At 53.8% G+C, this 134,600-nt stretch overlaps 11 protein-coding genes across 20 annotated transcripts in view; 8 read left to right on the top strand and 3 right to left on the bottom strand.

The window, feature by feature from the left end:
* Window positions 1-10,988, top strand: part of DDX17 (DEAD-box helicase 17) — a 20,439-nt gene extending 9,451 nt beyond the window's left edge. For all 3 annotated transcript variants that reach the window (XM_082782893.1, XM_082782894.1, XM_082782895.1), the window contains exons 7-13: window positions 740-900; window positions 996-1,168; window positions 1,488-1,598; window positions 2,095-2,156; window positions 2,514-2,573; window positions 6,836-7,075; window positions 7,753-10,988. In XM_082782893.1, the coding sequence (XP_082639019.1) occupies window positions 740-900; window positions 996-1,168; window positions 1,488-1,598; window positions 2,095-2,156; window positions 2,514-2,573; window positions 6,836-7,075; window positions 7,753-8,276 (1,331 nt within the window). In that variant the 3' untranslated portion in view covers window positions 8,277-10,988. The remainder of the gene's footprint in view (window positions 1-739; window positions 901-995; window positions 1,169-1,487; window positions 1,599-2,094; window positions 2,157-2,513; window positions 2,574-6,835; window positions 7,076-7,752) is intronic.
* KDELR3 (KDEL endoplasmic reticulum protein retention receptor 3) lies at window positions 9,994-16,060 on the bottom strand. Its single transcript, XM_082782927.1, has 5 exons — window positions 15,548-16,060; window positions 14,750-14,850; window positions 14,221-14,379; window positions 13,786-14,038; window positions 9,994-11,750 (listed from the first exon to the last, which is right to left on the bottom strand). The coding sequence occupies exons 1-5, from the start codon at window positions 15,636-15,638 to the stop codon at window positions 11,710-11,712; spliced, it is 645 nt and encodes a 214-aa protein (XP_082639053.1). The 5' UTR covers window positions 15,639-16,060; the 3' UTR covers window positions 9,994-11,709.
* A 9,426-nt stretch (window positions 16,061-25,486) lies between these two features.
* LOC309874075 (endosome-associated-trafficking regulator 1-like) lies at window positions 25,487-26,623 on the top strand (the record flags this gene model as incomplete). Its single annotated transcript, XM_082751994.1, has 1 exon — window positions 25,487-26,623. The coding sequence occupies one exon, from the start codon at window positions 25,487-25,489 to the stop codon at window positions 26,621-26,623; it is 1,137 nt and encodes a 378-aa protein (XP_082608120.1).
* Window positions 26,624-29,918: 3,295 nt separating this feature from the next.
* KCNJ4 (potassium inwardly rectifying channel subfamily J member 4) lies at window positions 29,919-31,218 on the top strand. Its single transcript, XM_082784713.1, has one exon. It carries the CDS (start codon window positions 29,934-29,936, stop codon window positions 31,206-31,208), a length of 1,275 nt encoding a protein of 424 aa, XP_082640839.1. The 5' UTR covers window positions 29,919-29,933; the 3' UTR covers window positions 31,209-31,218.
* A 9,374-nt stretch (window positions 31,219-40,592) lies between these two features.
* LOC309873936 (casein kinase I) lies at window positions 40,593-60,232 on the top strand. The gene is made up of 11 exons (XM_082751751.1): window positions 40,593-40,847; window positions 44,715-44,802; window positions 50,110-50,220; window positions 50,388-50,536; window positions 51,222-51,450; window positions 57,165-57,335; window positions 58,097-58,245; window positions 58,761-58,953; window positions 59,043-59,182; window positions 59,520-59,585; window positions 60,134-60,232. Exons 2-10 carry the CDS (start codon window positions 44,727-44,729, stop codon window positions 59,550-59,552), a joined length of 1,251 nt encoding a protein of 416 aa, XP_082607877.1. The 5' UTR covers window positions 40,593-40,847; window positions 44,715-44,726; the 3' UTR covers window positions 59,553-59,585; window positions 60,134-60,232.
* A 1,644-nt stretch (window positions 60,233-61,876) lies between these two features.
* Window positions 61,877-79,879, top strand: TMEM184B (transmembrane protein 184B). Of its 6 annotated transcripts, none has more exons than XR_014316761.1 (10): window positions 61,877-62,156; window positions 69,282-69,542; window positions 71,430-71,595; window positions 73,455-73,545; window positions 73,998-74,073; window positions 76,535-76,626; window positions 76,854-77,023; window positions 78,217-78,411; window positions 78,615-79,075; window positions 79,612-79,748. XR_014316761.1 is itself a non-coding variant. In XM_082751749.1 (10 exons), exons 2-10 carry the CDS (start codon window positions 69,342-69,344, stop codon window positions 79,851-79,853), a joined length of 1,257 nt encoding a protein of 418 aa, XP_082607875.1. In that variant the 5' UTR covers window positions 61,880-62,156; window positions 69,282-69,341; the 3' UTR covers window positions 79,854-79,879. The 6 variants fall into 6 exon arrangements, 2 of the variants coding, with proteins under 2 accessions (XP_082607875.1, XP_082607876.1); XM_082751749.1 differs by lacking the exon at window positions 78,615-79,075 and adding an exon at window positions 79,258-79,281 and having other exon boundaries at window positions 61,880-62,156; window positions 79,612-79,879; XR_014316762.1 differs by lacking the exon at window positions 61,877-62,156 and adding an exon at window positions 62,322-62,447.
* A 1,990-nt stretch (window positions 79,880-81,869) lies between these two features.
* MAFF (MAF bZIP transcription factor F) lies at window positions 81,870-84,824 on the bottom strand. Of its 2 annotated transcripts, none has more exons than XM_082751752.1 (3): window positions 84,764-84,824; window positions 83,959-84,012; window positions 81,870-83,868 (listed from the first exon to the last, which is right to left on the bottom strand). In XM_082751752.1, the coding sequence occupies exons 2-3, from the start codon at window positions 83,992-83,994 to the stop codon at window positions 83,455-83,457; spliced, it is 450 nt and encodes a 149-aa protein (XP_082607878.1). In that variant the 5' UTR covers window positions 83,995-84,012; window positions 84,764-84,824; the 3' UTR covers window positions 81,870-83,454. The 2 variants fall into 2 exon arrangements, with proteins under 2 accessions (XP_082607878.1, XP_082607879.1); XM_082751753.1 differs by lacking the exon at window positions 84,764-84,824 and adding an exon at window positions 84,294-84,619.
* A 222-nt stretch (window positions 84,825-85,046) lies between these two features.
* On the top strand, window positions 85,047-96,143 carry PLA2G6 (phospholipase A2 group VI). Of its 2 annotated transcripts, XM_082766577.1 has the most exons (16): window positions 85,047-85,300; window positions 86,198-86,413; window positions 86,489-86,669; window positions 87,108-87,295; window positions 88,007-88,103; window positions 88,925-89,107; window positions 89,224-89,332; window positions 89,877-90,029; window positions 91,515-91,605; window positions 91,740-91,903; window positions 92,334-92,484; window positions 92,656-92,792; window positions 92,892-93,046; window positions 93,156-93,323; window positions 94,386-94,459; window positions 94,973-96,143. In XM_082766577.1, the coding sequence occupies exons 1-16, from the start codon at window positions 85,089-85,091 to the stop codon at window positions 95,112-95,114; spliced, it is 2,421 nt and encodes an 806-aa protein (XP_082622703.1). In that variant the 5' UTR covers window positions 85,047-85,088; the 3' UTR covers window positions 95,115-96,143. The 2 variants fall into 2 exon arrangements, with proteins under 2 accessions (XP_082622703.1, XP_082622704.1); XM_082766578.1 differs by lacking the exon at window positions 89,877-90,029.
* A 563-nt stretch (window positions 96,144-96,706) lies between these two features.
* On the top strand, window positions 96,707-105,563 carry BAIAP2L2 (BAR/IMD domain containing adaptor protein 2 like 2). The gene is made up of 14 exons (XM_082752067.1): window positions 96,707-96,810; window positions 97,649-97,724; window positions 97,812-97,898; window positions 98,438-98,499; window positions 98,903-98,974; window positions 99,264-99,380; window positions 99,776-99,922; window positions 100,020-100,172; window positions 100,355-100,490; window positions 100,963-101,188; window positions 102,046-102,117; window positions 102,425-102,605; window positions 104,353-104,393; window positions 104,915-105,563. The coding sequence occupies exons 1-14, from the start codon at window positions 96,772-96,774 to the stop codon at window positions 104,988-104,990; spliced, it is 1,485 nt and encodes a 494-aa protein (XP_082608193.1). The 5' UTR covers window positions 96,707-96,771; the 3' UTR covers window positions 104,991-105,563.
* Window positions 105,564-109,094: 3,531 nt separating this feature from the next.
* On the top strand, window positions 109,095-113,539 carry SLC16A8 (solute carrier family 16 member 8; the record flags this gene model as incomplete). The annotated part of the gene is made up of 4 exons (XM_082751574.1): window positions 109,095-109,362; window positions 109,603-109,746; window positions 110,097-110,960; window positions 113,145-113,539. Exons 1-4 carry the CDS (start codon window positions 109,134-109,136, stop codon window positions 113,537-113,539), a joined length of 1,632 nt encoding a protein of 543 aa, XP_082607700.1. The 5' UTR covers window positions 109,095-109,133.
* Window positions 113,540-115,443: 1,904 nt separating this feature from the next.
* PICK1 (protein interacting with PRKCA 1) lies at window positions 115,444-124,890 on the bottom strand. Its single transcript, XM_082764340.1, has 13 exons — window positions 124,824-124,890; window positions 124,497-124,585; window positions 124,008-124,119; window positions 123,421-123,549; window positions 123,230-123,296; window positions 121,819-121,908; window positions 121,416-121,469; window positions 121,255-121,317; window positions 120,792-120,925; window positions 119,926-120,018; window positions 119,129-119,179; window positions 117,554-117,698; window positions 115,444-117,296 (listed from the first exon to the last, which is right to left on the bottom strand). Exons 2-13 carry the CDS (start codon window positions 124,535-124,537, stop codon window positions 117,046-117,048), a joined length of 1,230 nt encoding a protein of 409 aa, XP_082620466.1. The 5' UTR covers window positions 124,538-124,585; window positions 124,824-124,890; the 3' UTR covers window positions 115,444-117,045.
* Window positions 124,891-134,600: the final 9,710 nt, after the last annotated feature.

The following is a 134,600-nucleotide window of genomic DNA, read 5'->3' as shown; positions in this document are numbered from 1 at the left end:
ACTATTTCTCTAAGCATAACTTCAGTGATTGTTTCTATGACACTTAAGAATACACCTTTAAGATTTGGAGATTGGTGGAAATCAGTCCCTTGTTAAAAAAAAAAAAAAAGTGTAATTTGTCATACCTGATACTAGCTTAAGAATAGCTGAGTTCTGTTTTTACACTAAGGTACAGGCTGGATGGTTGTCTGTCATGCTTAGGGCATAATTATTCTGTATTAAAGGCTATGGTTTGGTTTTATATACCTTTTTTTTTTAAAAAAAAAAAAAAAAAAAAAAAGGAAGAAGTAGAACTAATTTGACCTGTACAGCAAGAAGAGCACTTCATGTTTGTTTAACGTGTAGAGTTTAGCTGCAGTTCAGTTCTATTTTTACTGGAGAGCTCTCCAGGCTGTGTAATTCTGGCTGAAGGTAGGTCAGGGTTGAGTAGAAGCTTATTTCAGTTTTGATTTTTGGGCAGCGCTTTGCAGGTGTGTTCTGACAGTAGGCTTTTAGCTTCTGCACTGCATTTATTATTCTAATGGCACTGTAACAGTAATTTCAGAATGGAAAAAAAAAATGAATTATTAAAAGAAACTAGGGCTTCTACTGAAATGACTCAATCTTGGGTATGGATGAGGGTGGTGCTTTTTCATTTTATTTAAACAATTTTGCTCTGGAAGGTGATTCATTCCAACTAAAAATACCAATTGACATTCAAATGAAGAGCCTCATTCTTTTTCCTCCTTCTGTTTTGAAGGTGTGGAGATCTGCATTGCTACACCGGGTCGCTTGATTGACTTCCTTGAGGCAGGAAAGACCAACCTGCGTCGGTGTACCTACCTTGTGCTGGATGAAGCGGACAGAATGCTGGACATGGGATTTGAACCCCAAATTCGTAAAATTGTTGACCAGATCAGGGTACGTGAACCTTGTTGAAGGACAGCCTCCCTCGGTTTCCCATCCAAAGCCCACTACCTTAAATAAATCTTTTTTTTTTTTCCCCTTTTTCATAGCCTGACAGACAGACTCTGATGTGGAGTGCCACCTGGCCAAAAGAAGTGCGCCAGCTTGCTGAGGACTTCCTACAGGACTACGTTCAGATCAATGTGGGGAATCTGGAGCTGAGTGCCAACCACAATATCCTGCAGATAGTGGATGTATGCATGGAAAGCGAGAAAGACCATAAGTACGTTGACTTGCCTACCATTTCAGGTTTTTTAGCTGCACTTGAAAATCTACATTGTTTTCTAAGCCAAATGTGAATTCTGAATAGTGGAGTTCTTTGCGGTATTATTTAACCTTTTGAATGTTACCAAACAAGTCCTGTAATTATCCAGTCTGTTGCATATATTCTCACCGTACCATTGTACAGAAGAGCTAAATTCTGCGTGCTGAATTCTGGCTTTGTTGATGTGGATGTGTATTATACGTTTTCTTAAACTGCGACAGCATTCCTGTATTCCTGTATATGTGGATATCTACACTAGCTCTCCTTCCTATTTTAGGCTGATACAATTGATGGAAGAAATCATGGCAGAGAAGGAGAATAAAACCATCATCTTTGTGGAGACAAAGAGGCGATGTGATGATCTCACTCGAAGGATGCGCAGAGATGGGTGATTAGCCTCCCCCTACCCTTTGCTGCTAGTGGGAAACAGAAACTGTAATAAAAGCAGTGAGGTCTGAATGTTCGCAATGCTATAGTTAGGAACAACCTGTCACTTCGGTTCTTTCTTTCAATTCAGTTTGGCTGAATTCAGCCTTAATTTCCTAGAAGGTTCCAATCCATCAAAGCCTTAGTGCAAGAGAGAATATTTGTAAACCGTGCAGCTTTCAGTATGTAAGAATACTGACATAATGAAATGACAAATTATTAATTTCACAAACATGGTTGGGCTTAGATGGCTGCTATATAATTAATGGGTTTAATGTGCAAGAAACAAAATTGTATGCACAGTAGGTAGATGAAGGCCAGAGGAGGGGGACAGGGCATTAAAACACTTGAGAAATGCATATTTTTTTCAGCCTTTTTACTGAAATGTCAATAAAGCTTCCTGTTGCCTTTAATATATGTACTTTCTGTCTATACTAATGTGCATCTCTGTTTGGCAGTTGGCCAGCTATGTGTATCCATGGAGACAAGAGTCAGCCGGAAAGAGATTGGGTGCTTAATGGTGAGTCCGTCGCTGAGGGGAGGATAACTCGGGCTGCTGTACGTAATTCAGATGTGCTGTTCTTAGGCTTTCTTTTGTCTCTATGACCAAGAGATGCTTTTCGAAGGCCTTTTGCCTTTGTGCTGTTAATTTCAGCGCTTGTATTTTTATTGTTTTTTAATTCAAAAATGGAATGGGATGATTGCTTAACCCAGAGAGCTGGATTTTGAAAACTAGTTGACACCTTATATCCTGACTTGCTGGGGTTTATGAAGTTGTCTTGCCTAGATTCTGGAAAATGAGCATTTAGTGTAAATCAAGTTCAGGTAACTTTATCTTTTTTAAAAATCTTACTTCATAGCATGCTTTGTTTTACAGAGTTTCGTTCTGGAAAGGCTCCTATCCTCATTGCTACCGACGTTGCATCTCGTGGGCTAGGTTTGTACACATAGACCACTCTTGCCTACTGCTGCATATTTTTCTTCTTTGGACTGAAATATGTTTTCTTTTTTAAAAAAAAAAAAAAAAAAATTCAAAGCGTGATTTTCCCCCACATGTGAAATACGTTTTTTAACATTAATCTTTTTTTTTTCTTTCATATTCAAAGTCTCTTCCTGCTCCTAATGAACAGGCTTTGGTCTGCAGCAAGGCCTAGGCATGACTAATCGATCGCCAAGAGGGAGAAGAGACGTCCAATTATGCAACCCAACCCTTCCACCACACTCACTTCTTCCCCAGATCCAGCTTTTGTTGCTGGATGGTAGGGATGGATTGCTCTGTTCAGAGCCTGTCAGATAAAGCCCAAGTAGGACGTTGTGGGAGAGCATTTCAACGGCAAATAGCTAATATTCTCCCTGCATAATCCCCCCCCCCAGATTTGAACATACAAACCCCAGCATACACGCATGTTTACCCCGCAGATGTATTCACATCTGAGAAAGCACTGCTCCAGATTTTTGCTCTTGACACGTAACTTCCCTCCTCTGTGCTCCTTCTAGGCAGGACCACTGAGATCATATATGGCCACTAACATAGCGCTACCCAAATGTGTAACTGAATCGAAATTGTGCCGCTCTGTTCTTGGTGGCTTGAAAATGATCTGTCTGGATGCATCAGTTGCGCCCCCTTTTTAAATAAGCATATTTGTGTGGTGAAACACTGCGTGCTAAGCACAGTCCCTGTACCTCTGCCCACTCGTAGAAGAGGAGGATGACTTCTGAGGTGCTCTTAGCTTAATGACGAGCACTGGATATTCCACCCTCCCCGAGTTTGGTAGAAGATAAAAACCCCTTGGGGGTCAGTGTCTTGTTACGGTAAACTTTAGACAAAATGACTGCAAGTCATTGCAGATAAGCTCAGAAAAATCTCTGGTTTATTAAAAAATCACAGTTATCTGAGCTCTGTTTTTCCATATGCTGAAAGGGTGGCTGTGCTGTGCATCATATGGTCACTTTAACACAGGCAGACCATTACTAGATTTGGCAGCCTTTGTTCACACAACCTGCACCCCTACTTCCCCGCCCCCCTCCACTACCCCCCCCCAAAAAAAAACAACACATCCAACACTTCCTCAGAGAGGTGATTATCTGGACTTCAGTCTCTGCCCTCTAGGGTCATGTCTGGACCTGTGCAGTTAGTACTTGGGCCTGTTGGGAGAAGGGACTGAGGCCTGAAACCAGTTTGTATGAAAGAGAGCTGCTTTCTCTAGCAGCGTTTTTTAAACAGGCTTGCTATGTGCTGGTAGCTTCTTTGTGCATCTTGCCTAGACATTTAAAACAGCTTCACTCCCCTCCAAAAAACACTCCCCCAAAACTACTCAATTGGATAACACTTCAGAAAACAGTCTCCCCACTTCCCATCCTCCACCTCGCCTGAGCTGTGGGGGGAAGGTACCAGAGTCTGTTTCTTGTTACTGAACAACATCTCTGCTTGTTTTGGGGCCCTGAGTTTGCTGCTTCTTAAAATAAGTCACTTAACTGGCAAACTTCTGGACGACTTCCTCCAAGATCCTGGAAAGTGAAGGCTTCTACCTAAATAACATAAAACAGGGGCGCGCGCCTTTTGGCTGAGTCACCAGGGCTTTCCCTCTTCCTAATGGAACATTGGTTTCAAAAAAGCTTCTTCCAGGTAAGTTCTGAGTCCCATAATGACTTCTTTGTGATGATTCCCTGGAGTGAGGTCCTCTCTCTGCACTGATTATTTTTTTTTTTTTTTTGTTCAGTCTATTAAACTAAAAACATTGAATTTGTTTTGTTTTGTTTTCTTTAACAGAAACTTTGATATCAGCTACAGATCATTCTCAGTGCAGGGGTGGGGGCACATCTACATTGATGGTTGAAACAGCTCTCTAGACTAGCGTGTCTGCTAGTTTTTGTCCCTTCTGATTAATAATCGGAGACTGTCTGTGCCGTAGGGTATTCTGATGGTCTGACAAAGGGCATGTTTCCCAAGTAGTTGTCAGAAATGCTCGACAGCTTCAATTCTAGATCCTGCCACGTTATCTTCTAAAAGCGCAGGAAGATTGTGAGCGTGCACGAGCGCTCTGGAGCATGCTAGGCTGGAGGAGCCGAGTCTTGCACTTGCTCGGGTCTCTCTTCAGCCAGCTGCGTGCTCTCCCAGGATCACTTTCTAGTCTGGAAACCACCCTTCCATTTTTCCTCTTCCTGCCTTCCCATTCTTCCCAGTCCTCCCCAGTCAAGTCAGCGCTGTCCGCATCGGTAGCTGTGCTTCCCTGCGCTTCCTGCCAGGAAAGCACGCCCTTGTATCCCCTGTGCTAATGCAAGTTGCTTTGCTACTGATGGATGTGCAGAATGGGACTGACTGAGGCTCCTGGAGCCTGCAACTTGTCAGAGTAGTTACGCCCTGGCTGGGAAGATGCAATCTGTCATGTGTACTCCTCTCTTTATTTCGCTTTCCCCTTTTAAAAAAAAAAAAAAAAACAAAACCTGTTGCATCAAGGACCCTAGCTGGAGACTCGCGCAGCCCCCTGTGAAACCTGCCTTCTCACTCCCTTTTTTTGGTGTGATTCAGGACTTTGGAGTCAGCAAAGACTGAGGAGCCCCCCCTTTGCTGTAATAAGAAACAGACATAAAGTCCCCCCTCTTGCCACCACAACCGTCTCGTTTTTATTTTTCCTACGCCCCCCTTTGAAATTGATGCAGTCTGGGCAATAGATGCAGTCTGACCCCTTGGACGTAATTTTTGTACCTGCATTTTTTTGACAAATGCCCCTAAGAGCCCCAAATCGGGGACAAAAAGCGTTGGAGGACCTGAAAGCTTTACCTGAACCCAGGTTCTCCGGCGCTTCCCAACCAAATGGGGCTACAGAGAAGCGTCTAAGCCAGTTCACAGAGTGAGCGTGTGTGGGGACTTCTCGCTGCCACGGACCCTTGATGCATGCTCCCCGCGCTCCAGTGGTCCCGTGTCAGAGGGCGGAGTTTTCGAAAGGAGGCCGCCAAAAATAAAAGGCAAAGAGACGGGATCGGCTGCAGCGGTTTCCCACAGGAGGAGGGAGTGTGCATCGGTCTGGTAACAAACAGAGAATGTTTCTCTCTTTAAAAAAAAAAAAAAAAAAGGAAAGGAAATCACAAAAAAAAATCTGTGTTTTATCTTGGATATTTTCAGAATATTCATCTTAAAACGCAGATTTTTTTTTTTTATGAGCTGTTAGGTGACTTACTGTAATGCCATGCTTTATTTTTTTAAAAAACATTCTATACCGTAGCAAATAGGTGCTTTTGGTACTTCAAATGCTTTCACTGAAGCGTTACACTAACATTTACTTGGATTCTGTCTCATGAGCTTCTGAAGTCTCACTGGAAGGTGAGCGGTTCTGATCTCTGAAATTCTCATATTATTTTACAGCACGTTAGCAACTTCGGTCGCTTTATTTCCTGCTTCCATTTGACACGGGAAGTAGGGAATGGTAAACAGAAAGCAGGATGGCCCAAATTACAAAAGCTGCTGAGAACTGGACAGAACAGTATGGTGAAATGTTAGTGTAATGCATTCTCGTAACTATGAAGCTAAGTTAAGGTATTCTAGGTATGATCTGAACAGTTTGTAATGAGTTTTAATGAGCTGAATGATAGTAGTGAGATTGGAGTGTCTTAAACTTCAGGCTAGGAGAGGTAGATCACTGTATTTTAGGATTGTAAATGATTTTTACTTGCGTTTTATTTCATGTTGCTAAGTGGAAGGTAAGTGATCTCATTACTGTTATTATTTGTTAGACTTCTCCCAACAGAGTAAAAGCTTTACCGTGGCAGTCCTACCCTTCCTCCACCCCAGTTTGCTGTGCCTGATGGTGTTGTTTTCACCATCGAGATTGTGTTTTGGAGAAAAAAAAAATAAGTACAAAACTCATTTAACTCATTGAAAAACATCAATGGAGTACAGAGAAATGCATTCTGGGGAGGATGAATTTGAGTGCAGGGAAAAACTGCTTTAAAACCACCACTCTTTTTCAGGACACTGATCTTTGTGCCTGATGATCGTAAATCGGAGTCTTCTACTCTTTTGGGATGAGTCTGTCTTGTATCTGTTCCATGCAGTTACTAACTTTGTGATGTGTTTTTTTTTTTTCTTATTACTGTCACCTGCATTCGTGCTCCCCACCTTTCGTTGGCACGTCCTCTCTTCTTCTCCCCTTTCCTCAACCCCACCCTCTCACTGTGCTTGGCGCCTGGGCACTTCACAAGACGTGGAAGATGTAAAATTTGTGATAAACTACGACTATCCGAACAGCTCTGAAGATTACGTGCACCGTATTGGCCGCACCGCGCGCAGTACCAACAAAGGTACCGCGTACACGTTCTTCACCCCAGGAAACCTGAAACAAGCCAGGGAGCTTATCAAAGTGTTGGAAGAAGCCAATCAAGCCATCAATCCAAAGCTGATGCAGCTTGTGGACCACAGAGGAGGAGGAGGTGGTGGTGGAGGTAAAGGCACATGGGGAAAGGGCTACGTAGGAAATAGCTTCTCTGTTTTGAGGGAGGGAAGTTGAAAAGAGGGTAAGGAAATAGTAAGTATGAGTTTAAGGCTAGACAGATAAATGATAGTTTTGTACCTAAGACCTCAAGGTGTTCAGGAAACGCAGTATTTCTCTCCAACAAAGAGGTAGTCCACCATTAAAACTTAGTTGGAGAATTTTTTTTCTTTTTTTCTCCTGCTGAGGTCCTCACACAACTAATTTTGCTTGAATTAATTCCTTGCACCTCCTACCTAAACACAGGTAACGGGATGCCTGTGCATACGCATGCAAAATAGAAACCAGCGAAGGGAAATTCTGTCTGAACCTTCAGGGACTGAGACTACTTTTCCTCCCTCCCCCTGAAGGAATAATCAGTTTAATTACCTTTCCGAGTTAGTCCTGAGTTTCTTCTGTTTCCTTTGGCTTTGGGTGCACGCATTAAGAAAACTTTCCGAGCTTTGCCTCTGCTCCTTGAACAAAACGCAGGGATGAATGCAGACACGCAGGGAAATGACAGCCAAAACAACTTGCTCCTCGTGGGCAGCGTTGTGGCTGTAGAAGGGAGGGGAAGGGTGGCGTGATTACCAGAGGTCGTTGTTTTAAGACGTGTTCACGGTACTAAATCTTAACCGTATCCATCGCCAGGAGGCCGTTCTCGTTACCGAACGAGCAGTTCAGTAAACAACCCTAACCTGATGTACCAGGAAGAGTGTGACAGGAGGCTCCGGGGAGTGAAAGAGGGCCGGAGAGACTCAGGTGGCTTCAGAGACCGTGAGCGTGGTGACAGTTATGCCAACGGAGCCAACAAGACCTATGGCAGTGCCTACGGGAGCCCAAATTCCGCTTTTGGGGCAGCACAGAGCCAGTATGGTTACACTCAAGGGAGCTATGGAGCAGCTGCCTATGGCACGAGTGGCTATGGCACTGCAGAGTACAGTGCTAGTGGCTATGGTGCCAGCACCACAGCTGCCACCGCTGGGAGAACCTCACAGAGCACTACCCAACAGCAGTATGCAGGGATGGTGGGGCGCTCGGGCCAGCAGCCACAGCCGCTCATGTCACAACAGTTTCCTCAGCCCCCTGCCACTAACGTGATGGGCTATATGGGACAGACTGCCACCTACCAGTACCCGCCCCCTCCCCCGCCCCCGCCCCCCTCACGCAAATGAGACCACTCTCGCCTGCTGGTGACCAGTGTAGACCTCTTGCATTTAAAGGAACCTTTTCTTTCTCTTCTTTCCCATTGTGGTGTCTCTCTCTCATGCAGGTTAGGCTTAGAATTCACCATCCAGATCCCTTGAGCCCATCAAAAATGGCCCCCAGTCCACATTACTGACCCTGTCCTTTTTTTTTTCCCTTTTTTTTTTTTTTTTTTTTTTTTAAGAGATATATATAGTTGACTGGAAAATTTATTATTTTTTGTCTTGCATGTTGAGGAAATTGGAAATTTTATTTTCTCTAAAAAGAAATGGGTATAAGGCAGATAGGTCCCAGCTCGATCATCTTGGTGTCTAAGGTTTGTGTGAATCCTTGCTTTGTGGGGAGGAACTTTCTATCCTGTAATGCGTTAACTTAATTTCAGGAAGTATCCAGAGAGGTGGGGAACTTTGGGGAGCCAAAACGCAGTTCATTTAACATGATAAATGCAAGGGAGCAACGCTCACTTTTCCTAATCTTTAATTTTTATTTTTTAATAGCTCACTATCGTTGCTTGTAATCTATCATAGGTAACTTTCTATAGGAAAACTCTGCTCGTTTGTCTCGGTGGGGCGGTGTTCTGAGTAATGACCCACGCAGGTTGTTGGCATTTCCTGCAGCTCTGGAAGCAGCAGTCCCACCTCCTGGGACCTGTAGCAGGGAAGTTGGGATTAAAACCCCGGTGTTGGTGACCAAACCTGTCATGGATTCAGTACCTGGAAGCTAGATGCAGTCGCTGTAGGTGCTGCTGCTGCTGTAGTGTTTGGCCAAATAAGTTCTTGCCCTATGATCATTAAACTGCAGCACTGTAAATGCATGCAACCTCGTTACTCCAGCTCGTTTCTGCTCTCAAGTTCCTATTGTTGGGTTTATTGAGAGGAGTCTTATTTGAGAGCCCAGAAATGAAACCGAACGGAGATCCTGAACAGCAGATCTCGTTTGTCCTGAACAAACTGCGTGTTGCCACGGGGAGTGTTCTCAATGCCACTACGCCGAACAAAACGTGACAGAGTTTTCTGCACTTAAGAGGTTTGAATAGGGTGGGCTGGGGGGTGGGGGGGCGGGGGGTGTAAGGGGAGGAAGGGAGGAGGAGGAGGAGATTGCCTGGAATCTCCTTTCCATGAGGTAAGGAGTGAGCTGGTTAGTGCATCTTAATTCTGAAGCTTTCTTTCTTTTGTACCTTGCTCTGACTATTGCTTTTCCTGGCTTTTTGAGTGCATTTCCCCGATCCATTGGTCCCTTTGAGCTCAGCTCTTGCAGGTAGGTAGCATTTTAGAAAATGTTAGAGAAGAGTGGAATTTTAGTAAATACGTAAATAAATAATAATTAAAAAAAAATGTTTATTTTACAGGCTAAGGTGGGTGTGAGGGGTTTTCCCCTTTAGTAAAGCATGTTGTCGACTTGTTACTTCTAATACCAGACGGTTCAGAGACAGTAGATGATAATAGGAGTTGGCTGCTCTTGATCTGAGAACGTGACAAAAGAATGGATACATCTCCTGGTTTGTGAGGCATAATCTTTGCATTATGAGAGTGCAGGTTGTTTTCTTTCTTTTTTTTTTCTTTTTTTTTTTCTGTTGGCGTTCTTGCATATGGATGAGCAAGGCAGCCCACCCCTTCTGTAGCAGAGTGGAACTTCTTATAGCCCAGGAAAAGAGCTTGCTTATACAGAAATTATTTCTTTTTAAAAAAAAAAAATAAATAAAAAGAATCCCAGAGTATAATTTTGGGGGGTGAATGCACATTTTCTTGTGCAGTACACAGGTAGGTTGCTGACAAGGAGAGGAAAGGGAGAGATTTTTCAGAACCTTGTTTCCCTCATCCCATCTCAAATTCCATTGCTTGGGCAGGAAATTTCTTTGCTTGTGTTCAAGTGAAAGCCAGAAACATTTCATTTATCCAGGCACTGACTGATCTGTCTTTGGCCTCCCTCACAAGCAAGCGTAGAGCTGTATTTTATTTTGACCTTTTTAAAAAGATTTATGAATTTGATGCAGAAATGTGTTGGAGGGGCGTAGGAGTAGGACATCTTGCTGACCGGCTTTAAAAAGGGTCTCTGGACCACCAAAGCTGCCTTATAGTCTGCTATAGCTTTCACTTCTTTTTCGGGGGGGACTTGCGCAGGTGTAAACGTGACGCGCCAAGTCCCGCAGTGCTTTATTGTCACTGAGGTCAGCTGAAGTCCAGGGGCTCGGCTCAGCTCAGAGTGTTAACCAGATGTTGACCGCATCAAGGCACCGCGGCATGTGCTGCCCCTGTCCCACCTGGTGCTCGCTGCTCTGTTCCATCTCCCAGCTGGAGGGCCCTTGTTGATTAAAAAGCGTTAGCGTCTAGTAGTGTTTGCATTGTTTTTTTTTTTCGATCTGTAAAAGTTCTGTGGGAGTGTCGAACGACTCGGGTGTCTCCTCCCCTCCCACTTCCTGAAGAAATTTACTGTTTGGACTTCTCTGAACAATGGAAGGGTTAGTGGCTTTGTGTGGGATCAGCATGTCGTTTCACACTTGCTGGTCTCTGAACACATTCCTGTTGTATTAATGAAGACTTGAATTGAGAGATTCATAGATCTGTGGTGTTCAGACACAGGATACTAAGAGCTATGTTACTATTCTTAGTTTGTAAATTGTCCTTTTGATACCATCTTGTTTTCTTTTGTAGGTATAAATAAAAACACTGTTGTCAATAAAATGGTGAGCTTTGTCTTTATTTTTGGAGTGTAAAACAGTCTTTGCCCCTGTTCTCCCCCGTTCCGGAAAAAAGTCACATCCAGGGAGTTGGAAACACCTGCTGGCAGCCCTCTGATTTTAATCGAAACATCCCTCATTTGTAGGACACGAGGAACAGTCACTGCAGGCGGGTGAGTGGGGATTGAATACACGGGAAGATCGGAGGCCCTTAGAGAGTGGGGTTCAGGCAGAGCTAACTTTAGGGGGCTGCTCGTGGTTAAAACAGCATCTGCCGTGTCAGGTGTGGCCCCGTGTGGAATGAGCCAGTCGTGGCCTTTGCGTAATGAAGTGTTCCCTTTGCTACAGGCACTTGCTGAAGAGCTAACATGCAGCGACCCTTTATTTCCCTTTTATTCCCTCTAGTGCCTCAGGGTCAAAGCAGAGGCATGTTTTGGAGGTGAGTGTTGAGAAAAGCAGGGAGAGAGTGATTTGTACTATCTTAGTATTGGCCAGCACTACTGAATAGCACCAAATTCAAGTTAAAAATACAAAAAAAAAAAATAAAATGGAGGGAGAATCTCATCCAGGCGAAAAGCAGACCCGCTTTCCAGGCCCCGTTGTCTTCCTGGCACTCGAGTGAAGCTCAGCTGAGCCGTTCTTCAGTCAACAAGGGCCAGGAAAGGAAAGCTGTCATCCTAAGAGCTTCATCTTCGGAATTTCTTGGGTTGTCTGTGGGAATGTCTTCAAACAGGCATTGGAAGACTGAGCTTCTTCCCTTTTAGGACTGAAAGGACAAAGAGAAGGTAAGGAAGGGATATTGTTGAAACAAGGAAACACTTCCTGAACCTGCTGTTTGGAGTGCTAGGTAGTGCGTCGTCAGGTTTGCACACCAAAATTTCCCCATTTTTTTTCCCTTGATGATGTAATATGGAGCCTGTTTTATCCCTGATGCATTTTTGGTCTTATTTAATTTTTAAATAGAGAAAGAGCCATGAAGGCGGCCTGTGGCCAGACCCAGCACGCCCCATCTCACCTGGTGGAGGCAGGTTGGATAGGAGGCCCCTTGGTGTGGTGGCCAGCGGCAGGTAAGAGGCAATGGGCAATTCCATTTAAATGCATGAAAAAAAGGTGTGTTTTATTTTTAATTTTTACTGTAAAGGTGGTCAAATGCTGGCACGGGCTGCCCACAGAGCCCTGGTGCCTCCACTCTGGTGATGTTCAGAACCTGACTGCACGTGGCCTGGGGGAACCTGCTCTAGGCGACCCTGCTGTCAGCAGGGGGCTGGAGCAGATGCTCCCACCCTCAACCGCTCTGAAACACGAGCTTTTGGGAGCCGAAAGCTTCCTCCAAATACCTTTCAGGTCCTCGTGTTAAACAGAAAGCGGCTCGTCGAGTTTTGAAAACAAGATAAAGAGAACTCGCATTATATAAAAGTCCCTTTACAATGCTTTGGTATCGGCTCTGAAGCCTTATTAAATAGGTTTCTTTATATAACACAGCCTTGCTTTTCTTATCGGAATCGCTGCCCTTTTGTCTGAGCTCCTCCGTGTTAGAAATGTTTTGAAAAGATGCTTTTTTTGCAAGAGTGTAAGAGAGATGCAACCTGCTATAATATTTCTGGTTTCCATAAATGACTGCAGAGTATTTGCATATCTCCAGTCACCTTTTCTTCCACATGATCCAGAAACTGGTGTAAAATAAAAGAGGGAAGAGAAAAAAAAAAAAAAGGCAATTCTCTTCCTGCTGTGATGTCCCAGGGACAAATACATATATTTTTTTCTTTTCCCTCCTGTATCATCTAAATTTTGTGGCTTTGTTGCTCCTGATGCAAAGCCCGAAGCCAGCAGTTGGTTCCTTTTCTCCCCTTTTGTTCCACCTTCCACAACTGCAAAGGCTGTGGGTTTCTAACAAAATGTAGAAGGACGCAGGACATATGAATTAAGCGAAGCTAAAATGGGAATTAGTGGAAGAAGAAAAAAAAAGGAATTGACGTGGAGCGCCTTGATGGTGGTTTTACAAAGTAGTTTTCTAGCCACAGAGATTTTTTTTCAATGATGGAAGGAAGTCTGAATGTGCTTGACCTGCTCAGTGCTCCTGTCACCTCTTCATCAGCAGGAATATCGCGTGAAGCCCCTAAAGGTCCACCCCCCAAAACCTCAAACACAGGCTTGTCCCTACTGGTTTTGGCAGCCTAGCTGGGAAATGCAAACAAAGAAGAAAATATTTGTTCGTTTGGCTACATTTTGTCTAATTCCACCCTCCTCAACAGAAAAGCGAGTCTATTTTTTTTTTCAGTCTTGGCAAACCATCGCGTGTGCTACCAAATTTTATGCCCATGATGAGCTCCTTCGCTCTGGTATGCAGCCCTCTACCCGAGCAGAGCGCTGCAGCAGAAGGGGCAGCTGGTTTTGGCAAACAGAAGGGAGTGTCTTGTACGTGCAGATGCCTGCCTTCCTACAGAATCAGCTCTTGGGAACGCTGCATCTTTTACACCACAAGAAAAAGTAGGCTTAATAAAACCTCCATATGTCTGCAGTTGCTTTCTCAGGTACGGCGTCTGCCTGCGGCTATTTTTTCCTCCCCCCTCTAGGTTTTTTTTTTTTTCTGCGTGATTCATACATAATCTGTCAAAACGTACATGGAAGCGAATATGCCGAAATTGTTAACTTCCTAGGGTGGGTTAAACCAGGCTGAGCTCTGGTTTAATTTCTACCCAAACACAGCACAAGATAAACTCACGTCGGGCTTAACAGCGCAAGCTGCAGCCCCACCGCCCAGCGCAAGAAGGCTGAATGAAATTTTTTGGATTTACACCAACCTTTGGTAACGTAGAGATAGAAGAAGTCGCAGTAGAAGATGGTTTGCACCACGCCGGACACCACCGCGATCTGGTCGTAGAACTTCTCGGTGTGGTAGCGCCAGACCCAGTTGGCGATGTAGAGGGCGCGGTAGAGGCCCAGGAAGAAAAGGTAGTGGGTGGTGATGGTCTCCGCTTCCCCCGTCTTGCTGATCATGAAGAGCTGCGGGAGGATGGCCACGGACTCCAGGTAGATGGAGAAGGTCCAGAGTATCTGCAAAACCAAGGCGGTGAGGGCGTGGGCCTGCCCGTGGCACTGAGAGAAGATGGCATGCAGAGGTGGTGTGCTCTCTGAGGCCTGCCAGCATCACCTCCCTCACGCTTTTGGCAATACAAATCTCATTTATTTAACGTCCTGGGCTGCTGTGTCCCTCCCCAGCCCCACGGTCTCCTCACCTCCAGCGGGGTGAAGCTGTGGTTCTCCAGGAAGGCCAGGCCCGTGACGGGGACCAGCAGGAACTCCAGGCGGAAGGAGTCGTTCTCGCTGTCAAACGTCTTCCGAAATCTCACGTAGATCATGTAGACGGTGACGTAGGCGCATATCAAAAAAATGACCTGGGGGAGGGAAGGAAGACGAAGAGAGCTCGGTCACCCCACCAGCGCTTGGAGAGAGACAACTGTTAAGGTTCCTGCTGCAGAAGGACGCCCAGCCTTGGTTCACTGCGTCTTGTTCTGCTTTTGGTGGGCTAAATGTGGCAGTGAGGGGGTTTTGTGGTCAATAGAGGACTGGAGGTACCACAGGGAGCATCTTTAGCTGCCCTTCTGTCTATAACCCACTGTGGATTTGGTGATGGTTGGAGGAGATGGAGTTTCTCCTTCCTCCCTCTGGCTGAAAAGCCAGCGTGGTGAAGATGCACCCTCACCTTCCCCGGGAAACCAGAGCCAGCCGAGGGAACCCTCTCGTTTTCGTGCTGCCCCTCCTTACCTTCATCACGGTGTTGTAGGCAGAGATGAAGGTGGTGAACAGGTCCAGGTAGCGGGTTGTGAAGACCAGGGCGAAGAGGATCTGGCTCTTCCCAGAGATACCTGCGTGGCGGGGAGAGGCGGGCAGGCAGGTGAGAGGAAAACAAATTCGGGTGCGGGTTTAGCCTCGTGCCTTCGTTGTGAGCAGCCATGTACTCACACGGCCGGCCTCGCCACCAAGAAAAAACCCTTTCCCTTCCCTGCCTGGCTCCCTCCACGCGCCTGCCCGCCCCGCCGTGGGTTTGTGTGCTGTGCCACCTGCCGCACCGGGGGATTGCAGTGGGATGGGTGCTGCTGAGTCACTGCGGCTCCCAACCCCGAACCGAATCTGCCTGCGGGAAGCAACCTCTCCCCATCCCTTGCCCGAGCAGCCTCGGGAGCCTGCCCGCTTTTTGGCAGGGCCTCCAGCCTGGAGCAGTTTTTCCCTGGAGGTGATGGCTTTTGGTGCCACCGCAACTTCTCCTTTTCCACCTTATCGCCCCCAGCCAAACACCTGCGCGGTGGCGGCGTGCCGTGCCACATCACATCCTTCCAGCACCTCCTGCTCCCTCCTGGCGGAGAAACCGCCCCGTGCTGGGCTGGTGGAGGCTCCTGCAAGCTGCAGCAAAGCCCCAAGGTCAGGGTTTGGCGAAAAACCCACCCAGGACTACCAGCAAGGGGTGGGAGAAGCAGCAGGGAGGAGGAGGAGGAGGCTGATGCCCCCCAAGGGCCTGGGTGCAGTCGTTGTCTGGGCAGGGTCCCCTCCTTCCCTGGCACTCACCGGCGCAGGACTTGGACCTGTGGATCTTCAGCAGGAGGATGATGATGGCCAGCAAGTGGGAGATGTCCCCCAGGATGCGGAAGACGTTCATGGTGGCTCAGGCCCCTTGGCGCTGGTGGGCGAGGGCGGCCCTAAAACCCCGCGGGGAGCTTTATCCTCGGCCAAACTCTCGCTCACGTCCCGCTGAACTTTCCTCCTCCTCCTCCTCCCGCCGCCTGCAGCTCTCTTCTTCTGGCAGAGGAAAGCTCAGCCCCTCTTCCAAGCGCCTCTCCCCCTGCCCTCCAGGCCGGGCGCCCCCCTGCCTTGATGTCCCCACCGTGGGGATTTTTTCCTTTCCCAAACCTTCAGGGCCTGGGCAAAAAGTTGGGTTTTGTCCCGTCGGCCGGGCCGGGCTGTGCTGAGCAGCCCCAAAGCCAGCGCTGGGTGACGTGGCTCCCGGCTGGCCGGGGAGGAGGCAAAGGAGGAGGCGGAGGCGGGAATAACTGCGCTATTTTTCCCTTTTCCTTTTTTTTTTTTTTTTTTCTTCCTCCCCTTCCTCTCTTTTCCCCTACTTGTCTCAAGTTACACGTGGAAGCGTCCTTAAAGGAGCAAAGGCAGAGGGGACGCTGCTTGTCGGGCTGCTGCGACCTCGTGTCCCGGTGGGGCAGCGGGAATCAAGCAAGAGGAAGGGGCACCTCGGTGCTGCCATCCTTACCCCTTAGCAGCAGGGGATTGAGAGGAGACCTTCACCGAGTCCAAACGCACCCAAAAGCTCGGCTGGACCAACCCTGAGCCAAACCCTGTTCATTTTGGGGTGCCAAGAGGGGCAGGAGAGGCTGTGCCCAGCCTTCGCCCCCAGGCACTTGGCTCAGGTCTCCGTCCCTTACGGGCACGTCGCCCGGGGCAGCGTCCCTAATGATTAAAGAGTACAAATATTATTCCCGGTGCTTACTAACAAGGCTATTAGCATTGCCGGCTTCCTTTCTGAATGCATTTGCATACATTTCCTCCCTGCCCATCGTGCTGCCTGTGGGTTTTCCCTCCCCGCCGCTGCAGCACCTGCCGTGCCGGGCTCCTCCAGCCGCGCTCGCAGGTTGGGCTGGGAAACACCCGCAGATCACCGAGAAATGAGGGCTGCTGCCCACGAGGGAGCCGAGGCAGGGGTGTGCAGAGCGGGGTGGAGGATTTAGGGATTTAGGATCCCCTCCCAGCCCTTGGAGAACAACATCTGACAACCCTCGTCATCCTCTGGTGCTTTGCTTGTTGACCCATCCCGGGGGTGAAGCCGATCCTCCTCGGTGGAGGGCCATCAGTAGGAGTGTTGCAGGTGGTGGAAGGTCGCTCTCATCACCTCGTGCCCTCCCCAGCCCTAACAAGAGCCGATCTCCAGCGGTGGCACCGGGATCTGATGGGCGAGGTGACCACGGGGACTTCAGGGGAAGGCCACCAGCAGCTCGGCGAGGGGCGCTTCGAGAAGGAAAATCTGGCGCACCAAGTGGGAGCAAGCAAAAAATAAACCCTCCCTCCTCCCTCCCTCCCGGCCGCCACACGAAGCACCTCGCACCCAGTGTCTCCCTGCCTCCCGAAATACCGCCGGGCGCTGCCCCCACCCCGCGGTGATGCTCTCTCCATGCCTCCCGTCTCCATGGCGACTGCCAGGAATGTCGCCAGGGTGACAGGGAGGAGAGCGAGCTGGGATTTGGCATTAAAAACGGGAATTCGGGGTTGTTGGGTTTCTTTTTTTTTTTTTCTTTTTTTTTTTTTTTTATTCCCCTTTAGTTCTATTTTTGGGTTTCCCTCTCTGCCTGCGCTGCTTTGAGAGGTTGGCTCAAGCAGGGGCCAGGTGGCGGCAGCTCCGTCGAGGGTCCCCTCCCGACCCTGCCTGTCCTGCGTTGGGGCGGCGGTGGGGTGGGGTGGAGGGGGTGGTAGGGGAGCCTGGTGGGTGCTGAGTGAGGAGTCCAGTGCTGTGCTGGCTGATTAATCACTTGCAGTCAGGTCTCCCCGGGGCAGGGAGGGCTCAAGGGCTTGTGTTGGCTTTGGGTGGTGTGGCAGGAAGGCAGGACTGTGGCTGCCCATGGTGGTGGTGCTTGGCTTCATCCCCAGGCAGGAGAGGAGTCAGGTTCTGCTTCCCTTCCCTTCCCTTCCCTTCCCTTCCCTTCCCTTCCCTTCCCTTCCCTTCCCTTCCCTTCCCTTCCCTTCCCTTCCCTTCCCTTCCCTTCCCTTCCCTTCCCTTCCCTTCCCTTCCCTTCCCTTCCCTTCCCTTCCCTTCCCTTCCCTTCCCTTCCCTTCCCTTCCCTTCCCTTCCCTTCCCTTCCCTTCCCTTCCCTTCCCTTCCCTTCCCTTCCCTTCCCTTCCCTTCCCTTCCCTTCCCTTCCCTTCCCTTCCCTTCCCTTCCCTTCCCTCTACCTCTTCTCCATCCATCCATGCATCCAATTCTCCATCCATCCATCCACCTCTTCTCCATCCATCTGCCTCTCCTCCATCCATGTCTCATCAATCCATGTCTCATCCATCCATCCACCCATCCATCCATCCACCCCTTTCCTCCCCTCCTCCATCCACACCTTCATCCTTCCATTCATCTCTTCCCTTCTCCATCCCTCCATCCATCCCTTCCATCCCTCCGTCCATCCCTCCCTCCCTCCACCCCACTGCCCCCCTGCCTCCCCCACCCCACAGCAGCACCGGGAAGGGTTGGCGGAGGGGGGGGGGGGGGCTATTTTTGGGACCGTCTCCCTGGCAACGGCTGCCACCACCGTCTGTGGTGGCTTTTCCATAGGTGCTAAAATATTCCACGCTGCTTATTAAAGACGGTGCCGGTGGAGACGGGCGGGGGTGGCGAGTGAGAGCCACGCCGGGGCCAGTGGGCTTGGGGTGGCCGTGGCACCGGGGCTGGTGGCATCCCCGGCGTGACATCCCCACGCCCAGCCCCGTGGCCACGCTGCCTGCAACCTTGGCCAAGCCACGTCTTGGTGGCAGCTATTCCCCCGGGTGGAGGGAAGCGCCACGGCGGCGCGTTTCTCCCCATTTTCACCCCAAAAAGACCGGGGTGGGGTTGTGGGGTGAGCCCAGGGGCTGCAGGTGCCGGGTGGCTTCACCTCTTGGGGCGCAGCCAGCGCGGGGACAGCGGGAGGCGGCGGGGCAGCCCTTGGGAAGAGCCCTGGCCCCTTGTGGGGATGGAGAACGACCCCCTGGGTGGGTCCCCTTGGGGACGGGGACATTGGGGACAGGGGGGCAGGCAGCCCCGGAGAGGAGCTGGCTGTCTGCAGGGTGCTGGCTGCGCTCCCCGCTCACAGCTGCGGATAGGCGCCGAGAGGTGCTAAAAATACCCTCTGCTCCTCCCGGGGCTGCTTTCCCAGGTACCACGCTCCAAAATGCACCGGGGGGGTGCCGGTGGTGTCCCACGTGCCGCGGGGTGATTTTGGGAGCTGTGGGGGGGGGGGGGTGGGGGCACGGCCTCCAAAGGAGATGGTGGAGCAGCAGGGTTTGGTCTTTCCCGTCCCCTCCAGGTGTTGTTCCAGCGGGGATTTGGAGCTGGAGAGCGAGCTGAGGCCTCCCAGCCCCTGCAGGGCAGCGTGCCGCCCTCCTGGCCCTCGTCCTCCTGCTTGTCCCCAGCGGGTGACCCCTCGGAGGCCCCTGAGGTGCTGCAGGCAGCAGGGACCCCCGGGGGGCTCCCTGGCACAGATCCCCCAAGCTCGGCACCTGCTGGGGACTCGGGTCCCTGCTCAGAGCGAGGTCCCAGCTCAGCACCGGGGCTCTGGATGGAGAAATCTCCCCGTCCACGGGGATGGCAGCCCCTCGCCATGGCCTGGCAGCAGGATTTGGGGCTTTCCTCCCCGGGGGGCACCGTGCCGCTGGTTGAGCTCTGGTCTCCCCCATGGCAGCCCCGCAGCGCGTCTCCATGGCTCTGAGCTCACACGCGAGGATGGGCTAAAGTAGCGGAAAGCTGTTGGAGCCTACCACGGAGTTACTGACTTCTTAGCTACAGCCTGCATAGCAATCAGAGAGGGGGAGAGGCAGCCAGGGAAAGGGAGCAGCAGTGCCGAGCGGGGAGGACGGGGGAACGGGAGAGGCGGCGCGGAAATTTGGGGGGGAGAGAGCCGGGGAGCAGCGGAGGCGCAGGGGGAGAGAGGAGAAGGGCAGGAGGGGAAGGGGCAGGAGGGGGCAGAGCAGAACTCGTCGCCGAGCTGCGAGCGCACCAGAGCTCGTGGGATGGACGCTCCCGAGGGCAAAGCACGCTGAGGGGAGGCAGAGGCAGGAGGAGAGGAGCGGGGCACGGCGAGCGAGGGGCTCCTGGGGAAAGGAAACAGCCCGAAGGCGAGAGGGGGCTGAAGAGAAACACACCGGGTTCCTCCGTCCAGGCGAGCTGAGGCGTTTCGTGGGGAGATGGAGGCACCGGCTGCCCTCCCCGTCCTCTGATGCTGGCTCCCCACGGCTCGAGCAGGCGGCCCCCGGCGGGATGCGGGTAAGAGACGGCGCCGGGGAGCGCGGCTCCCGGTGCCGGCACGACAACGGGAAGGTTTTTTTTTTTTTTCCTGCGAAAATCCTGCCTCGTTTCATCCGCGCTAGCTCTGAGGAACGGCTATAAATATAACTTAGCGAGATGTGCGTGGCTTCATGCGAGTGTGCCGGGGAATAACAAAGTTGCCTGTGTGCACGGCAGATGTGAATGCGGCTACCGAAGCGTGCCGGGGCAGAGGGCAGGAGCGCGCACCTCTTCGCCAGCCTCCCCAACTTTCCTCCTCTCGCCTGGCCGCCTGCACCTCCCTCGCTTTGCAGGTAACCCGCTCGTGTTTGCAGCTCCCGCTGCTTGCTTGGCTCCTGCTCGCCTCGGGCTGGCTCCTGCTCGCCTTTTCTTTCCCCCGCTCCCTGGGCCAGCCTGCACCATCGCATCCGCCCGCGTGCGCAGGTCCGGGCTCCATCCCTCAGCCCGGAGAAGTACGGCAGCACTGGGAATGTGTTCTCCAAAAAATGGGGTGCAGACGGGGTTGAAGCGGACGTGTGGGCTCTCTGTCTGTGCACGGAGCTTTTTGGGCTCCGAACCTGACCCTTGAAGCTTTCAGAGTCTCAGCTTGGCCGGGGGTGGCCCAGCACCTCCCAGACAAGCCCTGTGCACAGGGCCTTCTGGATGCAGGTTTTGGGTGAAGGAGCTCGGGAAGCCACGAGCAAAATGCCAGAGAAACCCCATGGGTATGGGGTCGGCGGGCAGGTTTGCGTGGCACGGGGGGGTCACCAGGTGCCACCTTCACCCCCTGATGTCCCCCCTCCTCCAGGAGCTTGCAGTCTCCTGTCTCCACCACCCAGCCTTGGCTTCCTCCATGGCAAAGCTCCGAGGCCTCTTCCTTCTCCCATTCCTTCCTTCTGCCATTCCTCCCCTCTCCCATTTCTCCCCTCCGTGGTTGTCCACGGTCTCGGATGCCTGGAGGAGCTGCTGGGCGTGAGGACGGCCCTACACGTGGCTCCATCAGCTTGGGGTCACCGGGAGCCTGGAGGGGCCGGGGAGGTGCGCAGGGAGCACGGCTCCATGAAGATTTGGGGACGTGCCCCTCTCCATTTGCCATCGGAAGCGATGCCTGAGTCACCCCAGCACGTGGCCACCCCTGGTCGTGGCTGCCAACAACAACAAGGACTATACTGAGGCTAGCTGGGATTTGGGCTTGGAGGGGGAAATGGGAGCCTGGCGGGGATGGCGAGGGGCTGCAACCGAGAGGATGAACGGGAGAGGGCCGCAGCCTTCCCCTTCTCCCTCCATTCCCCCTCCTTGGCCGGGGAAGCCAGGGTTCCTCCAGCAATTTGGCTTCTTGGGACCCCGGTGCTCACCCAAAACGTCCCCGGGGTGGCATTGGGCGGTGGCGGGACGGGGGGGACGCGGTGACGGCCACGGGGCCCTGGCTGACATCAGCGCTGATGCGGGCGCGGGGCGTTAATTGCAATCGGCCGTCAGCCAGTTCCCACTTTCCTGGGTCGCTGCCTTATCGCTTAACCCGACGGCGGCCGGGGATCGATCGCTGGCCGCGTGGCGTCCTCATCGATCCCCTGCCCCCAAACGCGCCGTCCCCCTGCTCCGTGTGGGACCCAAAGGCGCTGCGCTTCGACGAGGGGTGTCGGGGGCACCGGTTTTGCTCCCCGACCCTGCCGTTTTTGCCTGTTTTTGGCAGAAGTGCCGGTCCCCACGCCGGCCGGGGGTCCTCCTTGCCTGCCCCAGCCGTCCGTCCCGCTGCTTTATTTCTATGGCAACATTTCTCCCGAAAAGCTCCAGCGGGAGCCTGGCGCCGTGTGACAACGAGGGAGGCGGCGCCCCCCACGCCGTCCCCTGCCAAAAAACACCGAGAAAAGACCCCGGCCCCTCTCTTTGGCCAGCCCTGGCACAATGAACATCCCGTGCCCGTGCAGCATCCCCTCCGCCTGCCCTCCGCTGCCTGCCCCCTGCCTTCATCCCCTCTTCTTCCTCCCCTGCTGCCTCCTCGGCCAGGTCACCGTTTTGGGGAGCTCTCCCCTCCGATGCCCTTTGTGGGGGCCTTGCCCGCTTCCCTCAGCACTGCGCATGGCTTCTCGCCCTCTCCACCCATCCCGGCCTGCATCACCCCTTGATTTGAGGAATTGCTGGAAAAGGGAATTATGGAAAAATAACAGAAAAAGGGGCTTCAATATTTACTTCAAGGCAGAGTGGGGGAAAGCAGTGCCACGGCCACGCGAGTGCCGGGAGGCCGTGGGGATGCCAGAGGCTGGCGGTGGCACTGAGGACGGGCTGGGGAAAGCCCGGCGGTGCTGTGGGGACGCAGGAACCCATCGAGATCCCATAACAAGGGGGTCGGGAGCCCTGCAGCTACAAGGAGAGAGAGTGCCCATCCCTGGCGCCTCCTGTTTGAGCCAGGGCTGGGTGTAGGAGCAGGCTTTGCCCCTGCGGGGAGGTGACAGGCTTTTGGTGCTCTCCAAGCCCTCGTCCCTGGTGCTGGAGGGACAGGGGACAGGGGATGTGGGAACAGGGTGGTGGCGGGCGGGCAGGGGCCAGGGGAGGGGATGCTGCAACCTCTGCTGCCGGCTGTGTCATGCCGGGGACCTTTGCGCCTAGCCCATTTTTATCTGTGTTTTCTCCCTTTCTCTCCTTCTTTCTCCTCTCCCCCTCCCGTCGGTATGTGGGCTGATCACTGCTCAAACTTTTAATTCAGATGGTAATTGGAATAATAATACGGGCAGAATCCTTCTGGCTCTGTTGCTGCAGCTGGCTTCGGGGAGCTATGAATAGCTCTGAGTCACACACTGAGATGGTTTAACTTCAAATCATTTTGTTTTGTTTTCATATTACCCATGCCCAGGCTCCAGGGCTTCGCAGGGGGGAAAAATCCCCTCTCTCACTCCACCCCAAAACACAACCCCGGGCAGAGGCACGTCCACCAAACCCTCCTGGGGACAGCAGGTCGCGTCGAGGAGCTGGTCAGCTCGCCGTGCCTCGCGGGGCAGATGGGGACTGCTGGCACCAACTTGATCTATTTATAATTATTGAAGGAAAAGGCAGCAGTGTGTATGTAAAAATGGCACGGAGCTGCTTCCAGCTTCCTCCCCTCACCTGCCCTACGCCTCTTGCCTCTTGCTCTCCCGCACGGCGGCCACGCCGAGGAGGAGTGGGGCCAAGGAGGACTTGCAGAGCCCCGGCAGCACATCCCCGCGGCCCTCTGAGCGCTGCCATCGACCCCGTGAGGGTTCAGGAGGATGAGGAGCTCCCTGGATGGAGCTGCAAAGGGGATGGAGAGGAAAAAATGGAAGCGGCCACGGGTCTGCTGGGCTCTGCCCAAAGCCTGGGTCCCGATCCCCGAAGGGAGCAGGAGGTGAAGGGGAGGAAAGGCACGAGGCAGCGGCCACCGTCGGGGAGGCCGTGACCACAGACGGGGAGGAAGCGTTCGCCAGACGGCTCCAGATAAAGCGAAGCGTAAAAATACCATGGGATTTTTCCATCGCCGCCGTTGCTCGCAGCCTGCGTCCTGGAGCGCCAGATACGGCTGTTATAAAAAGAGAAGTGGGGGAGTGCTTCGGCGTGGACCTGTCTGTTCTGCTTCACCAGGCTGCTCCGCCGCGGGGCTGAGGGAAGATTGACGGATGTGAGCCGCTCCGGCAGGGGATGGAGGAGACCTGGGACGAGCGAGGAAATGCACCAGGAGCACGGGATCAAGCGATGGAGGCATCGTGTTGGTGCCGTGCGTGCTGCCGGTGCTGCCGGCCTCCAGATCCCTCGGAAAGGGGCAGTGACAGGCACCGTGGACCGAGATGGAGTGCTCAGGGCCTGGCGCAATGGCTTGTGCCAATAAAGCAAAGAGCAAGGCACGGCCGCGGTGCTCCCAGCATCGCCAGGTGGATGGCACAGGAGATGGGGAGCGGCTGGGAAGGAGGGCAGGGCTGCAGGGAGGGACAGAGCAATCTGCTGGCCCTGCTCTCCAACCCCCCCGGCTGCAGGGGCTGCCACTGCCCCCACGCTGTGCCCACCGAGGGTTCCCCAGGAATCACCAGCAACCAACCCCTCAGTTTGCCCCATCTCCACGTGGGTCCCTGGAGGCAGGACCAGCTCCCTGGGCACGCTCCCACGGGATGGGGATTTGCAGCTCTGCCCTCGGCCAGACTTTCCTCCCCTGGTCTGTACGGCCAGCACCGCATAACTGAGGCCATGAACGTCACCCCCTTTTGCTGGGAACATCCTCAAGCTTCCCCCGACTTCATCCCACTCACATTTTAGGTCTCGGGGGATGGACAGGACCCCTCGGTGTCCCCTTGGCGTGGATTGCAGGGAGGATACTGATGAGCACGGGGTGATCTGGCGGCACGACCCCTGACCTTGGGGAGCCCACTGCGCAGGCAGGGCCATCTCAGCCTCCCAGGCACACGGGGCTGGGAGCGGTGAGCGGGTTTCTTTCCACCCCTCCATCTCCTGGCTCGTGCGGCGGCCAGGCTGTGGCCGGCCGGCAGTGCGAGCGGTCCCTCTGCCAGCTGGCAGCAGGGGCCGGAGCGGGGCGGCAGCAGCGCAGCGCGGACCCGTCTGCGGCCAGCCCGCGGGGCCGATGCCCTGCCCAAAGCGCTGCTGCCGCTCCGCTCGGCTGCCGGCAGCCAGGCTCGGCTCCTCCTGCCTCGCAGGAGGCAGCAAGGGCGGCCTCGGGGGTCCCAGCCGCCCACCGGTGACCGAGGTAGGTGCTCGAGGGGCTGTCCGGAGGGGACGGCGGCGGCGGCCCCCGCGCAGCGGGCTGAGGCCGCCGGTGGGGTGGACTTTACGTGGCTCGGTGATTGCCAGGTTGCTGACGGAGTGAAGCAGGTGCCTGGCTTTATAACAGCCCGATTCGTGCTCTGTCCCTGCCCTCCATCCTCTCCCCGCATCAGCCTCCGTGCCCCCGACTGCGGCTTTGCGCGGCACGCTCCTGCTTCGCCAGCCCTGTCCCCTTCCCCTGCCTGGTGCCAGCGCTGGCAGCGATGCTCCAGCAGCCCTGCTCTTGCTGCCAGCGATGTCTCCAGCCCCGCGCTGCCTGCCCAGGGCCACCGATCCCTCTCCCCGTGCAGCACGAGAGGGTTTGGGTCGCTTTGCCAGCTCCTCTCCACCCACCGACAGCATCCCCGGGCTGGGTGGGCTATGCGGGACCCCGCTGCCAAAAAAAAGCCCTGGTACAGCTCCTGGGTCCCTCACTTCTTCCTCGTGACAGCACAGCGGGCATGGAAGCTGCACGGTGACATCACAGACCGGGGTGGTTCCTGGGCACCCCCTTAGCAGAGACAGACATGCCCGGTTCTCCCCTCCCTGCCGCCTCCGCTCCTCACCGCGCGCACCCCAGCACCCTGCTGGTTTGAATGGAGGGGCCCCAGTGACCGCCTGGTCCCTCGCCAGTGTCACCGAGGCTGCAGAGGTTGGCACGGGGCAGGTGCCACCCGCCTGCGGGACCGGGGCTCGGGGCGGTTCGGATCCTCCCGTTCCCTGCAGCCCTGAAGATGTCGCGGCCACTTGGTGTCTCCGGGGCGATGGAGAGGGCCTGCCCGGAGCCTCAAGACCTGGAAGATGACGATGATGATGATGACAACGACGAGGACAACGACAATTACAGGTACGCCTGCCACTCCATGCATCCTCCGCCCCAGTGCAAGGGCCGCGACAACCCTGGTGACAGTCAGCTGGAGGATCCGGGCGGGCCCGTCCCCATCCCCTTCCCCTTAAAGCCCAGACACTCCTGCGTGGTGAAGGACGGCGAGAAAAACAGGATGTACGCCAAGAGGCTGGCCAGGCACGCGCTGGAGCTGGAGGAGGACGCTCAGGACTTTCAGGAGCCGTTTTACAAGGAGACGGAGATGGCCGGCAGCTTGTCGGAGGAGGAGGACGACAGCTGGACCAGGACCTACCACCTCCCCGTGCACCAGCGGCCGCGCGGGTCCCACGCTGCCAGCCCGTCTCCGTGCAGCCCCTACGACTCGTTCCAGCACGGCGCCAGCAAGCACCCGGGGACGGACGCGTTCGCCCTGTGGGCCCACGCCAGCGACCCGCACCTCGCCTACCCAGAGCACGGCAGGGCCGCGGAGCCCCACATGCAGCAGGAGGAGCCCGTCGGGGACAGGGAGCTCCCCTCCTTGCAGCTGACCTACAGAGTGCTCCGGGACGAGAACAACGTGCTCAGGAGGATGGTGAGGAGCATGCAGAGCTCCTTGGAGAGCCAGGCGCGCACGGTGCGCAGCCTGGAGAGGCGGCTGAAGGCCAGCCTGGTGAAAGAGGAGAGAGAGGCCCAAGGGCTGCAGACGCTCGTCCAGCAAGCTGAGAGGAGCCTCCAGCTCATGACCCAGCGGGCTCTGGAGGCGGAAAGCGACGTGGAGAGGCTGAAGCAGGAGATGATCGTTCTCCAGGGGGAGCTGGAGACCTCCAAGGTGGAGAACGAGCACCTGCGAGCAGGCCAGACCACGGACCTGGGGGCGGTGAAGCACAACATAGACGTTGCCTTGCAGAGCCTCCACAAGATAATATCGGGCGCCAACCTGTCCATCAGACAGCTGGTCTCCGGAGCAGAGTCGCTGAACTTTGTTGCTGAGCTCCTGAAGTCCACAGGCAAAATTTCGGATGCTGAAGAAGAGAATGACCCGTGAACGAAATGCTGTGGGGGTCCTGTGGAGGAGCATACAGACTGGGGCCACGGGTGTCCCCCCCACAGCCTACACTAAAAATGTTTTTTCTCATGTGCTGGGCTGCGTGTGTTCATCTTGGTAACCTTTATTCTTCACAGAAACGCTTGCCTTGTGGTTAATTATGAATTGTGGGTACTGCTGTAGCTATTTTGGCACAGTGGAGCCAGAAGCAAGCACTCCCCAGGCCCTGAGCTGCAAGGCCCGGCCATGGTGGGCCTGTGCAAGAGCTGATTTGGGCTCCCACGTGCCCAGCAGCAGGGAATGTGGTTCTCCTAAACACATCCCCTCGCTTAGCTGAACAGGGGATGGGCACAGGCCTTGTACCTGTGTTTCCTCCCTTCCCTTTGCCCCTTCTTGGTGAGCTGGGGCAGGTAAGGAGCGGAGGTCTGGGTGCTGCTGCAGATGTTCCTCAGGTCCTCCTTCCTCCTCGCCTCTTCACGTGGAGCCAGCAGTTCACCTGGCACCAAAATATGAAGTCTCTTTGGAATTTGTGCTCCTATTTCTGTGGCCAGGGAAAGCAGAGGCTGGGGAGGATGCGGTGGAGAGGAGCATCCCTGAATCACCCACCCTTGCCACCTGCTGAAGAAGTGAAGGCAGGACCCTGCTGTCCAAATTCACCAAAGATGTGGTTTAGCTTTATCCTTTTGGGACCACCTGTGGGCACAAAGTGACCTTTCTTGGTCACCTAGTCATCCCTCAAGATTTCTGACCAATTTAGGTTACCCACCTCAGTTTCTGCTGTAGGTTATCCTGCACATGACCCTTCTTAAATAGTTGGTTGCAGTTGGGTGGTGAGGGGTGGGTGCTGGCAGAGTTCAGCACCGTGCTTTTTCCCTGATGGGAATTTTGCGGAGCAAAAATTCACTTTTACCTCTACAAGGTAAGTGTCGAACTACGAGGCTGCTGCTGTCTCATGGTCCTCTAGCGTCCCTGCTCTGAACAGCCCCGGTTGTGTTGCCACAGGCCTTCAGCTGCCTCAGTAACCTTGGCTTCTGGGGAAGGGACTGCTGATTAACCTTCATCAGAGACGTGACAACGGCAGTGCCTGCACATCAGGGGTGATGTCTGGAGCTCCTGACTTGTTGCCTTCCAGTCTGTGCTCCAAAGGCGGCGGTCACTCTTAACCACACGAAGCCCCACTCTTGCAACAAGCTCTAAACATCAGGTTTGACCCAGAAATCCTTGGATTTGACCGAGATATGGCAACCGCTGGTTGCTCATCGGTGAGGCTGGGAGGAAGGCTGGCCGTGTCTGCGCTGCTGCCGTAATCCAAAGGTTACAGCGCGGGATTAGCACGGGTGTACAAAGCCCTTCCTAATCGGTGAGTCATTACCCCCTCGCTGCGTTTCACTTCCCAGCAGCTCTAGGTCGGCTCTCGAGCCTTCAGTCTCCCAGTCCTTCAGTTCGGGGAGGACCAGGTCGGGACATAGCATCTGCTGGACGTCCTCCTCACGGCACGCGCGGGCTGCCGCAAGGTCTGTTTGCTCTAACCGGCTTCTGCTTGGCTACCCCTAAGCTCTTTCTTTGCGTCACTTCTCCTTTTTGGCTCTACTTTGTGCTTTTCTTCCCATCTTTAAAATGGTGGTGGTGGTGTGGGGGGGATGTTCTGCACTCCCTGGAATTAAACGCCCTCTGGGTCAGGCTGGGCTGACGGAGATCCCTGCGGACCGCCGCGTGTGTCCGTGCTTTGTTAGTCCTTGTGTGTGGGGTATTTAGGCTGGCTGAGCTCTCGCCCTCGTGTAAGCTATGATATTAATATATTGGCTCAGGGCAGGGGCCCTGCAAGCTGCTCAACTGGCGTGTCCTTGATCTGCGGAGCGGTGACCAGCCTGCCAGCACCTCTACCTGGGCTGGGGGCTGGGGGCTGCGGGCCGTGGGTCAACCAGGCCTGCGTCCATCGGCCCGTCACCTGCTGGAGCAGGGCTGTGGCGTGGTGTCCCCTGGCACCACCAGGACCCTCTGGGACCCGTGCACCATCCACACACCCAGGACGGGTGCTTTCGTGGGGGGCTTTGACGGGGTTTTGCTCTGTCCTTCTCCATAAGGCACGCAGCCAGGAGCAATGGCGATGACAGCATGGGCCTCAGCTGGCCGGAGGTGAAACCCAGAGCCGCTCGGTCCCGCCTGAGTGCCGCTGCATGAGATCCCACGCTCCTCCAGCTCCCCTGGCCCCCGACACCCGATGATACAGCGAGCCATGGGCAGCGTCCGAGTCAACCGGTGAGTAGCCTTCATCTCAAGGACTGTTGCCGCAGCAGGTGGTCCGGGCAGCCTCATCTGGTCCCTCAGGCTCTACCTTCAGCCCATCTCTCGCTATATCCTTCTCAAAGTACCTGCCGGGGGCTTTCCCGCTCCAAGCCATGGCTCCTTTCTCTGGCTCCAATCTGAAACGCGCCATATGTGGGGGGAGATCTTGGCTCTCAGCAGGGTTGGCTGCTGCAGAGGAGAAGCAAAGTACCAATGCAGTGCTGGACACTTGCCCTGGCCCAGAAATTGCCAATTTCAGCAGGACTGCAGAAGCCCCGCGTCCCCTTTCCAATGAGATGAGGATGGCAGATGGTGCTGGAGCTGTTAGGCTGCCCTGAAGAAAACACCCTATTTAAGCACCGAGCACTTGGCACCAGGGTGATGGTGGCCATGCCGGAGGAATCCAGCAAACCTGTCAGCACGACGGGGTGGGAGGGAGGCACTGCCAGCCCAAGTGGTCCTGGGAGGCCACGGTGACAAGGGCAGAGTGGTCTCGGTGGGTCTGTGCACGCGGAGAGAGGCAGCTGAATCTCCTCAGGGCTCAGAGCATCTTCTGCCATCACGCCTTTAAGCAGCCTCTGCGACTTTAGGCCCAGCAGCACATAAGCACTCAGGAGCTGCCTTCTCCTGGCAGCGAGGAGAGGTGCAGCGGTGCCATCCGTGACGGAGGGGAGCAGGGAGGACAAAGGCTCCCCAGAGAGGGGAGTTTCTCCCAGGGAAACTGCCAGTGCTTTGGTTGTTGATCTCCAAATTACACCTTTGGCTTCGGATGCGGGATGCTGGGAGCCACGCTCGTTGCTGTGGCAACTGAATTGTCCTGAGCGCAGGGAAGTGTATAAACATTGTCACCAACGCACAATGGAGTCGGTGAGGAGAGCAGAGGAGGAACTAGCAACGCCCAGCCTTATATAACGCCGGGGCCAACATGTTGCTCCTCACGTCTCTCTCTGCCTGTCCCTTCTCTTCCAGGTACAGCATCGTCTCGACCGAAGAGGATGGACACAAGGTCTCCGCGCTGGGCAGCATGAACGGGCACAGCCGGAACGGGAAGGGCCATGCCCCCCGGCGGAAGCACCGCAACCGCTTCGTCAAGAAGAACGGCCAGTGCAACGTCTACTTCGCCAACCTGAGCAACAAGTCTCAGCGCTACATGGCCGACATCTTCACCACCTGCGTGGACACGCGCTGGCGGTACATGCTCATGATCTTCTCCGCCGCCTTCCTGGTCTCCTGGCTCTTCTTCGGCTTCCTCTTCTGGTGCATCGCTTTCTTCCACGGCGACCTCAACGCACCGGCGGTGGGAGGTGGCCCCTCTCTCCTCAAGCCCTGCATCATGCACGTGAACAGCTTCCTGGGGGCTTTTCTTTTCTCGGTGGAGACGCAGACAACCATCGGGTACGGCTTCCGCTGCGTGACTGAGGAGTGCCCGCTGGCCATCATGGCAGTCGTGGTCCAGTCCATCGTGGGCTGCGTTATTGACTCCTTCATGATTGGCACCATCATGGCCAAGATGGCCAGGCCCAAGAAGCGGGCCCAGACTCTCCTCTTCAGTCACCACGCGGTCATCTCCGTGCGGGATGGCAAACTGTGCCTCATGTGGCGAGTGGGCAACCTGAGGAGGAGCCACATTGTGGAGGCCCACGTCCGAGCCCAGCTCATCAAGCCCTACATGACAGAGGAAGGGGAATACCTACCCTTGGACCAGCGGGACCTCAATGTAGGCTATGATGTGGGCCTCGATCGTATATTTCTGGTCTCGCCCATTATTATTGTTCATGAGATCGATGAGGAGAGCCCGCTCTATGGGATTGGCAAGGAGGAGTTGGAGACGGAGAACTTTGAGATTGTTGTTATCCTGGAGGGGATGGTGGAAGCCACGGCCATGACCACGCAGGCACGAAGCTCTTACCTCGCGAGCGAAATCCTCTGGGGTCACCGTTTTGAACCAGTCGTGTTCGAGGAGAAGAACCACTACAAAGTGGATTATTCGCGCTTTCACAAGACCTACGAGGTAGCTGGCACACCTTGCTGCTCAGCCCGGGAGCTGCAAGAAAGCAAGATGACTATCCTACCTTCTCCTCCACCTCCCAGTGCCTTCTGCTACGAGAACGAGCTGGCTCTTGTCAGTCAAGACGAAGACGAAGACGATGATGAAGTGGGTGTGGCGTTAGGTGGCAGCACCAAGGAAGAGGGAGGTGTCATCCAGATGATGGATTTTGGAAGCCACCTGGACCTGGAGCGGCTCCAGGCAACTCTGCCCCTAGATACTATCTCGTACCGCAGGGAGTCAGCCATCTAACTCCTCCAACCTCCCCGTGCTACACCCGTTGCCCACCATCTCCTCCTTTGTTCTGCCCCCGTACGTAGCCGGATAAGTCCCTCGCCCACCAAAAAAAAACAAAACAACCCGCCCGTGACCACCTCTCAGCACCTGAGTACATCAAGGCCTGGAGCTGCTCTGATATACTCCCCATCCCGTGAAGTTATACCACCTGGAAGAGGAGTGAGGATACATGATCCTTCCGGGGTGTGCAGCTTGTGCGAGGACCCGTTGCCTGCCCAGAGGCAGCAGAGGAGCACACCCGGTTTCTCATCTCTGGAGAGGCGACAGGAGTCCGTGCCCTCAACGGGCAGGCTGGGACCCCCGAAATTGTTTCTGCGGCTGAGACACTGACAGACTTTCTGGCCCCTCCCAACGTGGGCAGGCCCCGTGGCTATCACGATTGTCACGAGGAGAGGAGTGGTGATACCTAAGCCCTGACCAGATGAGGATGGACAGGAGAGTTTAGGACTCCTGGAGGGAGCGGGGAAGGCTCTGGAGGGAGGGGTTTGCTTGCATGTTTATTGCTTGTTGCACATGACTTTCTTTGTACATAAACCAGATGAAGAACCGAAATCCATATTCTTCCACTGAAAACGCCAAGCTAGGAGAGAAGGACGCTGCACGTAGCCCGCTCTGCGCTCTCCTCGGCTTTTGGTGCCCGTCACCTCCAGAAGCAGCTCGGCTCCACGGACTCAGACCCAGCTCTCCCGGCCCTCCCGAAACACGCGTCCTGCTGCTCCCCGAGACGCCTGGCAGGGGAGGCAGGGCCCTGTGCTTGCACGCCCGGACTGCTGCCGGCACGGCACGGCACGGCTGGCACGGCAGACAAGTGACCTGAGTGGACAGCAGAACCTCTCCGTGCTCCTTCCACCTCCTCCGTTCTCCTCCCTGCTGCCATCAGCTGTAAAACTGAATTTGTAACTATTTATTTTTAATAAAGTCGAATATCCCAGGGGGAGGTTTGGAAGCGAAGGGGAGACCCCAAGGCTGCAGCCCGGTGTAGAGACTGATGAGTGCCGGTGTTTGCTGTTTGTATGGCAGCGGTGCCTCCAGGCTCCCTCGTTCTGGGCCTCTCTGGGAAAGACCTGCCATAAGAGGCTCCAAGAGTGTGCCTGGGGCTAGGATATGTTGCATACACCATGCGTGGAGGGAGGGATGCATTTGCATTAGATTTTCCGATAGGATGGGTCAAACAACCCTGCCTGCTTCGGAGATAAGAGGAGTTTTGCCCAAGAAAGGCTCAGGGGTGTGCTTGATGAAGAGGCAGAGATGTGCTCAACACTGCTCTAGATGTAAGGCTCAACATGCACACAAACAAGACAAAAACTCACCCATCCCCAAATTGCTAGGGACAAGTAAGAGCTGGGATACAGAAAGGGAGGGCATCAGCCACAGCTAGACCAAACATCATTTTTCTATCATTGCACAGAAGGCACAAAAGCTTGGCGAGACGTTGCCTTTAGGAGCAGCAGGATCACTCGTGTAATACTGTAGGATGATACGAGGATGGGAAGATAAATGGCTAGCTCAAGAAGCCGCCCTGGGCACCTAACAGATGTGCTATCAGGGAAATGGCTGAGGAAATGATGTCCCACCTCAGCCCTGACCTACAGAGCAGAAAGCCGGCATCTTGATAGCAGTTCAGGACTGGTGCAAGAAGCAAGAGCAGCCTTTGTTTCCCACACAGCCTCCTGGCTTTTCCCACCTACGGCTGGCCACCCAGCCTCGTTTCTCCGCGTGTGTCCCTGTCCCACCTCCCCTCCCCGCTGCTAATTACCAAAGCCCCTCCCTCCCTCCCTTCATTATTTATTTATTTCCCCCAGAGGGAATAAACAGGGGCCGGTATTGACCTGGCTTTCAATACAGCTTTCAGAGCCGGCCGCCTGTCGCTGGCCATGGCAGTGGAAACAAACTAATGGACCGAGAGGGAAGGACTCCATGTGCGAGGACACGAGCACCCAGGACACGGTTCCCAAAAAGGAGGAACCCACGTGGCTGAACACAGCATCCTTTTGGGGGCAGGGAAGTGTTGGGGGGGTGATGATCCCCCAGCCTGGTCGCTCCTGGGAGCCCCGCTTTGTCAACACACAGAGGTAGGTGCATCCTTTGTCCTCCTTGTGAGCCCCCAAATCACCAAGCACTCGTGCCCAGGGACACACCATATGTCACACGTGGGCATAAGCCACCCTACACCACAGCCGCACCCCACAAACACCCAGCCACGGGCTCACAAACCTCCTGCTACAGCAGCATTCACCGCAACCAGCGCCTCCGGGGTGGGCTCCTTCACACGGCCCACAAAAAGCCACCAGCAGAACCCCCCGTGGAGAGCTGTTTGCCCTAAGGAAGGCTTTTAAGGGGTCTGCAAACCAGCTCTCCGAGCCATTCACAGCCATAAATACAGCCAGGGTGCTGCTATGCGTGATGTACGGAGCGTTGCCGTTCAGGTAGGGGATGCTTTCTGCTCCTGTGCTCTCCAGAGAAGACACCTCTGTGTGCTCCCTCGCTCCTGATGGAGGGATCGTTTCTGCAGTGGCTCGTTGTTGAAAGCTATTCAAACCTCAGAAAGCTAAGGGGGAGAGGAAGGGCTTTTTCCCCTATGAATGAGATCCAGGCACTGGCTCAGATCCTGCACCCCATGACAGCTAACTGTGCCGCGCTGGCTCCTGCCAGCTCTCGGATGAACATTGTTGTTGTTTGAAATGACACTCGAGCAAACTTGTTTCATGCTTTATTTTTGGTGACACTTCCAGCCAACCCTTTTGAAAAGAGACCGTCGCTGGCACCTTTCAGCTCCCCCCAAAACTTGCTCAGCGAAACGTTTTTGATACACGACTGCGGCTAAAAATATTGTCAAGGAACACGATAATAGTTTCAAACAGGGAAAAAAAAATGGGTCTGGATATCCGTGACCGGGAAATCACGTTGAAAATGTTCTTGTTTCTGAACAAAACTGATTTTTTTTTTTTTTTTTTTTTTTTTTTTTTTTTGCACCCAGCTCTGCTTCCGTTGTGTCCCGGAGCAGCTGCACGCGGGTTGGTGACCTCTGCGCTGCAAAATGCCTTTTCCTCTTCTTCCCAGGCCATTAAGGGCTCGCTCCTGGCCCTGCTAAGTCAATGGGAATTTTGCTATTGCCTGGGGTGAGCGCGGAGCTGGGCCCTAATGGAGCGCCACTATCGGAAACCCCCCGCGGCGAGAGGCCTGCGCTCAAGCTGGGGAGCTGGGACAGGGGAAAGCGGGCTGAGCAGGAGGGGGAGAGGTGAAAGGGCAGTTTGTGGGGTCGGGGGGGAGCTCAGCGCATCCCTTGGGGGGCACCCGGCAGGGTGGGCGCCCAGCAGCGGACTGGGCAGGGGACCCTTGGGTGCAGCCGGCTGGGATTTGGGGTCCCTGAGCCAGGGGGGCTGCCCAGGCTGGGGGCGCAAAGCAGAGGAGCTGAGGTGGCAGCGAGGTGCCCAGCCCTTTTGGGGGGGGGGTCTGCTGGGGGGTGCAGCCCTCCCAAACCCCCTGGTGCTCTGCGGGAGCCGGAGCGGGGATGCTGCGTGTCCTCAGAGCACCACCTAGGGATGGGAGCCAGCCTCGCACCCTGCCTCTCCCCGCTCCTCCAGCGGCTGCGGGGACACCCCTGAGGTGCAGGGGATGGGGTGCAGGGGATGGGGCTGTTCCCCTTCCCATCCTGCAGACAACGCCGGCTCTGGAAGGACAAGCAGCGGGGTGCCAGCGTTTTCCCAGCAAAGGTCAGGCTGGATGGGGACGGCTCTGTCAACTACCAGCTCTGCGAAACCTCAGCAGCTTTCACAGAGCACCCAGTGGCTTTGAATGCCATTCAGATGGACACCGACACTTTGAGTTCTTCTGCAGGCAAAGCCGTGCCAGCCCAGGGAGGTTGTGCAGAGAAAACCTGGGTTCAGAGTCAGGTCCCTCTGGTCACGGCCCTGCCAAATGCCAGTCCCTTCAGTTGTCACCTCTGCAAGCTGGCTGGTTGCAGATGCTCAACATTTCACTTTTTTTTTTTCCCCACATTTCCATTCCTCAGTCCCTTGGCCTGACACACGTACCTTATGGGGCAGCAGGGTAATGCTGCCTTTCCCCTGCCCCGGGCAGCTGTGAAACTGCGTGGTAGCGGAGAAATGCCCCGCTGGGACGTGTCCTGGCCAGCACGGTGGCTGGCACACACCTCGCAGGCCTTGCAGTGCCCTAGGAGCTCTTCTGGCAACCAACCTTTCCATATCCCCTCGGGACATAAGGTAATGGTAGCCTGGCTTGCAAACTGTATGCAGTCTCTGCTCCTGGGTTTCTCCCAGTTCCTGAGAAAAGCAACGGGAGCAGAGCAGTCATCTCCTTACCTTTGAACACGTCCCCTCCAGAAGGGAGCATCCAGTGGGGACAACCCCTCTGCTCTCCGGGCAGCTGTAGCTCTAAGCACGCAGACCCCAAGTGACAGGCTACCCAAATCAGGGCAATACGGGAAGAGGAAATGCGTGCTGCTAACTGCAGCGGGGTGATTTCACTGCCCTGGGGCCCACGAAGAAATGCAGAGATGGACACAAACACCGTCCTGAAATAGTCTGTCAGACACCGGACATTTGAGCTTTCAAAGCTTTTGGCCTCTGAAATGAGCGGGATTATTTTGGTGCCGTGCTATTTTGAAATAGCACGCCTTGAGACCTGGGGCCCGGTGCTATTAGGGTCCCCGGGCTGCGGTGCGGGGACGGAGTTGTTCGAATATCCCAGCGCTGCGGTCACCGAAATTGCCCAGCGACTCACCCCAGAGCACGAACCCCCCCGACCCTCGGCTGTCGCAGGGAGCCAGTCCCCAGCTGCCTCTGGCCCTCGGCCGCGTGGTGAGATGGCCTTTTGTTAATCGGTGCCCCGTGCCTGGCGCTCAGCCGGCGAGGACAGGCTGTCCCTTGCGGAGAACCCCCTTGCATAAGAATCGCGGAGGAGCCGCGCTGAGATGCTGAACTAATCCAGCGGGGCATGCCGGGAAGCTGCATTTTAAGCCATCCTCCCTGCCCTCCCGGCTCCCCGCATGTTGTTTATCTCTCCCGGCCCTCCCACAGCCGTACGTGAATTATCCTGACTGGGCAAGCTGGTTTCATAACCGCCTGGGCCTCCCCCCCACCCCCCGGCACGCATATACGTGGGACTGGCTCGTACACGGGAGGTTTTTTGGCCACCGTTTTTCGCCGCTGTGAATCACGAGCTCGGGTGAACACCGTGCTCCCCCCCGCGGGTGGTATCTGAGTGGTTTTGCTCCCGTGGCAGGCATGTGCCACCTCACCTCTGCCAAAAATGCCAAACGCAATCGGGCGCTGCGCATCACAGGACCAAAGGGCAACGCGGGATGAAAGGGACCCCGCCAGGCACCTCCGTGAAGGGCTTGGCTCTGTCTTTTACCAAGACTCCCCGCTGCTTTTCCACAGAGCTGCTCCCCAGCCAGGGTTTCCTTCTCCCCAGGTGCAGGGCTTTGCATTTGTCCCCGCTGAACTCACAGGGTTCCTGCAGGACCATCCCTCCAGCCTGCATCCCTGGTAGTACTGGTGGTAGGGGGCTGGTTGGGCCTTGGAGGTCTTTTCCAACCTTAATGATTCCCTGATTTTTGGTCCTCCTTCCAATGCAGTGTCACCTGCAGGCTTGGTGTCTTCTCCATGGGCTGCTCGCCCTCTCACCAGAGGCTCTGAGAAGATAAAAAACCCACCCTCAGAGCTGTATGCTCAGAGCCAGCCCTCCAGGATGATGCGACGGGGCTGCCCCAGCCCATGGCTCTGCCACGGGGCAAAACCCAAGAGAGAGGGATAAATTCAACCCCTTTTCTCCAAAAAAAGACAAGCTTGGAGGATGAGCTTATACACCTTCAAACAAGGTGCTGCAGACTCAGCCCTGAGCCCTGCTTCTGCCCTGTCCCTCAGTCCTCTGCTACGTCTGCCCTGGCCTAACACAGCCCCAGGGGTGCACCTCAATATTCCTATTTGTTTGTTTTCTTTTTTTTCCACCTGGTCATTTTTTTGTTTTACTTTTTTTAAACAAAGCAAAGCGGCGTGGGTGGCTGACAGAAGCTGGGAATACCACAAGGATAAAAAAAGGTGAGGTATATGGAAAAAACCAATAAAGGCCCTTAATTATAGGTGTGGTCGGGAGCAGCTCCTATTATTAACGCTGCCGACACTTCCCCTTTTTCAGACCCTGTTTTCACTAGCTTATAACTTTGTCAAAGCTTCTCCAACTGAGCAGAAACTTTCAGTTGCCAGCGATGGCCTCAGCTTGGATTGGGCCTGTTTATTGAGTTTTTCTGGAAACACTGACAACCCAGGAGGGGTTTTGGAGCCCAGGAGCATTGGGCAGCGCAGTGGGGATGGGGATAGCAGGAACCAGGGCGTTTGTGGGGGGCTTGGTGGCAGGTGGGACTGGGGACGGAGCCGTGTCAGCTTGTGCTGCTGGGACCACAGGTTTCTCCAGCACCTCTGCAAGAGGCCACGATTCCCAAGGCTTTCTGGTGCTGTGATGCTCCAGAAACATCCTCGTGAATTTGAGTTATGATAGACTCTTTAATTACACGGCCACAGATTTATTTTCCACAGGACACCTGCCGCACGCAGGTTGGACGGTGCTCGGGATGAGTCGGGACTGTGTCATGCAGGAGCCTCCTTGCAGAGCCTCAGCATCATTTTTTATTTTATTTATTTTTTTTTTTTATTTTTGCAAAAGTGTGAAGGAAAAGGAGTGACTCATTGCTGAGACGGTTGTGTGCTGGCCTGGATCCCTGCCCCGCCGCGGATTTCCTACCTGATGCTGAGCGAGTCACTCACAGCAACCTTTTTGGAGGTAGCTATTAGCTATGTTTTATTTATTTTGGCGTTTTGCTTTGTTTTTGGCCTCGTGCTATCCTGGGATCCTGGTGTCTCATTTGCGGGAGTATTTATTGCTCCCTGCTGTGTGTGAATTGGGACTTGACTGTACAAAAGGCTACAAAATGCAAAGCGCTCTGGCAAGGTTCACCACTCAGATCAGCGTCCCCACATTGCAGGCTACTTCTGACCTTACCTCGGGGAACATTGGGTCTTCTCTGAAATGCTGCTCTTTTGCTTGGTGTGAGTATCGGGAAGGCAAAACCCTGATTATTTGGGAAGCACTGCGAAATCAAAGTGTGCGTCCTGTGAAAAGACCCCGTGAACACTAATCATTGTTTTTAGAGTAGGGGCTGACTATCCTGGAGTTAATAAACTGTGAGTTAACGCTTTGAACAACAAGGAGAAAACAGAATACCAGACAGCTGATCCTCAAATGATCACCAGCCAGCCTGGGCAGGGATCCCGGGACAAGAAATGCATGTGGTCTTATACAACCTGGACCGTAATCCATATCCTTCCTATTTCGGCCCATTTCGGGTCTGAGGATTGTGCTGCGCTAGCGCTGCCCTCGCATAGCATTTCGAGCGTGATCAAGTAAATCTTGTGGTCCTCGTGACACACTGCTAACCCCGTGCCTCCATTACAGCAAGGGCAGGAGGGCAGCCGAGCTGTGGCCCCGGGGCAAGCTAGCGCAGGAGGCGGCCAGATTTCTGCTGGGTTTATCAGTGTCAGATGAGCAGAGGTGGCCCCGGCCCGGTGGGAAGTCACCTCAGGGACTCTTGGGGTGCCAGGAGGTCTGCTCTGCTGGATGCATCAAGCTGTGTGTGCTTGCCTCCTCTTGAATGCCAGGTGTTTGCTCTCACTTCAAATTTCTTGCTTCTGCTGGCCCTGTAGAGGTAGAATATCAGCACAAATTCAGTTTCCTCTGCTCTTCCACTCGTTCCTCACACTTCCCCAGTGTGTGAAGACACGGCTCTGGTCTTTGAAGCAGCACGTCCCTCCCTAGATAGCAGACGAAATGTGAATCTGCTCACTGCGGAGCAGGCAGAGCTGCCAAACGCGACCTGGCAGCGCTCTGAGGTCTGCCGGGTCACCGGAGCTCAGCTTTCCCTTGGGAGGGCTTCAGTTTACCCCTGAGATTTGCTAGGTGCTATGAAGTCAGCTCCCTGGTCATGGAAAATCATATACGGGGACTGGGAGGCCACCCAGCAGTGACACCGCGAATAAAGGGGGCAGCTCCGGCCTTTCTTCTCCCTTCCTACCCCAGGAATGGAGTGGCCAGCAGAGGTGATGCTGGTTGGGTTCCCACTGAGATGAATCCCCCTTGGATACACCAGCCAGCGAGCGCCTTTCTGACCGCTCCTGGTGCTCAGCAGAGTGGGGCAGGGTCTCAACCCTCAACCCTTGACCCATCACCATGGGTTCCCCCCACAGCACTGCAGTGTGAGCACCAGGGGCTTCCTGAGGACCTTCCCAAGAGAATAGGACAGCCCTGACGGAGATGGGGTCCCCATGGGCTGCTCCAGGCATCCCCCAAACCAGCAGCCCCTGGCCCGGGCTCCCCAGGACAAATCCCTCCAGAAGACGAGGTGTAGCTAGGCAGTGCTGGAGAAAAGGTGGGTGTTATTAGACCACGTGGCTAGCCCGGCTACCAGCACGAAAAACTTGATTACAATTCAATTAAGGAAACGCTTCTAATTAAGGAGTTCTTATTTTAAGCCCGAAATGATTAAAATAAAGGCAGCGGAAGTGGCCGTACACGCACTTGGCTTTCACCTGCGAGGGCTGCGTCTCCGCTGGGGGATTTCTCCAAGATCCCGACCACCACCCCAGCCCCGGCCTCATGCCATGTCAAGCGGTGCTGAGGGGCAGAGCCGGCATGGCACGGCTCCGTGCCCACCCACCCGCCTGGCCCAGAGCCGAAATTTCAATTCAGGAACCACAGCATCTGTGGGAAGGGGGAGAGGGCGAGGGGAAGGTGCTGGGGGCACCCGCTGAGGGGAGAGGAGCGAGCACCTTACTATTAGCTGAGGTTGGGAGGGGAAGGATGGCTAGTGGAAAGAGGAACGGGCAAAATATTTTGGGTTATGCTTATGGTGTGAAGGCTGAGCAGTGACACTTGGGCATGGGGGCTCCTGCTGGCAGCGGTGGTGGCCAAACCAACCCCGGTGGGGACATGGCGCCCACCCTCAGGGATGTCCCTGAGGACTCGGGGCCACCAACTCGACGACATTTTAACTCCCAGCCAAGCAGGCCGGGCGGTGTGAGGGAATTGGGCAACCTCCAGCCTCAGGGCTAAGGAGAAAGGAGAAAGCGGGGAGCCACCGAGGGGCAGCGTCCCCCATGTCCCTTCTCTGAGGGGACGGGGACTGAGGAGAGGGGGGGCAGAAGGAACGGCGGTTGCGCCTTTAACGGCGGGCGGGAGGAGGAGGAGAAGAAGGAGGAGGAGAAGAAGGGAGGAGGAGGAGGGCTGGGGCTGTGCTGGGTGACATCAGTGGGTTTGGCTCCGGGGCTCAATGGAAACTGGGTGAGCGCCGGGCTGCGCCGAGCACACGCCGGCTGGAGGGGACGGCGAAGCGGGCGGGGAGGCGGCAGGCAGCGCCTCGCCTCGCCTCGCTCAAGCTGAGCTGAGCTGAAGGAGGGACCGCAGCCGGGGCTAGGGCAGCCGCCAGCCCTCCCCAATCCTCCGTCATCCTCCCCTCCGCCGCCGCCGGGGCCCCTGACAGCCGGCGGAGCAGCAGCCCCACACGGCCCCCTTCCCGCCTGGGTGGGTATGGGGGGCGCCCGCCTCCATCTTGGGGCGCAAACCCCGGGGGAAAGGCGGCCCCTCCGGCTCTTTGTGTGAGGGAGGGAGGGGAAGGGAAGGGAAAGGGAAAAGGAGGGGCGGGGAGGGGAGGGAGGGCAGGGCCGGGCTGGGGGGCAGCGGGGACAAAAGCCCCTTTGTGGGGGTGCTGGGGGGGGGGCGCCCCCATTGCCCCCCCCCCCTCCTTGGGAAGGGGGGAGCTGGGTTTGGGGGGTCCCCGCTGCCACCCTATATAGGAAATGGGGAGGGTTTGGGGGTCCCCAAGTGGGGTCTTTGGGATGTGAGGCCCCCCCTACACCGCCTTTGTGCCGGGGGGGGGGAATGGGGTTTGGGGTTTTTTTGGGGGTAACGGGGGGCCGCGGCCGGCTGGTGTGTGTGGGGGGGTGCCGAGAAGTTGGTTCCCCTTTCACGGAGGGTGGCTGCTTTTATTAATTATTATTATAATTATAATTATTATTTTTTTGTTGTTGTTGTTGTCGTTGCCTACCCGGAAAAATAAAAGCCCCGGTACGGCCGGCTTTCGGAGTGTTTTGCCTGTAGGGGGTGGGGGTGGAAGGGGAAAGATTTATTTCATTTCACCCCCCCCCCCCCCCCATTTTCTTGTTTGTGGCTGTTTGTGCCTAAAATGTAGGCTCCGATGCTGGGGGGGCCGGTTTTTAATTTATTTTTTAATTATTATGATCATTTTCTGCCCCCCATCTTATCTGCTGCCGGATATCTGTCCTTTTCCGAAGTGTGAAAGGGGGGGGGGGGGGGGCTGTTTGATGTTTCCCCTTTCAATCAAAACGCGATTTTTTCCCCCATTTTTTTTCCTTTTTTTTTCCATTTTTTTTAAAGCCGGTTCAGATGATCGCCTCGCCAGCCTCTTCCTTTATTCCCTTCACACTGGCGCACACTCACACACAGACAAAAAAAAAAAAAAAAAAAAAAAAAAAGCCCTGCACAGCCTTTATGGGCAAAGCAACCCCCACTCTCCACACTTCCCCTTCGAGCCGGAGCGGTGCTGGGCTCGGCAGCCTCCATGATGCAGCTGCTGAGCTCGGCCGCCCCGATTGGCTTTTGGGGTGGTTTTTGGGGAGCCCAAATCCCCAGCACCTCGCTCCCCACCTCCTCAGGTGGGGCCGAGACAACTCTTCCCCTACAAAACGGCTGGCAGGGCCTTCGCCCGGCGTCGCCGCTGACACGCCGGTGTGCCGTGGGCTCCGTGCCGTGTTTATATAATGGCCTTTGTGCACGTACGTGGGTATTTGATATTATATAAAAGGGGATTGGTGCAAAATGGTGCGTGTGTGCGTGGACCGACACGGGTGGCTGCATAGTATTTTAGTATTTTCTTCCTTTTTTTTTCTTTTTTTTCCCCTTTCCGAGGCGGTGTAGTATGTTGTAGGTGTCTGGGTGATGTGGATATTACCGTATGCAAACGCTCCTGCGGAGCACACGCTGGCTTTTTTTTTTTTTTTTTTTTAAGGTTGTATGCGCCTTAATCCCGTATGGAAAACTAAATGGTTTAACTAAATGATTGCCCTGCAGCCCCTGGGAGCGCTGCCTCGGCTGGAGAGTTAAAGTCTGCTTGGGGAGGGGGGGGTGGATTTCCGAAATTTCCGCACCTATAAATAATACACGGAATGATATAATTTTAAAATATCAGAACGTGAGCCCTCGGCGCTACACCCCCGTCCTTCCCTTTGCAGTAGTAGACCTGGAGGTGAGGTAAGGGCAGGAGCTGTAGGGGCGAGCGCGTGGAGGGGGAGGGAGGCAGCCGGGGAACGCGGTGGCTGTTCGGGCTCCTGCAGCAGTTGGTGCTGGGGGGCGGCCGCCCCCCTCGCCACGAGTCCCCGCTGTCCCTATCGGGCCATCGAATCCCCTATCGGGCCGTCATCGCCGCCCAGGTTCACTTGTGTGCGTGCTGGGGGGGAGATAAGGCAGGGTGACAGCTGTGTGACTGTGATTTTTCACTCCATTATCCTGCTTCCCGCTTCCACCCCCTCACCCCGGAGCAGTTTTTTTTTTTTTTTTTTTTTTAGATTCCCCTCTGGAGCCTGTTGCTCAATCAGCTAGGAGGGCTGCTGCCCTGCTGTGCGAGAAACCCTTCTCAACCCAGCTGTCCCAAAAGGGTGGGACCGTCTTTAGGTTTAGGATTGTGGCGTTGCGGGACCAGTGTCACCGTGCCCCGGAGCGATGGGACCCCGCTGGGACCTGTCCCCAGCCCCGGCTTGGGTTGGAAACGCTCGGGGTGGCCACAAAGGACAGAGCCATCTTCATGGGGGTGGCGTGATGGGTTCCTGGGGACGCGGACCTTTGATCCCTGGTTGGCGTAGGAGGCCGAGCACCTCGGCCGTGCGTTAACGTGGTGATACGGAACAGCAGGCAGCGGATAAAAGCCCTGCCTGCCTGCTGCGCCCTCGCCCAGGTGTGCCTGCCGCCCGGTTCCCTTCCCAAGGCTCTGCCTACATTCCTCGGGACTAAGAAAGTCAGAAATAGCCACGGGGTTTTGTAGTCTTCAGAAATCCACATGCGTGAGTAAAGGCAAGGTGAGGGGACTCCGCCTCGCAGCGTGTTGCGGGTGGTTTCTGGTGGCAGAGCTCTGCTTTCAGGGTTCACAATGTCCCCTGAATGCCTTGATAGGATTATTTCCCCGGCCCTGCAGCTCGGCCGTTCCTCTTTCTGTAATCCCATCTCCTGGGGCAGGAGGAGCAGCTCCGGGTTTATGGTGTGCCCAGAATCCCATAGCTGGGATTATTTTTTTGTGTGTGTGTGTGTGTGTGCGCGTCTGGCAGAGCCAGCCCTCCCTCCCTCCTCTCCCTCGCTGATGCTTCCTTCCCAGCGGGCCGCGGCGAGGGAAAGTTCCTCTCACCTACTTGTGAAAAACATGAATCACTCCTCACCTTTCCTGTCCCTAACAGACTCCGTGTCTGCGTTTCGTACGCTAATAGCGTGGCATTGCATAAATCAGGAGCGCGGCAGGTTCCTCTAAAAGGAGCCGTGCTCGAAGCCTGGGGAAGAGCCACACTTCTTAGGGCAGGTTGGTGAAGCTGCTGGAGCAGAGGGTGGTCGCTTTAGGTTGAGGTCGGACGGGGAGCAAGTTCCTTCTACCTTAGTGGGTTTTCTCTGGCAGGTGAGGAGGCAGAGCCCGGGGAAGGTACAAAGGGAAGGGTCAAAGGGTTAGCTGATCCCCTCGGGCACCGGGATGGGGGAAGGCCCCGGCTGCTGAAAACAAGCACTTGGCTCACCTTGGGGGGGGGGGTAGCACAGGCGGGGAGGCTCAGATCCCATCAGCAGAGGTGCGAGGAGATAAGCAAATGGTGTTGTTGCTTCTCTGCGCCACGGCTCCTCCCTGGCCCCCGTGCCAGCCCCAGCCCAGGGGCGGCGGAGGTGCTTGCTGCTGGCAGTCTGTCTGTCTGTCTGTCTGTCTGCCTCTCGCAGCCCCTGGTTGCAGTGCTGCGGGGCCAGAGGGAGCTCCTGGTCACGGGACACAGCACCCTTTTTGGTGTTCCTGCTGCTAGAACTGACCCGGTGCCGGTTATTTTAGCTGGCTGTGAAGGGAGAGGGTGCTGGCGCCTTCCTAAAGGGATTTCCTGCCCCAAATCTGAACAAAATGGTGGGAAATGAGGTTCAATCTTTCTGCCTTCCCATGATGTTCTCAAAAGGGTCGCGTTCCTGCAGCACTTCCAGCTCCCACTGGACATCCACACCATCAGGGCAGTGGCTGCGTAGAAGGTGAAACATTTCGGGTGCTGGGCGAAGCAGCGAGGGCCCATTCTGGAGCCTTCCACGACTACCGAGTCAGCTCCTGGCTCTCCTCTGACCATTTTCTGCCCTTTTTTTCCGCAGCACGCCTGAGCCATGGAGCTTCGAGTGGGGAACAAGTACCGGCTGGGCAGAAAGATCGGCAGCGGTTCGTTCGGGGACATTTACCTAGGTGAGTGCGAGCCTCTGCGTCCTTCCTCCTGCCAGGTTGCTGTCTCTGGGTTGCGCCACTGTTTTTGTTCTGTTCGCCTGGTGGTGTTTTAGGTGCCGGGTAAGGTTGGAGGTGGTGGGGAAATTGGGAAAAAAAAAGCTTCAAGGAGTGCTTCCAGTTGCTGCTGGCCCTCTGATGGCACAGAAGGTGGGATGAACTCCGCCTTGCCTCACAGATACTGGAGACGGAGCGGTGTTGGGATCAGAATGATCTAGGTTTGGGCTACTGAGGGTGTATTTGTCATCCACCCTCCTCCAACTCTCACGCCTCCTTCTCCTGAGCTTGGGTGTGTGGGTATAAACTCTGTGGGTGGGTGGTGGGAAGGGAGGAGATGGCCTGGCCTTCGGGGTGAGACGAGTAAAGCGATGGGGAGGCTGATAGTGGAAGAGGTGGTCCAGCACCTGTGAGAGAGGCCTGAGCCGAGGAGATGGAAAACAGGTCGGAGAGGCTGGCCTGGTTAAAGCCCTGGGACCCAGATCTGATAGGTCTGTAGTGGGTGGGGTGGGATTTAGTGGGATTTAGAGTTACCAGCGGGAGTGACCTGAGCCGGGAGCTGCGTGGGGTCAGTGGACGGAGCCTGTGAAGCTCTGGGGTTTCCTGTTACCGCAGCACTTGGGGAGAGGTTCCTCCAAGGCAGCACGCTGACGTGTGGATGCGCTCCCTGATGATGTTAGTGGCTCAAACCGAGTGGGGCTGGAGTGGCGAGACTAGCCAGTAGCCCAAAAGCCACTGGTGAGAGCTGTGCTGGCCTCACCTCTTGTCCAGTTCCCACCATCACCCTGTAAGCTGTAGTCCCGCAGGCCAGCAGAACAATTGCCCTTTCCTCCTGGTGTCTGCACCCTTTGGGTACTCACAGCTGCTTATCATACGCTCCTGGGCCGTTTGTTGGCTCAGTTGAGTCCTGTTTTGCTTCCCACCACATCCACCGCCCCTCCCTGCTGCTGCTCTCTCAGTTTCTCCCAGTTCGTCCATCTGCTGAGGAGCTTGGAGCCTCCACGGCGTTTCAGGTGTGGCATTTCCAGCTCTGGGCCGAGGAGGGCCACCCTTGGGCGATGTGTAATGCCAGCTGAGACCGCTTTGGGTCTCCTGGCACCACTTTGGGAGACCCAAAGTGCAGAGCTGGCCCGAAATGTGCTGTCAGCTGTATTGTGCGAGGTCTCTTCCAGGTTCTGCAACATCTCCGTCCCTCCCCGAGCTCCCCTTCGGTGAATGCCTCTAGTTCAGGTTACTTCTCCCTGTTTTGTAAATCACCTTCTGTTTTCTACCTCTGGCTTCTATCGCCAGCTCTCTTTTTGCTTTATTATTCTCCCTTGATTGGTGTTGGCAGCTCCCCTTGACGAAGTATCCTGTGGGAATCATCAGTAACGGGCTTTGTTGCCACCTTTCTCCAGAGCACGAACAAAGGTGATAAATAATGGATAAGGGAGCCCGATTCCACCGGGTGCTGCCTTTTGCTTCTTTTTTTCAGCCCGTCAGTGCCTCAGGTGCCTGGGTAATGCCCAGGTGCTAGGGATGGACGGGGGGATGATTATTTTAGCCCAGACCCAGCCTTTTCCACTCATGCCAGGGCTCGAAGCCCCGCAGACCCCCTCTGACACAGGGTGGCTGGGTTCAGCCGCGTGGCTCGAGCGCGGTATCAAAGGCCTTGTGATGTTCCTTGAGGAGCAAGCCAGCCTGCTTGGAAGCAGCGACAGTGAGACTCGGCGGAGCCGGGGTGACTCCCCAGCCCCGAGGGCTCGGGCTGGCAGTCGGGAGGACTCCCGGCCTCCCTCTTTTGGGGTGGTGCTGCCTCAGGAGCCGAGGGGTGCCGCGTGCTCTGCTCCTCGGGCTTCCTGGCAGAAGGGAACCCGAATTTCCACGCGGGCACACGCACAAAGCGGGGAGTTGTCGCGCAGCTTAAGCTGGGGCTCAACCAACGTCCCCTGCCTTGGTGAGGGGATGGCGGCTGGATGGGGCTGCCCGCAGGCCTCGGCTAGGCCCCGTTGCCTCCAAAAAGCCTCGAGCAGGGCACCAAAACCCAGCTGGGAGCAGAGTCTCTTTGTCAGGGCGGCGCTGCCGGCCTCGTACAGATGGCCGGGGCTGGGGTCCACCCGGGGAGCCCTTGGGGTGAGCGCAGGGGGCGAGGAAGGAGGGAGCTGCAGACAAAGCATGCCGGGACAGCACAGCGCTGCCTTTGGACAGTTCCTGCTCGCAAGCTCCTCCTCGCTGGGAGGGGAGCTCGTTTCCTTTGTTTCCCGGCCTGTTAACTCTCTCTCACCCTCTCTGCCTTCTCCCATCTGCTGGCAGCCCTCCTTTCTTCCCTCTAGGAGCCGGGGCAGGCGCCCGTCGGCTGGCCCCCGCTGCGGGAGGAGGGTGGCGTTGGCCGCACCAGGCGGGCGGCCAGGCCTCTCTTAAAAGCAGATCCTGTTCAGCAGGTGACATCCCCTGTCCCCGGGGCCCCGCTGCAAACAGCTCGTGATGAATGAGTCGCTGCCGTGCGCGGCCCCCACAGCGGAGCGAGACCGGGGGCGGATGTTAGGAATTATCCCCGATCCTACAGCCGTCTCTCGGCTGGCTCGTCTGAAACCGGGGGGGTTTCAGAACGAGGAACTGTTGCTTTTGTGTTTGTGCCTTTAAAAAAAGATGGTGGTTAAGGCGGGGAACAAAGGGAATCCTCTCTGATCCTCCTGGTTGCTGGTAGTCGCTGTCTGAGTAGATCTCTAGCCCCCAAAAAATAAATGATAGAGGGAGCAAGCTGAAGGTATTAGGGGCGGGGGGCTGGCTGAAGGCCCGTGACCCCCTCAGCAAAGAACAGCCCCTTACCAGACATAATTCATCCTATTTTTGCTGTCCCAGGCCACGGGGGATTGTGCTTCCTCTCGGAGGCTGACACCTGCATCTGGGCTACTGAGAGCGTGGGGCTGGTGGCCACGCTGATCACTTGAGTGCCACCCTCGTGTTTTGTAGGATCTAAGCTCTCATAATGTTCGATGCCCCCCTTTTCCATTCCCACTTTACGTGCCCTCAGATCGCACCCCCACCTGCAGGCAGCCTTGTCAGCGGGTGCGTTGTCATCTTCCTAAACACGCGTTCGTCCTTCCACTCTTTGGCTTTTGGGGGTAAAAGGGTCGTTGAAAATGCTGCCAGAAGTCCACAAGAGTCATCGCTTCTCGTGTGGCAGCAGATGGACTGGGAGAGGGGATAAAAGCCCCCCAGGGGATGCACAAGGGAGCTGCTGCGGAGGATTTGGAGGAAAATCTTCACAAAGGCAGGGGGAAGAGAGATGGGAAGGAAATGCTCTTGTCTTTTTGGGTATCCTGGGTGTTTCCGTGCTGAACGAGGCCCTGGGGTTGAATGCCCATTTAGAAGGTACACAGCTAGTCCAGGGCCACGTCCTTGCTGTGATCTGAGCCCCTTTTACTGCTCTTCTTTCCCTGATCTTTGTAAGAAGGGTCCTGTGGTGGAGTGAAGGGAAAGAATGGGCTTGGTTTGCTGGCCAGCAGGTCTTTAAGTGGAAAATAGCAATCTTTTTTTTTCTGAAGTCACCCTTGGAAAAATAGCTCTAACTATTGGGGTGGTTTTTCCCCCTTCCCTTCAACTGGCTCTTGAGTAAAAACCCTTATTAAATCCATTCCACTGCTCCTCCTTCCCCTCCCTCCGAGCACCCTAAATAATTCCTCTCCCTCCTTGGTGTTTACAGCCTTCAAATATTTGCAGACTGTTGTCATGTCCCATTCTTCTTCCCCACCCTTCTTAGTTGTATCTCTTGTCTCTGTTACATATTTAGCTCTTTTAATCTTTCTTAGTAAATCAATCCCTCTAGGCCCTGATCGTTTTTGTTCCTCTCTTTCAAATTCCTCCCAGCTTGTCTGTCTCGACCTGACACTGTAGCATCTCGATGACGTCTTCTTGCTCGCAGGGAGCTCTTGGCTAACTCTTGTGTACAAGCAGCGCCCGAACCCTTCAGCACGAGATGGATCTCGTTTAGGATCCACTGGGAGAAGGGATTTAGTTGCACAAACTGTTCCCTTTTTTCTCTCTAGTCCCTGGTTCTGGAGGAAGTGTGTGAAAGAGGATGGAGAGAGATCCATCTGCAGCTGTCCTTGTGGGTTTCTTTAAGACTTTCAGAGTCTTAACGCAGGGGTCGGGAGGCATGAATTCACCACACCTACCAAAACTGGCTGTGGGTTATCTACAAAACACCAGCTCTGACTCCAGCTCACGCTCCCCACGCGTGTGCCGGAGCAGTTTGCTTTGGGAGAGTTCCCAAGCAGCTGGGAAGCAGAGCTGCCCTCTGAGCTGCCTTCGGGTGCAACTTCTAACAGTCCCTGATACGAGGAAGGGCTTGTTTGTGCGCGAGGCAGGCGCGGGAAGGGGGAGAGAGGAGCAAGGCTGGAGTGTCATTCCCGTGACCTGTGGCAGATCTTCATTCTTTCCATTTTAGGATGATGGGAAACATCTGGAATCCTCCCTGCTAATGCTAGAGAAGGATCAGCCTGTTCCTCCTCTGGCAGCGCGCGCTGGGACTAAAGTGCTGGCTTTCGTGGCTGGCAGCTCGCTTCTTTTTTAGAAGGAAGCACGCGGGGAGGTGCTTTTGTGTCACCACAAACCATCGAGCAATACCTTCAACAAAAGGCGTCCGAGTAGCTTAATTCAGTTCCGGGCTCAGTTTATTTCTTCACGCTTCTAATTTTGGATGCAGCAAATGTTTTTGTGTTGGCAAAAGATAAAGGTATTGTTAAAGCCCTCAGGAGAGGGAGAAGCTGGAGGTTGGGGAATTGTCTGTATCAAGCAGGTCAGGGCTGTAGGAAAAACCAGAGGGAATGTTAGCAATGTCTCCTCAACCCATTGGCACCGGAGGTAAGCAGTAATTTTTCTAGGGAAGATGCACTCCATATCCCTGCCTGGGGGCTGATTTGGGTTTAGGGGGCTGAGCGTATGCTCAGGGACAGCTAAAACTTGTCCTCGGTTTTGTTCCTGCTGGTGCAGGCTGTCCTCTCAAAGTCTGGCACTTGTTGAGACAACGAGGCGGTTTGTGTGTTGTAAAACTGTTGTTCTAGCCCAGCTGCAGGGGCAGAGCTGGCTCGCTAGTCATGTGCCTTCCTCTGGACGTCTCTCTGCACATGGTGGTGCTGGAAACTTGGTAGGAAGCGGCCGGGTCTCGTTTGTGTCGCAGAGAATAAATTTCAGGGCAAATCTCAAGGGTTGGGCACCTGCGAGGGCCTTGTTAAAATGGTTAACTTCAGTGGAAGCCTGCTCAATCTTCATCTTACCCTCGTCTCTGCGCAGGAGCCAACATTGCAACTGGTGAAGAGGTGGCCATCAAACTGGAATGTGTCAAAACCAAGCACCCCCAGCTCCACATCGAAAGCAAGTTCTACAAGATGATGCAAGGAGGAGGTGAGCTGGGGAGGAGAGGACGGGGCTGGGGGAGCGAGCGGTTGGGGGAGGGAATTATTCTGGAGGGCCTCAGAAAGAAAACGATTTGGTATCGCACAGAACCCGCTCGGCGGGGGCTGCAGCAGTTTGCCTCTGTTCTGGGGGCTTAATTTTTGTGTTTTCCCCAGTGGGCATCCCCTCCATTAAGTGGTGTGGAGCGGAGGGGGACTATAACGTGATGGTGATGGAGCTCTTGGGGCCGAGCCTGGAAGATCTCTTCAACTTCTGTTCCCGCAAATTTAGTCTCAAGACAGTTCTGCTCCTAGCAGACCAGATGGTGAGTTTCCTCTGAAGCATTTGTGCCTACTCTCCTTCTCCCTGCCTCTTTTATCTTTTTCCCTATCCACTGTGCTCGAGCAATGCCGTACCCCAGGCTTTTGCATTTAGCAGCAAGTGGCTGCCAGGTTTTTCTTCCTCGATGAAGCTGGAGGCCTGGAACCTAGGCACTGCTGACTTTTTATAATCTCTGCCCGTCCTTCCTTCCTCTTTTGCTCGCCCTCTGTTCGTGTTGCATGCGTAGATACTTTTACTGGCCTGATAAACAACTGCTATTGCTACCCACCCTGAGTAAACCGCACCTGCCCTGGGCTTAGGATCTTCAGCTCTTCTGGACCCTCTCCTTTCCCAGCCTGGCTTAGTTTGAAAGCTGACTGGTGGCAACCCTGAAGCTCAGAGTTTCAGTCCACGCAAAGACTCTCCAATCCCTTCCTTGTGCTGCTAACAGTGACCTCCCCAGGCTGAGGACTGTGCTGGTGTGCAGGGTCAAATTCCATCTCCAGATCCTCCAGGGGGTGGGAAGGGTTGTCTTTTCCTTGCCTGCCACCTCGGATATTCTCTGCAAAAGGGCCCCTTTGCCTGCTTTGACAGGGTATGGCATCTTTAGAATGGCTGCAGCTACGATGAGCTTTCTTTTCACTTCTCACTTTGTTTTATTTGATTTATTATTTTTTTTCCCCTTCCAGATTAGCCGTATCGAGTACATTCATTCCAAGAACTTCATCCACCGGGACGTGAAGCCAGACAATTTCCTTATGGGGCTTGGCAAAAAAGGCAACTTAGTCTACATCATTGATTTTGGCTTGGCCAAGAAATACCGAGACGCCCGGACCCACCAGCACATCCCTTACCGGGAAAACAAGAACCTGACCGGCACAGCCCGTTACGCCTCTATCAACACCCACCTGGGAATCGGTGAGCCTGCTGTTGCTTTCCACGGGACACACTTTTGTGTCTGGTGCCAGGGGGAGCAGCAAATGTTCTCCTGAAGGTTTCAAAGCCACCTCCAGGGTTTGAGTCGCTCGCAGCTGGGTCCTGCGCCCGGCTCTGCTGCTGCAGGTGGCGGGCAAAGAACTGAATCCTTGTGCCTGTGTTACCCCTCCTGCCTTCTGCGTCCTTCTGAGCTCCAGAGAGGATGAATTGCCTGCTGGTGTGTGTTTGTGCACTGCTTAGTAGTACAGCAGGGCCCTATTTCAAGCGGTGAGGCCGCGAGCCTCTTGAATTTACTGCCTCTAACTCTGCCTTGTGCCGTTTTAGATGTGTGAGGAGGCATTGGCAGACCCTAAGCCCTTAGGGATAGGTGCAGCTGAAAAACCTCGCTTGTCGACTGCATCGGCGATGAGTTTGTAGCTGTCAGAGCTGGAGGGGGCAGGCCCACCACCATGCGGTGAGGCTCCTCTCACCCACCGCTGAGGAGGGGGACAGCAACGTGTTGGAAACGCAGGAGCAGCTGAAACGAGGGGAGGCTTCCTTCGGCACAAACATCCAGGTTTTGTGATAATGAGGGCTGTTGGCTTTCGCAGGCCTTTAAGAGGCGTGGGCGTGCTGACAACACTCTCCCATTCACCTCAGAGAGAGAACACGAGGCAGCTCTGGGGAGCCAGGGCTCTGCTCTGATGATTTCAGGCTACTCCAGCGGTGATAAAGCTGGGCTGGATGTTCAGCCGGGTTTTATACCGCTGACAGGCTTTGTAGACACTGCACGGGGTAATCCACAGGGCACTTAAACCTCCTGAAGTCACCCAAGCTCTTGGCCTAGGAGTGAGCCCCGTAACCTGGTGGCTGTGAGGAGCAGAGGTGGAAACCTCTTGCAGTTTTTTTTTTCTCCTGTTCCCTGACTGGGTGCTTCTTTCTCTGTGACATCTTTGTCCCTGCCGTGAGGGTTTTGTATTTACCACGGGGTTCCTTCCGAACAGGCTGAGGTTGTTCTGCTACTGAGCAGCAGAAACACCAGAACTGCCCGGCCGGCAGATCGAGGGACGCAGCTCGGTTTGCATTCGGGAGAGCTTCTTCTGAAATGTGTAAGCTGGGAATTTGGGAATCACAGCAGAGAGCTCAGATATTTTGCACTAACAGCTTCTACAAGTTTTCATATCCTTGTATTCCTAGAGAAAGCTCTCGCTTCTCCCCTCTCGCAGATGTTTTCTCCAAAGCCTAGAGCCAACACTTGACCTGCGGAGCAAGCAGTTTCTCCCCGTCCTCCTTGCTTCCTACTCCGCAGTCCCAGACTGAAACTGCTTTATTTATACTGAAACAGGGACTGCTGTGTGCTGAGTGGACTGTGACCTCCTGCCTTCTTTCGTGTCGTAAAAATAGCTCTTGTGGTGCTCCCCGGGTCGGTCTCCTGTATTTTGGCGTGACCCGCTTATATATAAACCGGCTCTCCGCCGAATTCTCGGTCAAGATTTCCACAGCCATGGTAACTGCCACCAGGAGACATGCACAAAATAATTCTTCCTGCTATGTCTGCCGATCCCTTCTGCGTGTGCCTGCCCCGTCTGAACCGAGCGCGAGAGGCTGGCTGGCTGGGCGTGGGCGCGGCTTGGTTGTTCTTGAGCGGCTTTATTATTCACCCGACCCCTAACTTAGCCCTTTACTACTGCTGCTTGGCTCGTGGGTCAGGAGGGACAAACATCTGCGCCCTGAGCCGAGGGCAAATTGCAGCCGCCGTCAATCCGAGCGCCGCAGTCCCTTGCTCTCTCCGTGCCCTTTGCTTCTCAAACGCTGGGTGTGAGTTACCCGGTGCAGCAGGTCTCGGGCACGTTATCTCCACGCCGTGGCTCTGTCACCTCGCTGGGATTTCGGGGCAGCCGACCTGCCTGGAGGAGAGGGTTTGGGGTGGCAGGGTGGCAGCCGGAGTCCCTCTTTCGCGAGCCCCTAGCACGGGGTAAGTGGCAGACGTGTTTGTGAGTTAGCAGCATCGCCATGGGAACAGTCGCTCTGCATTTTTATTTTATTTTTTGTCTTTTCAGATACTAAATTCTCTGCCTTAACGTTGCGTTACCGTGGTTTAGGGGGAGAGGGAAGGAACCAGGTGCTGGGGTATCGGTGTGACGGGAATAGCAAATGAATAAACGCCTTTATTTGAATGTGCAAGCTAAGGGTTGGGCATTCCGATGTCTGGAGGAAACACATTCTTTTCCCAGTGACCGGGCAGGGGGGGGAAAAAAAGTAGGAGGCGAGATCGGGGAGGGCTTCCACAGCTGGAGACTCGCCGTTGGGGGAGGCAGCGGACTGTGCAGGCTTGGGTTCACGCATTCCAGTCAATTTTCACATGCTCTGGGGATGAGAGTCCCCTGCACCCTCTGGAGCTTGCGAAGTCTGAAATAGATGCCCAGGGGTGCCCGGGAGCCGCTGCTGGGGGAAGCCTGGTGGGCTCCGTCTGGGTAACAGGAGGCTGGGGGCGGGGGGGCGGCGCCTCCCCAAACCCGTCTCGAGGCCGGCACCGGCGTAGGCTGTGCTGATCACGAAGGTCTTCTGCTGACCCCGCTTTCTGCCACCCCGTTTCAGATCTCTGTGAGCTTTGAAAGGCCGTCACCACGCGGCGGGGAGAGAAAGAAAGGGGAAGCGTAGTCCCAGAATGTGCAGTGTCAGGTCTGAGTGCGTAATCAGGAAGGCATTGCTTGGGTAAGACTGCTCGTAGCCTGGCTGGCTCTAGAAAAGAGAGGTTTTTTTTTATTTAGGGAGTCCAGCATTGCTTGGGGTGGGAGGGAAGCACCATGCAGGGGGACCAGGAGGTGCTTTGAAACCATTTTTGGCACGAACCTGGCATCCGAGGCAAGCAGTCCTCCTTCTCTCGTCTTTGCCCAAGCGTGTCTCCAGCAGGTAGCTCACCTTCCTGCCGCTCACCCCTGCCGCAGCTCCCGCTGAGGACCCGGTGGTACAAAAGGAGCTACGGCGTGGGCTGGGATCTCCCTGGGAGTGGGAAGAAGCTGGCACCGCATCTCCGCGCCGCTCCTGAGCACAGGGGGGGGGGGGGGGTGTTGGATTTGAGAGGCTGTGCTGGGCTGTGTGGGAGGCCAGCCTCGTGTTTTGCGTTGGAAGGGTGTTTGAGTGAGGAGCAGCGTCTTGGAGAAGCAGCAGCTCCCCGTCTGTTGTACGAGAGCTGAGAAACCGAGCTGAAACGGAGAGAGGAAGTGTGAGGTGGCGTTGCAGGTTGGGCGCAGGTCACGGCTGTAAGCCTGCCCCTGAACCGGCTCGCTCTGCGCAGGCGCTCACCTCACTCGTGTTTCTTTTTCTCTTCTCGAGCCGTAGGGTGAGATTTTGGCCTGCTTCTTTGCAAGTTGGTCAACGATTGTCGAGCTTCTGAAATTGGGAAGTAGTGATGTTAGATAACACTTCTCTGGTTCACTAAGGTGACGTTTTTTTTTCCCAACTCCAACTTATTACTCCCTTTTTGGCTGTCTGATGTTACCTACACTTCCGTGGCTGTTGGTACACAAGGTCAGGCAAAATAACTAAATAAAAATGGAGATAGCTTAAGAATGCGTGCCTCTGAAAACTAAATAGAGAAACGGGATTTAGGAACTCCTTCTTCACCATCACCCAACATTTTAACTGAGGGTCTTGCAGCTGGGGCTGCAGGTGAAAGGAACCTACAGTGTTTGAGGTCTGTACCAGAATTCAGGTAGCGTGACAGCCGTGACCCATGTTGGTGCTCCGGGCTCCTCACAGACTTTGAATCTCTCTGAAATTGTTTTAAGTGCCTGCAGTAAGGCCTTGCAGCATCCCCCACCAAACTGGGTCTTCTGAACCCTCTGCCCAGTAGGCTTCCCTGGTTCCTGCCCCGTCTATCCCTACTCTAAGGGCTACCCCCACGCTCCAGACAGGGAATCAACAATTACAGGCTGTCAGAGCTGCACTGTGGAGAAATTGAAGGCTGGCAAATTGCAGAATCCGGGTTGCCCTCACCACCTGTGCTTTCAGGCCCCGGATGTGTGTTGGGGCTCCATTTCCACAGGCTTCCCGTCTCTGTCAGGACGGAGGTTGTTATCAACCACGGTGCAGTTTAATTTATTTGATACGTGAGGTGTGTAATCGCAGCCCTCTGAGGGCATGTGCAGCCCAGCCTTCAGCCAAATGCAAAACGGTGCCTTGCTTTTCCCTGCTTCCCCCCCAGCGTCTGACAGCCAGCCCTGTGGTTATCTTTGGCAGCAGCCTGATGAGATTAGGAAGCATTAGCCCCTCTAAAGTGGGCAACTTGCAGTGGTGCAGCCATTCCTGCGCGCCCTGAGTAAGACAGTTTGGGGATCAGTGGGGCTTCCTTCTCCTCCACTTGGCCATGAGGTTTTTATGCTGTTTCATGCACTTTGAACCTCCTTTTCTTCTGCAGCCTTCAGAAAAGTGGCTCAGGTAGGCTGGCAGAGCGAGGGGTGCCAGGAACACTGCACTGGCCTTCGGATGGGGCAGGTGGCAGCGTGTAGCTGACACCGAACCCACAGATTAATATGGAGTCTGCAGCAGCTTTTGGGACGTGGCACTGAATCCGGCAAGACGTGCTGCGGTAGTAGGCGAATGTCCTGGATGAACCTCTTCAGCCTTTCTTCTTCCCCTGTGTTCTCCATCGAGCCGTGTTTTGCATCTTACCTGTTTAAGTTGTTCTCCAGAAGATGCAAAACACTTCCTCCAAAGTGGTTTGTATTTGGGAGGGAAGTAGGGCGACAGGGGCCAGAGCTTCTCGGGAAGGCGTGTAGATGAATTCGTACGTACGCTGGGGGAGCTGAGGGAAGTGTCACAAGTTAACCTGGCCAAGTTGCTGAGCTTCTCTGTCAACTGCATCTTGAGCAAACTTGTAACTTAAAATGGCTTGGCCATGACAAAAAAAAAGCAGTTCAATGTGAAATATTTTTGCTTGGGAAACAAAGTTTTGTGTTTTATAAATACATATCTAAAAGCAGACCTTTATAATGACCTATTCAGGACAGTCCTTGCCCTGAGTAGGGTTGTCAGTGGTGCCAGTTACACGGTCATTCCCATTTGGAGGGGAACCTTTTTGTTCAAAGTGTGCCTTTTTTTCCTCTTCCTCTTGAAAAATGCCACCGATCCGTCTCTGCACAGTATTACCTAACAATACTACCTGCTGGGCTTCTCTAAATTATGAGCACAGTTGTTTATCTCGAGAAGGGGTCACTAGTTCCTTGGTTTTGCCCTGTCTAAAGGGTATCAGCAGATAAGCTGGATGTGTTTGAAAGGGCAGTCTGGGGCTTGCCTCTGTGAGCTTTGTCTCTCCGTGACAGTCTCTGCCATGACTAATCCCCGGGTTAGGTCTTGTCCTGGGTGTGGAGGAGCGTAAGTGCCCTTCCTCTGTGACGGGGCAGAGGAAGCAGGCAGAGCTGCTGCAGCGCTTCTTGATGTTGGATTCTCGTGGGAATTAAGGCCTCTCCGCGGGAGGAAGGAGGCAGTCAGAGTAATTACCCCTTTCGGAGCGGCTTGTGCTGTAGCTGCAGTATGAACAGCCCTGTAGGAATTTGTACTGGAATTTCTTCTGCCGGTTTGTCTGTCCCTACAGACCCAACAAAGAAGAGCGAGATGCTGTTTCTTTGCTTCTGTGTTCACCTCCAAACCTGTGTGATTGCCGAAGCAGTTCTGGTTGCCACTCACTCCTTGCCCCGTGTAACTTCTTCCCGCAGAACAAAGCCGTCGCGATGACCTGGAGAGCCTGGGCTACGTGCTCATGTATTTCAACCTGGGCTCGCTGCCCTGGCAGGGCCTCAAGGCTGCCACCAAGCGCCAAAAGTACGAGAGGATCAGCGAGAAGAAGATGTCAACGCCCATTGAGGTGCTCTGCAAAGGGTACCCTTGTAAGTGCTCTGATCTCGGTGGCTGTCTTGTGTGGTGCATGGCTTGCTTCTGCTGCTGACACTCCCTGCAGCCTCGGGTGCTGAGGGGCACGGCCCGGTAAGCCCAGCCCCAGATGTGCTGCTGACACCAGTGAGGAGAAGCAAAAGAGACCCGTGATGATACATTTCTGGTTCAGACATCAGAAATTTAGGAGTTTTAGCGGACAGATGGGCCTTGTTTTAGTAAGGGCATGAAGCTGCTGGGGAGGATCTTTGAGAAACTCAGAAGCAATCTGGAAAGGGGACGTGCAGTGAGGTGAGAAGGTGTGCAGATGACCCCGAATTATCCTGGATGATAGGGATTAGGGCCGACCACGATGAATCCCAGAAATAACCAGGCAGCGGGGCGGCAAATGCAATCCTTTGTGGACAAATGTGGAGCCCTGTATGCGGGGGGAGGGTAGAAGTCCTCGTGGCACGTATGAAGCAGTAGGCTCTGAGGTGACAGGTGCTGCTCGACAGGGAGCTGTTTGAGCTACAATAAATGCTTCTGTGAAAGCATCAGCTTCGCGCTCAGTGGCTACTGAGGAAGGTCAGTCAGGTGCCCACCAAATAAATCTGGCTCCTGCCAGCCTCAAAACAGAATGATACGGTTCTTCACGCAGCTGTGGAGCTCCTTCCTTTCCAGAAGATGCAGCTGCCTACTTCTGGCCACTGGACTAAGGAGGAGCTCTGGGGGAACAAACGGTGCCTAACAAGCAACTGTTCTCTGCTCTCCCCAGCTGAGTTCTCAACATACCTCAACTTCTGCCGCTCGCTGAGGTTTGATGACAAACCCGACTACTCCTACCTGCGGCAGCTCTTCCGCAACCTCTTCCACCGCCAGGGCTTCTCCTACGACTACGTCTTTGACTGGAACATGCTTAAATTTGTGAGTGTGTGTGTGTGTGGGGAGAGGACGGGAGGAGCACGGGTTGGTTTGTGGCGTGGAGATGGGGGAGGGAAGTCAGGAACCGCCTGTCATTTGCACTTAAGCCTAGTGAGCAACTTGAGAAAGGGGACCAGGTAGTGTAAAAAGAGGTAGAGCTGTTCTGTGGTGCTGAGGGGTACAGCTGCTGTTCTGTCAGTGTGTCTGATGCAGCGTGTGCATCAACAGATCGATCTCACGCTGTACGTAGGTAGGAGTAACCTTTTAGGGGAGAACTACAGCTGGAGATGGGACAGAAGTAGATTGTGATGACAGCTCTAGTACCACGTGCGTGCTTTCTTCCCCATTTCTCCGTGGAAGGGAATGAAGCCCCTCTGGGTGGAGTAAAAGATGGTGGGGTGAGCTTGTTTTGGGGATGAAGCTCTCCTTTCTTGTGGTCAAGTACCCTGAATCTTCTGTCTGCTGCTGTCTCCCCTGCCTGACTGCCACGTTTTGGGTTTTCCCTCTTTCTGCCCCAGGGAGCAGCCCGAAACCCCGAAGACATGGATCGGGAGCGGCGAGAGCACGAGCGAGAAGAGAGGATGGGGCAGCTGCGGGGGTCAGCCACGCGAGCACTGGCCCCTGGCCCACCCGCCGGAGCCACTGCCAACCGTCTCCGCAATGTCACAGAGCCCATGGCCTCCACCCCCACCTCCCGAATCCAGCAGTCTGGTGAGTGGGATGGGGGAGCTGCCCCCGTTTATCGACCGGATGCTGGAGCCAGGCTGACGTCGTCGTCTCGCGGTTCTCTGCCCCAACAGGAAACACGTCCCCCAGAGCAATCTCCAGAGTGGACAGGGAGAGGAAGGTCAGCATGAGGTTACACCGAGGAGCTCCCGCCAACGTCTCCTCATCCGACCTCACAGGGCGGCAAGAAGTGTCACGGATTTCAGCGTCACAGGTGAGCCCCCGCTGTGACGTACGCGGCCTTGGCCTGGGTGCTCCACAAAGAGCGAGGGCCCTGCAGGCGTTTTTTGCTCGATTTGCTGGAGCTGATGTGAGTCGTGCCGGGAGTTCAGTCGTGTGTTTTCTGCAGGCCATGCTCAGTGCGGTGTTAGCTCTGCTTTGCTCAGAGCGAGCCTTCGCCTGGTTGTCTTCCAGACCACAGTGGTTTGGAGAAGTGAAACATCCCTTGGGAGGGATGATATCCTGAGAGAGGAGCTCAAGCTCTCTGTTTTTGTGTCCTTCTTGCCTTTTTCTTCCTCCATCCCTTCCATGTTCTTTCTCTTCTTTTGCAGACGAGTGTGCCATTTGATCACCTTGGGAAGTGAGGAGCAATTGCCACTGGACCAGTGTTTGCTTAGGTGAGCCTGTCCTCACAACCTGGGATCCCACAAGGAGGGAATTGCTGCCACTAGGGATTAGGTTAAAGCCTTGAAGTTACTGGGGGGGACTGGGGCCATTTCCTTTCCCCTTCACCTTACCGTAATTTAATGAATCAAATTAAAATGAGATGTTTTTTTGGCTTCGGAAGGATGTGTAAGGTTTGCTGCCAAAGCCTCGGGGATGAATTATCTTGGGCGTAAAAGCAGCTTCCATTTCTCCTGGAGGGTAGGGAGGGTGGAGAAGGTGCTGGGCTGGGGAGCCATTTTGTTAGTTCCTAATGAATGCTTTTCTGGCAGCGTGATGGTGGTGGGGAGGAGGGTGCTGAGCATGGATTAAGGGTGTGAAACTTTGCCCAGCAAGAGAGCATCTCTTCTGACTGGACAGGGTAACTCTGAGGGGTGGCCGGGCTGTGGAAGATGATTTGGTTTGTTATGCTCCAGTTGGTATTGGAATTGCTGGGAAGAGCCTTTTCTCCTAACTCTGTCTTCCTTTTTTTTTCTCTTTTTTTTTTTTTTAATCTCTCTAGTGTCTTCACTGTATTTTTCTTTTAAAAAACAAAAAATCCAAAAAAAAAAAAACAAACAAAAAAGTAAAAAAAAAAAAATCATTCAAAAAAAAAAAACAACACAAGAAACGAACGATTTTTTTTCTTTTTGCCAACGACGAGGAGTCAAGCTGTGCCCCCGTGCTGGCGCGAGCCGTTTCCGAGAGGGCCGCCTGCGAGCACCTCCGAGGAGCTGACGACGCGGGAGCCGTGCAGAAACACCTCCGCTGCCCCCCCGGGCCATACCGTTGCCTACCCCGTACCCTCTCCTGATGATCTGCTCCTGGTTTTCTTTTTTTTTTTTTTCCCCCTCTCCCCTTTGGGTATCTTCTGCTTCATTTTTTTTTTTTTTTTTTATCATTTTCAAGTCATATGGTTTCTAGCCATATACGTTTTAACTTTGCTCTCCTTTTTCTCTGAGGGCAGGGGGCGAGGGGCTTTGTTTGCTCTTCTTGTTTTGTTCTCTTCAGGCACCTGGTGGGCTGGGAGGGAATCAGATCCCAGCCACGCTGGTTGGCAGAAATCTGATTTTTTTTTTTTTTTTTTATTATTATTATAACAGAATTTATTTTCTCAAGCATTAAATTAATTTTAAGCTGTGAGGGGAACTGCGGCAATGGGCCTCATCGTTGACTCGGGCTTCCTTTCCTTGGGTGGCTTCTCTGCGTCTTTTTGGGCTGTCGGGAAGCGCCAGCCTGCCCTGCTCCGAGGGCTCTGGGTGTAGGGGCACCCGGCCACAGCGAGGATGGGGATGCAGGAGCTGGCGTGCAGGGAGATGCGAACCCACCTCCCATCCTGCAGCGGGGTCTGTCTTTTATTTTGATTTTTATTTTTTTTCCGTCTGGCTGTGCGTGTTTTTCTATTATTTTTTTTTTTTTCGTATTTTAATTCAAAAACTTGTTTTAATTCCCGCGGAGAGAGAGAGCGTGTGGGACTCGAGGAGACGAGAGGGGCACGCAGAAACCGGAGGGCGCGGCGTTCGTTCGGAGCGGTGCCTCTTGCTCTCCCCTTCCCTCTCGCAACCCCAAGTAAGATCCACCGGACGTGCACAACCCCTTCCTGCCCTCTCCCCCTTCCTTCCCTCTCCCCCCCCACACACTTTAGTTGTTTTTAAATTTTAATTTCGGAAGCCGCAAGCTTGCTTGGGGCTTCGAAACACGAGGATCACCACTGCGACCTATGGCCTGTAGCAGACACACTGTCCCTGTAGTGTGGAGCCGATGGGTTGTTGGCAGGGCGGGGAGGGTGGGGTTAGTCTTTTTTTGTTTGTTTGTTTTTTATCCTTTCTATTTAACACTTTTATTATTTTCCTCCCTCGTTTGTTGTTTTTCTTTTTTTTTTTTTTCCCTAATTTATTTACCCCTCTTTTACTGTCTCTCTTCTCTCTTTTTTTTTTTTAATTAAAGAGCAAAACTTTTTATTACTTTGTAATTTAAAAAAAACAAACAAAAAAAAAAACCTGAAGAACTTTGGGGGGGATTTTGTACTTTTTTCCTGTGTAAATATTGGACTTTTTTGAGCTTTATCGTGGTTGTTAATTTGAAGTAATAAAGTAGAAAATGATAAAGTGACGCCAGCATCCGTCATTTCTTCCTTCCTCGCGGCCCAACCTCTCTTCCCCGAGTTCCCGGAACGAGTTTGATCCCAATTCCTGGAAGAAAAAAAAAAAAAAAAGTACCTAAAAATAAACTAGAGCTTATTTTTACGCTCCCCGGAGCTGCGGGATGAACGCGGGGCGCCGAGCCAGAGGCCAGGCGGGATCCCGCGCCTCATGGCCCCGAGCCCCTCACAGCCCCTGTATGGCCCTGGGGAGGGCAGGACGAGGTCCGGGGAAGCTCCACGCGGGAACATCTCGGCCGTGAGATTCGGGATTTGCCATTTTTGGCTTCATTCCCCCCAAAAAAACACAGCTGAGGAAACGGAAGGAGAAGGGGGGCGAGGGCAGGCGCTGAGCAACGCGTGAGGTGCTACCCGCCGCTTGGGCGTGCGCTAACACCTCGGGAAGGTGGGGCCGGCTTCTTTCTTTCACCGTTTCCTTATTTACGCACTTAAAACCTTTCTTTCTTTCTTTAAACCTTTATTTATTTATTTATTTTTTCCCCTTTAAGCCCTACGCGGTTACGTCACCGCCCCGCTCCCTCCTCCCTCCCCTCCCCTCACAGGGCGGCGCATGCGCGGCACAGCCGGGCCGGGCCGGGCCGGGGAGGGCCCCGGCGGCGCCATGGGCTCGTGAACCCCCCCCCCGCCCCCCCCTCCCTCCCTTCCCTCCCCTCAGCGGGGCCGGGCCCCGCCGCAGGTAAGGGGGGGGAGCGGCGCCGTGTGGGGCCGGGGGGGATATAGGGGGGATTTAGGGGGAAAATAGGGGGCAGGGGGGGTTAAGGGGACCCTGTGCTGCCCCTAAGGGACAGGCAGTGGGCGGGGGGGGGGTGCTGAGGCGCGCGTCCCGCTAACAAAGAGGAGGGTGCGCGGCTTAGGGGGGTTAGGGGGGCAATGGGGGCTCCTGCACGGTGGGGTTGGTCGGGTTTGTGGTCCTGAAAGTTTGAGGTTTGTTGTCCTAAAGGTTTCAGGTTTGTCGTCCTAAAAATTTCAGGTCTGTCGTCCTCAAGGTTTCAGGTCTGTTGTCCTAAAAGCTTCGTGTTTGTCATCCTCAAGGTTTCGCGTCTCTCATCCTCAAGGTTTTGAGCCTATCGTCCTAAACTTTTCGGGTCTGTCCTAAAAGTTTCAGGTTTGTCATCCTCAACTTTTCAGGTCTGTCATCCTAAAAGCTTTGTATTTGTTGTCCTAAAGGTTTCAGGTCTGTCGTCCTAAAGGTTTTGGGTCTGTTGTCCCAAAAGTTTCAGGTTTGTCATCCTCAACGTTTCAGGTTTGTCATCTTCAAAATTTCAGGTCCGTCATCCTAAAAGGCTCATATTTGTCATCCTCAAGCTTTTGGGTCTGTCATCCTAAAGGTTTTGTGTCTCTCATCCTAAAGGTTTCAGGTCTGTCATCCTAAACGTTTCGGATCTGTCGTCCTAAAAGTTTCAGGTTTGTCATCCTTAAGGTTTCAGGTCTGTCATCCTAAAGGCTTTGTATTTGTTGTCCTAAAGGTTTCGTGTCTCTCATCCTAAAGGTTTCAGGTCTGTCGTCCTAAAGGTTTCAGATTTGTCGTCCTAAAGGTTTCAGGTCTATCATCCTAAACGTTTTGGGTCTGTCGTCCTAAAAGTTTCAGGTTTGTCATCCTCAACGTTTCAGTTTTGTCATCTACAAGATTTCAGGTGTGTTGTCCTAAAAGCTTCATATTTGTCATCCTCAAGATTTTGGGTCCGTCGTCTTAAAGGTTTCAGGTCTGTCGTCCTAAATAGTTTGGGTCTTTCGTCCTAAAGGTTTCAGGTTTGCCGTTCTAAAAGCTCAAGGTACGTCATCCTAAAGGTTTTGGGTCTGTCATCCTAAAAGTTTCAGGTTTGTTGTCCTGAAGGTTCCGGGTCTGTCATCCTAAAGGTTTCTATGCATACAGTAGTTTGGGGAAAAACAACCTCATGCTTTTGGGATGCTGGCGAAAAACTAAGCAAGAGGGCTCAGAGGAGAGGCTTTGGTGATGTGAAGGCATTCCGCAGTGGCCTATTTTGGGGCTTTTTGCACCGTTGTCAAATGGGTACAGAAAACCCCGAAGAGAAGCAGGCTGCATGTCCTCTCCGGTCTAGCAGAGAGGCATTTAAATCCTTAATACCTTTGTTGTTCCAGATGTACCCTAAACCCTAAGCGGTGTGCGCAGCAGGTGGCTGCCTACACCTGCAGCAGAAGCCGTGTCCGGCTGCAAAAGGATGGGGACCGGTTCCTCGGCCCCTAAAATCAGCTCGGATTTCGCAGTGTTTGGGAAATGGGGTGCAAGGGGCCGAGCTGGGGCATCCTTTGCGCTTCGTGGTGTTCGGCCGCCTTGGGACACGTGGCAGCTAGAAGGGGAAGGCTCTCAGGCATGCAGAGGCTGCTCAGAAATCAGATTTTGGCTGGTTTGGCACGAGGACAGCGCTCTGAGCTGGCTTGTTCCTGAAGATTTCCCAGGCTCTCGCTAGGAATCTGCCTGGTTCCCTGTCAGCTCGCTTGGATGTTAACGGGTGGGAGGCTGGGAGATGAGCTCTTGGGATTTGCGGCTGAGGGATTAAGATTTCTGTTCTTCACGTGGAATAAAGGAAGGGAGTGTTCTTTTTTCCGACTTATAATGAAACAACTTTTAAAACGCCTTTTTTCCTCAGATACCAGTTCCCTTCTCTGTCCAGTTGTGAACGCTTCTCACCCCGTCCTGACTTCAGACAGCAACCTCTCCGTTTCTCTGGGGTGGATCTTCCCCTTCATCCCTCCTCCCCTCCCGTTTGGGGTCTGTGTTTAATTGGCTTACGTTTGCAGCAATGAGCTCTTGCCTCTCGCAGTTTCCAGCAGCGCAGGGGGCATCCCTGAGCTCCTGCAGCAGTGCCTGGAGGAGCAGCAAATTTTTGGCAGCCCTTTAAAATTCTTCGGTCCTAGCTTCTTGCGGAGCCCAGCGTCGCATCGGATGCTGAAAGCGGTTCCAAACTGATAAGATAGTTTCCTCTGAGGAATTTTAGCCCATGCTGGTAGCAGTGAACTGTCCGGGAACAGAACAAACCGTGTCTGGGGAAAAGTGGGCAGGCTGCAGCTGGGTGTGCCCAGGCCTTTACAGCCCCCGCGGGGCCCAAATTGCAGGAAACTTGTCGGAGGAAATGCCTCACGTGCTCTACCTGCAGCACCGAGTGTCATTTAACCCGCGGAGCGCCCGGATATTTGGCTTCTCCTCTTCAATGTGGGTCACCAAACCCCCCCCCCCAAAAAAAAAAGAAGTAGAAAAGAGGAGGAGGAGGAGGATGGGGAGGGGAGGAGGGCCGTGTGGGCACAGCGAGACAACAGAAATTAATAGAGCAGAAAAAAAACTCTGGGAAGAAGAGTGCAGAGCTCAGGGTGAGGGGGTTTTGCTGCCGATTGGGAGGTGGGAAACGGGTGCTGGGGAGGGGAAGCAGCTCGCTGTCGGGGTGGGGGCTGTGTACAGGATTGCTGTGGGGCTCTCGGGGTTTGATTTCCTTAAAATGAGAAAAGAGGGAGGTTGGATCTGTGTGTGCAGCATGTTTTTACGTGGATGCAGGCGTTGGATCACCTCTAGGATAGGGCAGAGGGTGCTGAGCTTTTACCCACAGGTGCAGGAGCTCTCCTGGCTCCACCACCCTCCTTCTGCCATCCTCCCCTGGCGGAGCACAGCGTCACTCGAGTGTGCGCGGAAATATTTGCTTGTGGAACGGGAGGGGAGGTGATTTGTGGTGGTTTCAGGTTGAGGCTTCCCCCAGCACGAGTAGGAGAAAGCAAAATGTGTTGCACGAGTAAAAATTGTGTGTGGGGTCATGCACTGGGCTCACCGATTGTTTCGGGGATGCTCTTGGAGAGCTTGCAAACGCACTGCCGGGGCCTTCCTCTGCCTTGTAGCTAACTCGAGTAGATGCCACCCCAGAGAGCGAAAGCGATTTAAGAAGTAATCGATTTAAAAGCGTTTGATTTGCTTTTATTGTTATCGCCGATTTCATCTGCACCAGGGGCTCTCTGGCGTTACTTTGTCCCGACGCTCTCCCTCCTCCTTTTGCCACCTTCTGCCAGATCAGCCGGTTGTGCCACACCTTTGGGGGCTGCAAAGGATTGAAGGCAATTGCAAATTTGCCCTACACACCTAGCACAACGGGAGGAGCTGACCCCAGTTGGCAGTTGTAGGCATCCTGATAATTAAAATAGCCTAAAACGAACTCGGCACCATTTGGGCCTGTGTTCTTGTACTCCCTACGAGTTTACGGGACATTTGGAAAACCGTAAAGCTCTTACTTCGCTGTGTCTTGTCTTAACAAAGGCAGAAAATCCAGGCTTTCGGGCACCCGCATCTAGTGGCATCTTGACCAAAACCAAATTAAGCACGATGGCTGCTTGAAACCGTGGTAAGTACGGGGCTGGTCTCAAAGAGGAGCAACTCCTCGCCTCGTGGCTTTTCCCTGCGGCCAGGCCGCGTTTGTTTTCCCCGATGGTCCCCTGTGCAGCAGCAGGAGGCTTAGCTGCTAAGGCTCTTTCCCGGGATAGCTTTGCGCATCGTTCTTTGCTCTCTCAGCAGTTTGGAAGCGCAGTGCTTTCAGCCTCGGAGGAGATGAGCTATTTTAAAAGCGCAGATTGCGTTTGCAGATGGCAGAGAGCGGCTCTGGAGCGGGGTCATTCCCTCTTCTCTCCCTCCCGACACGGGCGAGGGTCTCGCCCAGAGCAGGGGGCTGAGTTTGGGTGCTCCTTCCCTCCTCCTGCACCGCTTTTGTTGCCTCAGGAGCGGGCTGGGAGTGTTTACGTTTGTTTATCCTTACGTAGAACGAGCTCCTCCTCGCCGGGAACATTTTCCGTGCGCTGACGCAGGCCAAAAACGAAGCTTTTCGTTTTCGCCTCTGCCAGCTCCCTTCTGTTTACCCCTCCGAGTACCGCTCCGGCTGCCCGAAACCCAGCGTGGCCCCCGCAGAGAAGTCCCAGCAGCTGATCCGAGTTCCCCACAGCCACCCCACGTCTGGGAGCCCGGGGGGTGTAATTTTGGGATAGTTTTCCACATGGTTATGGGTTCTCCCAGGCCTGCTGAGCACATGCGATGTTGCAGGTTACCTCCGGGGGGAGCAAGGGGGTAAGCTGGAGGCAGGGAAGCTTCAGGAGCGAGATTGGGAAGTGTTGAAATGTTTTTCCTTTGGTATGTTTTGGCAGGCACTCCAGAGAGGGAGAGTAAAGCGTGCAAGGAGCTTCCCTCTCCCTCCAAATGGAAGCAGGGACGTTGGGGCTTTTCCGTGGGGATAAAAGGAAGCGGGGCGGTTGTAGGAGGCAGATGCCGAGCTCACGAGTTGGTTAGGACCAGCTGCAGGTCCCGAGCGTGACAACAAATATCCAAAAAAACATTTTATATCCTATAAAACCTTTGCTGGGGCAGGTAGGAGGGGAGCTGCCCGCGCCGGGGTGCTCGCTCTGGAGCTCGTCGGGGTTTGCTCGCAGGCACCACCTTTTCTGGAAGCCTGCTCTGGCGATGTGCTGGGCTCGCGGCCCGTTGCACGGAGGGGACGAGGCAGCTCGGAAACAAGATGTTCAGCCGCTTGCTGTGCCCTGCCCTCACCACGCTCTCGTCTGCCAAAGGCGAAAGAGGAGGCAGCAGAGGCTGAGTTGGTGGTTGGTGTCGGGACTTCAGGGGATTAGGAGGGATGATTCGGAAGGGGTGTGTTAGCTCGGGACTGCGGCGTTCCCGCGTGTTTGACTGGGAAGGGGAACGAAGTGCAGGCTGCTGGTTACAACCAGTAAGAAGTCTCAGGTGATAAAATCTGTCCTCAGGCAACCCTGAGGAACAGGGGCTGCTCATGGATGGGGCAGATCGGGGTTTTAGGGTCGGGAGGGAGAAGCAGAGCCCCCGTTAAGGAAGTTTGCCCGTTTGGTTTCGAGTCAGAGTGGTGGAAAGAAGTTCTGCCTTGCCAGGGCTGCGTGAATCAAAGGGGATTAAGCGAAGAACGAGGCATCAGCGCTTAATTAAAGGCTCTGTAATCACAAGGGGGCAGTGTTAAGGTGACATATACCGCTCCAACTCCTCAACGTCCTGGCTTCTGAATGCTTCACCCTTGTGTCAGCAGGCCTGCTGGGCGCTTTGGCTTCTTACAAAAGAGAGAGGTGCGGAGGAGCAGAGGAATTCCCCGTCGGTGCCGCGCTCGGCTCTGCGCTGTCGGCGAGGTTTGGGCAGCTGGGGAGCGGAGCCCCGCGTCCCGTCCCCCCCCCACTGCTGCTCTGCAAGTCCTGATCTGCTCCCCCGTGGACTTCAGCAGCTTCCTCTCTCGCACGGCTCTCAAAGTGTGCTGGGATCTGCGGGATCGCAGCCGGCTGGACTTTGCATCTGCTCCCGTTTCGGTTTGGCCGTGCCCTCTGTGAGCCCCGTGGACGTGCTGTCAGCACAGGGGGGGCGTGCTCAGTTGCTTCGGAAGTCACTCGGGTAGAAATCCTGCGCTTCCCAAAGCAGGAAGAGCCTTCCTGACATCTCCAGGCAGCCCTCGTCTCTCCAGGCTTTCAGATTTAGCGTGGATTGTGAGCGTGTATGCTTTGAAACTCCAAATTTATCAGTTATGTTTCCTGCGCCGATTAGCACTGGAAAGGAATTACCCTTTTGGTATGTGCAGGACCAAAGCTGTAACTCAGAGCAGGAATATTTTAGAAAAAAAAAAAAAGAATGGCTGGAAAGAGCTAAGAAAGGCCAAGTTTGACAATGATTTTACAAATGAAACCATGGAGTTGTGCAGCTCCCCCTGTAGTAAGCGAACACCTGCTTGAACAAACCCGGATATTTCCTGGGTTTTCTGTTCTCTTGCTTTTCTTTTCTCCTTTGGCAGAAAGCAGAAAGGAGGCGGGAGGTGGTGTAGGTGACACGGGAGGGCTGCGTGGCACTCCTGCAAGCCTGTGGTTTGGGGGAAGTGTTGAGAGGCCGCTCACACACCGTAGCGTGGAAGCGATTTCTTCGCTCCAGGCCTTTGGATTTGTTTCTGGAGCAGCAGCAGGAGCAGCTCGTGTAGCTCGCAGAGGCCCCGGCTGGCTGCTTGTGATCTTGGTTTAAGTGGATTATCTCCTTCCAACCCAGGGGTCACAGTAGAGCCTCCTTACGACCCAACTGAAAATAATAGCTGCTTTAGATCTTGGGCCTTTTACGAATTCTCCCCGCTGAATGAAACCCAGCTTTTCATCCGGGAAGTGACCGAGGGTAAGGCCGCTTGGAGACCTCGCGGATCCGTGTGCTCTGGGTGCACTGTCCCGGGTCAGCTGGCTTTGAAACACCAATCGGGTTAAATCTGCATCACGCAGCAAAGGGAGCTGAGTTAGGAGAGGTGGCGAGAGGCTGCCTGAGGCCGCCGTGCCATATGGTGTTTGATAAAAGCCTGGCTTTGAGGCTCCTCCGTGTAGCGTGGCGAGCTTTCGGCACGCATCCTGCCGATGCAGGTGCTTCGGGCTGAGTGCTGTTCCTCCTCCAGGTCCTTTCCGTGCGGCTCCTGAGCAGCCTGCTGATGTTATCCTCCCGAGTCCTTCCCACTGAGTGCTGTTGCTTTTTCTTTCTCTTCCCTGGCAGCTCTCGGCTCCTGGGCAGCTCTTCAGCAACCCCAGGCGGAGCCTGGCACCGCGAGGCACCATGATAATGATGACCGATGTCACCGCAGCCCCCCGGCTGGGGTCAGCTGCCACCACTCCGGCCGTGGCCCCCAACTTCTCCTGGATGCCAGAAGACGGCAGCCCCACAGCCGTGGAGCAGCCCATTTTCCTCATGACCACCGCTGCTCAGGCCATCTCAGGTTTCTTTGTCTGGACAGCTTTGCTCATCACCTGCCACCAGGTAAAAACCCCGTCGGTCACACTACTTCTCCTCTGCCTTTCCCCACGGGGAGGAGCAGCTCTGGTGCCCTGGCACCAGATTTTAATTTCTCTCCCCTCCCCTCTCTCTGGGGCAGGAGCCCCAGAGGGAGCCAGAACGAGGCAAACGCGCCCGGTGCTGTGCCGCTCTCCCGTGCGGTCGTCATGTGAACTGAAAAATACGGTGGGGAAACACAAATAACCCTGTCATTTATCAACCCGGGCTTCGTACCTGTGGGTCAACAGCTGCCGGAGCGATGACTGGCACCTGGAAAACCACAGCCTGTTGAGGGGAGGACAGGGGGGAGCGAAGTTCAAAACCGGATTAGTCACCGATGAGTAAGAGCAACACCTGCAGTTTCACCTGCTGGGGTAACAGTGACAAAGTGGCATGGGTCCTCCGGTGGCAGAGCACGTATTGATCACCTGCTGAGGGTGGGAGAAGCCTTTCCTCTGCTGTGTAGCACATCTAGTTAGGCGTTAGTGCCCTTCTCTGGAGAAACCAATGGAGGATGGTGCTGGGGAGACACCGGTGATTCAAACACGCTGTTGTCCTGCTGGGAGAGAGTCGTTCCTGCCTGAAGTGCTCTCGTAGGCACGTGGATTGCAGGGCTCTCGTGACATCCCAAGGGCAAAGCTCGGAGTCATCTGAAGCCCGGCGTCAGCTGCGCTGGGTGAGGTGTTTCACTGGGATTGTCGCAGGGGAAAAATATCATGAAGGTTCGTTAGGTTGTTTTCAACCCCTTCTGGCCAGGAAATGAGGCTCTTGTGAGCTCTTTTTGGGCTAGGAGGGAGAAAGAGAAGTGTTTAGAGCCCTTCAGTTGACTTTGACCAAACCTGGCCAAGAGGCAGAGGGAGATGAAGAGGAGATAACCCCACCCGAGAGCACCGGCGTGTGCTTTATGAGAGCCTGGGGAGTCTGCGCAGCACCCACCCCCCCCAAAAGCAGGGTGAAGCTTCAAACGAGCGCTTGTGCCACTTCACACAGCCAGTCACGAGGCACGTGTGTAATGAAGGAGGTGCTTTTAATTCCAGCAGCCGGGGCAGCAGCTCGGTTAGGGAAGGTCTGGCTTCTGGAGGACGCGGCCGATCGAGCGTCCCTGCGAGCCCAGCCGGGGCCCTCGCTCTGCTCTTAGCCCATTGCAGCGGCGCTGCTCATCTCCGGGGCGTGCTGGCCGTAAATAACTTCCCCACGAGGTGGATGTTCTGTGAAAAACGCGGCTGAGGTGGGGGATTTAATGATGGCCAACAAACCCTGAGCAGAGGGAGCGGGTGAGCGGACAGCTGGATGAAGCAAGCGGCTCCTTTGAGCGCAGCCCAGCTCCTGTGGTGGCTGAGGCGTTGTGGCCACGCTGTCACCGACGTGCTGGGTGGCACTTCTGGAGCAGGTGGCACTGCCGTGGGAAGCGCTCTCAGCTTGGTTAAAGTGAGAGCCTCAAAAACATCCACACAAACTGCCCGGAGAGTGGGTGTGCGCCCCAAAGCGTGCTCCCACGCCGCTGAGGGAAAGGAGCCTGCAGTGTTGTGCGTCTGAGCTGCCTAACGAGGGCAGCAGGCACCTGGGGTTGCTAATGGGGAAAAATGAACAAAAGAAGAAGGGGAAGGTGGTGATAATATCAGCACGCTAACTCCCTGCGAGGAACTAGATGATAAATGCCTTCATTTCCCTTTCCTCCTCTTCCCCTTGCTCTGCAAACCAAGGGATGCCCGAAGATAACAGCGATTCTCTGATGCTTATCACCTTGAGGTTGCCAGAGACAATCAGGAGCTGATTTTTGTTTGCTCCCACTCCGGTTGCCTCCTCAGTTCTGCTTTCTCCTCTCCTCTCAGCATGCAGCTTGACCCTCTTTTCCCCTCTCGGTCCCCTCAGATCTACATGCACCTGCGCTGCTACAGCTGCCCGAACGAGCAGCGCTACATCGTTCGCATCCTCTTCATCGTGCCCATCTACGCCTTTGACTCGTGGCTCAGCCTCCTCTTCTTCACCAACGACCAGTACTACGTTTACTTCGGCACAGTGCGGGACTGCTACGAAGGTAAGCAGGGCTCAGGTGGAAAGCAACCAGCGACTCCAGCAACCAGGTTTGTGCAAAAGCAGCAGCACTTGACACAAATCTTTTTTATTATATCGAGGTCACGAGCACACTTGGTGCATACAGATCAGGAGAGCAGTTGTTCTGCTGCTGCAGTTAGCTTCGATAATCAGCTCTAGTTTCTTTCGGGGACGGAGGGGCAGATACTTCCCTCTCACCTCTGTTTGTTTTGTTTTTTTTTTTTTTGTTTACTTCCTCTGATGTCATCTCTTTCCTAGAGACTATGGCATGGGCAGCTGCTATTGTAGTGACCACATCAGAGGGCAGGGGTCACTGGAGGATAATGAGAAAAGCTGGGCTTTTCTTCCTGTGGATGCTAGGAGCTGCCACCTGAGTTGCAGACAAATTGCAGGCCAAAGGGGTTACCACGGTTACTTAAATGCATTTTCCATGTTTGGTGTTTTCTTTCCTAATGAAGGCTTTCGCAAAATCAGCGCGGCGTGAACGTGCTGAACTCTGGTCAGCCATAAAGATTACAGATGGAATAACGATTTCCCAGTTCCATGAGGAGAGGCAGCTATACCCCAGGCTTTCATGTGCGGTGGCATTCTTGCCAGCTAGGCACATCCAGGAGCCATTTGTGCGCTGTTTTGAGACTGAGCATTTTGGGGAGCGTTGGGTACCTGTTTTCTAGGGCATAGTTGGGATGCTTGTGGAACAAATTAGAGTCGCTGCCTGCCTCTGACTGTGGGATTTCATCCGTGTGGGAAAACAGACCTCAGGTCTAATAGCTGGCTGCTCGCTGCGGTCAGGTTGCCAGCAGTGTTGGGCTTTTGGTCTCGTTCCAAAGTTCCTTGACACTTCTGTTTCCATCCCGAGTTATTTTCTTTTTGTACTGTGTCCGTGTCAGGGGCCAAAACTAGGATCTGGGTGATGACATACCAGGGAATGTCCAGGGGTGGAGTATCACGGAAAATAAAGTCGAAAGAGGGCTTACCTGATCTGACATTTTGCCCTGTGGTTGTATGTGGCAAACTGAGGAGTGAAGTCCTTGGTTGAGAGAGTGGCAGACAGGTCACGTCCCATGAGAAGGAAACACCCATAATTATGATCAGAGCCCTCCCCGCAGGGTCTTCATCTCTTTTTACGTGTTATCAGCACAACGGGGCCGTGGAGAGAACTGGAGTGGGGCAGAGTATCGGTGGTCCACAAAGGCTCTTCCTTATCTGCACCAAGCTGCTGGGGAAGGCAGCAAAGAGGTGGCCCAACAAGAGAGCTGTTCAGGGCGCAAGAGATTTGATCTTTCAGAGGAAATGAAGCACAGAGCCTTGTTTGTTCAGAAATCTCCACCAGGCACGAAAAGAGAGTTCCACCGATGGGTAAAAACGCTTCTCCGACTCTTCTCTCTACAATCCAGTCACCTCAGAGAGAGGGGGAGACTGTGCTCGTCCCTTCAGAGGGTGAAACCAGGAGCTAAGATGTGCTTGATGGATCAGAAATAACTTTTCCGTATGACTTAGTACCCGTGTAATGTCCTGGGATAATGCACAGGAACTCGGTAAAGAATGGCACCTCACAGATGCCAAGTAAAACAGAGGCTGACCAGCAGTGTGAAATGGTCCTGTGACCCTTTTGGCATCAGCTGGGGAACCGGCCTGGGACCTTGGCCAAACTCCAGCTCGGATAGTCTTGTAAATGCTGAGGTAGGAAGATAAATACAACGAAAACAATCCGGAGGGCTTTGAAAGTAAAAGATGCTGCCTAAGCAGCCCCTGCTAATGTTTGGGTTGTTGCCTGCTCTCTCGGGCCTGGCACCTGTTTTGAAGGCGGTTGTCATTTTGCTCTGATTGATGTCTTTGCAGCCTTTGTAATATACAACTTCCTCAGCCTCTGCTATGAGTACTTGGGAGGGGAGAGCTCCATCATGTCTGAGATCAGAGGGAAACCAATCGAGTGAGTATTTGTCCTGCTTACAGCGTGATGCTCTCATCCTTCCCTGCCCATCTGCCGTGCCTCCATCCCTGTCCTGTCTCTAAAAAAGTGTGTCAGGTGGCAAACGTCTGCTGGGACTGGGCAGGTGATTTACAAATATCCTGCTCGTGGTGATTTACCAATATCCTGCCCTGAGACAGATCAAGCTGATCATGGTCTCTTGGGCAAGCTGGATTGATTCACAGCTCTTCTGAACGCCTGCCTACACTTTTGTTTCTTTTCTTCCACGCTTCTCCTTCGAATCTTTCCTGCCTGCAGCCGGTTGTGCATGCTCCTTCAGGCCTGGTTTTCTCCCCATGCTACTCAGTTAGAAAAAAAAAAAAAAAAAAAAAAAAAAAAAAGGAGAACAGGAATCTTGTGCTCTAGCCCAAATCTTGCTTCTGACCCCTGTCATCTTGTGGTGGTTCTTTCAGGTCCAGCTGCGTGTACGGGACTTGCTGCCTGTGGGGAAAGACCTATTCGATCGGGTTCCTGAGGTTCTGCAAACAGGTATGGGCTGCAGCAGCTGTGCCATCCTCCAGAACCGAATGAAGTCCGTGGCGGGGGTGGCAACGTTGCCTTTTGCTGCTGAACTTCTGAGATGTCCACTCCTTTTAGTGGGTTTATAATATCATTTTGAGGGAGGCCTGTGGACTGCTGAGAGGCTTTTCTTGTTTTGGTTTGTGTGTGTGTGTGTTTTTCTTTTCCTTTTTTCTTTTTTTTAATGGCGTTAACATTTTCTACTCGACCCCATTAGCCCTGGGACCTGACATTTAGCTCTGGGACCTGACATTAGCCCTGGGAAGCCACTCAGATTTTTTTTTTTTTCTTCCCTTTCTGCATCGCAGAGGTCCCGACTGTAAGAAATGGGTGGCCGGGTTGCGTTGCAGACACCCACCGGTTGTGTAACAGCCTCCTGAATTCCCACTGCTGCCGCTGTGCTTAGAGTTGAGGAGTGGGTGGAGGTTAAGCGTGACACAAGGCTTTGTAGGAGGAAACGGGTATTGCTCACCGTGCGTGTGTGTGTGTGTGGATGTGGATGGGGAGGGAACGAGAGATGGAAACCTCGATACAGCCTTCGTCTGCTCGTCCCCGGGGTTCGGGTCAGTCACCTCTGGCTGCCATGAAGCAGCAGGTGGGTTTCAAGGCTCTGCTCCCGGGCTGAAACGAACACAGGAGGCTTCTCTGGAGGCAGCGGGAAGCCAGGCTGGTTCTTTGAAAGGGTTCAGGTCACTGTAATTCCTGCCCTGGCTTCTCCTCCACATCATGCCCCATCTTCTGTGGTTTAGCAACATGCAGGAACATCAAAAGTGCAAAGCAGCCTCTGAGTAATATCCCGTGTTAATCCCTGCAGCGTGGTTGGCCTTTCTCAAAATAACACATCTTTTCCTCTGCTCTGTTCATCTGCCCTGTGTTCTGCCCTCATGGCTTTCCCGTTTTCTTCCCTGAAACTTTATCCCTAAACTGCTCCCTGTATGCTCTCTGTCCTCTTTCTCTTGGGGTTCACTGGTGCTCCCGTATTTGATGCCATGCCTTACCTATTCTTTTTGCTCCCAGTTTTAACGTTTTACCTTTTAACTGTGTCACGAGCAGACCTAACACCCCTCGAGGTGAATGAGTGCTGGAGAGAGAATTTCCCTTAGACCTCTTATTTCTCATGTCTCGCAGCCTCTGGCAAGTATCTCCACATCATGGCTTGCATGCGGTTGTGTTTGGGAAGTTTTTTGTTGTTTTTTTTTTTTCTTCTTCTTCACAACAATGAGAACTAGAAGCACTTCTCGGGGGGGATTTTGCTGGCTTCTGCAAACCTCGAGCTCATTTGGCAACTCTGCCTTAGGTGGATGGTTTTTTTTTGCTTTTGCTTTGCTGCTGTCCGGCAGCAGCGCTGCTCACCGGCCTGCCCGAGCTCCTGCGCTGTGCCACCTGGACAGCTCATTTCCTTCAGGTTGTCTCCCGTCGAGGTTCTTTCTGGGTCCGTGTCTGGTGACCCCCGTGGGTCACACACCATCCATGTGCTTCCCGTATGCCGTAGCATCTTCTGGGGAAGCGCCTAAAAATAGCAGGCGGCGGTTTGGGTTGCGGAGAAATGGTTAAACCAGCCCCGGGTTGGAAGGAGGGGAAGCTCGGAGGACGGGGTTGTTTACCAATTAGCCTGACCTTTTCCAGTTCACATCTTCAGAGTGACTCACAAACTGGCATGTGCTGGGGTTTTTAATCTCCTTGAAGTCTTATGACCACTAACACACTGCCTCGGATCCAAAGCAATTATTCCCCTTCGGTTTTGCTTTCTTTCCCTGCGCAGCCCTCCCCGCGTGTGCAGGTCAGCACCTGCCCAGGCTCTTGCAGTCTTCTTTGGGGAGGCACGGTGACGTTTGTAGGGTCACGGTCTTCTGCTCTTTTAGGGCCTTGGCATTCAGCTTTCCCTCTTGGAGAAGAAATGAAGTGTGCGGTGGCTTTGGGAGAGAAGTCCTGATAGGAGGCATGATGTATACCTGTAGAGCCTGCTGCCAGACTGGACAGAGCTGATCCCAAGTGCTGGAGGGTCTTTGGGGAGACTCAGTAAAGGCGTGGGGGTGACAACAGAACGGCTGTAACTGCTTTCTGGCCAGACAGTGTACACAAAGTGAGCCTTAACGTGGGGGCTGTTGTCACGGTTCCTCCTCAGAGAGCTGGGTTTCACCTCTTTAACCCCGGGGGCCTTCGTACCTAGCTTTATGGCAACACCAGATTGGGGTGTGCTTCCCTTCCCAGTAGTGCTTTGTGTTGAGTGCATCCCCCTCCATACCATGGCACAGCACGGGATTGTTTTCGTGCCGTTACCGGGCATAAAGGTGCCCGTACTTCTCCGAATCTCCTCTCTCCTGGTGGGTGCTTGCACGGCAAGTGGACACTGATGTGCACTGGGGCTTTGCTTGGGACCTTGGCCTCTTGCACCCGCTGCCTTCTCACTCCTCCTCTCTCCTTCCCGCAGGCTACCCTGCAGTTCTGTGTGGTGAAGCCCCTCATGGCCATCAGCACCGTCATCCTTCAGGCCTTCGGCAAGTACCAGGATGGTGACTTTGAGTAAGTTTGTAAGTTTGCTTTCCCCCTCCCTGCTGTGCTTGCAGCCTCTGGAGGTGCTGGGCCATGGGAAAAGGCATTTATGCACGTGGGCTGAACGTGTACATGAGAAAAGGGGTAAAACTGTTGGCTTCAGTTTTATTCTGCCCTAGTTTGGGGGAGAAAGGGGCAGGGCAAGGGGAAAGGATCCTACTGAGCTTTTCAGGTGTTCACATCTTTTCTCTCCTCAGTGTAACCAGTGGCTACCTCTACGTGACGATCATCTACAACATCTCCGTCAGCCTGGCGCTCTATGCCCTCTTCCTCTTCTACTTTGCCACGCGAGAGCTGCTCAGTCCCTACAGCCCAGTCCTCAAGTTCTTCATGGTGAAGTCTGTCATCTTCCTGTCCTTCTGGCAAGGTGAGCTGCTTTCCCCGCTGCTTACAGCCACAGAGAGCTCTGCGCAGGGGCTCAGACACTCGAGTTCATGGAACAGATGATTAATGGCTAGAACGTCGCTCTGTGTGTTTATTTATTTATTATTATTGGATTTGTATTATAGTCTTTTGTTGCTTTTCTCAGGGAGAGCTGCTTGGCTCGTTTTCCTCTGTCTTTCTGTGCTCCTGAGCCCTCGCTGTTCCTCCACGTGCACGTGCGCGCACATCTCTCTGGCAAAGCCAGCTGCTTGGCTGAAGGGCCCTTTGCATTCCCGAAGCGGTCGCAAAGCCCAAGCTGCCAAGGTTTTATCTGCGTGCTGCCATTTGATTGATTAAAGCGACACGTTTAAATTCTTATTTCCTTTTAATGCTGTATAAACAAAATTGCGGTGCCTTGTCTGTGAGTCCTGCGAAGCAGCGAGCTCGCTGAATGCCACAGGAGCCCCAGCAAGCACTGGTGTTCGTGAGGGACGTTCAGAATGCACGCGCGGCGTGACGCAGGCGCGTTCAGAAAGCCTAAACTCCCCCTCAGCTTAGTGCCTCTTACTAATTGGCGCCCAGCATTTCCCTGTTCGCTGCCCTACTTAAGTTTGCCGAGTTGCACTTCAAAGACTTAATTGGGTAGGAACTTAGGTGGAATTTAGGCTGTTGGAGTAGGGCCCGTCCTCCCCGCGTACAGACAGACTAATAAGCTGTCTGCTTTTTCATCCTGAGCCATCTGGTCACGCTCTTTCTGCCTTCTCTGGAATTCTTCAGCCAGCCACCTGGTTATGGAGAGGGAAAAGCACCTTTCATACAGTTTCGTGTCACAAACAGCTTATGCTTAAAGAGAAAAGCTCAGTTACCTCTTTTTTTTTTTTAATAGCTTTAGTTAGTGGAGGTGCTGAGATAAGCCATGGAAATATCTGGCTGCTTTGTGTGCTTTAGGGCTGAAGGCCTGTAGCAGCTCGTTCCCCAGAATAGTTCAGCTGAGGATAGGAGGGATCAGCGTTTGAACATTCTTTGCGTAAACACATCTATTTCGTTTATTCCTCCTTTATTTTGTTGTAGAGGTGAGCTCGCTCTGCTCGTGGGTCCCGTGTTAAATGGATTTGCATTCTTAGAGTTTCCATGCCTCCCCGTTGGCGTGCGGTCCTGCTCTTTCACACCTTGACCTGAGCTCCTTGCCTCCTTTAGGGATGCTCTTGGCCATCTTGGAGAAGTGTGGCGCCATCCCCAAAATCCACTCGGCCAACGTCTCTGTGGGTGAGGGCACGGTGGCTGCCGGCTACCAGGACTTCATCATCTGCGTGGAGATGTTTTTCGCCGCCGTCGCCCTGCGCCATGCCTTCACCTACAAGGTGTACGCGGACAAGAGGCTCGATGCGCAAGGTGGGAAATGTTCCAGTGTCTGTGTGGGGTGGCCAGACTGGGTGGGGATGTGTCCCTCCAGCAGCTGATGCGACTCCCAACCTGAAGGCTCGGAAAAACATCGGGTCCCCTCCTCCGTGGCGTCTGAGCAGATCTCGTTGTGCAATAGCTCTGCGGGGCAGGAACCCTGCCTGAATTGCATTGTTCCCTTTTCGCTTCCCCAGTGTGCCACCCACGAAAGCTCGGTGCAGACCTCAGGGCTGCAAGAAGTTGCATCCTTTCGGTGGAGTGGGTTTGTCCCTCTTCCTGTCTCCCCAAAGGGGAACTCCATCGCTCCGGGTTGTGCAACAAGCTGGAGGCAGGAGGGACAGGGCCTGAAACAGCCTCTGTTTTGACTCCGGCTCGGGAGGATGAGGCCGTGCTTTGGCAATATGTTTGGCCGGGAGGAGGAGGATCTTCCTGTAATGACTGGGAAGGTGGAGCTGCTGGAAACCTTATTCTGGGGAAGAGGGAGGTAGAAGTTCTCTAGGAAATGGGGCTTCTTGTTTTTCCAAATAAAGGGGTTCCTTCCTGTCGCGGGCTCCTGTGGGGAGGCAGCAGCCCTCGGGCTGTGTTGCTGTAGCTAATCCCTCCATCCCAGCCCGCCCCAGAGGTTTTGGCAGGATGGTGGCCACGGCTGGGGGAGGTGAGGTCTGTGTGCATTGAAGGGTTACACTGCTGCCAGTACTTTGGGGGGGTGACTTGGTGCTGGGTCTCGTTCAGTTCTTGTTATTTCCTCTCTCTCTTTCTCTCTGTCTCTCTCCCCTCCTCTTTTTTTTTTTTTTTTTTTTTTCTCTCCTTTGCTTTGGCCGCTCGTCCCCGACGCAGCCGTGCCGTCGTACGGGCCATACGGTAGGTGCAGCATGCTCGGCGTGTTCCTCCCAGTTTGGATGTAACTGGGATGCCCTTCTGTCCCGGCTCCCGGCCTGCCTGCTACCTCTTCTCTCCCTTCTCCCCCGCTCCGTGTAGCTCCGTGTAACCCGACTGCCTCACGCAGCTGCTCTGGGGTTGCCTGGATCATAATTTGTAGAACAGCCCCTCGGGCAGTGGCAATAACCCGGCGCTGGAGCGTTTGTGTTGGGCCTGGGTGAAACATCTCTCCCCAGAGAGCTGCACGGGGCTGGGCCGGGCTCTCTCACCGCAGCCTCCCTTCACTCCTCCCTCCCCATCTCGCCCCGGCAGGTCGCTGCGCCCCCATGAAGAGCATCTCCAGCAGCCTGAAGGAGACCATGAACCCCCACGACATCGTCCAGGACGCCATCCACAACTTCTCCCCGGCCTACCAGCAGTACACCCAGCAGTCCACGCTGGAGCACGGCCCCCCCTGGCGCAACGGCGGCCACGTCGTCTCGCGCTCCCACAGCTGCTCGGGCGCCCGTGACAACGAGAAGACCCTCCTGCTGAGCTCCGACGATGAGTTCTAGGAGGGGAGAGGCCGTCATTTTTTTTTTTTTTTTTTTTCCTCTTTTGTTGGTTTTTATTATTATTATTTTATTATTATTTTTTTTTAATTTATTGAAGCAGAAACATGCGAGTCATATCACTTCCTAGAGAGTACAGGTCGCAGCAGTGGGCGATTCCCATGTAGGTTTTGTGGGTACGGACGCGACGAGTGGTGTGGAGGTAGGGGAATGGCCAGGACTCTGCTCTCGAGCCTGTTCCTTCCAGCAGCAGTTGACTGGAATTAATCGAAGCAAAGCTACGGGGCCGGGGGCTCTGGCCTCCCCCGCTTGCCCAGCTTGGTGTGGCACATAACAGGCCAGAGTCTGGAGCCGTGGCCAAAAACGTTCTTCTTTTCCCTGGTACTAACGTCTCTGCCATCTTTGGGAGATGGGATTAGGGTGCGTTTGGGAAATGGGGTTAGGATAAGCATTCCCAAGGACCAGACTGGAGAATGGTCTTTCTGGTAGCCATTGCCTCAAATATTGGGTCAGGAACAGCTTCTCCCACCCCTCTTCAGCACTGCCTCCCCGATGCCTCCCCGGCGCACCCGTCTCCCGCTCGCAAACCTCCAGGACTGGCCGTGAGGAGGCGGTGGAAGTTTGCACAGCTCTGGCCCTCTCACCCTTTTTGGGGGGAGGAATTTTTGTAAACACTAAGCTGTTCTTGCCTCTTGTTCCCTGCCCCTCGTACAGATTGCGTGGATTGCCCCAGCCAGCATCCGCGGGGCGAGAACAGAAGCTTCCCTTCGCGTTTGTCAGGTTTTGAATCGCCCCCTAGATTTGCTGACACCCCGGGGTCTGTAGCTGAGCCGGGTTTGGGGATCCGCTTTCTGAACTTTATTTTGAAATGGATGCTGATCTGGTGCATAGGATCTGGATATTCTCCAAGCTTCCTCTCCCTAGTGCTTTAAAGCCCAGCCCTTCTGCACCGGCTGCCTTCGGGGAAGCCTGGTGAAGGAAATTAGCATTTTAGATATATTTTTAACACTACAAGAGATAATTTCTGAGCTTCCTGCGCTCCCGTGCAACAGGCAGGTGTCAGAAGGAGGATTGGCTCCGAAGCCTCGCCGGCTCGGAGGAGCAAATACCGAATTTTGAAGCCCCAGAGCTGCTTGCAGCGGCCCTGCCGAACCCCTCAGCTCCAGGAGCAAGCCCTTGGAGCTGCCCCCCTCCCCTGCTCCCCCTCTCTGCCCTTCCTTTTTGTTTACCGTGTACCACGCCCGCGGGGTTTGTTTATTATTTTTCCAGGTAGAGTAGTTCTTTGTATATAAACGACCGGAAAAAAAAAGAAAAAAAAAAGAAAAAAAAAAGAAAGAATTGTATGATAAATAAGACAGAGCCACCTAGTTTTGTACCTATCGTGTTTAACTGATGTGAGCTCAGCGACAAGCCGCTCTCTCTATTTTGGTCTTTGTGACGTTATACTCCGCAGAAATGAGCAAATATGATGACAAATAAAAAAAAATATAGAGATAATATAGATTGTACATAAGCTGCCTCTGCGTGGTGGTGTCGGCGTGCCTGACTGCTCTGAGCCAATTTAACGTTTTTGCCCCCTTTCTGGGACTGAGATTTTTCCGGTCCTGTCCCCAGAGCGCCCAGCTCCTGGTCAATGGGAAAGGGAAACTCTCTGATTTTGCTGATTTGAAGAGGGGCGATGCATCCGAGAGAGAAAAGCATCTCCAAACCTCCAGCAGGGAACCTGCAAAGCCTTGTACACCGGGATTTAGTTACGGGAGAAGAGGAGGAGCAACACCCGAGAGTACAAAGTAGCATTGGTTTGGAAGTCATGAGCTGTGCCCCATCCCAAATCTTTTTGGGGCATAGTTTCTTGAACGTGTCCTTTAGCAAAGCTGAGGATCTCAGAGCCACAGCTGGAGCCTGAGGTTCAGGAATGACCAAACACACTCATTTTGGAAAAAAAAAAAAAACAACAAACTTGCTTTATTCGTAAAGTCTACAAAATACAGAGGAGTCGGGTAGGACACATACTGTAAGTCAGAAAATAAATAAGTATTTTTTATTTTTTTGCTCTATATAAGTATAAGATAAAATGTGATTTGCATATATAAAATATAAAGTACGGCTCTGTACCAACATCCTGGCTGTGCCGAGCGGCGGAATGGCAAAGAGGACGTGAAAAATAACTTACGGTCGTGCAATAAATAAACCCAAGAGGAGTCGGGGTGTGGGGGGCGGGGGGGACTCTATAACCACCGTGCCCTCCCCCGCGAGCGGCGGGCACCTCGTTTTGGGGAGGGATGGAGGCTGCAGCCGAGGCGGCTGGCGTGGCGTGGTGATACCCCGGCCGGGGCTGAAAAGGGCGATCACAGGGGGTGGCAGAGGCCATGCAGGGCACCTGCCTCCTGCTGTCTCCCCACTGCTCATCAAACCCAGCTCTGCTCCGGCTTTGAAGCCTGCTGAAGAGCCCTTCGGTCCCTGCCGGTGTCCAAGCTGGAGGAAAAACCCCAAAGGGAGGTGTGCCTGCTGCCGGCGGGGCGGCTCCCAGGAGCAGGGATGCTCTGTGCCTTGGCTCCCCACCTCCACCTCTCCCTGCGAGTCTCGCAGCCTCGATTCCTGCTCCTGGAGGCCAGGACGGCCTCTCCGTGTGCTTTATGGCCCACGGGGAGCACGCGCTGGGCTTGGCGTGGCCATCCGAGCTGGCCTGCGCCGAGCCAAACAGCGTTTTTATCGCCGCTCCAGCTGCCTCCGCTTCCTTCCTGCCCGCGCTGCTGCCTTTCGGAGACGCCCGGCCGGGCCGAGCGTCCCGCGGGCAGGAAGAGGCGTGAAGGATGTGCGTGATGGGGACAGAAAACAGCGCCTCTGCTTCTCCCCTGCGCGGCCAACAGCCTCTGAGCCCCTCGCGCCCCCTGCCCGAAGGACCCCTCCCCGCCGTCCCCATCACCTCCAGGCTCCCCACCCATGCCCAGGCACCAACCTGCAGCCACTTTCTCTCCCCCTCTGACCTGCCACCTTCCCTCGCCACCTCCAGCCCGTCTCACGGGGCCGATCCCGGCCCTTCCCATCTTTTTTTTTCCATCTGCCCATCGCCGCCAAACTCTCTCTCTCTCTCTTTCTCTCTCCCCATTTCCCTCCCCGGCACGTGCTCCTGGGAGCGCAATTCCCGTGCGCTCGGCTCTCCCGCTTCCTCCCCCCACCCCCCAAAAAAAAAAAAAAAAAGGGGCATTTTCCTGCCAGCTTGGAGCCGTGGGACGTTCCCCTGCCTCCAGCCGCCTGGGCTCATCCCCTCCTGCACGCACCCAGCGGGGAGAGGGGTGCCGGGACCGGGGGGCTGCAGCAGGGGACGGCACTGCGGGGTGGTGATGGGTTTCGGGAGCCACCGCTGCCTCCACGGGGGTCCCCCATGGGGTCCTGCCCACCCCAGCACACGCGCGGTGGCAGCTCCCCATCCTCAGGAGAGCTGACCCGGCAAGAGCGGGAGGATTTTGGGGCCATGTCCGAGCAGAGGAGGGGTCAGGGAGGGCTTAGAGGCAACCCTCCAGTCGATCCGTGGGGGAAAGCACCCCAGGGGTCACGGAGGGGGGTCCGTGCCCGGCCGGGGGGGACGGGGGGGAGGCCGGCACTAGGAGTAGGCGGCCTGGTTGGTGCCGGACTTGACGATGGTGATGACGCTGGCGGTGGCCACCTTGGCGGGGGGCCCGTGGGCGGCCACGGTGCGGGCGAAGCCCTGCAGGGCCTCGTACTTGCCGCGCAGGGTGTCGAGCTCCAGGCGCATGGCGGCGTTCTCCCGGGCCAGCTTGTCCACCTCCCACTCCAGCTCCATCTTCTGCTTCTGCAGCTCTTCCTTCTGGCAGACGCGCTTCACCCGGCAGCTGGCGGCGTAGCCCCGGTTCTTCAGCGTCCGCCGCCGCTGCTTCAGCCGCGCCACCTCCTCCTTGGAGAGGCCCCGCAGGTGGTGGTTGAGCTCCCGCACCGACAGCCCCATCAGCTCCTCATCCGACAGCAGCGGCGTGTTCTCCCCCAGCTCCCGCTTCACCTGGGGGGGGAAAGGGGGCGGCCGCGTGAGACCCCCACCCCGATAATACACCCCCCAAAAGCCCCCCGGTCTTCCCCCCTCGCCGCTCACCTTCAGCGCCTTGCTGGAGAGCCCGTCCGCAGCCATGGTCGCCCCGTGCCAGCCCTGCCAAGAGCCGAGAGGAGAGCCCGTTACCGCCTGCCCTGCGCCCGGGGGTGACACCGAGCCTCCCCGTCCCACACCCAGCCATAAAACCTCCCCGTCCCATGCGGAAAGTCCATATTAAGGCCAACAACAGTGGGCTCCCCGGCCCCCTTCGCCCCCGTCCCCTTTCGTCCCACCGTGGTGAAGCCGTGCCGTGGGGACCCCCCGCGCACCCCAATCTTGCCTCGGGGGGGCCGGGCCTCCTCCTGGGGAGGGCAGCGGGGCCGAGGTCGGCCCTATACCTGTCGGGAAGCAGAAGCGGGGGCACCGGGCTGGGTACGAGTGGGGTCGCCCCATGGGGAAGGGGGGCGAAGGGTGGGGGCCGAGCCAGCGTCTCCCCGTGGTTCAGCAGCGACGGGGGGGGGGGGCACCCGAAAGCCACCCGCACTCTGCCCGCCCCCTTTTTTTTTTTAAATAAATATTATTTTTTTGTTGAATATTCCCCCGGCCCTACAAAAGGAGGGCGCTGCCTGCCCCGAGCGGCCGGGGAAGGCCGAGGCAGCCCCCCAAAAACACCGAGGAAGCCGCGGAGGGGCCCGGAGGAAGGCTCGGGGCTGGAGGGGCAGGGGGCGGCTGATGCAATCGGGGCCGGGCAGGGCGAGACGCGGGGCCGGGAGGGACCCGAGGGCTCCCGGCAGGGCTCGGCCACCTCCCCCCCGAGCCCGGCCGGCCGGTAGCGAGCCCCCCCCGGCCCCCTGCTCCCCGTGCTTACCGGGAGGAGGCCGCGCTCGTCCCCGTCCCCGCGGCGGGCGGGCGGGGCGCGCTGCGAGCTGCCCGCGATTACTCACCCGCGGATTCCTTTCATTCATAAAAACACAGTCATGCGCTGACGTCACCTCCCCTTAGCCCCGCCCCTTTCCCTTCACCAACATGGCGCCCGCCCCTCCCTCTCCCTTCCCTTCCCCTTCGCCCCGCCCTTCTTCCCCCGCCCCATTGGCTCCTCCCCGCGCCCCGCGCCGCCCATTGGCTGGAAGGAGGGGAGGGGCGGCGCTGATTGGTCCGCCCCGCCGGGGGCGCCGCTCCGCTGTGGCGCCGCCATGCAGTTCCTGGGCCGGCTGGTCAGCACCCTGAGCGGCGTGGCCCAGGCGCTGGGCAGCCCGCACCGCGTCAGGGAGGTGCCCGCCGCCGAGTACGGGCCTGGCCGCTGCCCCGTGAGGCAGGAGGGCCGGCTGCGCCTCTACGGGCCCGGGCCCGGCCGCTCGTGGGACTGCGTGCTGCTCTGCCCGCACAGCCCGCAGCTCGCCCTGAGGTACGCGCCCCAAACGGGACCCGAAAGGGGGAACCGGCCCCAAACGGCTCCAGGCCCTAAAAGGGAGCCGGGTCTCAAAAGGGAGCTTGGCCCCCAAAATGGCTCCAGGCCCTAAAATGGAGCTGGGACCCCAAAAGGGAGCCAGGCCCGAAAATGGTTGCAGACCCCAAAAGGGAACCCGACCCCAAAATGGTCCTGGGCCCCAAAGTGGCTCTGGGCCCCCCAAAATGGCTCCAGGACTTCAAAAGGGAGCCAGGCCCTAAAATGGAATTGGGCCCCCAAAATGGCTCCAGGGCCCCAAAAGGGCACCAGGCCCCCAGAATGGCCCCGGGCCCCAAAATGGAACTGGGCCCCTAAAAGGGAGCTGGGCCCCAAAATGGTCCTTGGACCCCAAAAGGGAACCAGGCCCCAAAATGGAACTGGGTCCCCAAAAGGGAACCAGGCCCTAAAATGGCTCTGGGCCCCCAAAAAGGGAACCGGGCCCCCAAAAGGGAACCAGGCCCAAAATGGCTCAAGACCCCAAAAGAGAACCAGGCCCAAAATGGCCCTGGACCCCAAAAGGAAACTGGGGCCCAAAATAGCTCCAGGCCCCAAAATGGTCCTGGCCCCCAGAATGGAGCTGGGTCCCCAAAAGGGAACCAGGCCCTAAAATGGCTCTGGACCCCAAAAAGGGAACCAGGCCCCCAAATGGCTCCAGACCCCAAAAGGGAGCCAGACCCCAAATTGGCTCAAGACCCCAAAAGGGAACCAGGCCCAAAATGGCCCTGGACCCCAAAAGGGAATGGGGCCCTAAAATGTCTCCGGGCCCCTAAACAACCCCAGGGGCTGCAGGTGGGGAGCATTTGGGGCCGCAACCCCGTGGTTTTGGGGTCTCTCCCCTTCTCTCCCCCTGCGCAGGCTGTTCCAGCTGGGCGAGGAGGCGGAGGCCCTGCAGCTCTTCCAGCACTACGCCGGGCACCTGCGGCCCTTCTACGAGAGCTCCCCCGAGCCGCTGACCCCGGAGCTCCTGCAGCAGCTCTGCGACTGCCTGCGCGGCCACCCCGCCTGGTCCCCGGCGCACGTGGCGGTGGAGCTGGGCCTCCTCGAGGCTTTTCGGCACAACGGGGTGCTGGGGTGAGCCCGGGGGGTTTGGCTGCTTCGGGATCGGCTTTCGGGGTGGCTGTGTCACCTCTTCCTGTTCTCTTGCAGCTGCGTGAACAGCCCCGACGGCGAGGATGGCTGCACCCCGCTGCACCTGGCGTGCCGCCGGGGCGACGTGGCCTGCCTGCTGGAGCTGCTCGAGTGCCGGGCGCGGGTGGACGTCGCCGACCGCCGCGGGGAGACGGTTTTCCACTACGCCGTGCGAGGCCACAACCCCCAGGTCGTCGAGGTGGGAGCGGGGACCGGGACCGGGATGATCGATCGGGGATGGTTTAGGGTTTTTGTATTAAAAACGTATCCTCTTCCCGCGTTCCTCTGATTTTGGCGACTTGGCTTGCTGAAGAAATACTTTCAGTTCCGAGCAGTCTGCTGTTTGTTTCTCTTTCTCTTTTGATTCCTCTCTAAACCAAAGAAAACAAAGTGAATTCCTGCTTTTCTCGCGTGCCCCAGGACTTTTAGGGTTTCCACGGCTGGGTGGGGTGGGGAGAAAATCAGGCAGCTTGAGAAACGCAAAAAACCTTGACTCTGTGCCCTCCTTCTGAGGGGGAAAAAACACAGGAGTGCTTCAGCTGTCGAAGAGGATGGACCGTAGCATCGCGAGGAGCCCTGTCTGTGGAGCTTCCACGCCTCGTCTGCCTTTGATTTATTTATTGCTTCCTTTTCCCAGATCCTGGGCAGAACCCCGACCGTTGTCCTGGACCACCTGAGCCACGAAGGGCTGACCCCTCTGCACCTCGCCTGCCAGCTGGGCAAAGAGGACATGGTTCGGTCCCTGCTGAAATGCCAGGCCAGCTGCGGCGTCGTGGGGACGCTGGGCTACCCCATCCACACGGCTCTCAAGTACTCCCACAAGGGGTAAGGAACTACCCGGGCTGCCAGAGCAGTGCTTTTCCTCCAGTTTGGGGCCCTGGCTGCTCGCTTTGGGTTGTCCCAGACCGGACGATCTGCCGAGGGCATCACCGAGCTGGCAGAAGAGCAGCGGGGGGCTGGTGTGGAAGAAAGAGACCCGTTCAGAAAAAAAAGGTTTTCCCTGAATTTATCTCCAGGTATTACTTTGTACGATACAATGAGAGAGGCACACACAAAAGAAAAGGGAAAAAAAAAGAGTTTGTGCAATACTTTCTCAGGATGAGCTGCGAGGAGGTGACTTACCAACATTTAAATGCTCTTATTAACTGCTGTACCTCTGCCTTCCTGTCTTTGGCTGCTTTGATCCTACTCAGCTTTTATTCCAAAGCGTTGTTATTTCCGTCTCCTGTGGGCAAAGGTACTCCTGACCCTTAATTAACACACTCTGAATCAAGAGACGCAATATTTACTTCCTGTTCTCTTTTTTTTTTTTTTTTTTTTTTTTTTTCAGGGAGAAATTTGGTTCTCTTTGTGCTTTCTAATGCTTATTTTCGTAGCGTCCAAGCCCTCCAGAAAGGGCCCTCAACAACGACCGCTGCTAGCTGCTCCACGATTTGGGATTGGGAAGGGATCATCCTGCTGTAGGGTTTCCTGAAAGGCTCTGTGCTTGGGCTGGGTGTCTGGCATCTCAATTCCTCACCTCGTTGCCTTCACCAGGTGTGCCCAGGCCATCCTGGAGGTGGATGCCAGCCAGGTCCGCTCCAGGGACCCGCGCCACAACGCCACCCCGCTGCACTGGGCGAAGAAGGCAGAGGTAAATGGAGCCAGCCCGTGGCTGTTGAGCTGATTGAAGCCGTTTGGTTCTCTCTGCTCTCCTCTGACCGGTGCCGTTTGCTGCAGGGAGCAGCGGAGCCTTCAGATAGAAAAAAAATATATATAATAATAATCCCAAACTTGGCACGCTTGTCCCAGTAATTCAGCCCTTGTTGTGAAACTGCCAGCTCGTCCCTTTTCCCTGCTTATTGTGAAACTGCACCACTGTCGTTGAAGCACAATTACCCCTGGGGGGAGCTCTCTTCTCGTTATCTCCCAGTTTAATGAGAGGAGGCAGACCGGTGCATTAAACCATGAGGGGAGCGTGAGGTAGGCGCAGGGTCATGGTACGTAGGTTAGAGATACCCCGATCAGTGGTGCGATAATCTGGAGCACCTGCGAGGCGTTTGTTTTAAGCAGAGAACATTGAACATTTCAATGGAAGGACCATGAAACTTTGTCTTGCAAGGAGGAGAAGGTTAAAAAAAGGAAAAAAAAAAAAAAAAAGCTAATTTCTTCCCTCCAGTCTGCAAGGATTAGGGACTGTGTTTCTCCATCGCCACCAGCCAGTCGTTACGCTTGCATCTAAGCCCCAAAACATCCAGAAGCTGTAGCCAGATTGCGAAACCATCAAATAATTTTGAGGTAGAAGGCAGAGAAACCCCATGTCCAGCGCCTGGGACGATGCAGCTGGCTCCTGCCGTGCCCAGGCGAAGGCTTGCTCCTCTCCATGCGCTTGCCTGGCTCGTGTGAGCACCCTGGCAGCTGTCCTCACGATTTCTTTCTCTTTCCTTCACCTGGAACACGCACGCTCGGGCTCAGATGACGCAGCTGCTGCTGAAGTACGGCTCCGAGGTGAACGTGAGCAGCCGGACAGCCGACATGGCCCTGCACATCGCCGTCAGGAGGGGCCGCTTTGACTGCGCCATGGTGCTGCTGACGCACGGGGCCAGCACCAACGCCAGGGGCCAGGATGGCAACACGCCGCTGCACCTGGCCATGAAGGTGAGGTTGTGGGGCAATCCTCCTGGGCGCTTTGGCTGAGGGGAAGAGGAGGGAGGGAACGAGAGGTGCGGCTGAGGGGAGCACGGCTTTTGACTGAGCTTTCCCTTGGCTCCTAGCACGACCACCTGGATATGATCAAAGCAATCGTTGTCTTTGGAGGAGATGTGGAGATCCCCAATGATTTCGGGGAGACGCCGGGGCTGTTGGCAGCCCGGAGCAGCAAAGGTGAGGGCGCACCAGAAACCAGCGTGACATCTCCCCTTGTTGGCTAAAACTGCATCTTGGAGAGGTGAAAACCCACCAGGCATAGGCAGTGCTTCTCCAAAACGCTTTCCCAGCTTCTAGTTGCTCACAGGACCGGCACTTGCTGAGCTAGTGGCATAGGCTTTGTGTGAATAGCCCGTGATGAATTTCTCCTCTATGAGACAGAGAAGCAAGAGGAAAAGCAGGCACGCATCCCCTCCTCCTCACGCCGTGGTGCTGGGCACTGCAGACTCACAGCGGGATGGGAATCCTACTGAGCTGCCCAGGTGTCAGCAGGCACAGGCACGGCAAGGAGCGTGCGGCACAAACCCTTCAAGCTGCATGGCACTGGCCGCGCCGGCTGCGTGCAGGGCAGATTCAGGACGTGCTTTCCTCTCCCCCTGGGTTACCCCAGAGGTTTCCTGCGGGTGACGGCTGCCGTGAATTTTGCAGACTTCCCCCTTCCCCCGGTGTGTGCGTGCACTGATTCTCTTTCTGCTCTGTGACTCCCCCTGCGTCACCTAAGGTGCGAACCGGAAAGTGCTCTTAGACCTGCTGCAAACTGTAGGGACGCAGCGCTGCCACCCACCCACCCCCAGCTCCCAAAGCCTGCCACCATCCGACGCCTCCTTCTTCCTGGAAGGCCCGTCTTCCCCGCGGAGCAGCTTCAACAGTTTAGGTAAAGCCTTCCCTGGCCCTCCCTCGCTGTCCTCTTTCCTAGCTTCAGACTTTCGGGCAGCCCACGCTCTGGGGGCTCTCCTGGCTCTCACTTTCTGGCCACTCTGTCCTCGTCCAGCTGGACCCAGGCTCTTTTCTCTGCTTTCCCTGTGTGTGTACTCTATAAATTCCTGATTTGTGGACCTGACACAGCGCAGCTCTGCGTGGAGGAAAGGGAAGGCTGTTCCCCTCACCCTTCTGGAAGAGGTGTAGGGCTTGTTTGCTTAGGTGCAGTCATCCACAGAAGGGGAGGCACTTGCTGGTTCATCTGAAGGACATCCCAGTGGGCAAAAGGATATTGAAGTGGCACTTGTTCAGATCTCAGGGGCCAGTAGTTGGGAGAGGGAAGGGAGGAGGCCAGGGATAAGTGATGCTGGGCACAGGATTTGCATTATCCGTAGGAAGAGCCAACCTCAGGACGTGTGCTCTGTACTGCACAGGCTGAGTATGTCAAGATTTCACCCTCTGGGGAGCTACAGAGGCAGCAGGGGGTGTCACAGAGCAGGCAGTGGGTGAGCCGGCTTGGAGGGAGGCTCTGACACCGTGATGAGGGCATGCAGGGAGGTGACAGCTGCTCGTGGTCCACTTTCCCTCTGGAAATTGTGGTTTCCATTGCAAAGGCCTTCCTGTAGGGCTAGAGGACAACCCCCCTCAGGTTCTCTGTGTCACAAGTCCCACTGGATGGAGGCCTCAGGACTTCCCACCACAGCCTTGTGGTGGTGTCCCACCAAATTTCAGCTCTCTTACCCTTTTCCAGCACGGACTCTGGCTCTGGAAGAAACTCCTCGCCCTGTTCTCCACCATCCACAGCTGCCTTCCAGCCGGGGTGCTGGCAGCAGCATTTAACCTCTCCTCCCCGTGTTCTTCTTTTGGTTTCGCAGGCTGCCTCCTCACCTAGGCTGGATTGCTGCCCTGGGTTTACATCAGCCGAGGGGTAATAACGAGCTAACGAGCCCTCCCGTCCCCAGACCTCTCCTGCTTAGGTTACCTCGCAGGAGTAGATTTAGGTTTTATCTCCTGGCTTGCAGTAGTGGGCGTGCTGCTAGGCTCTGACTCCTCTCTCACCCACGGCGCTCAACGTCTGCTTCTACAAATCCTTTGTCTGTGCCAGCAAACCTCCAGCTGCCTGCTCTGGAGAATTGGGTTTCTCCTCTTCGGTGTGGGGTTTGTTTTGGGGGGTACCTGGTGGTTACGGGTAAGATGGTTTGTGTTTCCTGCAGGGAGCTTCGACTGGGAAGGGCGTTGGATGTTCTCTGTGGTGGAAGTCATTTACCAGAGGGGTGGGAAGTTTGGGTACCCTGGCCGGGTTTTTTGGGGACAGAGAGAAAGTAGGAAGAATAATTAAAGACTTTCTAATCGATTGTACCCCTGAGGCACTCGTCAGAGGGTCCGGGTAGCAAATTGGTCTCTCATTTTTTATTGTCCTTCCGTATTCATGGCCCTCTAGGGTACGGGGACCTCCTGTATGCTTCTGCAACACTTGGACAGTTCCTGAAGACGCCGGATGTCATGGACTCCCCCAGGGAGGGTGGAAGAAGGTGAGTGAGGAATAGCTTCCCTCCAGACCTGCGTGCAAATTGAAGGCGAACGTCACCCTGAGGAAGAGACGGGATGGTTTCCCATCCCCAGGGCCAGGATCCGAGCTCTGTGAGCTGTGTCTGTCCCTCTGCAGTTACGACCGCCTCCTGTGCCTGGACGGAGGGGGCATCCGGGGCCTGGTGCTCATCCAGCTCCTGCTGGCGATCGAAAAGGCCGCGGGGCGACCCATCCGGGAGATTTTCGACTGGATCGCAGGGACCAGCACCGGGGGCATCTTGGCCTTGGCTATTGTACACGGTGAGGCGAAGAACGGGCTCGTTCTCACTCCTCTGGGTGGAAGGGATGTGGGGTGGGAGCTGCCTCTCTGGGAGTCCTGCCTGAGATTTGCCCTCCCTACCTGGGGAGGGAAGGTGTGTCCATCAACGAAGGAAAATCCAGACCTGTTTTCGCTCTTGCTTCATCGTGTCACTTGGTCTGGATTTTGGGGAGGTGCATGGTGGCGGAGTGCAACGTTCTGCTCTTCCCACTCTCCCCAAAGCGGTTTTACAGCAAGATCAGCCCTTGGCAGCAGTGGGAAACAGCTCCAGCTTTGCCTTTCCTCTTCAACCCTTCCCAATTCTGCTGCTGGTGTCCGGGCAGCCTGGGAAGGGGACGAGGCTGGGGGAGAGGCCTCCCCCCACCCTCTGCTCCTGGAAAATCCAGGCTCTGACGTGCTGTCTGTGCTCAGGGAAGCCCATGGACTACATGCGCTGCCTGTACTTCCGCATGAAGGACATGGTGTTCCGGGGCTCTCGGCCCTACGAGTCGGAGCCCCTGGACGAGTTCCTGAAGAAGGAGTTTGGGGAAAACACCAAAATGACAGATGTCCAAAAACCCAAGTAAGTCCTGCTTGGGGCTGTGCTGCTGGCTCTCTTGGGGAACGCTCTGGAGGCCACGTGGCACGTTTGGCATCTCCTATGAGCAGAGAACCTGTGATGGGGAGACCACAGAAGCCAAAACCACATATTTTTTTTCCATTTTACCCTTAGCTGTCTTCTCCTTTTCCCCAGAGTTATTGTGACGGGGACGTTGTGTGACCGGCAGCCAGCTGAGCTCCACCTCTTCAGGAATTACCCCGTCCCAGAGACAAAAGTCTCCACTGAATATAAAACAACCGCGTCTTTCAAACCACTCACTCGGCCAGAAGGTAAATTTGGGCACCAGCTGTACCTCGTGAAGAGGGGATGCTCCTCGCACGAAGGAGAGCTGCTGAAAGAGGCACGTCTGCTCCTCTTTCTCCCTGCAGACCAGCTGGTTTGGCGTGCTGCTCGCTGCAGCGGGGCGGCTCCCACCTATTTCAGGCCCATCGGGCGCTTTTTGGACGGCGGGCTGCTGGCAAACAACCCGACCCTCGACGCCATGGCGGAGATCCACGAGTACAACAAGTCTCTGATCAAGAAGGTGAGGGAAATCCTGGCCTTGAAGCAAGAACTTCCAACAGACGGTTGAGAAATTAATATTTCGCTTTAATTGCGTGTTCCTGCAAATAAATCTTTTATTTTCTCCGCAGGGTGAGAGGCAGAAAGTGAGAAAGTTGGGGCTGGTGGTCTCCCTGGGGACAGGGAAGCCTCCACAGGTCCCGGTGAGCTCTGTGGATGTCTTCCGCCCCTCCAACCCCTGGGAGCTGGCAAAGACTGTGTTTGGGGCCAGGGAGCTCGGCAAGATGGTGGTGGATTGTGTGAGTACTGGCAGGAGGGGAAGGGCCTCGGGGTTGCTTTCAGAGGGAGAGCAAAGGTTTCCAGTCTTCAGCTTCTTCCTTTTGGAAGAAAACTGAATTTTCCTTGGAATCGCTCCACCCACGGCCGATTCAAGGGATGGGGGTAAGGGGTAGCTTGAAAATTGTGCGAGCACAGCAGGTCTGAATCCCTTCCTGCCTGTTTGGCGTTTGGAGAGGTGCAGTTCTTGCAGCTGAAAGGAGCTGGGGCCAGGACGGTGGCCAGTGACTCCTAGGAACACTTGCAAGCGTGAGTTTGTGGAACTGGAAGCTTTCCAGGGAGCACGGGTTATCATCTGAGCAATGCAGACCAAAAAAATGATGCTTCAGCGTGACAGCAAGTCATTTTTCTTAAGAAGAGCTTTATTATCCCCACGAGAGCAATTAGCAAGTGGTTGAGAAGTGGGAGCTTTGCTAATAAGGAGCAGCAGTTCAGAGCTGTGGCTAGGAGCGTGCAATTTTGCATGCTTCCGGAAGAAGCTCGTTAGATGCTATGCATGAATAGGTTCCAGAGGAATGAAAGCTGGAAGGATCAGACTCGAGGGCCTGACTGTGATCTTGATAACGTGGCTTTATCTCTTTTTAGCTCCCTAAAGCCTGGAGATACCTGCGGAGGCCTCTCTGTCTCCGCTGTCTTTTCTTTCAGTTGTCCCAGGATAGCACAGAAAGCCTGCGATAATCACAGGCTCTGCTGGTACCGGGTTGTGGAATAGAAATGGGTAGAGATGAAGTCCCAAAGAGGCATCCTGGCGATGTTCTTGTGGGAATTCCCTCTGTGCAGTGACAGGAGGATCTGTAGGGTGCAGTTCCTTGTGTCCCAAGGATCAAGAGCGTTATATTTAGGGGGGAAAAAAAAGCCGCTCCACTTTTGCTGGTGATCTTTGCCATCCAGGATGCTCTTGCTCCTGGTTTTCCCTTTCCCTCCGTGGCTTGTGCTGCCGAGCTCGGTGCCAGGGAAGCCTCCTGCGGGCAGGGGCCGGGCAGCGTGTGAGTCCTGCCCTAACTGCCGGCTGGTTTCTCCCGCAGTGCACTGACGCAGATGGCCCAGCTGTGGATCGTGCCAGGGCCTGGTGTGAGATGACGGATATCCCTTATTTTCGGTAAGAGCTTCCCTTCTGCTCCCCGCACAGACCTCTTTTTAGCCTCCAGGTCTGGCTGGGGCATGTGTCATCCCAAATCACGTCCCCTCCGGGGGTGTGCCAGCCTAAATCTGTTCCTCTGCCCCCTTCCTAATTCCTCCGTGATACAACGGAGGATGCTGTAGATGAATGAAGGAACGAGCACAGCTTGTCTGGGGTCAGTTACTGGGGTCTGGAGGGTGCTGAAAAGGGTCCTTTGAGGATGTGGACCTCATCCTGCCCTATTCCACCTCGGGGCACTGCACAGTGTGTTTTGAGACTCGTGTCTTAAATGTAGCTGAACCGTGGCTCAGCTAGGGATGCAGCTGGGCTTTGAAAGCATAGGGGAAAGGCCCCCAGCCTGCAATTTTCCCAAATAAGGGGAACCAAACAGCCCAGGAAGCAGCAGTCAGGTTCTGCTGCCAGCCTGGTGCTTGGGATGCTCGCTGCCTTTGCGTCTGTGCCCCGCTGGTGGTGATATCTCGGTGTCTGCAGGCTCAGCCCTCAGCTGCACACGGAGGTGATGCTGGACGAGGTGAACGACGCGGTGCTGGTGGACGCCCTGTGGGACACCCAGCTCTACATCTACCAGCAGCGGGAGCAGCTGGAGCGCCTGGTGCGGGACCTCTGCCGGTGACCGGCCCGGAGGTGGCCCCTCCTGCAGCCCCGGGGCAAGGAGCAGCAGATGCCCAAACAGCTCAGGCTTTGCCCCAAATGTTGAGGTTGGGGAGGGGAGGGATTGCTATTAGTACTAGTTAGAAATTAATCCTATTTAATAGACAACAGTGCACATATATTGCGGGACAGCTCTGAAATACTGACAGTTCTTGTACTACAGCCCCATCTCCACTACTCTGCTTGGTTTTGCTGCCCTGCTCCCTGACCCTAAAGCCCTTCCCAGGAGCCAGAGCCCCCACCTACACCCCGAGCTGGAGCAGCTGGAGCCCGGCTCCTGTCTGTGCAGCACCCCCGGGGACAAAGCACCGCGCACCTTCCTGCATCACAGAACAGGCCAACACCAGATAAAGCCCCAAAGATTGCTTTCCCTGCTGGGACCGAGCTGGTTCTGAGTATAGGGTGGGGAAAGGGATCCTTTGCTCGACACTCCTGGCTTGGAGGGAGGCAGAAACTCTGCAGCCTTCTGCGGTAGAGAGATGGAAAATACTGTGACTGGCACTGGGGAGAAGGGGGAACCCTTCCTGAACCAGTTGCCACCTGTAACGCCCTCCCCTTTTCCCTCCAGAGGTGCCTGAGGTTCTGACAGCACCTCTGGTGGGAGCAGACCCCCCCCAGGGGCTGTTTTGTGTCCCCTGGCTTGCTGTGACTGTCTGCTCGAGGGCTGAGATGTGAAAACCCGCCTCGTCTCGTGGCAAGCTCAAGACGAGGGATAACAGCAGAGGGATTTTCTCTGTGTTAGCGTGCAATCGAACCTGAGCTCAGGTCCCACCAAAGCAACTGACCCTGTGGCAATTGGGATTTGTCGTTTTTACTGCTGGAAATCCCGCCGTGACTGCTGTACTAAATGTTTCTGTAGCAAACTTTGTGTATTTATACATGACGTATGTATCCCTTGGAAGTTCTGAGAAGTAACCTGAAAAACTGACTTCTTCAGCTGCCGGTATGAACAAAAACTAACATGGCTTGAAATAAAGAGAAGCTAAGATTCGGTTCTGCTCCGTGTGATGTGCTCCGTGTTTTGTGCCTCTGCGTCCTGTGCCATCCCACGGGGGGCTGAGCTTGCAGTCTCACGGTTAGGAAATGACAAATTGGGCTCGTCGGGACGTGGAGCTCTTCCCTTCGCATGGGCTGAGGAGGTGAATCGTCTCTGAAGCCACGGTGTGAGCCTGCTGGCTGTCCTGGGGACCCGAGGATGCTGCGGTAGCGTGGGGAGGCTCCGAGAGCCCCTGTGGAGGGCTGGAGGCTGCAAGGTGTCCTTCTGGCAGGTGGCAGGCTCTGCGGGTGCCGGGGCAGGGGGAGCCGGGTGCCGGGCAGCGATCAATAATTGAAGGAGGCGGTCACATGCCCGTGCTGCCTGCCGCAGGATTCCTCTCCCTCCAGAGTCCGGTTACATCCTGGGATCAAGTTCCAGCCTCCCGGCTGGTGAATTATTAAACCCCCAGCAGCGCCCCGCTCCCTTTGCACCGCGTCCGTGCCTTCCTGCTGTCATACCTCGCCGGGGACAGGCTCTCTCCATCCAGCCAGCTCCGTGGAAAAGAGGCTCCTCTGGACCAGCACAGCTCCTCGCGCCCTCCTCGCCCCTTCCTCCTCTGCAGGAGAGAGAAAAAGCTCCGGAGATGGACCTGTCCTACAGATCCACCATCTCCATCTATAAGGTGAGCGCCGGCACCGCAGGCTGCCGCCTCGCTGGGAGGAGAGCTGTTTCCCCAGGGAGGCTCCCTGGGGTGGGCAGCTGAGGGCTGGGTCCATCCCCAGGGGATTTGGGCTGCGTGGTGTGGGTCTGAAGGCAACGACAGGAAGAAATTGGTGATTTCTGAAGGGTCACACACCTTGGTTGCTGGTAGCAAGCATCAGTTCGGTCAGCTCTTTTCCCCCTTGCTGCCAAGAGCAGTCGGAGCCCCCTCACTCTTCCCTGGGCACACGGGTGCTGCAGAGGGGCGGTGAGGGCCGGGAGTAGGGGAAATTCCTTATCCCAGCCTCCGAGCTGCTATCCTGCGAGCAATAAAAACCCTCTGATAAATCCGGCAAATAAAAACAGAGAGGGCGATCCGCGGCAGTCCATCCCTTCCCTTATCAAGCTGCTGAGGCTGGCAGCACACCAGATCGTGGCCGGGATAAAGCCGTGTCGGTGGCTGAGCAATGAGCGGTGGCCTTCACCCAGGCAGGCTCGGGGATAAGGCTGCTCACACGTCCCCTCGCTGTCGCTCCCCTGTCTGCAGCCGCTGTGGAGCACGGGGCCCTAGGAGGAAGGTGACAGCGGCGGGTGACAGCTCGGTGCTCCTTCCCCTCCGGCACTGCTCCTCTCCTGGCTTGCTGGAGGCGACGCAGGGCAGCAGGGAGCTGATTTTGTGCACAGCCGTACATCAGCATGGTGCCTGGGCAAGACCCCAGTCCCTGCTGCACCCAGCCGAGCCACAGCGGGAGGGTATCCACCTGCTGGGCTCTCTGGAGCATGGGGAAAAGCAAACTTAACGTGCTTTACCCTGCCTACAGACCATCCTGGAGCAGTTCAACCCCGCTCTGGAGAACCTGGTGTACCTGGGGAACAACTACCTGCGTGCTTTCCATGGTGAGTGGGGTCCTGCCCGGCCCTGGCTCCACATCGTGCTGCGGGAAGGCAGGGCAGACCCTTACTACCCCTCTCCTCTCCACGCAGCACTAGCCAAAGCAGCTGAAGTCTATTTTAAGGCGATTGAGAAGATTGGGGAGCAAGCCCTGCAGAGCTCCACCTCCCACAAGCTGGGTAAGGCTCTCCCACTCCCCATTCTCTGCACCGCGAGGCGCCACCGCTGAAGGTTTTGGCTTTCCCCAATAGCCAGTCCCTTTCCAGTCCTTGGGGGGAGGAAGACAGATCCCCTAAATGATGTCCCACAGTGCCAGTGACAATCAAAATTGTTGTGTATCTTTGAACATCCATCCCCTTGGAGAGGACCCTTGGTCATGGAAACGAGTCCCTGTTCAGGCATCCTGCCCTGACAGCTGAAATTTCCATCTTGGAGGAACCATTTTTCTCCTTCTCACAGCTTTGAGGAGAGCACTGGTCCTGCGATCTCCCAGGCAATAACCGGTGCCCGGGGAGAGGAGGATGAGCTGAGCCCCGGGGAGGAAGGCTGCCAGCCTCCCAGGGTGCAGAGAGCAGCGCCCTGCGATAGCTGGTGGACTTTCACACCCGCCCATCGGCCGCGGTGGCACGCTGCTGCTCTGCCTCCCTGGGCGCACCAGGAAATGGCCGCGGGGTTTTTCCACCCTCTCCCATCTCTCTCTCTCTCTCTCTCTGTGAAGGTGAAATCCTGATGCAGATGTCTGACACGCAGAGGCTCCTGACCTCTGATTTGGAAGTGGTGGTGAGTGTTTTTCCTGAGGGGCTGGTGCGGGTCGGGGACAGAAGGGACTTCCCACCCCGCAGCTCGCTGGCGTCTGCCCAGTTTGCTCCATCTCCTTCCGTCTCACGTGCCTGCTGGCAGGTGCTGCCTCCCTGCACATGGTGGAGGCGTGTTGCAGAGCTGCCATGGCTGGAGCCTGGCTTCATGCCCTTCCCGGTGCTGTTTGCAGGCTGCTGTCACAAGCAAGGGATGCCAACCTCAAGGGCTGGTGGTCCGGGGGGTGCTGGATGCACACCCTGGTCTTTTTTTTGGGGGGCCTGGTGGCAAGAGGGTCACCGGTTCTGTGAGACAACCCAAACCGCAGAGCCTGTGGCACCCTGTGTGGTGATGGGCAGAGGGTGACGGCTCCTTTTGCCTCCTGCAGGCTCAGACCTTCCACGTGGACCTGCTGCAGCACATGGAGAAGAACACCAAAATGGACGTGCAGTTCATCAGTGTGAGTGCTGAGACCCCTTCCACGCCTCGGCCCTGTTTGTTTTCCTCTCTCTGCCACCCGAGACATCTTGCTTGAGCTCTTGAGGTGTTTCTTCAGTAGGACTCAGGGGTCTTTCTTACCTTCTTCTCCTCTCACGGACCAACCCAGCTCCCTAGTGTGGCTTTTTGTAAGAGGTTCAGCTGAAGCCTGATTTCAGAGGGGCTCAGGCAGTCAACCACCCACCAGAGCAGGACCATCACAGCACGGACGGGTCTCTGGTTCCTCACCGTGCCTGCTTTCTCCCCGGCAGGAGAGCCAGAAGCAGTACGAGCTGGAGTACCGGCGCAGAGCCAGCAACCTGGATAAGTGCATGGCAGCGCTGTGGAGAATGGAGAGGGCCCGTGATAAAAACGTCCGGGAGATGAAGGTGAGAAGTGATTGCAGGAAGGAGACTTGATTTCTCTGAAGCCAGGGGCTGGTTTCTGAGCAGCGCTGCCCTTCCTGATGAGCCAAGGGGTTGTCCCCGCTGTTCAAAAGGCAGCAGGCTTATCTGGAAAGGAGGCACTTCCTTCCCTACAGGGCGCTGCTGACCTGTGGTCCCCAATATTGCAGTGCCTGCCAAGCTCTTGCCTCACTTAGCAAGCCTCAGGGTGCAAGGAGCTGGCCCTTGGCACCCTGCTCTAGCTCCTCTGTGGAGCCCCAGCAGTGCAGTGGGGAGCTGGGGACACAACCCCACACTTCAATGCCTCCCCTCCCAAATGTGCGCGAGTCTGATGCGGATTTAGGCTGATCTCTTCCTCCTTGTTTCCCCTCGTGGGCCAGGAGAACGTGATGCGGATGCGCTCGGAGATGCAGGCCTTCGTCTCTGAGAGCCAGCGGGAGGCTGAGCTGGAGGAGAAGCGGCGCTACCGCTTCCTGGCCGAAAAGCACCAGATCCTCTACAACACCCTCCTCCAGTTTTACAGCAGGGTACGGCCCCGGGGAGCAAGCTGGGTGGGCATGCGGGGCTGACTCCTCCTGTACCTGCTCTGCCCCGTCCACCACCGCCTCTTTTCTCTTTTATCAGGCCCAGGGCATGATCCAGACCAAGGCCCCACAGTGGAAGGAGCAGCTGGAGGCCAGCCGCAACCCCTCAAACAGCCACACTCAGGGTCTCATGGCAGCCTCGCACAGCCAGGGGTATCTGTCAGGCCGGAGCACCCCCACACACCTGGAGATGGTGAGGAGCATGTGGATGGCCTTCCTGGCCTTCTGGGCTGCAGGGCAAGGCCAGTTTGGGGCTCTCTAGGTGCCTCTCCATGGCCCTTTCCTGGCCAAGATGAGGGAAGGGTGTGTGCTGTGGTGTCTTTTGCTTGACACAGCCTCTGTGGGTACGTGCTCAGCCTCCTTTCCTTCCAGCAGCTCCAGAAACCCCTCGGGGACTTCACTTCTACCATGAGCGGGAACAGATCGAGCATCTTCTCTCAGGAGCCAGAAATGAAGATGTCTCCTCAACCAGAGCTCTCCAGGAGGCCGCTGCAGAGGACACCATCGGCCAGTATGACCCATGTCTGGGAGCAGTGCCACAGGGGGACACGGTGGTTGGGCCTCAGGGGGAACAGGGTCGGGCTCGGGGAGGGACCACAACTCTCAGATCACGGGTCCTCGGCCACATCCCTGGGTGTGGTGAGAGGACAATGCACATGGGAGCTGGGGAGGACAAGGCTGAATGAAAGTGAGCTCAGCTTTTGGAGTGGAGTTCATCCAGGGCTCACCTGCTTTTCATTCATCACAAATTTCAGCTGAAAGTCTTAAAAAAAAAAAAAGGGACGGGGGAGAGAAAAATGTCACAAACTCTCAATTGCTGCAGCAGGGCCAGGAAGGGGGCTGTCTGCCCGTCATTGCAGCAGGCAGTGCTTGTACCCGAGATGTTTGGCCAAAGAGGGCACAGCACCAGTCCCCTCGAGGCGGCGTGGGTCTTGCAGGAGGATGCTGAGCTGCATCCAGACCCCTCTGATGCCTCCCCACAGGTTTGCTCCCTACCGGCCGCATCTCCCGCTCCGGTTCCTTCGGCGAGGCCAGCAGCAGCAGCGAGGGCAGGAGGAAGAGCGGGGCGGTGAGGGTGCAGGCCATCGTGCCCCACACGACGGGGACCAACCGCACCCTGCTGCGCTTCGACCCCGGGGATGTTATCACGGTGCTGATGCCAGAAGCACAGAACGGGTGGCTGTATGGCAAGCTGGAGGGCTCGTCCACGTATGTGACACATTTTGGTGCAGTCGATGGGCTTGGTGGCTTGCTCGCCACCTCTCCTGTGCCGTGTCCCCAGCCTGCTGGAGCAGGAGAAGTGGTGGGGCAGGGCGAGGGTGGATGTACTGCCTGGGAAGGCTCCAGGGTAGGGGAGCCAGGGACCTGGCGACACCTCCTGGCTTGCACGGCTGAGTGAATCCTGCTGTGGGAGCCGGCTGAGGACTGTGAACTGCAGGAGTTACCTGAGAGGCTTGGTGTTTCTCAGCGCCAACGCAGGCAGGGCATGGAAACTGCTGCACCCAGCGCTTACTGAATTACTACTCCCTGCGGGGCGGCTGGCTGACACCTGTTGGCAAAGCCTGCCCTTTTTCACATGGGATCCGTGCCCCGTGCTCTGCAGGGAAGGTCACTCGGATGAAGACGGGCAAGCACAGTGCCCTTATTTTAGTGGGGTTCTGAGGCAGAGCTGCCTTGACTTGGGGAGGAGAGGATTGCCACAGGCTGCTTTGAGTGCTGGCTTTGTCTTCCTTGTATTTGCTCTCAGTCAGAGCTTTTCTTCCTGGATTGTGCCTGTCCTGCTCCCAGGAGCAGTGATTTTGCATAGCCTGTGAGATAAGCGAGTCCTGCACCAAGCAGGGGTGGGAACACCATGGCTCCGTGGCTTCCCAAGGACTGTCCTGCAATAAATCCATGCTCCACCTAGGGGCGAAAGGAATGCCGAACCCTATTGCACATGGTAGCTGCAGCAGCTGGGGCTTGGTCGATATCTGGGATGGGTGTAGATAGGTGTGCTGGGCAGCTGGATCTAAACCACAACCCTATGGTTTGCCTGGAGCCCATTTATCTCTGTTTCCGTGGCTTAGATGCGGCTGGTTCCCTGAAGCTTATGTCAAGCCTCTGGATGACGTGAGGGATGTGGAGGAGCCAACCACCAGGTAAGAGGAGGGCAATAGGCCAGGCAGAAGACAAAGTGCCTCATTGTAAGGCTTTCACACCAGCGCCTGTTTTGGGTGCACCCAGCAGAGAGCTGCAATTTGCTGAGAGACCCACTGTGCGCTGAGATCTCAGAGTTACCTTAGGTGACTCCACGAACATGTGCAATATTTTCTAAAAGGAGACTGGGCCATTCCAAGCCACATATTTTCTCCAAAGAAATCCCACGGACACGTGTGGCTAACACCGGTGCTTCTCCCCATTCCTTGCTCCTTGGCTATCCCCGTGTTTTCCTCTCTTCTTGCTCAGGTCCTTCCCGCTCCGCAGCAGTCACAGCATGGATGACATCCTGGACCGTCCCAGCGTTTCTTCCTCCAACACTCACTGGCCTGCTGCTGCCCAGGCTGCTGTGCCGAACCCGCCGCCCCCACCGCTGGCTGCCAGCAGCCACCAGAGCGGGCTGGGGACCTTGGCTGGTTCAGGCTCCAAGGTGAGTGCAGGCTGGCGTGTGTGGAGCAGGGCACGTCTTTCCATCAGAGATGACTTCCAGCCTTTTCTGTGGAGGACTGTTGAGAAAGATGACACACACAGATGTAGTTGTGCGCCCTCGTCCTCTCCTGAGCTAAGGCATCTTGTTAGCACCGGCCTTTCTCAACCAATCTGTCCCCATGCAACCATGTCCTGGTGGTCCCCACAGTCAACTTTATGCATGCAGATCCTTGGTGCCTGAATTTCCTCCCTCAAGGACTGCCTTTGTGCCCCCGCCCTTCTCATTTCTCTCTCTTTTTGCTCACCAGGGCCCCTTCAGTTCACTCCTTTTCTCCATGACCTCCCAGCCTGATTTCTGGTGGCTCCGGGGCAGCACCTCTTTCTGCTAACAGTAGGACCATGGAGTGATCAGGCTGGGCTGGGCGTGGGGTGACCAGCTAACAGAGATGCCATCCTTCTTCTCCCTTCAGTGAATGGGGAGCAGCTTCAGAGGGCTCCTCTTTCCAAATTCAAGTAAAGGGTTGGATTAAAATCACAGGTGGGACAGGCAAACAGCTGGAGGTAAAGGCTGAGAGCACAGCCAGTTTGGAGAGTCTTAGAACAAGGAATCTCCAACCCGTGGCTCACAACCGTGGCATACTGGAAAGGAAACCCTCCACTTATGCTGCTTCCAGCTGTAGGGAATTGACTGGTGAGGACAGTCAAAGTTAAAGGTGAAGACAGTGTAAAGTGAGAACCTATGATTAGGAGAAAGAAGAACAGTGCTGCCCTCCGGGTGTTCCTTGCTCAGCCTCGAAGGCTGGCAAACCTTGTCACGATGCAACATTTAACTTTTTTTTCCCCCTTCATGACCTGCTCTGCGGTTTCAGAAGGCCTCAGGCTGCACAACATGGATGTGAATGGGATCTGCAGCCTATGATCCCAAGGCCACTGGTTTCCAGCCAGCCCCAGGGCTAGGGTGCAGGGATAGACCTGGGACTGAACAATTAAGTGTGTGGAGCACTTAGAGTATGGTGGCAGAGCAATTGAAACTCATTAGAAGTTCAGAAAGGCTCAACCTTGCTCTAAGCTTTTTCCCAAGATATCCTTCTGCTGAGCCAGGAGAAAATAAGTCCCTGTTTGACTTCCCAGCTGGAACACAGATAGCCACACTTGGCTTTCTTGTTTGCCACCAGATACAGAAACTGGTGTGCTTTATCAGGCCATTGCAATTGTCAACGATCCTTCACTATCTGCTGGCCAAAGATAAGGGCCACGGGGCCAAGCTCCATCTTTCCCCACCAGGTTGGTTCACTTTTGAGCAGTATGTGGGGTAGGGTAGGGTACAGCGCTCCAGCTCTCGAGTTCCCTGAAAGCACAGGAGCGTGAGGGCATTGACAAGAAACTCTTTGCCAGGATGGGTGGGCAACACGAGGGGGCATCTCTGGCTGTGCTGGCAGGGTGCAATGTAGATCAGACTGTCCCTGTTTGCTGTGCTCTTCAGATGTGACTTTTAGGGAATCTGAGGCATCTCCTTTCTTCCCTAAAACAAAGGGAGGTGTCCATAAGGAACCTGTGTAGGGACAACCCCTCACCACAGAAATTGAATGAATGAGGAGTCAGAGCCCTGCTAATAGGACATAGTCTCCTAACTCACTCAAGTGTTTTGTGAAATTTTCCTTTGTGTGTGCAGTGTCCCCTGCCCAACTTTTGTCTCTCCATTCCCCTCCCCACCCCAGATCACTCACTTGCCTTTCTTTTCATTGCAGAAATCAGGAGTATCTGACCAGCCCCCTGAACTCTTTCCACGGTGAGTGAGATGTGGGGTTGCACTCTGGAATCATCAGATAGGGTGGCATTGTTAGAATACTATTATTATTGGATCTTTTGGGTTATCAAACATGGGAAGAACAGGGAAGTGACTGGAGGAAGCAATGCACAACTCATCTTCTGTAATTTCCCCCTGCAGTCAGGTTGGTGCCTCCATGTTTCCAGCACGGTGCTGTGACCTCTTTCTTCTCCCTGCTTGCTTTGGAGGGTTAGGGTCAGTAGTGTAGAGTGCTACCACAACAGACAGACTTATGCTAGTGTCCTTTCTTTATCATGTGGAAGAGTGAGGATGAGGAGAAGCCCTGAGGGGAGCTTGAGGAACCACATAGGAACCTGCAGCAGGGGCTGTTAAAGAGGGAGAAAACACACTCAGCAGCCGGCCACCTCCTTGGCACGGAGGTGTTGTTCTGGCAACACTGAACAGCCCTTGCTTGGTCAGCAGGTCCCCTGCATGGTCTTTCCAGATTACCTGATGGTTACCTGTCTCCTTTCCCCTTCCAGAGGTACCAACCCCTTTGCCACAGTCAAGCTGCGTCCCACGGTCACCAACGACCGCTCGGCACCCATCATCCGATGAAGAAGCACTGCGGGCAGCCAAGAATTTCAGCAGGGAAGAGGAAGGCATGGCAGTGATGGGCTGCAACCCCAGCAGGGCAGAGACCTCATGCTACCGCCCACAGAGTGACTTTTCCCTATCCCTCCTTTCCCTCTGGGACATGGGGATCCATCTCTCCTGGCTGTCCGGCATGTTGTAGCCAGCAGCACACCCCTGCTGCTCTCTTTGGATTGCCCCCCTCCCTCGTGTGATTATTGTACTTGAGTGGGAGAAGCCTGGCATTACTGATGCTGGTGCCCTGGGAGAGGGGATGCTGATGGTCTGGAAGGAGAAGGACACTTGCTAGACCATTCCTTCGTTGCTGGAAAAATGAACCCCAAAGGGAGGTGACCACCAGAAAGCTTCCAGCAACCTGGTCCGGCTGAAGGGCTCTCAGCCCCTTTGGCAGCCACGTTCATTGTGGAGGCACCTGCCTTTCCCTGCCTCCATCTGACCTCTTCCCTTGCTGGGCAGCCCCTGGGCACAGCAGGGGGAAGTGATGGAGCCCAGAACCACTGCCCTGCTTCTCCACTCGATGTCCCATGGACAAGGCATTTGTAAATAAAACAGAGAACGCTTCTTCCATTGCTGTCCCAGCAGCCAGGCCTTCCCCTCGATCAGAGGCCACGGGGGGAGGAGGATGTGTGACCCCACCAGCAAGGGATTGGGGGGCTGCTGGAGCCCCCCATGGAGCCCCCCACCAGCTGGCCCCATGTCTGCTGCCACTGGAGGGCAGCAAAATCCCATTACCCGGCCTCCACCCAAGCCTCCATGCCTGGGTGGGCCTCAGGTGGGAGGACAAGGCCTGGCGGCCATCTTCTCACCCGCCACCATGCCCTAGGTGCAGAGAGGGAGGGAGCGCGAGCAGTGGCCCCGGCCTGAGCCGATTAGCCTTATTAATAGAAATTAAACCCTGGCTGCGAGTGCTGCCAAGCCCCCGTGGGCCCCATGTGTGCCCCGTTCCCTGCCGCCGGGCAGCAGGATGGGGTGTGGGGGCTAAGAGGCTTGGGGGGATTAACATGGAGGCCCCCAAAACCTGCCCCCCCAGCCTGCAAGGAAATGGGTTTCCCTATGCATGGCTGCGACTGGCTCATCCCCAGAAGCTGTTGAGTGGCAGGGGGGTTGTTTTGGGGGTTTTAGTGAGCTGCTGGATCCAGCCCCAGTGCCTCTTCCTGCTGTGAAGGATGGTGATCACTTGGCTGCTCCAACTCAGCTTCTGTCGCTGCTGGACACGTGCCCCTCAGCCTTGCCCATGGTGCTGCAAAACCATGACCATGGGAGAGGCATTGGGGCTTGGGAAGACTGAAAAACAGCCCCATCCCCAATTTTGCCCCTTAGTGAAGCATGGTCTACTGCTACTCCCTTTCCCTGCACCCTCTCTCCCAGCTCAGCCCATCACCAGCACTGCTTCTTCCCCCTTCGTCCCCTCCAAACCTGCCCTGCTCCAGGGGGAGAGGCGAGGAGCCCCCCAGGCGGCTGTGGGATTACCGGGGGATTCAGGCAGCCACCTCCTCCCCATTGGCTGGAAAAGCCTCTTAAAAGTGGAGAAGTGCTTTCTGCGCGCTCAGCACCTGCTGAGGTCTTTGCTGACCTGAAACCGTAAGCAGCTGCTGACCCACATCCACCCTGCCCGCACCCACCTGTGGCAGGCAAAGGGGGGTCCCCTGCGTGGGGCGTCCCCTCCGGCTTGGCCGTGTGGGTGGCTTTGCAGAGGGCGGCATCAGAGCTGGAGGAAAGCAGGCTGAGAGGGGGATTAGCTCTCCAGCGAGGACGTGGCTGCCCCGAAGGAAGGAGCGGGGCACAGGAGACTGCTGCAAGGGTGCTGGGTTCCTGCAGGCATCACCCCGTGCCTTGCTGACGGGGTGCCCGCCATGGAGCAAGGAGCCAGCAGGGCCATCTGACTGGGCACCCTCATCCAGAGCCGGGGAACGCCAGCCAGACCCGTCCCCTCACCTCGGGGACTCAGCCTGCGCTCGGGTGGTCATTGCACAGGTCAGTGGCACAGTGGGAAGCATGCATCTGAGCCAAAAGGACAACTTTTGGCAGATCTTTTCTAATTTATTCTCTAGCAAATGCTTTTCCGGGGTGACGTTGGGCAGGGGAGGCTGGTGACATGAATCATGACCTTTGCATTTAATTTATTGAGCCTTCCCTACCCCATCCATTCTCCATTGAGGCTCCAGGAGACATCCTCGCATTCATGTGGACCCTCCTGAATGCTGGTACTGGTGCAGCTTGCCAGACACAGTGGGGCTTTGCTGGACATATTCGTGCACCAGCTCTTCTTTGTGCACCCATGCACCAGCAGTCAAGGCTGATCCTGCAGTGGTCTTTGCCCTGTTGGTCTGGGTTTGTGACTTCTGGTGCCGGTGCAAGTCTTCTCCTAGCATCTACCTGCAGCTTGCTCTGCAGCAGTGCTCGCCACGGGCCTGCCTGCATGTGATGCCCAGGGGAAAGGCTGCTGCCTGTGCTGATGAGCTTTTACGGGTGGCTGAATGTACGTGGGATATTTTTAACCACGAATAAAGCTCCTTAACCGGGGAGAAAATAATAGCAAGCTGTAGCATATGCAGAGGCAGGTGCAGGGTACACGGTGTGACCACCGTGTGCAGCCGTGAGCAGAGAAGCCTGCATATACACCGCAGTGTTAGGAGCGAGGCAGCTCTGAACCGCCTGGCTCAGAGCTGGGATAAAGCCCCAGCCGAGCTGAGCTGCAGCACATTGGCCTTGGAGGGAGCTCCACGGGTGAGCTTCTCTGGTGCACCTTGTCTTCGTCAGCTGGCTTCGAGCTGCACTCAGGTAAATGCCCTTTCCTACCTTGCTGTACAGTTGTGTTGCGGTGAAAAAGTGGCTCCTGCAGGTACCCATCCAGCCCTAGACTTGAGCAGGACCCATATGTATTTGTCTAAAGCTGTCTTCAAAGTCATGTGCTGCTGATTCACCACTGAGAGAAGATACTGCGGAAAGCTCTGAAGAGCATTCCACAGGTAGCCAAATGTTTTCTTGCTAGGAAGATGAGGATGTTTACAGGGAAAAAAAAAAAAAAAAAGGATGAATTGCAGTGGTCTGATTAATTGATTAGGTGTGCAGGACAAGAACAAGAAGAGTGAGGCTGGGAGAGGGGCTCAAAGAAAAAGGATTGGGGTATGCTCTCAATTCATGCCTCTGCCCCCTTCCATGATCCTTGAGACTTGGGCTGGGGGGAAGAGACAGAAGAGACAGAACCTTTAGGTTCTGCCTGAACCTGTTAGGGAAGTGCCACCCAGAAGAGCTGCCTCAATCCATGCTCGCAGGCAGGTCCTGCTCCCTTTTCTGTGGCTGGCGGGGTCCTGAAGGTTGGGAGCTCTGCTGCAGGGAGCCATGGCTGTGGAGGATGCTTGGGTAATGCCGTGATCAAACCCTTCGTCGTCTAAAACCATTGGCCAAGACTATTTTGTGTCAAAGCACTCGGGTGCAGATGCTTTGTAACACCTGTCTGATGCTACTGGGGAGCAGCTATAGTCAAAGATTGGTGTCAGTTTTGTGTACAGGTGTAGAAATAAGCCTGAGCGCCCAAGAAAGTGAGGGCAGCAGTACGGCTCAGTGCTGGAAGGGGTACAGCAGAGACCTGGTACCTAGGGGAGAAATAAAAAAAAAAAACCACCCACAGCAGCCAAGTGGAGCAAAATTCTTGGGCAGCTTAGGAGTCCTGAGAGCAACTCACAAGACATCCCCTCTAATTCCCTCCTTTTCCCCCCTTCGGCTTTGTTCCGGCCCCTCCGGGTAGGTACAGAGCCCTAATCTCTCTGGCATGCAAATAAACATCACCACCAGTTTGCCGTGCTCTCCCCCTTCACCCATTTCCCAAATCTGGCCCCGTGCAGCAGGGAAGGGAGGAGTAGGGAAGGGAAGGTGAGGGCTGCGTGCTGAGGAAAGCACGGCGAGGTGAGCGGGCCTCTTGTGCCCCACCACTTCTGCCGTGTGGAGGTCCTGGTGGGCTCCCAACTGGGGCAGACCAGAAGGCGAGAGGATCGAAGGCTGCCCCTGGGAGCTGAGAGGGGTTCACATCGCTTGCTGTGCTCTTCTCTTCTTGCAGCACCTGGAGAGCTCGCCTCCTGGCCTGCCTTTCCCCACCCAGGCTAGACGATGGGGAGAGCTGACCCAGAGGAAGGGCAGCTCCCAGCTCCCGTGAAGCCCCCGGACGGCGGCTGGGGCTGGATCGTGCTCTTCGGCTGCTTTGTGATCACTGGCTTCTCCTATGCCTTCCCGAAAGCCGTCAGTGTCTACTTCAAGGAGCTCATGAAAGATTTCCACGTGGGCTACAGTGACACAGCCTGGATCTCCTCCATCATGCTGGCCATGCTCTATGGGACAGGTGATGCTTGGATACGCTTCCCCCTGCCCAGTCTGTGCCTTCCCCTGTCCTGCTAGAGGCCCAGCCCGTCTCCCCAGGGGCTGTCCTCATGGTCACTGGCCTGTATATCTAAGCAGCCAAGCAGTGATCTCCATCATTAGTGTTTCGTCTTCCCTGGGTGCCCTGCTTGGGCAAGCTGCCCCTTCCCAGATGTCCTGTTGCCTTCTGGTCTCCTACTCTGTCTCCTCTGCTTCCTTCCAGGACCAGTATGCAGCATCATGGTGAACCAGTTTGGCTGCCGGCCTGTCATGCTCATCGGCGGGCTGCTGGCCTCCTCTGGGATGATCCTGGCATCTTTTACCACCAACATCATCGAGCTTTACCTGACAGCTGGCGTGCTGACAGGTGAGAGGCCCAGGAGCAGGGGGAGCAGACTTCCCTTAGCATTACCATGCCCAGTCATGGCCACTGGGGTGGCATCAGTATAAAGTGGTGGAGGAGGGGGGAGAAGGTTCCTGTGTAAGGCACAGGTCCTGGCTAAGCATGGCCACAGTTATCAGAGTCAAATACAGTTCAGGTGGATAGGCCATTAGGCCATCTTTTCCAGGGGCAAGCCAACAAGATGGAGGAGAAGAGGCTTGTAAGGAACACATGAATCAGGACTAGGACAGTCTTGGATGGGTTTCAGCTTGTTCCAAAACACGTCTCATGTCCTTGCACTCCCTCTCTCCCTCCTGGCTCTCACCCCCACGTAGGTCTGGGTATGGCGCTGAACTTCCAGCCCTCACTGATCATGCTGGGCACCTACTTTGACAAGCGTCGGCCTCTTGCCAATGGACTGGCTGCTGCTGGGAGCCCTGTCTTCCTTTCCTCCCTCTCTCCACTGGGGCAGGTGCTGCTGGAGAAGTTTGGTTGGCGAGGAGGGTTCCTCATCATGGGGGGCCTTCTGCTTAACTGCTGCACTTGCGGGGCAGTCATGAGACCCCTGGACATGGGCATGAAGAGGAAGATGGAGAAGACTCAGGACAAGTATGAAGCCAAGGAGATGTTGCCGATAGGAGGGAAGTCAGAGGAGGGCATCAGCACCACAGATGGAACCAAGAAAGCCAAGAAAGCCAAGAAGAAGCCCAAGAAAGGAAAGAAGCTGTTGGATTTTAGCATCTTTTCCAACCGAGGGTTCATCATTTACACCATCTCAAAGTTCATCCTGGTCTTGGGTCTCTTTGTGCCCCCCATATTGCTGGTCAACTACGCCAAGGACACGGGAGTACCAGACACGGAGGCCGCGTTCTTGCTCTCCATCATCGGTTTCATAGACATCTTTGCCCGACCCGCCTGCGGCATGGTGGCGGGGTTGAAGTGGGTCCGTCCTCACGTGGCCTACCTGTTCAGCTTCGCTATGCTCTTCAACGGCCTGACGGACATCTGCAGCGCCAGGGCTAGCAACTACACGGGGCTGGTCATCTTCTGTGTCTTCTTCGGCATCTCCTACGGCATGGTGGGGGCACTGCAGTTCGAGGTGCTGATGGCCATCGTTGGCTCCCAGAAGTTCTCCAGTGCCATCGGGCTGGTCCTGCTTATCGAGGCGTTCGCTGTGCTCATTGGTCCCCCCTCTGCAGGTAGGTCTCGTGCTGCGAAACAAAACACAGGTGATTGGTTTTGCTTCTATTCCATGGTATTGCAGGTATCGGGCATGGGCAAAGTGGATGAATAAAGGCCATATTTCTCAATTTTGAATTTCCCTTGGATGCTCTCTGAAGTGAGAGCTCTGGGTCTCACTCCGCTACAACACTGAAGCTGAGCCTGGGCAAGTGATATTTCTCTCTCTGCCTTGCTGAGAGACCTGAGTGATGGCCAGCATACAGAGTGGCATGGCTTCCAGCACCCCTCAGTCCTCATCAGTGGCACCTCCCTCTCCTTGCTGCGATCCTTATCTCTGCTATGAATGTTGCATCAAATCGTGTTACGGTTAGGGTCAGGCACATGCTGCAGGCAAACCTGTGAGAGTATTCAGTGGGACAAGGCGAGGATGTTTCAGGTTCTCCTTGGTATCCATGGCATTTTGATTGATGCCATGAATAATGATTTCAGTTCGTGTTGGCTCCAACCCAAGGTGCCATGTTGCTGTCAGTCAAAGCTGCCAAAACAGTGTGTAGATCCGCCTGACGCATTTGCTGTTAGTTTTCGTAAGAGGATTAAGAAACTCATGGTTTCTACACCATAGTCCCTGTAAGGGACCGTGTAAGGTCCATCCGTGCCCTACAGCCTGTAAATAGGTTGTTCAATGGGAGAGGGAGCCTTCACCCAAGAGGCTTGCATGGCTTCAGATCATGGTCTGAAGAAGTCAAATCATGCTAAAGGCTCACTTCAAAGTGCAGTTTCCTGCATCTGTGACTTGCGAGGAAAGGTCAGGGACAGACCGTGGACAAGTCCCTGGGCAGGAACAAGTCTGTTGCTTCCTGCACTCCCTCCCTTTGGCTGCAGCAAGTGGGTTAAAGCCCATCAGAGGAGACCTCTGTGTGAATGAGAGGTCTTCATGTTCTGAGTGAAGACCCTCTTGATGCTAGGTCATGGCCTGTCTTACAAACTGTAGAGCAATCGGCAGTCCCAGGCCAGCGAGGGTCCAAAAATAGATGTCTTGGAGGCAGCTGCAGAGAGACCTTGGGGGGGAGAGGAGGATTTAACATTTCCTTGCTCTGAGGACCTGGAACACTTAGTGAAATAAGTGTTGAGGAAGCAGAAGGCTATTAGGAAGCAGGAGCCACGTTTATTAAATCCTGTATGCAATGTGGCAGTAGGCCAGCTTTGTTGGTGAGCAGGCCCCAGGAGTAAAGGAACCAGAAAGGAACGGGGAAAAGGAGCAGATGCAACCAGGTGAGTTTTCCATGCTGGCCTGCCCTCTCACTTGCTATTTCCACAGAGTTTAAGGCCAAACAATTTCCTGCATAGGACAGGACGAAGGAGACCACTGCAGCTGAAGTTTTTCCAGGTCAGGGAACTTCAAGAGTGGGGAGGGAAGAGTGGAGACATTGAGGACATGGAGAGCAGGAGTCCCTATTTCCAACACCACATCAAATGGGGACACCACTCTGAGCAGTCACAGGGGGGAACCCCTCCTCAGTTCTGCACTGCTTGGGTACTGTGTGAAGCACAAAACAGGACAGAGAAGGTACAGGGTCACTGAAGAATGGATCTGGGGGGGCTCCCACCTCCCCACCCTGGGTACAGGAAGCTCGAGACTCGGACTCGGGGGAGCAGTGCTGTGGTGGAAGAAGAGGGTTGAACAAAGTGGCTTTGTTTGGTGTAATCCTCCTGAACTGCTTCCCCCTTCACCACGGGGCTGAGGGGCTTGCTGTAGGATAAGCTGCACGCGCACGCACGCGCATGCTCCTTGCTCGCTCTCCAGCCTGGGTGAACGGGGCGCATTCATCCGCTGAGGAATTCGCTGCCTGTGGAAGCGGGGCCGGGTGCAGCTCCACAGGGACCTGGGGTCACAGCTGTAGTACCCACAGCTCCCTCCATTGCCAGCCCTGATGCGTTCAGGAGGTGCAGTCAAAATAAATAAATTTTTGGGCTGAGACATCATCAGGTGTGAGCCTTCTAAGGAAGCCAGGTTCTTGGAGGCTGGTCTCACCTTGGCAAGATGTCCTATCGCAGTGTGACGCCATCACCATTATTTAGCCTTGTCAGAACACGGGAAAACCCCAAACCCACACTTAGAGTAGTTCCCCACCTGTGCTGGGCTTTGTGTGGCAGAGTGCTGAGGCAGATGCTAACACCTCCATTTCTTCTCGACCCTTCAGGCCGCTTGGTCGACGCGCTCAAGAACTACGAGGTGATCTTCTACCTGGCGGGCTCGGAGGTGGTGCTCTCCGCTGTCTTCCTGGCCGTGGCCACCTACTGCTGCCTCAACCGAGAGAAGAAGAAGACGCCTCCCCCAGAGAAGACCCCGTCGGCGGGTGGTGGGAGCGACACCGAAGAAGCAGAGTCCGACGTGCAGGAAGGCGAGGAGCACAGCAGCGACAACCACCAGCCGGCCCGCAGCACCGACAACGCCGTGGTGGCGGCCAGCGAGGAGGCCAACCACGTGGAGGACGAGCAGAGCGGGGAGGGAGGCAGGTGTCCCGAGGGGGACAGGGAGGCGTTGGCACAAGCTGGCTGCAACGCTGACCAGACGGTGGAGCGGGACAGTTTTTAGCCAGGGTGGATGTAAAATGGCTGGCCTGGTCTGCGTGTAACTCGGCCTGGGAGGGGAGGTGGGATGTGGGGTGGGAGAAAAAACAAGGCAAAAGCAGGTTTAAGAAGATGGTGAGAGTCTAAGGATAGAGGGTCCTCGTGTACATATGCCCACATTCCTACCCCGTGATATATCTACTTGCGTCCTGCGCCCATGCTGGTATAACGCAGGCTTGGAGCAGCCCAAACACCAAAATCTTCCCATCCACCTCCGATCCAGCCCTGGAAAATGTATTCTGCAGAGGCTGTGAAGGACTCTCCTTTTCCTTCTGCATTGTCATAATACAGCACACAATTAGAGACTCTTTGTAATCAGCTCCGGTACGCTTTGGCCTGGTGTCAGTGTTTCCTCTGCCCCGTTCCTACTGTTGGGACAGCACAACCCTGAGAGGCACAGCTCTTGGAAATGCCACTCTTCCCCGTAGGGATATGCTGTTAGAGGCTGCTGGGGTGCAAAAAAAAGAAGAGGGCACCTCAGAAAAGCTAATGCCACCAGGAGGGTGGCCACGGTGCTGCCAGGAATAGCAGCAGCAGCATAGGTAAACAGCCCATCCCGGGCGATTATCCACTCAGCAGGAGCAGCACAAGATGCGGGCGCATGTTTTCTTTTTAAATAGAGAAAGGCCCCTTACATAAAGGGAATCAAAGGTAAGGCAGAGAGATGGGCTGCGCCCCCAGGGTGCCATGGATGAGGGTGCCGGGGCACATGGTAAGGCAGGCGTGACCCCCTCCCCCTGGCTGCAGGGGTGGATTTCTAGATTCAGAGAGGACAACCTCCCCTGGCGTGCTTAAACTGCTCTTAATCTGCTTTGGGCCTGGATCTTTTATAAACACCCCTGGCCAAAGCCTTCTCTTCCGCTTTCCTGACCTGTTTCACCTCAGGGGCCCTGGGGGAACCTATTACTGCGTCGAGGGATCAAGAACTAAGAGGGCTGCACGGCAGGCAGCTCATGGGACCATCAGATGAGGGCTTTCGTTACAGATGGGGCTGACTGCAAATTGATGGGTAACGGGTGAAGCCCGCAGGACCCGTGAAGCCATTTGGGGACATGATGGAAAGCCTTTCAGTCTAGATACACCCAAGGGCAAAACCATAAATGATGAGCAAACCAAGGCCCGGCTCTTCCTTACTCACCAATCTCCCCCACAAGCAGCAGCCCCCAGCTTCCCAGAGGTCCACAGCCTGAAAACAACCACCCTCGTCAACGCCAGGCAGGTCACTGGAACAACGTCCCCTCTGTTCCCTTGTCACCACTTAACATTTCCCACTGAACCTTCCCCTCTTAAATCTTTTCACAGAGGGGCATAAAAGCCCGCAGGGTACAAGATCTTGCTACAGACGATGCTGTGAGACAGTCAGCCCTCAGCCTGCCCGCCCGCTCCTCTGTGATGGCAGCACCACGCTTGGGTACTTGTCAGAGCACCTCAGGGAGATGGTTTTAACCCCAAAACCAGACTGCTTCCTGCAGCCCCTGGGTCCAGGGCTGACTCAGGCCCTAATACACCCACTGCTCAAAGCGTGCTGGCTCGTGCTATCGCCACCATGCAAAGGGGCAGGGACTTGAGCATCAGCTTGTGGTGCAACTTGCCTCGTGGAGCTGTGTGGCAAAGCTGGCCTGGCAGCAGCAGGCGGGACTGAAGCTAAGTTGCAGAGGATCTGCTAATAAACGGAGGAATGGCCTTGCTGCACCATTTGTAATCCTCCTCTGGAAACTCGTGCCACAGTGACCACTGCATCTTGGCACAAAGACATCCACGGTTATGAGCCAGACAGGCCAGCACACGACAGTCTGTCCCCTTCGCTGTATTTCAAGATTAAAAGCAGTAGAGGATGAGCACATGAATAACTGAAGAAAACCCAGGAAGAACAAGAAACAAAACTGTCACATTTGTCTTTATTACAGTCAACAGTCAGTACACTAGAGTCCATTTAAATCTTTCAGAGCAGCTTGACCATGGATGACTTTCTTCCAGGCACCCACAGAGATGACGAGGCCCCAAATATAAATCAAACATTAAAACAAAACAAACAACCATAAATTAATGCCCTTAAATAACTTCTCTCACTACCACTAGAATGTAACGACAGAAGTCAAACCCTTGACCTCTGAGAAGTACACCACTGCTGGCAGCTGCGCTGCCTGCAAGAGGAGAAAGTGCCATCTGGATTTGGGATCGACCCACAAGGAGAGAGGGAGGAGAAAAGGAAGCTTTTCCTTTTCCCTCCTTCCCTTGTGCAGGATAATTGGACATTACGTACTGTTTCTGGCTGGCCCGAAGGCAGCACAAAACAGTTGTGCAGAGAGGAGAGCAGCAGGTTGGATGCAAGTCACACTCTGCACTAAAAATCACAACATCTCTGCCTACAGGCCCTGTCTTCCTCTCTCCACGAGGCTTCCTGCCTCTCCTCGCCAGTGTAAGGACAGAACACCACCTTTGCAGTGATGGTTCCTTGCGGCACCTGCACAAAAAGAGTGTGCAGGACTCGCTGCACATCTTCAAGAAGCACATTTGGTTACCATCCGTTACAAGGAGCTGTAAGAGAAGGATAGATGGGAAATGCATGCAGCTTTGCTCTTACTCGCAGGAATCCATCTGCCTCAGACAACCGCGTTCACATCTCTGCTGACTGGGAGAGCTTCTTCCTGAGCCGGGTCCCTCCTTTCCACGGGGGAGGGCAGAGCCATATCCTGGAGGATTCTAGCCCTGGGGTGGAGCTAAGGGACACAAAGAGGATGGGAACTAGGGAAAAGAGTTGTAGACTCTTGCAGCTGAGTTGTGGCAGCCCAACGTGCCCGGCAGCTACTGCCTCTGCTACGTGAGCTTCCCAGCCCCTTGGATGGGGGCGTGATCAGAACACCTGTACCACTATCCCTTTTGACTTACCCTATTTCTTAAAAACAGTGGTGCAGAGAAGCTAGGAGTGACCATCCTCCAAAAATCTGCCCTAGAGCCCAAGGGATGGGCTCCAGGAAGAAAGAGAGGAAGCTTAAAAGGAGGCCAAAGCTTGAAGTTTGAAACCAGCAACCAGTGGGGTGAACAAAACAATGCTGGTGCCATCGCTTTCCCAAAGCACAAGGGGAGGACAGGACGGGGCGGCTCTTCCATTTGTAGCCACCTCCAGATGTTCAGCTGCCTTCCCCTTGGCAGAGAGTGGATCCTGCACGCTCAGCAGTGTGCACAGTCACATGGAGACATGGGAGGAGATTTTCCCTCCCCACAACTCAGTATCCAAGTTGGGCAACAGAAGGCTGTGGGGGGGGAAAGGAATATCCAGGCAAACAAGCAAGAGAAGAGAGAGGAAGGCAGAGGTTGGTCCCAATCCAACCAGCTACTCCCACCCAGGGCAGAGGAGGAATCCCAGGCTGGACACACACAGAAAACCACGGAGGATGAATCGCCATGTGAAATACACATTTTTATATCAGTCTGCAAAGTCTTTCTTTTCCTCTGGCCGTACCAGCACGCTCACGCGTCATCAATGAGCTTTTCGCCGTTCGCGTCCTCCTTCCCGCTCTTCTCTCTGTCACTTCCTCCTCCTTCCTCCTCTTCTTCTGCCCCGTCTGTGTACGTGTCCTTCTGCCCATAGCTGAGAGTAGTGCGGGCGAGGTCCACCTCGATGGGGAAGACGTCCGCGTCTCGGAGCACGGCGTAGCAGTCGTCGTAGTACTTGGACATCGTCGAGACGAACCGCTGCAGCTGGAACACGATGTCCTGAACTGCAGCGGAGACACGTCGACAAGAAATCAGGTGAAAACTCCTTCCTGAGCAAAGCGTGAAGGCTGTGATCAAGCCTCCCTCCCCAGCAGGAGTTACAGACTCCCCTTTATTAGTCCCACGTGGTGCAGATGTCTCAGATATAACCACAGGAAGATTCTCTAGCAAAGGCTGTTGAGCTAAGATGAAGGAGGAGCACAAAGCCCGAAGCTGTGTCTGCCTGACCCCTTCAGGTGCTGGGCACAGCAGCCGTACTCACCATGTTTCTGGTCCAGGAGCTCTATTTTCTCCAGCACGTCCTTCCTCATCTTGGCAAAACGCGTGCGAGCCTCCTGGCGGCAGCGTAGGATAAGGCGGTATTCGTAGTTCCCAGTGCTGACTCGGTAGAGGGGCTCACCCAGGGCCTGCCAAAACACAGCGCCGTTTTAGAGACTCCCACAACGCTGCACACTGATGTGGACTCGCAATAACCTTGGGTTATTACAGCCCTGCAGTCAGGAAGCGTGAAACAATAGGAACATTTGCCACAGCAGCAAACTGGCAGCTAGTGTGGCCAAATGCATGCCAGCCACTCTAAAGAAAAGTGCGACCACAGAGCAAAGAAAACAGGACAGGTACCTTCCAAGTCAACGTGGAGAAATGGAAAGGCTTCTTAACTGAACTAAGACAAGCACCATAAAAATAAAAAAAAGCCTAGGCTCTGAGAGATAAATTAATTTATACAAATCATACAAATAACTCTGCTCTTCTTGCAAACTTCACCCTGTATTGATTGCATAATGTAGTGTATGTCTACAGGGAACCCCGTGCTATTTATAACCATCCAGACACAAGACCAGATACCATTAGGGATGGAGCTCTAAATTGTCCCACAGAAGAGTTTTGAGGAGAAGGGGTTAGTCTGTCAGCTAAATAGCATTCTTCTCTTGCACTTGCAACCAAAACATAAAATTCCACATTACTATGGCTTCATAACGCACATTATATATGTCAAAACCCAGAGATATTACTCTGCTGGCCAAGACTTCTTTCCTTCCTCTTTCTTTCTCATTTAACACCAAAAATGTAATTAAACGTTGTCTTAGGAAAGCTTTTTTCATTCCTGGCATTGTGATCTAGGAATTAAAATAAATAAATAAATAAAATCCTTTCTCTAAGATCAATAACTAGGATAAAATAAATCTTGCTTTTATGCAGGGAACCTTGGTATGTAGAGGACACCTTTAACTGTCTTAAACAGAGCTGTTAAGGATTACAGATGTCAAACTTTAAAACAGGCAGCAAACATACTGAAGAATATCATCAGGTTTTTGGAAGTCTTCTGATTTTAAATTACTTATTTTTTAGGAAAAAAAAAATTGTTAGGAGGGATCCTTTAATCCATTTTCTTCAGCTACGTATGCAGCTTTTGCATGCATTTTGCTGCAGAGAAGCTAAACCTCCATTTCTCAGAAACAAGTCCAGAATTAATGATAAGCTGTACAGTAGACACGAATGTAATCTGTGAAGATAACGCCTTAATCCTCCTTACACAAGCCAATATTACTTAAACACTGAGGCAGGCAACCACTAAGCAAACAAGTTGCAGAGACGACCGATTGCTCTAGTATTCCACAGCACCAGTGATTCAGGAGCTATTGGCAGTGTTTTCTAGGAAGTGTTTAAGGGTCTCCAGTTTCTCATACGTTAAGAACAAATACACGGTGTTCTTAGGACGTGTTCCCTAGTTTGGATCTGCAGACACAGGAGTGCTTTTGCAATTGCAAGGCAGCGTGCACACAGAGGCTACAGAAACAGAGGATGCGATTCTCAGTGCCACAATACTGGTACTCACAATGCAGCTGTATTCTTCATCATCCATCTCTTTGACTTTCAGGCAGTAAGACTTCACAGGATTAAAAACAAAACAAAACACAAAACAAGAAGGCCATATTAAAGATCAGAAGCTATTTCCACCTTCACTCACAGACACAGGGTCATAGCATTTCAAACCTTCCTTCAATGATGTAGGGTGTAAGTAAGAAGGAAAAAAAAAAAAAAAGATGAGTTGTGGGAAGGATCGGTGTGGGAAGAGCTGACATATTTATTTGCCTTAGGGTTGCAGTTTCAATTATTTCCCTTAACAGGTAAAATCAAAAAGATTTCTACAGTTACAGAAGAGATGCACTTAACAACTCTACCTTATTTTTTTGTATATAGAAAGGAAGGGATTAGTTGAATGGAGGAGGAAAAACATGATTTGACTGTTATTCAATTTGGCTCAAGAAAAACAATTCCAAACTACCTACAAAATATGGACTCTGAGATTGAAGAGCTATTGAGGGGAGTTCAAGAGTGTAAGTTCCATCAAAATTCTTTACAAAAAAGTAAGGAAATTAATTTGGTTGGGTAGAAAGTAAGTGGTCTTGATTCTGGGAGATCCTTCTTTCTGGTGAGAACTATGAAGTCAAAAGAAGGTGTCTGAATTTAAGTAATCTGGCTGTGGACAAAGAATTTTGGGAAGAATAACAACCAAGTTTTTGCATTAACAGTGGGTGAACGCACACGTGATTGTATAAGCTGTATGTGATCCTCAGGCTATGATTCTATAAAACTTCATTTCAACCAGCATTAAAAATAAGAGCAGCTCACCAAATATTCAAACTTGACATCCAGGTATTTTTTGATAGTCAGCCTTGTGTCAGGAATGGCTTTATTCAAATACGTGTTCAAGTCAGTCAGCATCTGCAAGGGAAACATCGTGTCACTGAATGTAAGGTCAAAACGCAGGAGTGTAATTCCTGAAGTCCAACCTTCTAACCAGCACAGGTCACAAGACTGCCTCGAGTTAACTCTTCTTTGAATTGGAGCACATATGAAAAAAATAAATTGATCCCGATTCAGAATTGCCGTTGTTAGAGCATCCATTACAGTCACTGGCAAGTAGCTCCAGCGTTAAGAAATGCGTGTCTGGCTTCATCTTCTTTCAACTCATCCTGTTTCACTATCAATTAATCCTGGAAATTGTTCTCCCGCATCCAAAGGGGCACTACCCAACACTGTCCATCCAACATGGCACTTGAAGTGCGCTCAAATCAACATTTAATATTCTCTTTGCTAAACTAAATGAACAGATCTCCTGGAGGCTCACCCAAATGTATCAGCTGAAATCACAAAATCGTTACTGGATTGCTTATCTAAACTCTGATAATTTAGTGACATCTTTTAATTACGGGTACTAATAGCAGGGAAAGGACTCTAGGGACTACACTGATCGAACTACGCTCCCATCCACAATAGAAAAAGGTGAGGAATATATTCACGTGCAAAAGCCAAATGGACAAAACCGATTCCCTGTGTTACCTCTCAGGTTGGGAAGAGATCCCTGAAGGAAAGCAGACAACGACAGTTCTTCCCACAATGAATTACTGTGAAGACTGCACCTTCAAAGACAGCCTTCTGTCTTTCTAGATTCCCCTCTTCTCCAGACCCTTTACTGCTATGGTTAAGTACTTTACCGGCTTAATTGTTTTCAGAAGATGAATCCCAAACTTCTCAATGTTGCGATGGGCATCAGCGAATTTCACAAAAGCTTCACTGGCAGCAGGTTGCGGCTCCCGTACGCCAATGACAGAGAAAACATCTCCAAATGCTAGACAAGGGTAATAAACGTAAACAAACAGAAGAAAAGGTTGGCCCTGGAGAAAAACCATGCCCTTCCCATAACCTTACACTTAGCCAGGGGACAATGCTACGTATTCCCTAAAGACCAGAGGTTGGCAGGGCATTTCTTCAATGTCTTATGTGAAATATAGAGCCCGTGTTAGCCCCGTGACTGCTCACACCAGGAGCACAGCCCTTCCCACCTCATTTGTGCAACACTCAAGTTTTCTTTGGGTAAGGGAATCACACCTCTAAGCACTGACTGAAAATCCTGAAACTGGAGGTTAAAGCTTTCTGCTCCTTTCGCTCACTTGTTACCTCTGTGCGTCTGGGATAGCTCGAAGAAAGCTCTGAGAAGACTCTTGGTGTGTTCTGTCAAGCCTGTGATGGAAGACAGGATAAAACATTTGTTGTTTCACTGAGACGTGATGTCAGTATCCATCTTTTCCATACGGTGTGTGATGGAAGACCCAGCTTACCTTTGTACAACTCTGCAGTCCTCTCCAGCTCCTCCAATCTCTTCACCAATCCATCTAAATGGAAATAAGAATCAGAATACAGAATTACAACAGTCAAGGCCAGGACGTGGCTTTTAAAATAGCTTTTAAAATAACTGCAAACTAGTTTGACAGTGTGGGGTCATCATCTGTCAGCATTCACTACGTGGGCCCCCACTTTAAGTTAATTTACCTTAGTTAACATTTAAATGGCTCCAACAATATAATTTGTATCACCCAGGAAGAGGCAATCACAACAACGAGGTAGAGCAGAAGGAACGAATTAGGAAGGAATAATGTGGAGCATGTAAGTAACTACAGAAAATTGGTTAGCACAAGTGGGCAAGTGTGCCCTTAAGAAAATGTCCTTCTGGGCAATACTTACCGTTGCAAAGTATGGCTCGGCTTAACCCCAGGGCATCAGCTGTCCCTGAGCTCATGTTCTCTACCAGTCGGTGCTTCACCTTCTTCAATACTAAAGGCCAAAAGAGAGTGCAAACCAGGGTCAGGGGCATTTCTATGAGCATGAAAAGCACACTAGCACACTTCAGCGATTTATCAGGCTCTGAAAAAGCTGGCCAGCCTCAACTTAACTCATTATTGAGGCAGTGAGCAGAAGAAGAATGCCATAGAAACTAAATGGTCAATCCAGCTGTGCATAGCACATCTTTTATCTTGCCCAAGTGTTCTGCTCTCACATCCTATGTAATTAAATCAATAGAGCTCCAGTGCTTCAATTGGAGGACTACTCCAATAAATCACTTCGTATTTGGAACTAAACTTTGCTTATGCTACCTGCAGTATTACTTCACCTGAAGTCAGGATACCAGGCTGAAAGTGAGAGAAACGGGATTTAATGCTCAAATTATCCCTTTGCTTACTTAGATGCTTTAGATCTTACTTAAACCTTTTGGTCACCCCCTGATGGAATTAATTTCTGTCTGTGGTGGTCATACCCTGCAAATTACTCGAGACAATTATGCCCTCTTTAGAACCAGATGACTCAGCTACATTAGTTTAGAGGCAAACTTGCAGGGGTGCCAAGCGCCTGCAGCTCCTAAAAAAGTCAGCTGAAGCCACAGTGTTCAACATCTCTGGAAAATATTCCATATTCTCACTGCACTTCTGTTTTCCCAGAAATCCATCCCAGTCCTCAGCATTTCCCCGAATCCCTGTCAATTAATTGGTACCTTAAGTTAATCCCCATTAAAAGAAATTAAAGCAAAAATAATACATCGATCTTTTAGGGAAGCGAGAAAGGTAAGCCATATAAAGGAGACCGTTGCATAGGCTTAGTCCAAAATTCATACTTCGTTTTAGAAATAAAGCCTCCTCTTTCTCCTATAAAACGTATGGCTGTACAATACTCAGTGTAGATAGATATTTTGTCACTGTAAAACGAGCTGAGGAACTGCAACCAGTGTTTCACAACACACATTTCTGCGTATACATTTGGAAAAAATCACAGCAGGTCAGCAAAATTTACATGTATTAAAAATAAATAGATTAAATGACTATGTAATTGAGTTTCATCATCCATGCTAAATACGACGCAGAAAAGCAAGCCAGCTGCAGCAACAGTGAAGCCCCAATTTAATTATCAAGACTATTTCAAGAAGGCAGGGAAGGATTTTTTTTTTAAACCTCTAATTATCTTTGACAGTTTCCATTTGAAAATGACTGAATTAACAGTAAGAATGGAAACAGAATTTTACTCCAGTTTTAGCTAGGAGCAGTCTTTCACTCCTCCATGTCACTTTAAACTCTCTAGGGAGAAAGACGCCAGCAAGTCTTACCGATATCCAAAGACTTCCCCTGCTTTGGGTCGGCCTGAAGTTTGTTGTAGTGAATCGTCACTTCTCCCTGCAGGCAGAACAAATTCCAAACTGCTGCGCTGGAGGCAAGCAGCAGCAGCTTTCCTTCAGCAGTGAACAATAAACCGTCAACTGTGACCCAGAAGCTCCAGTGGCCCCCTCCTACCTCTCACCTTTACCATCTGTATCATCTTGGCCACCTCCACCTTGGTCTTCCCTTTGACAGACTTGCCGTTCACTCCTGTGATTTCATCGCCCGCTGCTACGGTTCCATCTAAGGCTGCCGGAGTGTTATCGAATACCTAGCGGAGAGGAAAAGGAACACAGTCTGGAATCGGGAGGATTAGAAAGGAAAACGCAGGGCTGAAGGACAAAAAACTGACAGTTATGTTCCTCCTATTTAACTCATTTTATTTCGTAATGCTCATGGTGAAGCCTCGCTTTTTCTCTTCTGATTCTGAGGTGGGATGGTCGCCTTGTTCTCTCAGGAACTTCTTGTCTACAGGCATAGGATTTGTTGATGCTAAGTGTCAACGCTATTCCCCTGCAATTCTAGCATGCTCTCCAAGGAGGAGAATAACCTCAATTTAATTCTTCCACACCTCTGAGGTACTAGGGCAAGGAAATCTCATTTACTGCAAAGTGAGAAAATCCCTCTCACTTTGAGAAAAACACTTAGCACATGGCTCTCCGTGGTCTCCATCTCTCAGGACAACACTCTTTTAGGAAGACAGTTTATTGTTCCTCCTGAAGTGCCCACCTGGACGATATAGAGACAGGGGCAGTACTGTGCTCCTCCCCCAATGCTGATCCCAATCAGGTTCTGGGCGTCCTTCTTCAGGGTCACTGTCCCAGGTACAGTGGGGATCCCACTAGAACGAGAAAAAGGGAATGGAAAACCGATTACAGCAGGCAGAGCTGCATCTGCAAAAGTGACTGTGGTATCTGAGTCAATGTGAGCTGGAAACATAACGGGAGTTATACATTTGAATTAATGACATTATCTCTGCCATAAAGTCTATCAGCACATGCTAATTAGAAAGACCCTCTGGGATATTGTTTTTTGAGACTGTGTACAAGGAGCAGAGGTAGGAGAGTCAACTCCATCCCTTGCCGGGCGTTGAGGTAACGCTACAGTGCTTGATTTGGTCTTTGTGCCGGAGTGAGAGGCAAACGCAAGCAACATAAAGGAGACGCGAGACCAGCGCCCCATGCCTGGAGAAGCAGGCGAGGCGCAGCCAGCACTCACAGCTTGTCCTCCTCGATATCATAGTCCAGGTCCGCGAACATCCTGACGCTCAGGCAGAGCCCGTCCGCCCCACACCACTCCTGGGCACCCTGTGAAGAGAGCACAGCGCGGCCCCGTCACCCCAGCGGGCAGCTTCAGCTCCCTGACACCCCCCAGCAGCCCCCTCCCTTTATTTTTCCCCCCAAAATCCTCCCCCCGCCCGCATTTTCCCCCCAAATCCCCTCATTCCGCCCCATTGGGGCCTAGGCCCACGGGGGTCGCCCCCCCCCCCCCCATGAAGCGTTGCCATGGCAACCGCGGAGGGCGGGGGGGGGTCCCGCCGCTCACCGGAAGTGGCCGTCGCGCGCGCGGCCCCCGCTGCCGCCCGCCGCTGCCCCCGGCGGACACGTCACCGCCGGGCCCGCCCGGAAGCGGCCGGCTCCCCCCTCCCCGCCCCGCCCCGCCCCTCCGCGCCGTTGCTATGGGGACGGGGAGGCGAGGGGCCGCCGCCATCTTGAGAGTGGCGAGGTGATGGCGGCTCCCGTGGTTCGGGGCGCTAGGGGAATAATGAAATGAAATGGAATGGAGTAAAATATAAAATAAAATAAAATAAAATAAAATAAAATAAAATAAAATAAAATAAAATAAAATAAAATAAAATAAAATAAAATAAAATACAAAAAGAAAACAGAAAAAAAAACCCAAACCAAACCAATAAAATAAAATACAAAAAGAAAACAGAAAAAAAAAAACAAACCAAACCAATAAAATAAAATACAAAAAGAAAACAGAAAAAACAAACCAAACCAAACCAATAAAATAAAATAAAATATTTTTTTTGTAAAAAACCAAGCCAAAACAAAAACACACAGAAAAACAACAAAACGAAACAAACAAACAAAAAAAAACACACCAAAAAAAAACCCACGAAATTTAAAATAAAATAAGATAAAATAAACCAAAAACACACAAAAAAAAAAAACACACAGAAAAACAACAAAGCAAAAAAAAAATAAATATAAAACAAAGCAGCACAAAACAATACAAAAACAAACAACAAAAAAAAACAAACACAAAACCCCACGAAATTTAAAATAATAAAGTAAAATAAAATAAAATAAATATAAAACAAAGCACAAAACAAAACAATACAAAAACACACACATACACACAAAACCACAAAAACCCACAGAATTTAAAATAATGAAATAACAAATAAAATAAAAATAAAATAAAATAAAATAAAATAAAATAAAATAAAATAAAATAAAATAAAATAAAATAAAATAAAATAAAATAAAATAAAATACCCTTTGAACTCAAAACTCCTCCATGACCAGGACAAAGGGCTGGCCAATGGCCTCTTGCTGTCTGAGAGGGTATTTCGTGTTTGCAGCGTGCAGCAGCACCATGAACCTAGGGGCTACGTGCATTAAAACATCTAAAAAAACTTTTACACACCTAAAAAACATTAAAAAACTGGAGCCTCCCAGAGTGCTGGAGTACAAGGGCAAAAGCGCGTTGTTAATCAGCTTGAGGTCCTGGGGCTAAGAGGCCTGCTGTCACTGCCATGCCATGATGGCAGGACTGCTGTATGCCATGGGTTGGGGGCCAGGGAGTGCCCCCCTGTCCCTTTGCTGGCTCCTGCTTTGTGAACAGGGGTTTGGCTGTCCCAGGGAGGTGACACCAGGCCACCAGCAGGGCTTCATTCCTGAGGCAGCAGCTCCGCCGTGTGGGCACTGCACAGAACGGCTGCAGGAAGGGGGACTGGGCTCAGGCATGCAAAGTCTGCAGTGCTATTTCTCCTATTTTTCTACCAGGGTGTGAAAAAAAAGAAAAAAGACAAAAAAGCTTGCCCCCCCCACCTAGGATAATACCTGCATCATGCAAATCATTTGTCTGTGCCCAAGGGGATTTCTCTGAGCCTTGCATGTGGCTGGGCGACAAGCTGGTTAAATGGATATTGCGTTTCTGCTGGGTCTGCTGCTGGAGCTGCGAGGGGGAAGAACAGGCAGTGAATTTCTACTTTCCTGTCAACTCCTGAAAAGAAAAGAAAATAAAAAAGTAAAGAAAAATTAAAAAAGAAAAAAGAAAAAGGAAAAATGCAAACTATTAAAAGAGAAAAGAAAAAAAAAAAAAAGGAAAAAAAGAAAAAAAAAAAAAGAAAAAAAAAAAAAAGAAAAAGAAGAGACCTGTTGACAGAGACAAGGCCAAAATCTGTAGGTTTGATGAGCCCTGCTTTTGTGCTGCTCCATTGATGTGTGCATATTTGACATGTCCTTCGGTATGTCCCCGAAGTGTTGGCCTTTGTATGCGCGTGCTGACTGACCCTGCCTTTTGTGTGCACTCTCTGCAATGTGTCCAGGGTCGATTGGATGCACTGTGTATGGGATGGAGAAGGAATCTACACGTGCCCCAAAGCCATGGCTGTCTCAATAGTGGAAATCCAGCAGATTGCCTCGTCCTGAGGGGAACAGTAATGAAAATGATAACCTCAAACAAATAAACAAAACAAAGGGCATGTGATCTGTAAAAAATCCCAGGAAGCTGTTTGTTCTCAAGAATGGCTCTGATTAATTGTTGCATCAAAAATTTGAAATGCAGCTTTATCCCGAAAAGATAGGTCCTTAATGTCTACCAATGCAGTTTGGATCAGGAGGGCTCAGTTTGCAAGTACAGACATCTCTCCTCCTCTAAACAGACAACCCGACAAAGTCAGCCCAGGCTCTGAGAGTCAAACTCTCTTCTGCTCGTCTCTCATCACATGTAATGAGCAGTCTGCAAGCAGATCACACGTTGCATGACTAGTTGGCTTCTTGGCACTCAGACGTATTTCTCTGCACTGGGGCTGTGCTGTGTCTCGTGGGTCTGGCTGTCTACTGCTACTGTTCTCCGCTTAGAGTCAACATGACTAATGCTGAGCTAACGTCCTCCCCATTTGCTGTTCCTCGAGTGTGTTTTCTGTTTGGGGGGAAACATTCAGGGGCTAAGTATGGGGATTATATTCCCTGGGGCTACCAACTCAGAGAGGAAGGGGTGAGAAGCATTGAAAACATGGCTAGCCATGACCTAACTGCTCATTTCCCAGCCTCAACATCTTATCACTGCCATGTTCAAACTCTCAGGACCTCCTGGGATGAGGTGCATCTTCACTCCACTGGCAAGCTGGAAATATCCCTCTCTACAGGATCACCAAGCTCTGAGTGCTTGCCCTAAACCATTTCAAAAGAGCACAATATCGCTGTCCTTTGGAGTACAGCCTGACTTAATTCCGGTGTCAAAATTCCACATTTTGGGGATGAAAGCAATATTTTTGTGCCTCGATTCATTTCATTTTAATAAAATCTTTTTCCTTCCTTCCTTCCTTCCTTCCTTCCTTCCTTCCTTCCTTCCTTCCTTCCTTCCTTCCTTCCTTCCTTCCTTCCTTCCTGGATGTTTGATTGTCTGGAGTTTCCTGAATTCAGGATTATCAGAAGCTTATCCAGAGGGCAGCAGCCTGATGATATGGACATTAATGCATGGTGGATGCATTGTGTTTCCACATACTCCAAGCACATTTCCTTCCCCCTTAAATTTGTCCCCACCAAGTTCCCCTCCTAGTCAAGGATATAGGTCTCAGGTGCATCTCTTGTTACCCACCACTAATCTGCTGTTTGGTGCTGATTCCCCAGAAGGTCCAGCTGTTAGATCAAGGAATTATCCATGGAAATGCAATACTTGCAACTTGAAAAAACAGCAGTGTAAAGTAACGGGGTTTCTGAGACCCTGCAGGTGGAAAGGTGGGCTTTGGCTTGGCTGATCCTTTTTAATTTAGAAGGCAACTCTTAGTCTTTCCAAACCAGGGGCATGATAACTTGCTACAGCACAGCCTGGGAGGACTGCCCCTCACACGAGGTGCTACCAGAGCTTGTGGTGCTTGGGTTGAACCCTTGGGGTGTGGATGCCTGCAGTGGAATAGCAATGGGGCATGCGGGGACCACAACTCATGAGCAGTGGCAGGGTGGAGGGTGGGAAACAGGCAGAGATTTGCCCTCATTATGCATGGGTCTAACATGCCCAATTACCCCATCCTCTCCTCACCTCCGCGATGTAAAAGACTCTTGTTGCGAGTGGTCATAATTCATGGTGAACCCCCTGGCCCCCCCCCTTACCCCCTTCACACCCGCCGCTCTCCATTTTCCTTCCAGAAAAAAACGTGCCTTTGATGAAATGAAACGGCTCAGTCAAAGAACCCCTCAAATGGTTGGGGACCCCTGCACTTGGCCACCCTTGCCCACTTCTCAGCTCTATTTCGGGCCGAGTTTGGAGTTTAAGTGGGCTGACCTTGTGCCCCGGCTGCCCCGGGGGTCAGTGATGAAAGCGGATGGAGGCTTCACAGTCAGGTCTCTCGTGTGTGACTCTTTTGTTCCCGGGACAGGGGTGTGCAGTGCCTGGGACAGTGCTTAATTGTTTCGGGGGCACTGCCTTACCCATCATGCCCTTCCCCGGGTGGCCCCAGCCCTTCTTGCTCATGCGTGGGAGGGTGGCAGCTTCTCCACTCGGGGCAGGGAGGAGGAAGCAGAGTCTGGGTTGCTCGGCATCATTTCTGGCTGTTTATCAATCCGCGTAATAACTTTCAGAGTGCCAGGAAGGAAAAAAAAAAAAAAAGAAAGAAAGAAAGAAAATGAAAGAAAGAAGGAAAAGAAAGGACTTCCTGGCATTTCACAAGTCCTGTCTGCCACTGCTGTCATCCTCCCTTATCCTGCTGTGCAGGCGAGAGCAGCATCACCTCATCCCAGCCAGCTGCTGGACCCATCTGCCATGCCCCATAGGACGCACCCCACAACCGAGGCACTGGGAAAAGCATTTGGGAGGTGGTGGGTTCGTGCCAGGGACTGCCAAAACTTTGGGTTGGGGCGCATGGGCAAAGCCAGGTGGTGGTGTGAGGAAGCGAGCCCAAGGCTGGAGGTGCTGAGGCCCCTGGAAAGCTTTGCTAGACCTGAGCTGGGCACCCAAATCTGGCACGGCACTGAGGGAATGCAGAGGAGCAGAGGATTTGTCATATGTGTGGGCAGGGGAAGGATGCTAGACAGCCTTTTTGGGGCTGATGACAAAGAGCTGAAGGTTTGCAGATGTCCATGATGGAGGTAGATGAGCAGATGTCAGCATGAGCGTGTGGGAAGCCTTGTACCACTCAATACCTCTTTGGATGCCCTCTCAGCATCTTTCTTTTCACAATGAGTCCTTCCTGTGCTTTACATCTTCATTACAGCTGGAGGCTGGGGCAGCAGCCTCCACAGCAAGCCCTTCCCCTCTGCCGTTTCAGGGAGTGACTGCGCAGAGGAAATGGATAAAAGGAGCGGGGGGTCAGGGTTTAATTACCCCATTGTGTGCAGAGACGAGTGATGGACAGAGACTGTCAGTGGGTCACCGATTAGCTGCCAGGGAGCAGACAGAGGAGGGGGGGATCGTGATGAGCCCCCGGGACAGGCCGGTGTTGGGGAGAGACCATGGAGATGGCAGCTCATAACGGGAGATGGTTTTTCTTTTAGTTGCTCCCCCAATCCTTCAGCTACAGGCAGCTCTGTCCAGGTGTGAAGGTCTCCTGCAGAGGGATCACCCCATGCTGCCTATTTCCAACCCCACAGCCTCACCACTGCCTGCCCTGGACAGGGCTGAATGTCTTGGTAACAAACCTCTCCCCATTGCAGTTCTGGCATCCGTTGGCTCTGGGGCTGAGAGATCAGGATTATTCTTGACAACTCAGTCCAGTCTTATACCTGATCCTGCCCTCGGTCCCGCCATACAATATCACACCTCACCTTCTTCCACCAGGTCTGTTGCCCTTGGTCTCAAGGCTCCTCTTCCTTTCCTTTTTCCCTACAATCCCTCTACTCATTCTCTTTGGGACTCTGACCTTCTAACTCCATCCACAAGTGTCCTCCGAGGTCCTGCGTCCTGTGTCACCTCGCCCTATCACTCCTACCTTTTCCTCTTCCTTTCTCTCCTCACTCATCCTTTATCCCTCATTCCTGTCCCCTTCACCCCTCATCTCCTAGGGTTGTTTGCATGAATCATCTCTGGAATCATGAGATCACTGTTTTTTTTCTGTCTCTCTGTCAGTGGGAACATCATATTAAGGAGCATGGAGAAGTGACCGGGGGCCATTGGGGTGACTCTGGCACCCCCTCTCCTCACTCTCCCTACCCCCCTCTTCTTCTCTATCAAAGGGAGCTTTGTTGTCCACAAGCAGAAAGAGAAAAGCAGATAAAAAGGCGGAACATGTGATCTCATTGGCTTTATTTAGACACCCAACTAACCCTCCTCTCCTTTCTCGATTCATCCAAAATTATCTAAGCAAGAATCCATAATCCATCTCTGGGTTTCTCATCTGTAAAAGAGGTGGTGAGAGTTTTTTTTTTTTTTTTTTTTTTTCCAAAAACTTCAACCACTAGCCTCTTGGTCTCCACAAGGTGTGAAGATGAGCCTGACAGGGCTCGCTGCCAGCAGTGTGATGCCTTCAACTGCAGTAATCTCCACGTCATAAAACTGTGGGATGCCACCTTGTTGAAAGGGAATCGGGATCAGGGAGAAGCAAATCCTTTTCCTTGTTTCACTGTTGCTAAACAGGGGATTTCGGGGAGGGCCCAGAAACACATTGCTTCAGTGGGGGCACTGAGGAGGTCAATGGCTGCAGCGTTAGACAAAAAACATTCAAGTTGAGTTTCTGGATCTGCCAGAGACATCCTTTTTGACCAGGGTAAAATTCTCCATCTCAGGATGCTTTGGTTGTCCTTTGTGATGGGAATGATCCATGTTTGTCTGACTGTGCCTCCCTGGCAAGCACGTTGTACCATAGGTCTCATGTGGGAGCAGCAGGGCACAGCTGGGATTGCAGTAAGAATCTCTGTGTTGGGATTCATTTAGATGTTATCAAGCCAGAGGACAGGAAAAGGACTATCATATATTCGTTAATTGTTGCATATTAGATGGGCTCGATGCTTTACAATGGAAGCTGCTCTGCATGCAGTTTTGGAAAAGATATGGTTGACTTGGCACAAATCTTTGTTATGGGCACAGTCAGACGAATGTAAGGAGTTGGTCAGTGTGCCATTTTCATGATGTTTTAACCAGCTGGGTTTAGAAATCCACCAGACAAGACGTCCTTCTAATGTGCGAATATAATAACCCTTTTATCTGCATAGTCCATTCCCCTTCTTTTCAGGAAGGAAAATTCTCCGGATCACCCCCTACATCCACAGCTTTGTGTGCATGTGTGTGGGAAGCCTCTTTCTGTGTCACTAGTGTTGAAATTTAATGATCATTCCAAGGGCCTTCCAAAATAATTGAGGCACCGCATGGGAGAAGAATATAGAAAGTTTGGCAGATGGAGTCAGGAAGCATACGGTGTTCACCCAGAGCACAGCACAAAGTGAGATAGGGTCGGGACAAAGGGTAGTCGGCGGAGTGAAGAGAGGGTCAGTAGAGAAGACAAGCAAAAAGGCAGGAGGAGCAAGATTGCTCCAGGTGAGAATGAAAAATCTGCTTTTCTTGCAGAAGCTATTACCAGAGAAGGATACACTAAGATCATAGAATCATAGAATCATAGAATATCCTGAGTTGGAAGGGACCCTTAAGGATCATCAAGTCCAACTCTCGACACCGCACGGGTCTACCCAAAAGTTCAGACCATGTGCCTAAGTTCACAGTCCAATCTCTTCTTAAATTCAGACAGGCTCGGTGCAGTGACCACTTCCCTGGGGAGCCTGTTCCAGTGTGCAACCACCCTCTCTGTGAAGAACCCCCTCCTGACGTCCAGCCTAAATTTCCCCTGCCTCAGCTTAACCCCGTTCCCGCGGGTCCTGTCACTAGTGTTAATGGAGAAAAGGTCTCCTGCCTCTTGACAACCCCTTACGAGGAAGTTGTAGACTGCGATGAGGTCTCCCCTCAGCCTCCTCTTCTCCAGGCTGAACAGGCCCAAGATGCTCCTAATCATAAAGGCAGGGAGGTGGGAATTCGGCTGGGACATTTTCTGTTGCAGGAGAATGGTCACTGTGGAAGCTGCAGTGACTTCAGCATCACGTGAATTTTCCTTTACACATCTATATGTGTGCGTGTAAAATGACTCAGTGAAGCACTATGTGCAAGGAGGAGGCTATAACGAGGATGATGTCTGTGGGAATGCTTGAGGTATAATTTAATGAGGCGTGGGAAGTCATGACGTCCCTGGGGATCTGCCAGAGCTTTACTGTGGTGGAGGGTAGAAAGATATCTGTCGGACATGTGCTGGGGGTTATGGCTGCGGGAGGTGGAGGCGGTTTCTCTGAGAAAACAGGCTTTGTTAAGCTGAGGTATTCTCAACTTGGAAGGTGACATTTGTCAGTAGGCAGCACTGAAGGGTGCACTGGTGAGAAGAAGAAAAGTGTCTTGTAGCGCATCCTCACGCACAATAACATCTGCAGCAATGGAGCAGAGATACTCTATCTCCAATAAAGAGCGTTGGCTCCAGCTTACATATTGCTAAATCGGAAAATGTGGAGGCCAGAAAGTGACTTTCTTCTGTCTTTTTAAATAAATGCAGAGTTCCTATAAAAATCGAGACCCGTTGTAGCCGCCACTGGACTCCTGCCAGTTCTGGGTCCCCATCATTTGATTTTCCTGAAACAGGCACCATGACTCCATTCGCAAGACATTTCCATTAGCATGTTGGGCTGATTCAACTTATATCCTGCCCTGTTGTGTCTGACTCATTTTTCCCCATCTCTAGAAGCCTGAAGGAAGGCAGAGGGCCCTTCTCATAGATGCTCAAGGTCTCTATCAGATAATAGCTGAAGAAATATTTGCCATGACCGCGCTATGGTCATTTTTTTGCCATTCCTTAGTCACTTGGCAGCCAATGGAGGGAAGAGGCGAGAGCAGGGTGGGGGAGAGTAAATGAGACAGAGGGACAAGAACAAAAGATTCCTTTGTGGCACAGAGAGAGAAAAAAGGGAAAGCATCACCAAATGCCCAGAAGCCATGTTTGTAACAAGAGACCTATTCTCTCAGCTTCTTGGAAAACAACTTGGAGTAAAAGGCCCTGGTTGAATTAACCCTTCATGGAGGCGACTTAATGAGCGTGCAGGGAAGAGGCATGGCCATGGGAGGCGTAAGCTGTGTGCGAGGTGGTGGCACTGGCTCTTGAGCAATTTAAGCAAGGATTGGTTGTCTGGAAAGAGGAGGTAGGAATGACGTTGAGTGGTTTGACCATACCAGAGATCTGAAATGTCAGATGTCCTTTCTCCATGGGAGCTTTGATTTCGGCAAAGATCTCTAGAGGGGGTTTTGCAGCATATGAAGCAGCAGCTCTTTTCAATGAACCATTTTTCTAGGGGGGCCGGTACCTTGGACTGTGCAGAGACAAAGGAAAAGAAAACACTCCACCTCAAAATATATGTTTTACTGCAGCATAATCTTGTCCAAGCAGCCTCTCTGAAGTCAGTCCCTATCATTGGCCTTCAAAAAAGCTCTTCTCAAACATTGCATCTCTTTTGCTCATGTCTTAGATCTCCCCTTGGCTGAGCAGAACAATTATATCAGTTAAAGGTTCCCTATACAAATGAATCGAAGGTAGCCCAAATCCCCAATCCCCAAAGAAACAATCAGGTTGTTTGTTTTTTTTTGCCTTTTTTTTTTTTTTTTTCTATCATGAACACTCTCCCTTAGCGTTCTCCTCATCATTTCTAAGACAGTTTCCTCTGTTATTGAGCAGATCTATGAGTGAGATGGGACTTCAGCAATGATGGTACAAGAAAAAGATACAGCTGTGGAAAGACACCCTACAATTATTTGAAGATCAAATGTCAGCACATGCCAGATCGGGTTGTATCTGAGCTTGCTCTGGGTGCCCTGCAACTTAAAAGAAGTTACTTTAAAAAGTAAAAAGAAGCAACTTGAAAGAACAGCCAGGTCAGAAATAAATGCTTCTTCTCTTCCTGAAGTACAGAAGGAGCAGTGTCCTGCTTCTGGAGCCTCCTCCTCTAGAGTCAGGCAAAGAGAAGTAAAGGGCAGCTTGGAAAAGGCTAGACGTTCCCCTTGTCCGCTTCCCCACCTCGCCAGGACAAGAGCAGCCCTGGGTCACCCATCGCCCGAGGCGCAGATGGGCAG

This window comes from Aythya marila (assembly GCF_965140915.1).
Source record: "Aythya marila genome assembly, chromosome: 1".
In the NCBI taxonomy this organism is placed as follows: Eukaryota; Metazoa; Chordata; class Aves; order Anseriformes; family Anatidae; genus Aythya; species Aythya marila.
Note: the sequence above shows the minus strand (reverse complement) of the source record. Positions and strands in the feature narration are given on the sequence as shown.

Coding starts and splice junctions, on each gene's coding strand:
- BAIAP2L2 (XM_082752067.1), top strand. CDS start 96,772: ATGGACCTGTCCTACAGATCCACCATCTCCATCTATAAG. Junction 102,118..102,424: donor GTGGAGGAGCCAACCACCAG/GTAAGAGGAGGG, acceptor CTTCTTGCTCAG/GTCCTTCCCGCTCCGCAGCA. Junction 104,394..104,914: donor CCCCCTGAACTCTTTCCACG/GTGAGTGAGATG, acceptor TTCCCCTTCCAG/AGGTACCAACCCCTTTGCCA.
- KDELR3 (XM_082782927.1), bottom strand. CDS start 15,638: ATGAACGTCTTCCGCATCCTGGGGGACATCTCCCACTTGCTGGCCATC. Junction 14,039..14,220: donor ACAGCTTCACCCCGCTGGAG/GTGAGGAGACCG, acceptor TTGGTTTTGCAG/ATACTCTGGACCTTCTCCAT. Junction 11,751..13,785: donor CTATCTCTACGTTACCAAAG/GTTGGTGTAAAT, acceptor TTGTCCTTTCAG/TCCTAAAAGGGAAGAAGCTC.
- PICK1 (XM_082764340.1), bottom strand. CDS start 124,537: ATGTTCGCGGACCTGGACTATGATATCGAGGAGGACAAGCT. Junction 120,926..121,254: donor GCTATCCCAGACGCACAGAG/GTAACAAGTGAG, acceptor ACCCTTGTCTAG/CATTTGGAGATGTTTTCTCT. Junction 117,699..119,128: donor ATGAAGAATACAGCTGCATT/GTGAGTACCAGT, acceptor GTGTTTTGGCAG/GCCCTGGGTGAGCCCCTCTA.
- KCNJ4 (XM_082784713.1), top strand. CDS start 29,934: ATGAACGGGCACAGCCGGAACGGGAAGGGCCATGCCCCCCGGCGGAAG.
- TMEM184B (XM_082751749.1), top strand. CDS start 69,342: ATGATAATGATGACCGATGTCACCGCAGCCCCCCGGCTGGGGTCAGCT. Junction 71,596..73,454: donor AGTGCGGGACTGCTACGAAG/GTAAGCAGGGCT, acceptor ATGTCTTTGCAG/CCTTTGTAATATACAACTTC. Junction 76,627..76,853: donor TACCAGGATGGTGACTTTGA/GTAAGTTTGTAA, acceptor TTCTCTCCTCAG/TGTAACCAGTGGCTACCTCT.
- LOC309873936 (XM_082751751.1), top strand. CDS start 44,727: ATGGAGCTTCGAGTGGGGAACAAGTACCGGCTGGGCAGAAAGATCGGC. Junction 44,803..50,109: donor GTTCGGGGACATTTACCTAG/GTGAGTGCGAGC, acceptor GTCTCTGCGCAG/GAGCCAACATTGCAACTGGT. Junction 50,221..50,387: donor CAAGATGATGCAAGGAGGAG/GTGAGCTGGGGA, acceptor TGTTTTCCCCAG/TGGGCATCCCCTCCATTAAG.
- PLA2G6 (XM_082766577.1), top strand. CDS start 85,089: ATGCAGTTCCTGGGCCGGCTGGTCAGCACCCTGAGCGGCGTGGCCCAG. Junction 86,414..86,488: donor CGGCACAACGGGGTGCTGGG/GTGAGCCCGGGG, acceptor GTTCTCTTGCAG/CTGCGTGAACAGCCCCGACG. Junction 89,333..89,876: donor GGCAGCCCGGAGCAGCAAAG/GTGAGGGCGCAC, acceptor GCGTCACCTAAG/GTGCGAACCGGAAAGTGCTC.
- MAFF (XM_082751752.1), bottom strand. CDS start 83,994: ATGGCTGCGGACGGGCTCTCCAGCAAGGCGCTGAAG. Junction 83,869..83,958: donor TCTCCAGCAAGGCGCTGAAG/GTGAGCGGCGAG, acceptor TTCCCCCCCCAG/GTGAAGCGGGAGCTGGGGGA.